Source organism: Lepeophtheirus salmonis, chromosome 9 (genome assembly GCF_016086655.4).
Source record: "Lepeophtheirus salmonis chromosome 9, UVic_Lsal_1.4, whole genome shotgun sequence".
NCBI classification, from domain to species: Eukaryota; Metazoa; Arthropoda; class Copepoda; order Siphonostomatoida; family Caligidae; genus Lepeophtheirus; species Lepeophtheirus salmonis.
Window position 1 is genome coordinate 30,206,499 of NC_052139.2, and position 144,179 is coordinate 30,350,677.

The 144,179-nt window shown below is 31.7% G+C and overlaps 3 protein-coding genes across 3 annotated transcripts; 2 read left to right on the forward strand and 1 right to left on the reverse strand.

Moving 5' to 3' along the window:
- Window positions 1–8,622: 8,622 nt before the first annotated feature.
- On the reverse strand, window positions 8,623–82,426 carry LOC121123971 (discoidin domain-containing receptor 2). Its single transcript, XM_040719058.2, has 12 exons — window positions 82,151–82,426; window positions 61,811–61,919; window positions 49,572–49,803; window positions 49,188–49,512; window positions 48,987–49,111; window positions 47,478–48,683; window positions 41,370–41,537; window positions 41,043–41,308; window positions 31,976–32,155; window positions 31,804–31,896; window positions 26,131–26,275; window positions 8,623–9,249 (listed from the first exon to the last, which is right to left on the reverse strand). Exons 1-12 carry the CDS (start codon window positions 82,278–82,280, stop codon window positions 8,908–8,910), a joined length of 3,321 nt encoding a protein of 1,106 aa, XP_040574992.1. The 5' UTR covers window positions 82,281–82,426; the 3' UTR covers window positions 8,623–8,907.
- LOC121123974 (uncharacterized) lies at window positions 11,591–15,674 on the forward strand. Its single transcript, XM_040719061.2, has 6 exons — window positions 11,591–11,717; window positions 11,781–12,753; window positions 12,825–12,895; window positions 14,379–14,420; window positions 14,481–14,678; window positions 15,377–15,674. The coding sequence occupies exons 1-6, from the start codon at window positions 11,648–11,650 to the stop codon at window positions 15,469–15,471; spliced, it is 1,449 nt and encodes a 482-aa protein (XP_040574995.1). The 5' UTR covers window positions 11,591–11,647; the 3' UTR covers window positions 15,472–15,674.
- On the forward strand, window positions 15,633–17,689 carry LOC121123972 (uncharacterized). The gene is made up of 2 exons (XM_040719059.2): window positions 15,633–15,791; window positions 15,855–17,689. The coding sequence occupies exons 1-2, from the start codon at window positions 15,725–15,727 to the stop codon at window positions 17,399–17,401; spliced, it is 1,614 nt and encodes a 537-aa protein (XP_040574993.1). The 5' UTR covers window positions 15,633–15,724; the 3' UTR covers window positions 17,402–17,689.
- Window positions 82,427–144,179: the final 61,753 nt, after the last annotated feature.

Sequence of the window (144,179 nt, forward strand, 5' to 3'; positions counted from 1 at the left end):
CAGACTAACCCCTAATGTTTTAATTTTAAATATTTTTAGAATATGATGAAATATAATAACTTGTAATGATATCATACATTGTGTTGTTACTTTTGCCATAAGACTTTTGCCTTCTAGGAATGTCAACAAATGCATTGTAGGGTTTTGAGAATAATCCACTTGTGTAATGGGAAAATACATTTCAAAAAAGGATATATAAAAATTTTAATAGTACTATGTTAAATCATAATTATATTATTTATTCCCTCCTAGATGGAGCTGTTTCTCGAACTATGCGTCCTCAATTCTTTGCCTCGTCCTTCTCAATATGAATTTGGATTTGGAGAAAAGCCTTTCCAAGCTGTCACGGATTGGGAGTTGAACCTCATAAATTCATTTTTTATTCTGTTATTTGCAAAGGATTGATTCCATGGCCTCTGACTCATCACTTAAAAACTGATCGACTTAGAGTCTAGCAGTATCAGTCTTTCTTTGTCTCTTAGGAAATAAATTGTCCTAATTCCTGGGATAGTTGACAAAACGAAAAATTCATATTTCTTAATTACTAGTGTTATTCAGCTCCCTTCGATGAAAATAACTTGAAAAAACAACTATCCTGCTGCTTTTGAAACATACGACAGTAGAATGTATTAATTTTAGTGCCCCATTTGCTTACATTCACCCCCAAATAATGAGCCTCGACCATGATTCAGAAATATTGAACTGGTAAAGTTCATATGTTTGAGTTCAGGTTGAGTACTAGAAGCTTTCATGTTCTATAAGAGTCATTAAAAAGGGACCTCTCTGAATCTCCGCCCCCTGTGACAATGGCACAAAACAAGTTTCCCAAGCGTTTGTCTTTGCTTTATGAACGCTTTAGATCATATTGAAAAAACTAAAAAAATATATATAAACATTGATTTCTTGATTTTTTTTTCTTTATTAAAAATTCGAAGAAGTTGTATTGCTATACAATATAAATTAAAAGTTAAATTTAATTCTTTGGACAAAAGCCATCATACTAAAAATGTAGTTATTATAATCACACGCAACTATAAAACTCTAGAAACAACACTTTAATGAAAACGACGATAAAGTAATAAAACTAGAAGAAAAAAACAATGCACAGTTAACAAAACTAAGGTAAAAAAAAACAACCAGCGAACTAACAAAAACAAAAATTAAGAACGATTTTTCCCCCATTTGAACTTCTTGTATTTTGTTACAATCTTGCGCATGGTTTTTAAATTATATTTGCAGAGATCTAATCAAGAAAGTGAATTATAAAGCCTGCCCATGACCAATCAGTGTTGCCAAGATTGGGAATCTTTATATTTGGCACTCCATACTAGGCAGTGGAGGAAATTAAAATTGTATTTAAAAGAGTATTTAATTTAAGGCTTTTTTTTTTGTCAGAACGATTGGTCGCAGGTCCAAAAATATAAAATTGATTGTCCACACTTTTCATTCATGCCTTTCAAATTTAAAATCCTAATAGATGGACAATCAGCGAATGCATGAATGGTAAAATTGTACATTTTCCTAGTCTAAGCAAGGAGAGTCAAAATAAATAAGTCCATTGTCGATTTGGAACTGAGCCGTCTACCGTCTGCATTTCGATTAATTAAGCTTAAGATCTTTGTCTTAAATGATTTCGGTAAATCCAATTTTTTTAGATAACTACTGACAATTTAGTCACTAGACAAAAGCCAATTTTCAAGGGTCAAGGCATTGAAGGGATATACTTGTTTGTAGACCTCATAAAGGGTAATTTGAACTTTCCACTTTGTGAATAGTAATTCTATTCCGTCTTAATGCTAAAAGTTCTAGTTGTCTTGTGTATGTTTACTTTGAAAAATATTTCTTTCCACAATTTCCAATTATAATCTCCACAGTAGATTCGAAGGGGAATCGAGGATTGGCCTTCCATCAAATTCTTTAGCTGGCATCCCAAGAGGGAGACAAAGGTGAAATATATAAATTAGTGTCCTAACATCAACCATCCGTAAACAGGACTAGAAGATATAGCCAAGTGCCACTAAGTATTCGAATTTTTTTCAGGTTTATAAAAATATTTTGATAATTTTTAGGTAAAATTCTTGATAGAAGTGTAGGTTCTCCTCCTTTTGAGATTTAGTTCTTTTTACTGATTCTATGTACCTTCGGTTTAACAACTTTCCAAGCCTCTTTTCTTGTAACCTCATTGCAACTCCTGCTAATCTGAGTAAAAAAAGTAGCCTTATAAACTACTAATGGAATCACCAGGTTATTGTAAACATTAATCCTTTTTTTGAGATTGAAGGATCTCCAACTTTTAATTTTTGACTGAATTTTTTGATTCAGGGTCAATCAATTGGAATCCACCTCATACTCTTTTTCATAGTATTTCAATTCGGTTTTTAATAGGGTAGCCCATAATTTTTTTCTGTTAACTATGGACATCATACAACCAAAAAAAAAAGAAGAATCCCTATTTTTTTTTTTTTTTTTTTTTTTTTGTAGTTATTTCCAGTATGATTTCCCTCCTTTTTTTTTGTCAAAGACTTAATGACTATTTCAATCCTTTTCCTTAATTGTTTTTCAGAATTTGCTTTAAACATAATAATTATGTCTTCTACATATACATAAATAACATGTTTGGGGTCGTAAAAATGTATTCCAAAGCCCCGATACTTTTTTATTTCCTGAATTTTTTTTAAGTATTATTGGAAAGGGACCCTAAAATCATATTTTTAGCATACAGCGTTCAAAACAAAAGTGCCCAAAAAATAAAAATACATTGGTTCGACTTATGAACATAAATAAAAATTAGTTCTCTCTGTGTGTATACCTTTGAGCTCTTTTTTACCCCATAATTTCTATGAATCTGTAAAATCAGTTAGATTGAGATTAAAGATATACATAATACAACGTTACCTAACCAACACAAAAATGTATTTATATTTTTTGTTATGAGCTGTTAATTCCTATTTTCTGACTGTAGATGATTGGTTAATTAAAATCAGCTCTTGTTAAAGTATAATTAACTAAATATATTTATGTGGATAAAATTGTCTATGTGTTTATTGGTTTGATTGTCAGTGGATTCCACACTTTTAGCAACAATTTGTTAGAATATCTTTAAAAACAAATAATTTTTTTTTAATGTCTTGATATTGGTCTAAGGAAGTTACATACGGGGAAAATATATCAATAAACGTTGTAGTTTATAATTAAACACCTGAACTCAAAAGACATGATTGCTATAAACATGGTGAATAGTAATGTACATTCTTATACACATTTTCTCTAAAATATTGATAACATATGTCCATAGCTATAAAACAGACATTAAAATAATCCTAAAAATTCATATTAAAATATTAAGAAAAATTAAAAAATTGAAACAAAGGCTAAACTTCCAATGGTAACAAAAAAAAAAAAAGATATTGAACTTTTAAGGTGCATAACTTTTTAAACTGTCCATGTATGCGTATTAGTCGACAAAGAAACTTCCTATTGTTATTCGAACTTGAAGAATACTAAGTGTTGAATACCCGGCAGTGGTCCAAATAAAAATTGCTATTAATCTTCCCTTCTGACCGGTTCGCCTTCAGTTAACATCCCAGCTGTTTTACTTTTACAGCTCAAGAGAGCAAACTCCAAGGCAAGTGTCTTTGTTGTAGCATTACCGACATTTGACGTGACCCCAAATGATAGCAGAGGTGTTACGAACTTATCCCGTAGTCCAGATATGTTAAGGGAAATACATTCCTTCATATACAGGGTACGTGGACATAATCTGCCGCATTGTAAAGACGACATTCCTCCATCAGCTGATGTCTGATCCGTATGTTTTTGGTGTTAAAATTGTTCCCGGATCATAGGCTTTAGGTATTGGTACCACTTGTAGCGATAGCATCATTTTAAGTGCCCAAGAAAAGTCATTATGTTCAATGAGAGAGATCGGAGGTGCGCTGCTATTCAGATTATGATTAGTGATCACATGAAATTAAGCAATACTGACAGCTCTAGCCTTCTGTCAATGCCAGTTACAACGGTCAGAAGTCTCAGGAAGCAGCTGGAGGACTCATCGGACCCGATGGACGTTGTTGACAGGAAGAAGGAGGAGAAGAGTACCAGGATTGTCCGGGACGTCACCTTCATCAATAAGGTCAGGGACATCATGGGCAAGTACCCCCTGCGTTCCATGTTGTCAGTGAAAGGCCGTCGATGTGGCAGCAGGACTCGGCTCCGGCCCACAAATCTAAGCGGACGCAAGAATGGCTGAAAAACAATGTTCTTGCGTTCGTACCCTGCTCCTCTTGGCCTCCCTCATCACCGGATTTGAACCCGTTGGACTACTTTGTCTGGTCCTACGTGGAGAACATGACCAACTGCTCCTCCCATAACACCAAGTAGTCTCTCATTACCTGCATCAAGGAGAAATTCAGTGAGATAGAAGCAGTGCAGATCCAAAATGCCTGTTCTCGGTTTCGTAGCCGCATTGAGCGGGTTTTGGCCTTAGAATTGAATAGATAATTGGTCTATAACCTAATATAGATATTCGTTTTTATTTTATCATTAAATAGTTTAAAATAAGCTTGTTGTAATTGTTGTTTTTGCACCCTGTAGAAAAGAGTAGGGCAGTCAACAAAAGTTTCTGTTGCTATATATAATAATTTTCTGTAATCTTTGCAAGGAGCATTAAGAATGGACACCTTGTGGAGATTTGAAATTGTGAAGTTAAACTTTTTATATTATTAATTTTCGCAATTGAGTCATAGTAGATGAGTAGTTGTGTGTTGGATCAAGATCTGTTTTTCTTCTCCAGCAGTTGGTACGATATATCAAATTGTAAATTCTCGCAATAGTGGTGTCATAGACTATAAGTGGTGCTGTGTTTTGTCAAAATCTGCTTATATTGCCCCGCAGTAGGCACCATACACCCAATTAAAAATTCTAGCCAGTCCGATTACATTATGGTCTAACCTTGTACTTCTATTAACCTTGTCTTTTTCCATGATATGGGTAGGCTTAAAATTTTTAAAAACTTGTTGCATATTTCTTCAGCATCTTTCTTTAAATTTGATTGGAATGGCAAATTAAATATTTTAAAAATCTATCGGTATTCACAATATATTAATTATTTTGGAAACAAAATTCCAAATATTAAATTTTTGTGGAAACAAAATTTCAAATATTATTTTTTTTTTGAAAAATTTAATTTAAAAATATTAAGCTATTCATCGAAAAATTAAATTTTTTGGTTCTTTTTCTTTTTTTAATCTATAGTTATACACAGAAAATTAAATTTCGGATTTTTTTTTTTTGCAAATGAATTTCAAAATATTAAATTATTTGAAAAAAAAAAAATTCCAAATACTAAATTTCAAATATAGCCCTGCTTCACAATTTTTTCAAGATTTTTTTTTTTTTTTTTTTTTTTTTTTTTTTTTTTTTAAATAAATTTTACGTCAAATTTTCACGTAAACTTTTTCATCCTGACCAAAAACCTTTTTGTATAAAGAGCAAAAAACCTTTAATGGTGGGAGGGGGGTTACTGCCCACGCCTCTGAGTACATTTTATAAATCAAAAATAATTATTGTGAATGTATATCACGCTTAAGAACGAGCGTGTGTATTTAAGCTCAGCCGGGGAGCGCTTTAAAGTCTTATTATTTATGTGTCGATATTGAGGAGATAACAAATAAGTAGAGGTTTAAAAAATATGAAACTTGAAGATCGTGGTCTTTTTGAAAATACCTGTCAAATAATTTTTTATTTATCAAAACTGTCATCATAATCCTTTTATTCCTGAAGAGAAAGCAATAAGTTGTGTTCAGACTTATCTCTGTATACATATGTGTGAACAAAAAAAATATGAAGGAACATTAACAAGTCAGGACCTCGAAAACAGATTGGATAGTGGCTACGTTTCCGAACTTTCCAAGGCTCTTAAGGTAGAGGCCATCATCAGCAAAGTACAGGAAATCATTTATTCACGTATATACAACAGGAAACCATTCCAATCAATTTAGAATGTGTCTTCGTTAAAGAACTCGAGGTTTTGACAATTTTCTCCGACAGTGGTCGTTATGTCGGACTCTATAACATTTGAATTGTAGTTATCTAACAGGTGTTAGTAGGCGGAAAAATGCTCCAAAATTAACCTTGTTTAGTTTTGTGTATCATTTCAATTAAGTATGATTGAACTTTAAATTATAAGAGGTACAGAAGAAAATGAAGAAAAGAAGAGAAGTCTTTTTAGTGTCTTTTTTTTCTATTTTGTTCTTTATACATGTCAGATATGTTTAGTTGTTGTATTTTTATAATTACTATTTTGTTTTTTGTCATCATTATGAATAAAGATACGCCTTTTAGACTTTAAAAAAAGAGAATGAGAGAACAATAAGTATATAGTAATCACTTGTCCTTGAAAGAAGAAGAGTACCGCAGTGGATTTGTTACATAGTTATAAGTCAAAGTCCTTGTCAAACTTGGAGTAGAATTGAGGATTAACAAAGGAACACTTCTCGGTAGTGTTTAAATTTATTTCCTTCTCGCCCTCCTCCTTTGTTACAGGTGATTGTGGCTGATCTAATGAAAAGTAATGACGGCTAAGCTTCTCTCCTCTCGAAAAAAACAAATGTCAGGGTTATCATGTTTATTTTAAGTTTCTTTTTTTAATAAGCTCAAAAATGCTCCTAATGAGCGACCTTGTCACCACCTTACTCACAACGACTGCATTAACAGCAGTGACTTGAACAACTACAGATGTTAATTCTTTGCTTGTTCACTTATATATGAAAAAATATATAATTTGCAATCTGAACAGTGTTTTGTACCTTTCAAAGGTATTATTCTTTAATTTATTAAAGATGGAGCATTTTAGGATAAGGACGTGTGCACATTAAATTCAGGGACTATCACGGGGGATTTAAAAGTCAATGTACTTTCTGGATTCAGAGTAGAATCAAGGATCATAATAATTCCATAGTAATTGGGGATAATGTAATGATTGAGAATCACTGAGGGATTGAGGATCGACATCCGAGTACTTCTAGCATATTCCCACATGCGGAATAAGGTTTTTGGTTGTTTCTTTCATCTCATAGATGCTTGTAGCTAATTTAATGAAACGTCATGACAAGTAAGCTAATCTCCTCTAAAACAATCCTCAAATTGCCAGGGTGACTACATTTAGGGCCGTCTGCAGGAAAATATTTTTCTTGGGTTATTAATTTAAAAAAAAAAAAAAAAAAAAAGTTCAAATTCAAATTTGTGCTCCACGGCGTAATTTGATTGAACGGCTACAGCCCCCTTGCAGAAGTCCTTGACGTACATTTTCAGTTTCTTATTTCCAAAATACCCGTATTTCATATCATTTTTTTCTCTGCATATAAATTGAGTTTCTATGTGTGACCGTACTCGTGAAAACTAAGAGTAACACTGAGGTTTTTCTGTATTATTAAAGCAAAGTTTTTTTGTTCATCTACGTCTAATTGCTCGAACTGCTTGAAACTTGATTAATAATCCCATACTTTGGAAAAATCCACAAACATCTACCAATAGTTCTTTTTGTCTTTTAGTGATACCTTTTGAAATCAAAATGGTTGGGAGATACACACTTTTTTGTAGATATAATATAATAATACAGTTTGGTTGTGTATGACTCATTTATGGGTGCCCACACGGTTGGTTCTTGGAGGTTGTTATTTGCATGGGTGCTTCTTTTGAGCCTAGTCAGGCTAAGACGGTGATATAAGGTGGGCTTATTCTATATTCTAAGCACATAAAGTGTTTTTGGAGCTCAAGGAGAATAGATAGGGGCTTCAGTTATAAATAAAAATGGTACACCCGTTTCAAAACACAACTATAAGAAAAAGTACAATTTGTAAATTTATACCCTAAGAAAAAAATTATGAGGAAAAGAGGAAAACGGTGAAAGTTGTACTTTTATTTTATTTTTAGGTGCAAAAAAAAAAAAAAGAAGAAGAATTTTCAATAGAATATTGGATTTGAAGATGAATAAAGTTTCTAGAAATTTGTCTGGAAATTATTTGAATATAAATTTGACACAGAAGCATCTGTCCTTTTCTGAAGAACACCACAAAGGGATGCATATCGGACTTAAGGGTGTATACTTTATTAATATTTTATAGTATTTTCAATTTCCAGAACAGAGCCAGTTATCGAGGGACTTCTTTTTAAACAACAAAATACTCAGTACTTACTTTTTGGGCTTTGCAGGTGAGACAAAAATCAAAGTATGTACATTGGTGTTTCTCTTAAGGAAGTTAATAAATTCTGTTGTGTTTTTTTTTGCAATTTTCCTTGAGAATTTCAATTTGTCAATTATTTGATAAAAATAAAAGATGAAATTCTCATTTAGACCCATTTATTCATGAATTTATGTAGTTATGGTATTGAAGTTTAGTTCACATCTTTTTTTTTAAATTCATAAAATACATTTCATATAACATATACCACTATATTATAACGCCTCTAAGAATACTCTAACGTTCTCCCCAGGAATGCTGGGTAACCCTTGGAAAGTAAAGTAATAAATGAAAGGTAATATGATATTAAATATTACTTATTAATAAAATTCAATAGTATATTTATATATTATACATATAAATAATTTAGTAATAATGAAGGTTTTTATATATTTTTGAGTAGAATAATTTTATATTTGTATACAAGACCTGTGGAAACAAACACAATTGACGGGTCGGGATAGGCATTGGAATGGTGATTTATAGGTTAAGGAGATGGGTTATCAATATCAATTACAAATACATAGATAGAATCAGGTGTGTAAAAATAAAAAGACTAGAAAACGGAGGCAAAAAAAAAGGAACTTTTTGATGGGAGGCCAACAAATAAAAAGGAACTTTTTCTTTTCTTGATATGGTAGTTCCTTAGATGATAATCCGATAATCCTTAGATGTCCGAGTAACTATTATCCTTGACTTTGTCCAATCCACACCAAGGAATGTGCCCCAATACCTTGTTATTCAAAAATGTATGAATTTCGGAGAACTTTGGTCTTGAGTCTGGATCTCTAGACCAACATTCGTTCATGAGATCCGATATTTCCTTTGAACAAGTCAGAGATCGGTTTGATGGAAGTAAATGGAAGCCATCTGAGTGATACCAGTGATTTAAATTCTCAATGACCTGCTCATCATTTAGATCTTCGAATACTGTGCTATGTGAATTATTAAAAATTTCCCAGAGGGTCACTCCAAACGACCAAATATCACTTTTAATGGACCAAGCACCCTAGAATATAGGAAATAAAAAGATCATTAAATGAATCCTCCTTGAATGAATAATAAATAAATACATTAGAAATAAACTTTGGTAACTTTGTTTTTCACACCATTTAGTATTTATTCCACAACAAATAAAATGGTTGATAAAATAAGGAATTAGAGTTAGGGATCTGTTTAAAAATCAAAGGCCGCTTTCAAACTGTTATTAGGGGGTTCAAGGGCGTTTGAAGGGGCTGTATCTCCCCCCATCAAGGCATGGTTGTGGAAAGCAATCAAAACATGATCGATTTGTGGGAAAATTTTAAACAAAAAAAGTGGAGATTCAACCTGCTTGATAAAAAACCTGCTTGATGGAATTTGGAGTGTATTTGTTAATATGAAAAAGTAAGATATAACATTAAATAATAAATTTATTCAACATGTGATCTCTCAGCAGCCACCATCTTCTCCATCCTGCCCCTAAAGGATTTCCATGCCTTGATGACTTCCGCGGAATCGACAGCATTCCACTCCCTCTTAATGGAGCCCGGGAACTTTGTGGTGAAGACCGCAGGAACCTCTTCTCTCTCCTTGGCAAGCCACCTGTCATTCTGGACGTTGTAGCTTCTGTCGACAGTCCAGTTCTTCTCGTTGGAGAAGAAGATGATTCTTCCTCCATGGCTCTTCAGGTCATTGAGGAGACGCTTACCGTTGGTGAGCCTGGTGGCCTTTATGGATGTCGTGAGGATGTGTTGTTTGGTCATTCGGTATGACCTGTACCTGAGGTCCTCATTCACAGCCTTGGAGACCAGCTGCTTGCTCACTCCACGGTTCTTGGCCAACCTGGACAAGGAAGTCCCCGGCGAAGCCTTGATGGACTTCTGGAGGCCGTCAAGGAAGTGGGGAGTGCGGAGTCGGTCATTTCTCATGTTGTGGACCTTGCAGCAGACCTGCCCCTCAACCTCCCAGGCATTGAAGACCCAGTACACCGTGGTCTTGGAGTAGTTAAGAAGTTTGTAGATAGCAGAGGGCTTGTGTCCCGCACAAGCCAATTCGAGGATGGCGTCTCTCCTTGCGTGTTCCATGATGACTATTGTTTGTTGTCAAAACAATTGTAGTGGAAGTTATAGAGTATTGTTCAGGCAACCTTTTATATTAGTATGATTTAACCCCAAATATCCACATTATGGATCTGGATGAAGTTTAGAGTAGTTCCAATTTATCGTGGACACCCTGTATATACCAAGTGATCCATTAAAATCTGAACACTTTCAATTTTAAAATTTGGTAAGATATAACTTATTAATTAACAGTTGAATTTCTACAAAATTAATACAATAAATAGATATGTGTCTCTAAATAATTAATGTTGCCGCCCTTAAGTAAATGATGGCTTACAGACGGCGTCGGAAGACCTGGTACTCCCTGATATGGCGTCCCAGTGCTGTCTGACTGTGGCTGTTAGGGCCTCAGTGTTTGGATGACAGATTCTGGAGGCATTCACCTCGCACCCAAAAGGTGTAGTAATGGAGGTTGGCATAAAATTATTGAATTTTGGTCTAGAGTCTGATATCGTAGTCTGAACCAAAATAAGTTTCCAAATCGGCTTATAAAAAATCACTTAAGACTATACCGATAAAAAATGCGGTCTTGGACCGAGTTTCGACACTATTATCAAGGGTGTCCGCAGGTATATATATATTTCTTTTTTTTGGAAGAAATTTTTGAGAATTTTTGAGAAAAAAATCCAAAAATTACCATTTTTGGGGGGAAAAATTTGAAAAATTAAATTTTTCTGAAAAAATTTCAAAAATCTACAGCTATTTATAAAAGAATTGAATTTTTTGAAATTATTTTTGAAAATTCATAGCTATTTTCAAAAATCTAGAGCTTTGTCCATCAAATGAAACTTTTTGAAAAAAATATAATTTTATGAAAAAAAATTTCCAGTAATTAATTTTTGGGAGAAAAATTTCAAAATCCATAGCTATTCTCAAAAAAATTAGTTTTTTTTTCAGAAAAAAAGAACTGAAATTTTGTGGAAACAATATATTAAATTAAACTTGTAAATATTATAAATTCAAATATTAAATTTTTCGGTGAAAAATTTCTAAAAATCCATAGCCATTTACCAAAAATTTAAAAAATTAAATTAAATTTTAAACATTACATTTTTTAGTAACAATACCAAATTTCCTAGGGGGGTTACAGCCCCTCCCGGCTCCCCCTGCGGATGTCCCTCATTAAGTATGTAGAAAAAGTGAGGTAGAAAATAAATAATTTATCTCATAAGAGTTCTAATCAACCAACTATTATCTACGTCTATTTAGAAAATTAAAATGAAATGTTTATAAACACGAAAAGATTAATAAAACAATTAGAATTGTTCCTCCGTCAAAAGGAATAAAGCAAAATTTTACTCAAATATGAGAATGATCTTTCCTGGCGTATTTCTACTCATGTGCTATGGCGGCTGTTATTTTAGGAGTACGAATGGTAAGAGCTACGTTAATATTATCTTTGGTTCTATTTTTACATATACCTATATACATATTTAAGGGCTCCCAGTCGACCCAACTACTCCTTGCAATTGCAATCAAACGACCCTATCCAATAATGCATCTAAAATGCCACGAAACGTTAAGTTAGTAGACGCCGTTGTCACTAAAATTTTGAAAGTTGTACAAACAAAACCAAGACAGAGAACCGAAATGGTGGACTCAATCGTTACAGAAGTCATCAAAGTAGTTCGAACCCTCCCCACTACACATAAACCCATGACAGAAATGATTGAGAAGGTCGTCACGGAAATAATCAAAGTCCCAAAGCGAGTAACGACAAATAAACCCTATTTAACAACCATGGTTAATTCAATAATAACAATGATTGTAACTGTACCAATGAGAGTCACGACAACAAAAGCTCCACAGACAATCATGGTAAGAAGGGCTGTGGTTCAATATATCACAGTCCCAATGATTGTCACTACACATCCTCCACGCTTGACCTCTCTCATTCCTATGGTTATAACCGATACCATAATGGTTCCCATCTTTGTAACCACACGAACACCTCCACTAACAGCATTGGTTCAGCGAATGATCACTGAATTTGTGATAGTGGCAGTCACTCAGACCAAAGCACCTTCGAGGCAAACCATTGTCAAACAAAAAATGATTACAAAAATCATCAAGGTCGTTGAGACACTTAAAACATCCCATGGCCGGACCTCCAAAAACATTCAGATAAAGAATAAAGGCGGAATGCAAAGAAATACAACAACTTCAAGTAAACCTAAATTTTTATTTGATAAGAAAGAGGCTGCACGGCGAAGGGTCGAGGATGAACGAAAGCAGGAACAACAAATACCCCTCTACATATCGAATTCAGAGTTAAAAAAACGTATATTTGGCATGGCTAAAAATAAAAGCCCTGTGAACGTGATGATTCAAACAGATTCAGATACGTCGAATGAAACTTTGTCATATAATTCGCATCGTCGAGCTAAGCGGAGTGAAGAACATGACAAAAAGTATTTGACATATTTATATAATTTTTGCCAACATGTCATTTAATTAATTTTTTTTTCTTCTTATTAATAAGTGAATCCCTTGCGTTCTCAGAGGAACGTCATAATAACAAAGTTGATCTACCCTTCTACTCAGAGAAAACGGGTAATTTTTATTTTATTTTTTTGTATAATTATATTGGTTAAATGGAATGAGTTTTGTACGTCTTTTAATATGTAACGTCGGGGACGATCAGACATCATTATTCCATCCTCACCCCATGCAGAAAATAAGTTGTTCTTTTAATGAACCAATACATAAAACCACGTGCTTTTATTAACCACACACCCCTCCCACCTCTCCCAAAGGGCCCTTTCTCACCTTTTTTTTTTTAAGACAAAAAAAATAAAATTGTATTCACTATTTTTGTATGTCAACATATAAAAAAACTTGAAGAAAAATTAAGAAAGGCAGAATATCCCCGATTAAATTTTAGATTTTATAAGTCCATACATCCCAACACCGGCACCAGAATATATTTGCAAATGGGGTCCAAATTATAAATTGTTAATAGCTATAGTTTAGAGCCGATATGTCCAACCTTTCGATATAATGGGTTGCATTCCAACGTGAAATTATTTAATGGACCACAGAACCTCTCAAATTAAATATAATACAAAATGGCTTCATAAAACAAAACTATTAAATACATATTTATTTCGAATTTAGGCCAAATGTAATTTGTCAAGAGCAAATTGATAAAATAAATAAAGGCAAATCTATTCAGGAGGGCCCTAAGGAGATTTTTGATTTTTTTTCTCCATTGCATTATTTGATGGAATGGCTTTATTTATTTAGAAAATAATTCCTGACAAATTATGGATTTTTCTTTGTTTCCTCAGTAAAAATTTTCACCAACAGCGTTGCTTTTTCAAAAAATTGAAAAAACACTATTAGAAGTGAAAGTGAGATATGGAGCGCACTTAATCATTAAGTGGGCCGTGGGTTAGACATCCCTGGTTTAAAGCCTTTGTTTGATTAAAGATACTTAATTTAGCCTAAATAGGGTCCCTTTCAAATGAAATTAATTAATTACTTATTCTTTAATTGTGACCGTTCGTTTTGTCTACTTTCGTTGTAATTTCCCAATACACCCACAGGGTTAATAAGACTAATTTGTGGATACAAATTGAAAATAGTTATTCGTGGAAGGATAAATATCATACTAGCTTTCATTTTCATCTATCATTTTTTGAAAAAAAAAGGTTTCTATTTATTTTTAAACTGTTCTTTCTATTTTTAAATTGAACTTTTTTGTCTTTGAAAAAGTCAATCTTTTTTCCAAAAAAACAAAAAACAAAAGGTTGATCTTTTTCCATTTTGTTTGCAAGTTTTTGTCATTTATGACATCTTGAAGAATTATTCAGGCATGCATAGTTTTAAATTGACCCTTCCACTGAATACAGATAGACGGGAAAATTTTCTCACGCCATATTTATTCATTAATTTTTTTTAAAACTTCTTCTAACATTTGCCACCTTATAAAATATTCATGTCAAGAGAGAAAGGCATGAACCCCGAGCTGTCCTGCCAATTAACCACTGTTTGATTACATGTATTAACTTTTCCTCATATATCCTTTAAATAGAATGTGTTCATTGTCCCAATATCACGGGGGATCGTGAAATCCGTGAGTATAATTTTGAATTTCAAAAGAATCCTTGAAAATGTAACTATTTTTAATCTTCAGAATGTAATGCACTCAAATGCAAGGGTAATTCTACATCTGGGCTCAGATTAAGAGTAAATGGTCAAGTCATGTTTTTACAAGGAGGCATTCCAAAACCCCCAAATGTATCGTCTGTTCTATTGAAATACACAGGACTAAACGGAAATACGTCATGCTTTGACTATGAGGACAAGAGCAATAGTTCTAAACAAGGAGATCGTGAGTATCAAAGTACTTTTTGATCGTAGCTGGTGGTTTTGCCACAAACAGTTTTGCTTCGAGGAAATTTTACCGTATGACATATTCGCCGTCTTTTTATGTTTTAATATTATCAGTTCAAAATTTACTGTTATATCTCAGTCAGATTAATTATGCCGCTAGGAGAAGAAGAAACAAAGAACATAATTATGAAATGACTAATAGTTAAAAATGAATAGTCAGTCGTGAGTTCTAATATTATCACACAACCTATTCTGGTGGAAAACATCATTTCTTTGCGCAATTTCTGTTTGTCAAAACAATTGAACTTTGTGCAATTATAAAGCTATAAAATTAGTTGTCATTATAATTTTATATCATCATCACATGGTGTTTTAAGCAACTCATTTTGAACTAATATTTGAAATCCCAAAATGTTGTATTCACTGAGTGTATACTATTCAAAAATCAAAGAAGAACAAAACTGACTATAATATTATTTAATCAATGGTTGATAAATGTTAAGTCAATCATATTGATATCATATTCCTATATTATTAATCTAATCGAGATGCAACTGTAAATTTCGAACCGATAATACAGAAACCTATAAAAAAGACCAGGACTATGATGGCATGCAGCAAAATTACCAGGGGCGAACATATTTGTGTTAAAACTACCTACAACCATTTTTCATATGTATATTTTTTATTTCGCAGATATAATCATGCCTCTTGCTTCATGTACTTCCATGAGTAATACAACTTTATACTCCATGTCCATCATGGAACGAAAAATGGACGAAGTGGACTAGTCAATAAGGTATCAAAATACACCACACAATCAATTGTGTTCAATCTCGTTGAATAGGTTCATAAAAGGAAGTTTTAATTGTTTTAAATATTTAGAATAAATGTTGTTGTTATAAAGAGATCAAATTGTGTTTGATAATATGTTTAGCTTTGTAAATAAATATACTTATTGTTATGAGAGATTTGAATAACAATATTACATCGATGTAAGGCCTGGAACATTCTTGCAAAATACGTAGATATATATCGAGGAGAATGTGGCGTAATAGTGCTTTTGCTTTAAACGTTTTGAGTTATTTTGTGTGCTCAACATTTGCTCAAGGTAAATAGTATTTTAATATATATTGGTAGAAAAACTCTCCTTTTTTTTTTGTTGCCCGCGTAGGTGGCGGTAAGTTGTTCGGGAAAGGGAGTTCATTTTACTCTCACTCAATAATAGTACCAAATGCTAGCGAGCACCATCTTTCATTAAATGAAAGCCAACCAAAAACGGCAAAAAATAGTTCGGAAAATGGTTCAGGAATGTTATATTTAGCTCCAAAAGTAGATAGCAAGGACGGTGAAAAAAACTTAACCGGGACAAATGATACTCTTATTGATGAGACAGTAAAAAAATTATCCGGAATGGTAAAGAAAGCAAATGGCTCTAATCCAGTAGAAAAACTACTCAATGCAGAGTCAAAAAAAGGCGGTCAAAATAATGTATCCACAACAATAGCAACAAAGAACACCTCCAATATAATGAAAGAGATGCCTTACGCAGCACCGGTAGTTGCTGGTCAAGACCCAAGTAATGACACAGCCGCTGGTGGCGGTAATGACACGGCTGCTGGCGGCGGTAATGACACAGCTGCTGGCGGTGGTAATGACACGGCTGCTGGCGGCGGTAATGACACGGCTGCTGGCGGCGGTAATGACACGGCTGCTGGTGGTGGTAATGACACGGCTGCTGGCGGTGGTAATGATACTGCTGGTGGAAATGGCACAGCTGGTAGTGGTGGGAATGACACTGCTGGTGGTGCTGCCAATTCCACATCTGTTGGCAATGATACCACTGCTGGCAGTGGCAATGCCACAGGTGCTGGAGGCGGTAGCAATGACACAGCTGCCGGTAGCAATGAGACTAGTGGAAATGTATCGAATCCTAACAGCACCGCCAATCAATCAAATAGCTCATGCAATTGTACAAAATCAGCCTATGCCACAACATGGGTAACAGAGAAAGTCGTGAGTGTGATAAATAAATCCATTTCTGTAACAACGAAATCCCCACCATTAACGGAAGTGATAGAGAAAATTATTACACATATAACAAGAATAACAAAAATAATTCCAACAACCCCAGCACCATTAACAGAAATGGTGGATAAAATCATTACTCGGATTATAAAAATCCCCCGTACCATTACAACAACAGGCCCTCCTCCCACAATAATGGTCCAAAGAATAGTGACGAGAATAATAACAGTCCCACGATTAGTAACAACACCTGCCCCTCCATCAACAAAGATGGTGAGAATACTTGTTACTAATTATGTTGAATTCCCTGTTACAGTAACCCCTGCTCCTCCTCCAATGACCAAATTAGTCCGTAAGGTCGTCACTAATCACATTCAGGTTATTGAAACAGTCACACCAACCAAACCACCGCCAACAATTCTTCTTCAAAAAGTCGTATCAAGAATTGTACATTACACGGAAACTCTTTCTACGACACCAAAGCCAGGAACGGTATTGAAGGAAAGGATTATTACCGTGGTTTCGTACTATACAGAAACCCTGTCAGCAACCTCTGTAAAACCAGAAACCTCTACGACTACCAAAGAAATGACGGATAAGAGAGATAAAACAAAAACCAGTTCTTTTAGTAGTCTTAGTACAACTACAGAAACCACATCTAATGAAGAAGGTATCTGGTATCTCGAGAAATAGAGAGAATATTCTGGGAGAACAAGAAATATATTTTAATTATTTTCTATAATTTCATAAAATTGTACAATTAAACGAGAAAGTATGAAGCACAATTGATTTTTGAGTGTAGTCTGGTTTCTATTCCATAGTTTCTTTTATTTTCAGACAAATACCATTCAATTTTGTGTTAATAAAGGTCAAATAATTATCATTACGAAAATAAATAATTTCATAAATGACATTGTAAATAATGAACAAAAAATTTAATTTGACACTCATTTTTTCTGAATAAAATTACTACAAGGATTACATTGTAAAAAGAAATTTCATTGTGGAAGTATATGTACGTTTTAGAGCTAGGATCAGATTTGTATTCGTTTACTAATTATAATTGAGAGGCAGTCCAGGATCCAATTTTTGACCCCCTTTTGACTTTACTTATTTTTTTCTAGTGTGGTTTGGACGGATATTTCTTGTACAGACTGCGATTTCAGAGAGGATACTGAAATGTAATCGATTTCCCGTAGGTCACTTATTTTTTCGGTCTCCATGTGTAAAGAGTGGACCCTAAATACTGTCGAATAAATAACTTTTTTATTTCTATAGTTAGTAACCTAGAATTTGGCATTACTACTACTGAATATCACAGTAATTTGTATAAATTACAGCTTTGAATCTATTAGGGAAAAAAGTAACAATAGGCACAGGTCATCTCCATTGAAAAATAACCCCCGTTCCTTAATTTAGGACGCATTCTGTGAATCCAAATTAGGATGGTCTTTCTTCCAGACCCTCTACTCCAAAATAAACCAGATTCTAAATTCCATGAGATTCAAATTCGAAAAGGATGGAGGCTAAAAGTAGTTGCTCCAAAAGTTAGTGAAATTAGTGTCTTGCCACTTATGCATCATATTAGACCTGCAAGTATGAGCACCATTCTGTTGAAGATATAAATCTCTTACCTGAAGTGAGAATTGGCATATGGCTGAAGTTGTTACTCCAAGATGTAACCCACGTACTCAATGCCGTTATTTTTTTCCTTCCATAGCACAAAGGTAAGGTGCACCTTCCCGGAACGGCTAGTGGTCACCTATACAATGATTATATTCACTCTGGTTTTTACATCAAATATCCTACAGAGTTAATCAGACCTTCTTTTATTTACTAAATCCAATTATTTTGTGAGGTTGACTAGAGCCTTAATAAAAAAACTTTAGCATCACAAAAACAATGTTAGGAGACGTGCCAGAATTCAACAGCCTCATAAATTTATTGCATCACTCTTATTTGAAAAATGACCATGTAAATGTTTTAAGCCAAATTTATTGACGGTGAATCAATAAGTTATGACAAAATTTTTATAATGAGATTTCTCATTTTTCTATGAGTTAAATAAGTTTCCTTGGGAGTTAGATTTCAGACTGTATTCGGGGTCCACCAGCAGAGCTTCAATCGCAATCTATGCACCAATTTTCTCCTCAATCCATATTTATGAGCTGTACAAATATTATTTATCCAACATATTTAACTTCATATGACGTTATTCACAATTTTGAAAAACATATGACATCATCAACAATTTATCTATGGAATTAGTATAGACCAAATTTTAAATGAGGCCGATCAAGAGCCATTTTGTTTTTTTTTGTAAGATCGATTCATACCACATTTTTCTTTTAAAGGGCTTAGACCGAACTTTGTTCAAAAAACTACTACGTTCTCGGAGCGGTCCAGGATTTTTAGACCGAAACCCAACATAACGTTTATTGTTCATTTGTTAAAATAAATTATTTTGATTAATCCTTTAGTACAATTGGGAGTGGGTCACAGTGTCACAGTAACGTGTACTTTTTACAGTCTCTTCTCTACAGATTTAGAAAAGTTCATTTTATTTAAAATCATGATTTGTCTGTGAGAATTCCGTATCTTGGTTTAAAAATAATCATAATAATCATATGTTCTTTTTATTAGGCGTCCCTTCAGAATATATTTACCGCCCTTAGAGGACTTTTTAACACGTTTCAACTTTTGTTAAATAAAATTTTCGACATAACAAAATAAAATTTGTTACAAAATATTTAATTATCTGAATGAGAATTTATTGTCCCTTACAATATTTGCCACAGGTGAGCCATGGCCCTTAAATTCCCCTAACCACTCCTTTGCTGCATTGGAGCCCCTGTTAGACTACACTTAAAGTGGTCCGAATCCATGTAATGGATAAATTAATACGTTGAGTGATTATAATTGAAAGCCCTTACTATCGGAGCAAAATTAAGTCACATAAATCAAACAAAGATTCCAAACTATATTGTAAATTTTGAAGGGCTTCAACTCATCTCAGAAATTTGAATTCGAACACCAAAATTGACAGAAACAAGTGCCACGAAACTAAATTAGGGATATCTCTTTTTCTTGATTTTTATTCAAGATTAACTATATATAAAGTAGACCAGGGATGGGCCACTTTCCATGATTAAGATGGTGAATTTTTATTATTATTAGAGGGTCATATGACCATTTCTTTTGTGTAAAATTATTATAAATTTTTATTGATTTATTTCCAAGCCGCACTAAGTAAGGACGAGGGCCGTGTGTAGCCTGTGGCGCCAGTTAGCCGCCCCTGATATAGACACTAGTGATAGGACGATTAACCAGAATAGGAGAATCGGGTGTTTTTTTCTGAAATCGGCATCGGTAAAATAATGTTTCGTTTGCAAGTCTAATTTTTAATTATTTATTTTTTTAGTTATGTAAAAAATAGCTGGGAATGAAAAATGAAAGAATTTTTGCTTTTTACTACCAAATTTAATATTAACAATTTTTCCAAAAAAAAAAAAAAATTATAAAAAACTTTAATATTTTGTGAATAGGAGTATATTTTAAAAAAAAATTTAAATATCAAATTTACATTTGAAAGTTTTTTAAAAAAAATTTATATTTGAAGTTTTCAAAAAAAATTCCAAAAACCAACCAACCCTTCCCAAAATATAATCCTGTTGGGGCCTCTGATAACAAATTGCTCTTTTCTATCAATTATTTAGAAAATTAAAAAATCGGCATCGGGAATTTTTACTAGATTCGCATCGGAGTAGGTCTTGCAATTTTTTTTAAATCGTCCCATCACTAACAAACACACTTTATAAACAGAGTGGAGACCCGAAACTTTCAGTATTATGGCCAAATGACGAAAAATGTAATTTTATGGAATAAAGAAAAGATCAAACCAATCTGTGATATTGGATATACAAATAGCTAAATATAGTATTTAAACATGGTTCGTCCTTTGCAAACAATAACAGCTCAACACGCTGGAGGAAAGATTAGCAGGTCTTGAAGATGAAGGCCGAGTCAATTGCGTACTACACTGCCATGATGACAGCTTGGAGGGAATCTAAATTTGGGTCAGAGGTGTAGCCAAAATTCTTTACCAAGACACCCCAAAAACAAAAGTTTAGCGGGCTAAACTTTAGGGTTGAACGATGGCCATAATCAAGAAGGCCAGAAGTCGGTCATGATTTTGCTGCAGAAGTTTTGGCTCTTCTTACCCGTATGGGGGTCTAATAGACTTTTAGATCTTTCATTCTGGATAGAGATGCCAACGGTCTCTCCAACTTCTCAAACCTGTGACCGGCATGGAGGAGATCGCAGGTGCCTTAACTTATTTTGCAATTGCTCCGATATGGAAAAAAAAACTTCTTTATTTATGTTTCAGCTATCGTTTGGTTGCGTACTGAAACCTCGTAATTAAAAATAACCCGCATAAAATCGTAATTAACTGCTACAGCAAGTTTTGGAGCCATTCTCTGTATAGCTTCAACGTATAACTTCATCAATTTTAAATTGAGCAGAAGCGAATTTTATTGTAAATAGTATTTTCCCACATAACATTATCTAAAGTTATCTTTGGAATTTGTTTAAAAAACAACACATGATTATAGCCTTATTTCCATGAGATAATACGTTCGTAATACTGGAAGGCCATAGTAAGGTATTTGACTATATATTTGTATTCACAAAGTTTTTGAGCTTAAAAAGATATCAACTTACTATACATATAATCAAAGAGTCATATATCAAGCATGAAAAGTATGATGTCATAGGGTAAAAGAATGATAAATCAGTTTTTGCTATAATACGATACTTGAATTTATATTATGAGAATAAATAAATAAAAAAATAAACAATAATTAATATATTAAATCAAAGGTTTTCTTTCTTTAAATAATATTAGTATCATGCGAGTCATGTTAAACTTTTATATTCTTCTATTATCATTCTCAATTGGTAAGCAATTTAAGACATTTAAGAGTTTCTAAAATATTTTACATTGCTATCTTTTGTGAGTCAGATCAATCCAAGTCAAATTGGGCAACGCGGATAGTTACTAAGATTATTAATCAAATAGTTACGGTTCCTCCACTGACAAAAAATTCAATCATCATCTTCAAAAATATGAACTATGGATTAGCACCTTATAAAACCATGGTAGAGGCACAGAGCAACCAAACTATACTCAAGTTTAAAAAGTCCCATGCCTTAAACAGAAAAGAAAGTAATACGTCATCGACTATATCTAATTCAACTTCAATGACGCCACTAAAACAATCATCTCTCAACAAAACAAAACAAATAACAGTAAGCCATCATAGCTCGCTAGAATCTACGCCTATCTCAAACAATATCAAAGCAGCTGTATCGCATCATGGGCAAGTCAACTCTTCTACGAAAGCCTTTTTACTGACAACGTTATTAGGCATTCACGGTAATAAGACAAGAGACAAACTGCACCGGCATCACCACCACCGGCATCGACACCATCGGTCAAAACATCATAGAAAATATCAAATTCATAAGAATACAACGATAACGACAACTACAACAAAACAAAAATCCCCTGCTCTAAAAACAGACAGCCTTTACGAATATTATACTAAAATAATATTTATAAAAAGACTGAAGGACTCTTATGACAAAGGAACAAGGGTTTATGATTCTACGATATATACTGGAGCATGGGAAAGTTATCATTTTCCAACATTGGATTCAGGAAGATATGAACCCTATCGTGACTCTGAGTCGTCTACCACTAACAGAATATTTAAAACAGCAACAATTATATTGAAAGTCTTTTAATGTACATACTCAACACAAAAGCAAGCTAGAATGATTGTTTTCAAAATTGAGTGTGGATCATTACATTTGTATTCGTTGACGGATTATCCTCACTTTTTATCAGCAAATTATCCTTATGAACCTTTATGGGCGTTGATAATTGTTCTTAAAGTAGTAACAATTGATTGTGAAAATAAAATAATGAGAAATTGATGGATTTTATGGTTGAAAGGTGTCAAATTGGGTCAATATAAGTTTTTTTAAATCCAATCAAGGTTTTAAACTAGAGTAACAACTCTTGTGTAACTGAAACCATTCCATAAATTTGAATAATAAACCCTTAATTGGGTCAAATATGTCTATGGAATATTGGGTAGATGTACAGGGTGGACAACGTAAATCCGTAATAACTTTAACGGCTAATTATGAGACCTGCATGTATAAGATATAGAAAGATTACTTTTTATTCATTTGAAAGCCACATCAAATGTAAACTGATTATTTATATTGAAAGCCTTTCTTCTCCATCACAATCTAAAATTGGCGTCTGAATACCTTGCCAGGTTTTTCGTTGTATTGACGATGGAGGCCTTCAAAATTATTTTTAAGTTGATGCAAAACATTTGTTATGTGAATTTATAGGTTATAACTTTTCGATTTCTACAAGTTACAATAAAAAAAAAACGAGATGAGTTATTTAGACAAGTGGTTCTCATACTTTTACACTGCGTCTAATACCTGAAAAAAATTGAGAGTCTCCAAGAAACATCAAACAATTATCACTTTCATTTTAGAAAAGAAATTCTTACATTTTGTTCTGTGTTCTAACATATATTTTTTTTTTCCCGAGTGATATTTTTTGAAAAAATACTAGTTGAAGTGAGAATCAGTTGTGAGGCGCAATTACACATTAGGCAGGCTGCAATAAGGCCCATGTGCCACCATGTGTGTTGGATATTTTGGTTCTAGTTGTTAATACAAAAGCTCAATGCTCCGAATAAGGCTCATGTGTCACGTGTTGGATATTTTGGTTCTAGTTGTGAATACAAAAGCTCAATGCTCCGATTGATTTAGCCTTCTATTCTTGGAGAAATGTAAAATAAAGTTCCATATGAGTAAATTGAGTGGATCCAATTTTACTTTTATTAGTATAATTTCAACCCCCTTCCCGCCTGTCCGCAGTAAAATTGTTAAGGATTGCCCGGTATTCAGTAAGAAAAAGGTCGAGCATAACTGTTAGATGTTACATTATTAAACTATTCGCTATTTAAAAATAAAAAAATCACATTTATAAGTTTATAACATACAAATAAAAAATCAAGAGGTCAACATCATGCCTTTATATTAATGATGCGGCTGTTAGATAATGATTAAAGTGTCTATAATCATCTTTTTACAGATTGTAGGCAACACAGTAATAGATTAAGATTGTATTGTAATATATTTTTTGATGAATTGTCAATTACAAGGAACTTTTAATTGTCAAAGAAAATGATTGAAATATATAAAATAAAGAATTTTTAATTTAGGCTTGAAAAAGGATTTTTTTTGTACATAAAAGTACAATGTGTTGCATATATGACACTCAATCAAATCAAATCTTGAATTTTATGAATTTACCTATTTCTACAAAAATGTAGGGGGGGAGGGGGTAAACGTTTAAGTTAAAATGCCCAAAGTTATGCATATTACATGTAAAAATATATGCTCACGTTTCATTTTGACATTTTAAAATTAAGTATTTATTATGAACAATTGGCAATAATTACCAATACTGAGGTTATTGACGGATATAATCCGATATAATGCAACTTGTACAATCTGCTTATACAAGCTACGAATAGTACATAACAAGTACAATATATGAGTTGCGTCAATATCAAAACAATATTAAATCAAAATCCAGAAAAGTAGAAAATTACTTTTTTCACTTCATATAAACATACATTCAATTATTTCATTGACGTATTTGAGTGAATAATAGTATATACATTCAATCTTCTAGGATGATTTAAGATAACCAATACTTTTAGCTATAGGTTAAAATATTTACTTGATTTATGAAATTTATATTGATCCCAATATGATCCTTTATAAATAAAAAATATCAATTGATCATTGTTTTATTGGACTATTAATTTGGGCTACATCGCATGTAATTTGCAAAGTCTTCAAAGGATAAATACGAATAATATTTAAATAGAACTTGATGATAATTTGTCCAATTCAAGGGTTAAGGCATCCACTCTTCTTTGTGTGGTCACTTCCAACAGTGGCTAGAAAGACCATCTACAATATTAAAAATGAATCTAGACCACAACGTAGTTATGAATGTAATTCATGCTCAATTTTGAGGAAGTGATTCTGGCTTACTTTTGTGCTGACTATATAATATACAACTAATACAAGGTAGACACTTGGAAGGAAAAAGAAATTAGCTTGACATTCTTTAACTATACATTTAACAAAAATCTTTATTAATGTTGTCTGATACATAGCCAATAACAAATTTATGTATTCTATTTGACCGCCATTGGCTTCACAGATGGTGACAAGCCTCATGCAAAAAGAGTTGCAGCTATTCACATGAATTTCGCGCCCATAGCAGCCCACTCCTCGTCGTCAGAGGCCTTTATGCCTTCAACGTAAGGGTGACGGATACTACAAGTCCTCCTCTCGATGTGAGGCCAGAAAGACGAGTAGAGGGGATGTACATTCAGACTGTATGGTAGCCACATTCTCTTGCACCAGAAAGCTAAGAAGTTCTGAGTAGTTTTCTTACTGTGAATGGGGGCCCCAAACTTGCTGAATGACGACGTTGCTGTAAGGGAAATTTGCTTCGACCCACCCTGAAAAAGTCGATGTACATCCTGGCTTGAGCCTGTAGTCCTGCAGGAACCAGCTAAGGGCCGCCATAATACCGTTGGAGGCAACGATCCCTAGTACCATGGATATTGCTGGATGTCACCGTTCGAAGGTGTTCATTGATTTCTTGGAAGCTGGCATAATGGTCATTAAGGCGATTGTAGACGGAATCAACGTCAAAAGTATTTTTGTTTGAGGAGAGGATAACTATCCCTGGCGATGCATTCTTCATTTTGTTAAGAGGCCCTAGAAATGTTGAAGACTGGCCATCTTCATGACGGCTGTGAAGAGAGGCCTTTGCAACCTGATCATGGACTATCCACCCAACTTTTTAACATTTTCGAACAAGGGCGTGCTACTGACGTTAAGATTCTTGGCATGGGCTCCCAGAGACTTGGTTGGATCCTTTTTGATGGCGTCTTTGAGGGAATTCGCATTAATGATTAGCTTTTTTCCAGAGCCCCCACCCCCAACTCTCTCGTTGCGGTCTAGCTTCTTTATAACATTGTAGATGGCCTTACGAGCCACTATTGGAGGTGACCTGTACAAAGAAGAGCTGATGCCTTAAGCCTCGAATATCGCTGTGATGACATTTCTCGTCCAATTGAAAAAAAAAAAGCAACAGGTGCTTGAGATAGATGACTACCTATACAATTACAGACAACCCTAATTTCCTCAAACAGAACCTCTCAAATCAATATAATAAAAATATGTAATTGTCAAGTTTCCACCCAGTGTATGACAAAATAAAGAATCATTATTGCTCTTACCATGATATAAACCTCCCATGGGATCCAACGAAGAGATAGTATTTCCTTTGAGTCCTCAATTTGATAATAGTCTTTGGCATAAATTGGGCGGAACATGGCAAAATCCGATATTTTGATGTTGTACTTGTAGTCGATCAGGCAATTCCTATATAGATATAAGAAAGATTATTAGTATTAATAATGATAGATGTGTTTATTACAAGGATTTTTCTTAAAAGTGGTGATGGGAGTTTATAAAAATCTTTGACATTTTTGACAAGTAACAAAAATTAACCCAAAAATCATTTTTTTTTTTCGAGAAAGAAAAATTTTACAGTTAGATTTTATTTGTAAGGGATAATATGATTTGACCGAGTAACCTTTTATTTAGAAATGATACATGACAAGAAAGTTTGTTCACAAAAAATTGCCCCTTAGAATTTGAGGAAAAGACGATATTGATTATACATTGGTTTGATTCTTAACTTTTTTCGAATTTGGTAAAACAAATAGAGCAGAAAAGTTGTCGTAGTGTATAAAAATTACCTATGAAAAATTGCCCTGTCCTTAGTGGTCATCTTTAGGTCCTACATCTACACCAAAGTATAAAAAAATGCAAAAACTCCCTACCTACTTAATGAAGATACAAAGAATGCACTTTTAGTTTTTTGGCACTAATTAGTTTTGATACCTATAAAAATTATTATAAAAGTTTTTTCTTTGTTTTAGTTTTTTTACATAAGATTGTCGAATTGAGCAAAGAAGGACCAGTTAAGAAAATTTGATAATCCTTTTATGGCGAATGAATCATTATTTTATTTTGTTTTTATTTAGATTTTCAGAAAGGAAAAATCAAATTATAATTAAATTATTTTATCATTTGACTACAATGGGTAGCTTTAGAAAAAAACTTTACGAATCTGTTTTACAGGTTAGAGTAATGTCTATCATCGTTAATTAATGTAAAATAATGATTATATTGTTGTAAAAATATATATGTTCATGAAGTTTATAACTATAGTCTCCCTCCAAAACTTTCTACAAGATGTGCTACCAAAAGAAGATATTTTTTACCTCATTTCCTTACCAAATCCAAACTTTCCTGACCTATCCGTAATCGAAATTCGAAAAAAGTTGAAAAACAAACCGGCCAAATGACGAAACTTTTTGGACAATTTCACAAAAACTTTTCTTTCGACAAATTTGACAAGTGTACCCTTAGAGATCATGGTCGGACTAAAGTTTTTTTTGAACGACTCAGAGTAGAATTAAAGATCGCCAAGGAAGTACTTCTTGCCCATGTCCTTGTGTATTTCCTTCTCCCTCATGAGGGATTCTTGTATCTGATCTCATGAAACGTCATGATAGCTAAGTTGTTCTCCTCCAAAATATTGTTTTAATTGTAAGGGTTATAATGTTGATTTTCACTTTCTTTCTATAACATGCCCAAAATACACACAATTTTCATCACCACACACCAATCCTGAGCAAGCCCTTATTCTTACTCTCTGTCTTTCATGAGCATACGCTCCAATTGTTACTCAATACGGGTTTCTTTATTTTCTTAAGCTGTTACTATGGCTCCTTCCTTCTGGAGGAGAGAATATCGATGCATAAATTGCAATCACGAGTGTGTGTGTACTCAAGATTGACGGAGAGGAACACTATTGATTTGTTTGGGGATTATATGCAGTGATTAAAATAGTCTGCATTTTATGGCTCGCCCGGTTTTTTAGAATTGGTAATCTGACGAATGAATTTTATTTTGCTACGCTATTGTAAAGGGTGATTCAAAACGAGCGGTTTTTTTCGAGTAGGGATTTTTTGACAGGCGCGTGCGAGTTCTGTTAAATTCATACGTCATTTTTACTCAGTATTGTTCTACAATTCTTCATCGAAAGATATACGCCACAACAACGTGTACAACTTGTTCAATTGTACTATGAAAATCAGCGTTCTGTGAAAGAAGCTTTTTGCAAATTACGCCCAACTTATGGTCCACATCATCGACCTTCAGAATCCACAATTCGCAGAATAATCGTAAAATTTGAAGGGGCAGCAACTTGCTGGGATGTTCCATCGTCTGGTAGGCCACGTACAGCTCGCAGCGTAGAAAATATTGCGGGCGTAGCCGAATCTCGTGAAAAATCGATTCGCCGCCGCACTCAACAACTTGGCTTGTCGTATGCAACAACCTGGCGCAAATTGAAGAAAGATTTGGGTTTAAACGATATTTGGCTACAAGAAGACGGTGCCACTTGCCACACAGCGCGAGTAACAATGGACTTATTGGGACATCATTTTGGTGAGCAATCAATTTCATGTTTTGGCCCGGTGAATTGGCCACCCATAGCGTGTGATATTACGCCTTTGGACTTTTTTCTTTGAGGCTACGTAAAAGGAAAAGTATATGTGGATAAACTAGGAACGATTGAAGCATTGGAAGCAAATATTGAGCGAGTTATTCGTGAGATTCCGGTCACAATGCGTCATCGAAAGCTGGCATAAAAGAATGAACCATTTAAAGGGCAGTTGCGGCCAACATATGAAGGGGATTATTTTCTAGAAATAATTATAAATGATTGTTTTTTTCGGTTCATAATAAAGTTTTGACCATAACATAATATTTTATGTGTTTTATTTCAACAATCCAAAACCCCTCGTTTTGAATCACCCTTTATTTGATATTCAACTCCTCAGTAGTGAACTTCATCGAGAATTTGTTGGAGAGTTATAATTGTAAATCCTTGTTCTACTCGGAGTAGAATGGAAGATCGATATGGGTTGCCTATATTCTTGTTTATCAACTTATCCCTTCATCACAGCTGCTTGGAGCTAATCTAATGGAACTTTATCACAGCTAAGCCTGCTCTCCTCGAAAGGATTCTTCAAATTGTGAGCGTTAACATGTTGATTTTCGGTTGGGTTTTTTAACATGCCCAAAATGCTCAAGATTAGCATCACGTGGTGTAGGGCCTCTCATAGAGCTATCCATTTCATTGAATCAATAGGAATGAGTCCATTAATAAGACAAGTAGTTACTAGTATAACTTGTAGGATTAGGAAGGGGATGATGTACATTCTACAGTATTTCTAAGGGTTGTCATATGCTTTCTTCTTCTTCTTCCCTCACATAAAAAGAAGAGAGGAAGGAGAAGAAGGAACATAACATCCCTTTGATGTTGTACAAAGGATCAGGAGGAAAATATGTAATAAAATTCAAAGACACCCCTTTTTAAACAGGGTTGAGGGGAATGGATGACTAAGAAATAAAAACAAATTACATATTCAAGAGATTTTGTAGCTAGCTAGAAACATATTAGATGTAATAATAATAATAACAATAATCTTTTGTTTCAAAAATCTCATCTTATAAAGGAATGTGTTTTCTTACAATATGCTCTATAGACATGAAAGTGATCTGATGTAGGGGTCGGAGAACGAGGTTGACTAGTAGTAAAATCAACCCCTTGAGCATATTAATCAGCTTGTAGAAGGGATAACACAACGCCTGAAAAGTAAGAGGCTTGAAACATAGATGGGGCTCTATTTTTTTTTAATTCATCTCATTTTCAGTGTGTAGCAACCTTCACAAGACAACCTCTGTCAAAATTTCATGACAATCTGTTATTTAGTTTCTGAGTTATTCGGCAGAGTATGATGCTATTTTTTTATTTCCAAGACAATGGATCAAAAAAAACATAAAACAAAAATCGTGCTATGATTTGACTCTGCTTCTTGATGCGAACCAATAGCGTTTAAGGTACACAATGGCATGAAAAGTGTTATGGAGACACCGCTCCATGAAGCGAATACAAAATGAGGGATAATAATGAATTAAAAGCCAATTTCGAGCGAGAAAAAAACAACAACATATTTTCTTTGTTAAGCCCGGGACTTTTCAGCCCATGTATTATTGTCATCTATTCACAACAATAATTCATGATGATCTCTCAACATTTCCAAGGATTTTAACATTTAAGGTGTTCAGATACTGTTTTTTCTACTCACAACAAAAAAAAAATACTTCAGTCGTAACACTTCGATCTTAAACAAAGTTTGTTAGTCCTAGAAACAGTCCTTAGCAGTACTTTTTAGTACCTACCAAAGCTGAAATGACGTAGTTACTGAGTATGACCTTTCAGCAATTCAACATAGCCTCTTTCAAGAGACATGATTTATCAATTAAGTTTTAAGTACAGGCGTGGACAGAACTTATTATGATACGTTTTAGCTATTATTTAATTTTTTCTTCTCTTTCATATAATTAAATCCTAACTATGGGTGAAGAATAGCTATGACGTTGGATTAAAAGGCCAACGTATCGGTCCTTAGGACCGTTAAATGGTTAAAAAGATGGGACAAATATAAAAAAAGACTGATCCAACATTCTGACAACTAATTGGAAAACAAAATTCATTTCATTATAAAGTACTCTAATAAAGAGAGCAGGGGTTCTCAACAGCTTATGGAGGTGAGCCAAAATGCAATGAATATACTGTCCTGCAGGCCACACTAATAACACATTGACTTTAATTTAATTGGACCGTAAGTAATATAAATATTCTAAAATTAATTGGTTTCGCCAATCCTCGATACTTTATTTCAATGTGATTAAATTAGATGCAAGGCACTGTGAGATTAAGGAAATAAACACAACCCCTACTCGATATCTAGCAAATGATATAGGTAAGGAATCACTCGAATGTAGATCCTACATTCTACTCCAAGTCTAACAAGGACTTCTACTTACAACTCATCAGCCTTAATATCCACATTATTGACCAATCAACTTTGTGTTTACACTTTATGTTTACATATTTAAAAAAAAAGTAAAGAATAATGATTAATAGGGGTGTAAAAATTGTCCAAATAATCGTCGTGATGCCTACGTGATCGTCTACTCTTGCATCATGAGTGTTGACATATCGTTCCTTATATATTCGGTAGAGTTCAGTCCAGTCCTTTGGACTAGTCCTTAACTATTGGTCCTTGTAATTTTTCATCAAATTATCAATGTTTTATTAAGCCAAATAAGATGTACTAAATATTTTTAAAGATGATTGCATATATCTTGTAAACAATATTATATTTTTTAATATTATACGAGTATATTATATTATTACTTAGTAAAATAATTTATTCTATACTATAAAAAAATAATTAAAAAAAGGAAAAACACCCTCAGAGACGTCACGATGAATGGATTTTACCTTCTTTAAGGACCGACAAGTGCACGGTTCTAAATATGGATCCGCACAACACTACTTACGACTATTGTTGTTTTGATCCTTATTTAGGAGTGAAGACTGCAGTCCCGTGGCGGGCGTTCAGTCTCGCTCCGGCCCAGTTCCATCTTGAATATCAGTGCTAAAAACTTACAAATTTATGTCCTTAATTTCGTCACTCAACTGTATTTTTTCTTTTTATAACTAGCTGCAGTACTGATAATCTGAAGGACCGACAGCCTTAAGGACTTAAGACTGTACTGTACTGAATAAATAAGGACTAAAAAACCACTATTCACGAGTATTTAGAAAATTTTACAGCTGTAATGAAAACAACTTTAAAAAAGAAAAAAAAACCCTTGTTTAGGTTGCCAAATACAACAAAATAGATTCAGTTATATTCATATTTTTTAGAGAAATATATGTTAGATAAATGATAGATAAAAATCTGAGGGAGTCAGTTTACCTTGCAGCTAAATCCCGATGTACATAGCCCAACTTCTCCAAGTATTTCATACCCGAACTGATTTGTGCAGCAATGTAAAGCAATGTACTTGAACTGAAAAAAAAAGAGATAATTAATTATAGGATATGCATTCAAAAACATAAATCTGATAAGATTATAATGATATACTTACTCTGGTGAGGAACTGACTGAATATCTTCGCGTTTTAAGGAATTGACGCAAGTCACCCAAATCCAAATATTCTGAGAGTACACAAATAGGTTCATCCTGGGTACAAATGGCAAGGATGTGTGCAATGTTTGAACATCCTTTAAGTACGCTTTGTCTCCGAACAGATTCGAAAAATTCCTCCCTGTAATGAAGAAGCAAATTGAACCATTACAGAAATCCACAAATTTGGGCATTTTTAAATATCTTTCAACTGTTAAACTCAATAAAGAATAATATATGTCCCTCCGGCATGTAAAAAGTCAAATAGACAGAAAGTAAACGTGGTCCCACTGACAATTAGAAAAGTGTTAGGGATAAAAGCAGCTTAGCTGTTATGACGTTTATTACAGGGTTGATCTGATCTAGTAGTACACATTTGATTATTTATAATTTAAACAAGAGGTTTTATGAGGAAATTTAGTTTCAAAAATCATCTGTTAGTTGGTACAACTTTAATTCAATATGTGAGCTCTCAGCACCAATAATCCCTCAATACAAGTCTTAAATCCCTTACAGGCCTTGACAATGAAGTCAGACTTAAGCTTGGGCCACTCCTTCTTGATGGAAGCCTCTTGAAACTGTACACTACTGTGAGAAGTAACATACACCTTCTCCTCCGGGAGTGCATGGATAGAGTAGTCCAAGGGGTTCGCGTAGTGAGATTTGGGCGGTCACATGTTGAGGCCTGTCGGTCTTGAGGTAAACAAAATTGTCTTCAAAATTTTCACTGACCCAAGGGAAGCACTTTCTTATCCAGAAGTTGGATGAAAGCTTCTGTATTGAGCCGCTCCGTTCCCTCCAAAAAAGAAATAAATAAATAAAAGGAGGCTAGACTTCGCCTGTGTTGTCCATAAGGCCCAATAACATGTTCCCAGCTGGATTTTTTTTTCTAAAATTTCACTCCTTGTCTGCTAAGTTTTACCGTACTCGTTTGTTTTCTTTTTAATTGAGTTGAAACTTTACATAAGGAACCTTGAGTCACAAAACCTTTCTTTCACGGAGTTTTGAAGAAAATTCGACAAATAAATTTACGATTTATTAAAATTTAAATAAAGGGTAAAACTAGATACAATCAACCCCGTATATTACTTATATCTAGCAAGGGCATAGGCCTTTTATGTCACTCTTATGTCGATCCTAATTCTAATCCGAGTCCAACAAGGAATGACACTTATATCTACTGTATATTCAGATTTACCAGATTACCAAGCAGAAAAGCCACTCCTGCGTTCAAAGACATGACTCATATACATTAATACTCACTCCATACTCAATTCCTGTAGTACTGGGCAAATTAAATATGAGTGCATGTAATTACGTTGTCGTATCAACTCAGGTTTGCAAAAATCTGTAATGAAATTTGTATGTATTTCCACCATTTTTAGTATCTTAAAAAAATGTTAATATTTTGGTCATCATTCATCATATAGCCCTAATTAAGGTCGAAATTAGCCTTCTTATAAAATAGAAGATGGATTTATAAGGGCGTCACCAGTCGATATATATAATAAAGACGTCATTTATGGACGCCTCGAACGTTCAATTTGGACGGGCCTTTAATATTAAGGTTAAATATTTTGTCATTATTAATGAAAGTCTATAAAAGGTTTTTTTTTTTAAATGATAGAAGATGATGATAATGTCATTTTTTTTAAATTGTTCCATGGGACAGTTTTTGCATCCGACTCGGATGTTTCCTTCAAATGGAGGACGAAACGGACTGAATGTCCAAATTTTGGAAATGATATATCCCTATAGAAGAATGAACAGTACAAAGTCAGTTGCAACTGACTTCTTTCTACTGAACGTTACAATATCTCAAATTTCTCTATAAAAACAGTGTTTAGATCTTTTACAAAATTGTATTAACGGACAGCAAAACAATCAATAATAATTATTAAATTATATAATAGATATTTGGCATAATCATTCAAAAATTGACTACATCATTGCCCATTATATTTAATGTACATTGATATATGCAAATGTAGTTTTGAATTCAATTTAAAATGATAGATGGTATAAATGTCATATAAGGCAAATTAATTTTGTGTTCTTTAAAAAATATTTTTTTTCATTACTGATCATTATATAAACACAACAGTGATATGGTGTTGGAATCTTTACCATTTTAGTACATTGACTAATATATAAAGACTACAACGATTTGAAATGCAGAAGTGGTCAATTAATTATGATTTTATACTCATTGATTTTTCTGACCAAAGTCTCCTAGGGTAAAATGTACGTTCGGCAAATTGTTCTTGGGGAAAAATATTTTCGTCAAAAGTCTGAACACAATTTCCACAGATAGCAAAACAATAAAAAATTGAATACATTAATTCCTTCTCAAAATAAGTTTATAGCCTACATCCCCAAAAAAAAAGAAAAAAAAATTGTATTCAGTCTTCCCTACATATTAATACAATATTTTACGTTTTAATATTTTTTTGTTTTACAAAAAATATAATAATACATGCTTTAACTTTTCGCATAAATTTAAAAATATTTTTCTCAAAAAGTTTGTTAAAAAAAAGATAGAGCGCCTTGTAAGCCTCGGAAGATTTATTAATGAAAAACAAATAAAATAGACATAAATAAATATACTTGTGAGAAATAAAGGAGATAAAACGTTCAGGGTCTTTGTTTCTGATTATCTCATTAATCTTTCAAAATTTATCGCACAAATATCTGAACTCTTCATATCGAGAGAAATAGTAAACATATTTTGATTTGTAAATTGAAGGACATAACTAATTTGGTTCTTTAAAGAAGTTTGGTGTTGATCGGTCCCTTACAAAAATTTAGTCTAGCTCACTGTCATTAAAAATTCAGTTAAGACCGATTTTATGGATTAATTGTCGATGACGTCAGTTGTCTCTTAAAATGATGAATATCGACCTACAATAACGTCAAATGTGTGTTTGTACGATCAGTTTGTCACGATAAATCAGGAGTGGAGACCGAACTAAGTCAGTACTACAAAACAAGGACTGGTCCAAAAGAGCAAACAGGTCAAGACCAATTCTATAGATGAACTGTTGATGACGTCAATTGTGTTTCAAAATGGTAAAAAAAAATGGTAAACAACGATCTACAACAACGTCAAATGAAGTAAATTGTGGTGTTGAGTACTTTCAAAACAATTTTCCCTTAGGATATTTGCCTTGAATCCATTTTGCCTTAATGTATATATTATATGAGGTTTTTCCGTCGTTATTGTTTATTTTTGATTGAAATTGATTTTTGTCTTGAATTTGTAAATCTAAATATGTAATGTTTATTACTGTTTGGCTCATTTTTCCAACAGAAAACAACCATTAAAATGTTTTTTATGGCAGTAGACATGACATATTTTGATTACAAAATTCAAAGGTGACATCAATTCCAAACCAAATTATACAATAAAAACATATAAACCTCATTTATTTACATAGTAAGGCAAAATGTGCTTAGGCAAAATAGTTTATGTGGAGATTACTTAGTGTCGTAATCCTGTTAGAGAAATCATATTTTTACAACTCATAAATTCGGTACTTTATATAAGTTCGGTCAGGACTGGTCACCAAGAAAAATTCGATATTGATTGCTTCCAAAGAAAAAATCTGTCTCATTTAAAATATGGTCTACATATTTACAAAAAAAAAGGAAAAAAAAAGCTTTCGAACTTTGCCTCTAGAATAAAACCAAGACCACACCGTTATTACTTCTACACCCACACATTAAAAAAAAATGTTTAGAAGTTGTCGCAACCTAATTTAAAGATCAACTAAAAAAAAGCCAGAAGAGCACACGCACAAACCATTTTCCTTTTCTAATCTATAAACTGTGCATTTTCTCTACAACAACCCCATACAACGACATAAACTATCCTTCCTTGACAAAAAAATATATGTATGTACATGTAGCGGTCCCTATAAGTTACCTACCCTATCGTTTGCATCCCTAACAAATACATACTTTGCAAGCTTTCTAAAATTCAATTAGAAAGCAATCGAAAAGAGCTTTTGTCTAATTTAATTCCATGTTTCGATGATGAAACACCGTTTCCTTCAAATGAAATCTATGTATGATGACGTTAGTGTGGAATCAGTTTTAATATTGATGTCCTAATCTGTCTCTCTCCCCCCTTCTTCAGTAGTCTTTTTTACCATTTAACGTTCTTAAGGAGCAATTAATCGGTAGCTTTTTTTGTATTTTCTTAAATCCTAGCGAGGGTTGAAGAATACCCAATTTTATTAGAATAAAGTGAGGAGTCAAGAAAATCACAGCTGATTTATCAAATAACTAAATCTTTCTCTTTATGATGACGTCATTAGGCAGAGTTATTATGATAAATGTAATATATAAAATGTCCGTTTTTAAAATAGTTTTTTTCTATTGATGAAGCGTTTATTACCGCTATACTTCGGTTTTTCAACTATTATCTATAGGTATACACATGCATATTGGAGATCAATGACGTCATCAATTATGGTAGTAATAATATAATAATAACTAGCCACACATCTTCTTCTTTAAACTTCAGCTATCTCGTCTTTTTGAAATAGGTTATGATAAAACTTAAACAATTGAAATACGTAGCTAGTTACTTCAACTGTTATAGTTACCATAAAAGACCGATAAGGACCGGTCCTTGAACCAGAATGATAGGTTACAGTCTTTTTAGACCTTACCAAAACCATATGACATGTATTGGAAGAATTTTTCCATTTAAAAAGGGAGTAAAAATTAAGATTGATCTAAAAATACCACAGATTCTTTTTTGAAAAGTGATCAAATTTGAGTCCACGTTTTGTTATCAAATGATTTAATACCCTCAAGTATGTGCATACCAAGGAGAAGGGGGAAAGAGAGAGTGATGGATGGGGTAGAATGTTGTTGGTACATTTGATGTACGTCAATGCTTTAGATTGATTTTGATTTTTCAAAATGTGGGGGATAATTTCTATTTTGAATATTTCTGAAAATTAAATTAAATGAGCTCTGCAGTCTCAGCTGTCGTTTGGTTGCGCAATGAAACCAGGTATTTAAAAATAGAGAGGATGAAATTGCTATTACATACTACTATGTCATTCCAAAGACAATCAATAAAAAAAAAGGACATTTTTCAGAGTACCTCTTTGATTTTTGTATCAAATTTGGCAAATAATTTAATATGTAGTAGTTAAAATCTCAAAAATTCAAAATTTCAGCCTTTTATTCCTCTGGTTCAGGATTTAGAGGCTTCTATACTTTTGGCTCGACGCCACATACCTTATTTTTAATCATTGTATTTTGAATGTTCTTGCAGATATCTATTCACTTTTAAAATTATTTAATGGATGATCGTTTAAACTTTTTGTTGTATTTTATTGTATAAGCCAACAAAATGACAAAATGAAGCATCTTCATTTTCCATTTCACTCAATTTTTTTATGTTAATTTGTATTATATCATAAACATATACAAGAAGTCTGTAGAGAGCATTAGATTCCATATAAAGACTAGAGATTAAAAGAGTTGCGTAGATAAAGCAAATTTGGATGTAAAACAATTTCAAAGTAGGGTAGGTGGCGTCGAGGGCGAAACTTTAGAAATCTTAAATCCTGAGCCGGAGGACACAAAATGATCAAATTTTGGATTTTGGAATTTAAAATAATATTAAAATGTTGCCCGAATTTGAAAAAAATCGAAGATGGTGGTGGTTTTTTTTGAGTGATGGATTAGGTTTGGAATGAGCCTACTGCAAGTATTGCTTTCCCACTCTGTCTAGATGCTATAAGGGGGAAATGTTTACTGATATTAATTTTATATTTGTTAAAAGTATAATAGTTAAATTTGCTAATAATTAGATTTTAGAAGACAAGATCTGTCAACAATTTTACAGATATTTCACGAAATATAGCTACAACAATTGAATCTCCTAAGCGGAGTGTCAAGTTTGGTGCATTGATTGTAATTGATTTTTGCAAAGCATTTGACTCTGTACGTCACTGCCACATTATTAGATCTGTTAAAAGGTTACTCCCCAAACGGTTTTTTTAGTCCTATCAGAGCTTTACTCCCTAACGGCTCTTCTATAATTTCGTTGGATGGTAAAATGAGTCAACCCATTTAATTAAGACAGAGATGTAGACAAAAGTATTTATATCTGCCATCGATGAACTAACAAGGACCAGTTCGAAAAAGTATTTGGGATTTGGTGTCTCTTTTTGTGGGACTCCATATCTAATTGACCTATATGCTGATGATGTAACGTCAATGCTTGAAGCCAATTCGGAAATTCAACATCATATAGGATCAAACTTCTTTAGACTGTTTTTAACAAATTTAAGGTCAACTCTCTGGATTAGAAATGAATCTAACAAAAACATCTATCCTTCTCCTTGGATCTTGGAAGCCGGATAGTTCTACAATAATAGAAGCTTCCAGAGTTGTACCGAAGGTGAACATCTTAGGTATCGAATGGTCAACCAATGGGGTATCAAGAGGTTATTGGGTACAATTAAATATGATAGTCAACAAACAGATCCAAAAATGGCGTCTTTTATTTCTACAAAAACGCATTGATTTGTGTAATTTGAGAATTGTTTGCCTAGTATTATACAGAGCTACCTCCATTCCTTCTCTACCAGAATCTGCAATAATGTAAGAGGGTGCATGGTGTAAGGCTCTCTTCCATAAAAATTATATCCCTGCTTTAATGCGTCCAAAGTATAAATTAGGCGGTGGGATCTGCCTTTTATCTAGTATAATTCCAAAAATGTTATAAAAAGGTTGTGGAGTATATTTGAGATACTGGAGGGTGAATTTCACGTTCTCTAAATATTATGAATGGATCCAAAGGGGAACTCTCTGAACTAATCGGAATTTGGAAGTTTTTTCGCCACTTCTAGCATCTATTTGGAGAATTTTTAGGAAAGGAAGGCCTACTTATCATTCAGATTCAACAATTGGTATAATTCACGAAAATAGGACTAAAACACCTTTTCTTAATAAGTTTAGAAAGCCGTTTTTATTAGAGAAGACTGCTCTCTATCATAAAATTTTAAGTTACCATGACTTGAGACTGGAATCTATCTTTTGGGGTGGGAGATTTCGTCTTCCTCTGGAGAGGTCTCTTAAATATTTTACTCCTTCAAAACCATGGTTTTTAAGCTTTTTTGCCAAAATTCATTCGTGGAAGTGAAGTCAGATAAATATATGGTACTACTTGATCTTTCTCCTTCATGAGAACGATGAATTCTCTGATCAATTTCTGGAATTTTGGACAGGACCAAATGTACGGCACAATTTCAAATTTCCACTGATAACATCAAATTTTATTATCCGTGCAAAGACTACGTTTTTATGTTCAACTCTACTTTACACACTTTTGATGATTGCTCCGTTTTGAGAGTAGTTAAATATTTTATCCAATTCAATGTCTGTGTGACAAAAGATATTTCTTCTAACTTAGTGAAGGAAAATATATTATTTGGAGCTTATAAGAGAAATAAAAATACTTCTCCGGTTCAGAAAGTCGTGGAATTTACTTTATTAAATATTCAATCATTGATTGCTAAAAAATTAACTATTGACTCTCCATTACATGAGGGAGAATTAAGAGCTATAATGATGAGTGTAGCTCCTCTATATTCAGCACTTTCTATCAAAATCCCTCTGTCATCATCTTTGTCGTGGGCATGGGCCGGAAATATCATCAAATTTGTTCCGTCGAGCTCTACTTTTATCTTTATGTGTATTCATTATTTATACTGTTTGTATTGTAGAATATAAACAAATTATTTTAAACAAAAAAAAAAAAAAAATTAGCCAGACAACCGTTTGAAACCATGTAAATCGAGTAAACCTAATTATGTTAATCTTATTGTCCAATTAATAATTAATAAAAAAAACGCTGGAAAGTTTTTATTTCTTATATTGTTTGGGCGTGCGTTACATTAATATGATTGCGTTCTTATAAGTAGGGGTGTTCAAAACTTTTAGCAAAAATACAGCTTTGTGATTAGAAAAAGAAAAAGATATGGTGCGCATGTTTTTTTTCTCCTTTTTCTTATTCTTTAAAAGATTGTCATGCTGTTAACAACTCTGTTTTCACTATTCAAATGTTGAAAGGTTCTCTTTCATACATCACAAATACATTTTCTCTCTACTAAAATCATGAAACAGGCAGCTGATGTTAATATGGGTAATAATTATCCAAAAGATCCATAAGTCTAACTTTCTTCTCTCCCTCTGTGCAATGCCCATTCCTACTAATAATTAGGTCATATCTCTCTCTTCTACCCTTTTTTGGACACATTTAGAAATTTTTATAAATGTTTTCGCCACGCAATGAATTTTCAATTTTCACTTGAAAGGTTAGTTTGTCCAGGACCGTGACCATATTTTTTGAAAAATCTTTGACAATTTTTAAAGAGTGTTGTTATATTTTATAAATGCTAAATTTGATAGAATTTTATATAGAAAAGTAACAAAAGACAAGATTTAACAAATAACTAAAAAAAAATTGAAGCATTTTTATTTTTGAAATTTTTGAGGCCTGACAGTAAAATTTTTGATCGTGTTGACAATAAAACAACTTTTTCTTTTCGACTAATTTGACAATAAGCATTGGTCCGGGGAAGGAAGAGGAGATACATCGTGGTCCCGAATCTGATTTATTTTAATCCCATGAATAAATTGCCTTTGAAGGATATTTAAAGGTATATACATCTTTGAACATAATCAAAATTGTGACCACAATAAACATAAAAAAAACCTTTTGTTGAAAAACAAATTTGGGCATACATTTAGTCAATGGAGTAGTTACCTTTGAAGGCTGTTTTAAGGTAAGTGATTGTAGGAACATGATAAAAGATAATAATAAAAGTTGTACTTCATAACGAAACCTTACGTTCAAAATCAGAAAATTAATTTTATGGGTCTCAAATTGATATTATTATTTTCCACCAAAATGTTTTAATGGGGACTTTTGTTTGTAAGACATCAATATTAGATAATGATTTAGACTGATTAATTCAAAGAAACATGGTTGAACATACCTCCTGTACTCTGACGTGGGCTTCCAAAGAGATCTAACCACTACAACACGTCTTCCGTCCTCACTCAGCTCAGAATCGGATACGCTTGTACTCTCTGAAAGAACATTTTTATCTTCTAATTCTTCTTCGTCATTATCACTTTCGTCCATGTAGGAGAGATCGTTAAGAAGAGGATGAGATCCCTTGGAATAGGAACGGCAACGACGCCGGTGACTTTTATGCAGTTGCGGAAGGATTTTAAGACTTGCCGTTTCACAAAGATGAGCCTGGAAGAGAAGAGGGGTCCATTATTATTGGAATGATACATGTAATTAAATTGAGCATTACCATCCCAAAGTTCCCTTCGCCCAACTTTTCAATCATTCGTAGATTTCGTCGTGAAAATTCAGGAATATTAAAGTCGGATTCATCTGATGAAGAAGAGGTTCTAGTCATCATCATTGGTGTAAATGTGTTTCCTTTCAGATAGTTTCCAATGTCGACAGTTTCATCGTCCTGTTGGATTTATATACAGATATATGAAGGTATGTAGAAAATTGGTAACCTTTTTTTTTTTTTTTTTTGCAGTAGGGTATTGAAATAACCCACTCTATAATATTTCAGATATTTCCTACAAATCTTGGTACAGCACTCTGACATTTAAAATATGAAAAAATAGGCAATGTTGAGCCTATTTAAACGTTAAATACCATTCCAATTCATATACAAAATATTAACATATCATAGAGCGTTTTCACGTGACGTAGGCATGGTAGATTTCAGCATTTTTGGGTCCCTCAATCAAACAAACAAATTATATTACAATCAAAAAAAAAATTCTGATTAATATTAAGAAAAATAGTGAACTATTGGATCTCAAAATTGTATCAATAAATAAAAGGACTTAAACCTTACTGCCTATCAAAAATATGGCCCTCTAATGCCTAGTTGGATTATATATCTGACCCTAATATATATTTATAAACTGAAATTACAGCGTTATACAATCTTATTTCAGTGGTATTGGTGAAAATTAACTATTATAATGGAAGGAATCACATATTCTTTTCCAATTATCATATTTCCATCCTAATCGATCTAAAAATAGTAATAATTTTATAATTCTAGCCATTTCCAAGGATTTTTAGTACATTATACCCTGTTTTAATCAAATAAAACATATTTGCCATTGGCATAGAGTAGTATTCAATGCAGGTGTAAAGTCTTTTTTTATTTATAAAGTCATATGATGGAGTTTTATGAATATATATCGGACATATGACCATTTTATGTTAAGCTCCCAAGAGTAAAGCCTCCTTCAATTGTGATTCAGTCAAATTGCTCTGTCCAGGACAATGTTTGGATTTTTCTTTGGAGCTAGTTAATTTCTTTTATTCTCATTTTCGGACTCATAAAATAATGACTCTCAAAGTGGCCTTTTTTTCATTCCCTTCCTCCAAATACTAAAGAACCCTTCAAATTAAAATTTAAAGAATACAACCTTTACTGCGTTTTGAAGTAATAAACTTTACATATTTTGTTTAAAACATTCAATTAGAAGATCAATTTAAACCAACATAAACAATAATGATAAAAAGAAATACAGAATGGAAATAAAACAGTCGCACAACGTATGTCTTAAGGCATTGAAATAACTTTATTTATTAGTTGTTATTCTAATAATATATAATTAATTAGTTCAACTAATAGCCTTAAGATAGAAAAAATAGCCTTAAGATGCTTAAAAATAAGTGCGCAGTATTTCTTGATTAAAATAAAATTTTGGGTGTATTAATATATATTATACTAGCAGGGGGTGCAAGTCTAAATGGGGGGGGGGCATAGAAACAAAGAATGAAGGTGAAAGAAAAGAGAAAGAGATAGGAAAAAGAAAACAAGGTAAAGGAGGTATTATTCCTATCTTTAGAGATCAAAACAACCTTCTAATAACATCGGAGGCCAATAAAAAAAGTTCATAGGAACATGCTTGGTTATTTTATGGGTGTATTTCCGAAATTTCAGACGGATTTGTTCGACCGTTTTGGACTCCATGCATGATAACCATTAATGTCCAAATAATGCATAAAAATGAATAAAGCTAAGTGCTTTCTGCTAGAGTTATATGTCGGTAATCAAAAGAAATATGGACAAGGTTAATATTTATAGAGGAAAAATGAATCGTAAACACTTCAATAGCATTGGCAGCAAGATGGATACGATCAACAGGGGTGGGGAACCAAAGAGACAGAGCTCTCTTGTTTTGGAGGGTAAAACTTTGAGAGTGTGTAATCAGGGCCGTTACGATGGAACGATTACAAAAATACACATTTTCTACTTAAAAATGCAAATAAAGATCGAAGATGCGACAAAAATATGAATAAAACCCAAAAATTCAAAAAATATCATTATCATAATTTGGACATAACTAACCAAAAAAAAAAATAGATACTAATAAATATATATAAGATTAGTGTTGCACCGGTCCTTATTTATTCGGTCCAGTCTATTGAGTCTCAGAACCGGTTTTATCAGTCCTTGGTAACGGTCTTTCAGACTGTCGGTCCTTTGGACGGTCAGTACTAGAACTGATTTAAAAAAAAATAAAGGACCGAGCTGAAAAAGTTTAAGGACTGATATGCAAAACTAAACTAGACCGGACCGAGACTGAACAGGCATGAACTGCATTCCTTAGTACTAAACAAGGACGAACACAATAATATCTACGATATGTCAAATCGTAAGATTACAATATTTGGGAGTATAGCTTCAACATTAAGATGGTGAAAAAAGGTCTGAAAATGGCACATTTTGACTCAAAATTGGGATTTTTTTTTTTCATGTTTGGAGAGTCAATATCATGAAGTTTTGAAGATAATGTTTTGATGAAAGATTGGAGTGCTGTCAAGCAAAAAAGGATGATACTCGAATGAGTATTCAGACTAATAAATACAAAATGTCAATTTACTATAAGTAAGGCCGTAAATTATATCCCCAGCTTATACCTATCTAATTATATACACCTGATATTCAATATATACATATAGTAACGTATATTACCTCCCCCCTTGCATACATATATAGACTAACTCATGCTGGAGGGAACTAAGATGCACATACGGTATAGACATTCTATTATTATTTTTATTAATTTAATTCACCCATTAAATGAATATGCGGACGGTTTTTGTTTTGTTTTTTCCTGAATATCTTAGTAAGATCAAACAAAATCCCAAGAGATTTAACAAAGATACATCTTTGAAGGAATATTTAGCAATATGCATACCTAGTCTGCATGCTAATGGTGTATTATGTGGCCCGTCAACAGAAAAGCAACCTAGAATGGTTTTTTCTCAAAATTGTGGGCTTTGCAAAAAATATAACATTTAAATTAACCAAAATTGATAATTTTTTGCCCATCTCACCACAAATTTGACCCGTCAAACCAAAAGCAAGATGAATGTCGATTATATTGTGTAAGTACTCTGACACATTATTATGGTCAATATCCTTCAACCAAATCTTCCTATCAGCCGCAAATTGAGCTTCAGAAGGAAAATCATGTGTACATTTTACAAGAACAACGCTACAGATTTACAAACGTTTAATGTTTTCAGAATAATCTTTTTTCTAGGAGAATTTAATATTTTGTATTTAAAACAATTATATGTACTTACAATTATGTGCCTCTTCAAAAATATATTTGGCCCCCTTATAGACTACTACAGTAGGAAAATAATTCGGTCGATTTAATCTCGCTTTAATTTATTTTTTGAAAAATATGTTGCTTCATTTTTTTGATGATGTGATTGCGTCAAAAATAGGCCTAGGTTTGATGCATTTTTTGTTTTGATTTGGCCAGCAGATCAGCCAAAAAAGGGTTTAAAAATGCATCCTGTTTCCAATTCGCTTGATCCACATTATTGGCAAAGGAACGTCCAGTGGAGTTCTGCACCCAAAAAATTTATTTTTCAGTCCCAAGGGCCGCCTGTGGTCTCTGTCATCCTCCAACTTGGCCCTCCTTGATTACTCTTGTGAGAGCACCATCGAAGGTACCACAAGGGCTACCCCACACCGAAATGTGGATTACTAGAAGTCAACTATCTCCAAAGTCTGGGCCAACTATCCCAAGGGGAAAATGATTAATGTCTGTACCAGCTTCAGGCACTTTTTTTAGGGTGTAATTGCTTGTAATGGAGGCTATATCGAATAAGATGCAGCCTTTGTCATTTGCCAACAATTATTGTAAAAATATTTTTTAAACCGGTAAAAATATTTTTGAAAAAGTTTTGTTTTTGCTGATCCGAAAAAATTGCTCCCCCACCATATAGACCTAGGGGCACTTCTAAAAAAGTCATTCATTTTAATTTTTTTTACTAGAAGATCATTTCTATTCCTGTTCTTTTATTAAAAAGAAGTTTCAATTTTTGAAAATAGAATTTTCTTTATTTCAAAAAAATTCAGAGTTTATAAAAAAAATATTTACTTAAGTTAATTCTAAAATTAAGTGGACTTTACAATATTCGACAATAGGGGAGGCATGATATTTGTGGGTTCCCCGAAATACTCCTTCACTGCTTTAGAGGTCCCGTTAGCTGCACTTGCACTAGTCATCAAAATCCATCGAATTATAATACATTGACAAATTATTATTGAAAGCCCATAACTTTGGAGCCAAATTTAGTCACATAAATCAATGGAAGATTCTGAATTATATTCATCATACTTAAGTATCTCAATTCATTTCAGAAATTTGAATACCAAACCCAAAAGTTATGGAAATAAGTCTCTGAAATGTTGGGACGTATTTATTTAAAATAAATTGGGGATTTACTGTAAGAAAAATTAGATTTTTTTGTGTTTACGCACCCCAAATAAAATCCCCTTATTCTTATATACACATTTATAAATCAACAAGATAAAGTGCTGTGTGTTTTCTATACAAAAATCCCATCCATTTCTATGTCAATAACTACGTAGCATGCACAATTAATATATTTAATGTCATTTATATATAAATATATATGATATAATTTTTCTTTAAGAAATTAGATTAACATTTTGAAGCTCATTTGAGGATACATAGTATTGAATTAAACCTGAAGCGAAAACAAATAAATAAATAAAAAATAAACACCCAAATACCCAACCAATCCATATGCATTAATTTTTTCCTCCTATATGTGTGCATAAAGGACTCTAGAGAGACAGTGGACATCAAATATTCAGCGTTTCCAGCCTCTTATGACAAAAAGGAAGAATTTATCGGGGGAGATAAAAAATATGGTCACTCTTAAGTGACGACATTTCTACTCAGAGAGATCACCACCATACGTTTGAGTTTTCAAAATAGGGGTGGATAATTATTAAGAGTAATGCAAATGGTGAACGTGATCTTAAATTTACGGGATTTCAAACTTTTTTACTTCTCCACTAACTAGTTATACATCATATGCTTTCAAATTTTATGAAGTAGTTTAATCTGAGATATTTAACATGTTCATAATTGGGATAAATCTACAACTCACAATTTTTTTGCCGTCAATCAGAGACGGGAGAAAAATATGGTAATGATGCCCCTTATAATATTCCCATCCAAAATTTTCCAAGAGTCCTTTATAGACATATCTGGCCCGTCAACACAAAAGTCAGCTGAAAATTTTTTGCTCAAAATTGAGTCTGGATTAAAATTCCACTTAAAGAAGGCAAAATTAATTTCGGCCATAAAAGAATGGAAAATTGATTGATATTATTTATATATCAGGCCCAATAAAAGTCTTTTAAAACAAATAAAGATAATAAACTGTAGCTAAAACTATTGTGTATCTTAAGCCATCCCAGAAGTCTTGTACATAAGCCTGCAATGGACTCAAACATGCCTATGAATTATTGGGTTGTATGTATTTGTGAAGTAATATATTATACTGACATTTTTTCCTTTTTTTCTAGATTGTTTTCATGTTGACGGACCACATATATTATTTACACTAGGTATAGGCATGGAATTTTAGACACATGGAATAGTCATACTTAACTTTTTTTTCTCCTCTTAAAGGAATGAAGGTAAAATGACTTTCACTTCTTTTTTTTCTCCTTTTTTTCAACCCATCTCAGTTCTTTTATTTTTCCCTCATCTGGGAATAAGAACTTTGCGTGATTATTCCATGTCTCTAGAGTTCCATGGTATTGGGCAAGGATACAATGAATAAATTAGAGAGAAAGAAAGTTTGATTTTAGATGAGTTATCCTTAAAAAGTTTATTAATTTCTGACAGATAGATATATATATATATATATTCATATATAAATAAGAATTACACAATACAAAAAAAAAAAAAAATAACAACATAATTAAGTGACACAAAGAAAAACGGTTTAATAAAACGACAACACAAAAACCAGATAAAGGATTTATAGAATAATAAATGTGGTTGACTTAGTAAGAGGACAAAATGATTACCTCATCCTTGGTTCGATCACCAGTGAGGATATCAGTAGCAGCGTAGAAGCTTTCTTTATTAGTTGATACATTATTTGGAATGGGTAAGGGTGGGGGAGGTGGATGCCATTTCTTGACAAAATCTGTTGTGGCGTAGCCATTGGATTTAAACGAGCCCGCTGGTCCTCCACCAATAGAACTGTTATTGTTATTATTGGTATATAGTTTATGGGGTGGTGGAGGGGGGAACATGGGCGTGCTTCCAAACTTCCCATTTGATTTATCTAATGAGGTTTTTAAAAGTGGTTGTTGCTGAAGCTTCACAGTTTGCATTTGTTGCTGCTCTTGAAGGAGTCCAAACTCCTCATATTCGCAAAGCCGTCCACAACTGTTTGAATTAATTGGCTTGTTATTTGTGGGCTTAAGTATGAGTCGATATGGTTCATGGTAGTAGGAACTTCCTTCATCCGAGTCGTCGTGATGTGGAGGGGATCCGTACATTTGTGCAGTGACATGACCCGAGGGTTGCTGCTGTTTTAAGTCTCTAAGTGTTATTATTCCAGAATTTGGAAGCGGCGCTGCAGCATATGAGGGGTGATGTAGACGACCATTGGGTGTGAGATTAGGGCTCTTAAAGAGAGAGTGTTTATTAAATATTTTTTGTTTGTTTCGACGCATCATGACTGCAATTGTGACGAGGAGAAGGAGGACAGTCACTCCGAGTACGCCTATGATGAGTCCGATGTAGACTTGAGTAGGAGAACTTGTGTCTTTTTCTTCTTCAATCGATCCACCACGGAGAACGGATTCGTCTCCGCGAAATTCTACGGGGAACTCGTTTCTAGGCGTATCTGAGAGAGCAACACTGTTTGTTGACACTTTTTTCTTTTCGATTTTATTGTAGATCCCACTTCGAACGTCGTTTGAATCATCGGGCTTACTATCATTTGTCTCCTCTTCTTCACTGATATAAGGGATGCTGGAGGAGGAGGAGTTGAATTCTGTAGAAATAGGACTGGAATCAAAGGAAATCTCACTCAAAAGAATCCATTTATCCGTGAAGAATAATTGGAGTTTGATAAATTTCCCAAGCTGACCATCTAGAGAGAGGGTGACTGAGTCAATTTCACTTAGTTCGAGTGCAGCTCTTTTGTTGGGCTTGGTGAGACGATTGGAGTTATACCGGTTCCCAGACTCACTAAAGGAGGCTACCATGTGAGAGAAAGGCTGGAAGAAAGTGTGTGAATTGTAAGTGATGGAAAATAAGGAAATGAGAGGAAAATAGTTTCTTTCTCATTGAACAATATTAATGATATTTTTATTGAGCCTATCCTAATATTTTCTTGCAAAAAGATAGATAAAAAAAAAAAGAAATGGGATAAACTTTCCATCAATTATTATAGTTGGACATCTCTCATTTCTTAAAAAGCCTGTCAATAATATCCATTTTTGGATATATTTATACATGGATAAACAGACCACTTATACCCATAAAAATAAAAAAATAAAAATGGAATTAAGGGAACGTACCTGAATACCCATATCCTTGTTGGCATGAGTGACAAATGTAATCGACTCAAATTTACGTAGTGTATTAAATTCAAAAATCAAAACGACATCTCGCTTCCTGTTTTTCCAACCAACCCATCCAGGAGCTACGATTAACAAAGAGAGAGAGAAAAAAGAGACGGTCAAAAATATTAAATAAATATATTTATAGATGTCATTTACCAGATTTGATTCCATGCTGAGAATAGGAAATATTTCCACCAATGACGCCATCCGTAAGCACACCAAGACCATTTTCCATTCGTCCATTTCTACTTTCTTCTCCATCATAGACATCACTTAAATACACATGAGGACTGAATTCATCCCCAGGCGGTGTGGAATATGACTTCAAGCCGGTCTCATAAACACAACCATAGACTTCGACGCGCATACACACTGTTCTTGGATGGTGCGAATATGGAACAAATCGTACTTTAGAGGCAACGATTGGGGGGTTCAGCTTATTTATATTCACGACATATGTGTTTTTATTCCCTGGTAATATCTAAGACGATTGTATTTTTAGTAATGACTTAAAGCTTTTTCATTTAAAATAGTTACTACCTCGTGACCGGAATGATTTCTATAGACTACCCAATCCTTCATACCAGTTCGCCAGTACTGAAATATAAACATTTCAGTAAATTCTTGCCCACGACCTCCACCATAGCGACCCTGAGTGCCAGTTTGTGTGATCCGATAGTCCTTGTGCATATCTATTTCAATCCACTCGTGGGCGGTCTTTGCTACAGCTTCTAATGGGCACCAGGCTCCACCATATTGGTCCTTGTTTATTCTGCAACATGAATTAATTATACATTAGGTATATATTAATGACTTAATTTTTGAAGATTTTGTATAAAAATTTACATTTTCAAATTTTTTCTTATAAATTTAATATTTGAAATTTTTTTCCTAGGAATTTAATTTTTTGGAAACAGCTCCTCCCTCCCAAAATATAGTCCTGCGGACGTCCCTGTTAGGGTACATTTTAATGTACAATGTTGTATAAAAAATATCCTTTCGGAACGTAAAAATAAGAGAAACTGAAAATTAATGTTGTATTTCTTCACAATTTGAAAAACATTTGGTATGAGAGCAGATAAGCTATCATGACGTTTTATTAGATCAGCTATAAGCAACCATGATATCAAGGAAGTCACCACAAATCCACTTCCGTATATAGAACGGACATCATATTTCATAATATGATAATCAAAATATTTTATGACTTATTTAGAAAAATAATTAGATTAATGAATTGGTTTTTGATATGATACTACTTTGTGAAACCCATATTCAACACCGTTTTGATTTGTGATTAATAATGATATTTAAAAAAAAAATATCAAAAATTGACTTAGATTTAAAGCTATATATATTTTTAATTAAAAACTTGAGTAGAATAATTATAGTATTATTGAAACACCATTGAAAATACAATAACTATACAGTAATTAGCGTATTTGTAAGGAATATATCATTCATAGTATTCATAATTAAATTATTAACCAGCCATATGTCATTCTGGGTTGAAAAAAGGTATATTTAATTTTTTTTTTCTTATTTACGGTTAAAATTGATGTTCCTATGAAATTTTTTAAATCAAATATGTTATGCATATTACTATAAACCCCATTAAATGGTTCTTTTCGTTTGGAGAAATGATGGAATTATACTCCAAATTTTAATGCATGCACCAACGAAATCTCACTATGAAATGAATTCGAACGAGTGGCCTAATAGGTAATAAAATTAGTACTTTAAGAAAAACAAAATATTATACACACGACAATTATTCTCATGGAAGAATTGTTAATCCCTTCTCCGTTAGTAATGATCATTAGAAATAATGGATTATTTATACTAGAAAAAACTCATGGATGGGCGATTTTTGATTCAAAAAATTGAAGGAAAACATCCATTTCAACCAAAAATAAACAATAATGACGTATCCACATATTTTATATAAATTTAGGCGAAATATCCTTCAGGCAGAAGATCCATAAGCCAAAATGTTCTTTGGCGAAATGGTTCAAGACAACATGCCCTGATGTAAAATTATGGGGCACCCACGTTCAGAACACGGATTATGGGAAAAGACCCATCGACAGCTGACAACAAGCTACACTGTGTTTGCCAACTAGAAAAATCCGCTCCCACTTTTTAAGACATATTTATTACACCTCTACTAATGTCCGTATGTACATCCATATATTTTCATTTTAAACTTGCTCCTACATAAGTAAATATATAAATAGCAAAATGTATTTTTTGGCAATAGATAAATAAAACAATCCATATTTTGTTATTTATGACAAGGATTTCCTAATGATTTCATAAAATGAAAAAAAGGAGGGATTGTTTTTTGTTTTTTTCATCTTTTGTTGTATTTATTCTTCACTTCAGCTTTAAAGCTTTGCAATGCATATATGTATATATTTATTTATGTATTTTACAAGATCAAATCTGATTCTTTTTATGGAGAAGAAGACTGGTATATTTTCATTCTTCTTTTCTGACTAAATGTTGATGAGGTCATTTTCCAAATCACGCGGTCACTTAGGCAATGCTCCCTAACTTTTTTTGAGTTCGACCCTTAAAATATGTGGCTAGACTACGTGCAACCCCTACACGTCTCACAGAAATATGAATATAAAATTTAGAGTGCATTTTATGCAAATAGATTACTTAGTTTTTAGAATTTTTTCCTTGCTCCATAATTTGAGTCGAAAAAAAAAAAAAATAGTGATAAGAAAATCACCTTATTATAGCCCCTACCCCACGGAGGCCCCTGGGTAAATCTAATATGTTTTTGTGAAGCATTATATTCTGGGAAATACTTCTAAAAAAGATCATTTTTTAAGTTTTGATGGCACAATTTAAATTGTATTCTTCTTTTTTGAAAATCATGTAAGGACAACACCTGTTGTTTCTCACGAGCCCCAACTTAGGGAACCACTGATTTAGGGGGAAGTTGTATAGGGCACATAACAAAGTTTCTACTGTCAAGATAGATGCATACTTTCTCAGATCTGGTTCGGATCTTTAAACGTAAATATTCGAGTACATCACGGGTACCCAAAATTTCATATATATGTGGATCTGAAACAAAATAAAACGGGTATTGAATTTAATTTTATGAACATTTAACCCGAAGATCGGACCTTAATAAAGTAGAATCCGGATTAAGGTTACATTGTTACTAATTATGAGCGTTGAATTGATGTACAACGACTAAAAATACCACTGTTCTATTAGTCTGGCCACAATAAAAATTTTCAATACTAAGAAAAGTCCTGATATTTATTTCATGGTAACTGAAACTACTCCTTAGAGTAGGAAGTGTGTGGTTAGAACGTATTATTATAACTTCTAACCAACCATCATTCATTATTTTCTTCAATCCTAACTCAAAAAAGAGTTGAATGAATGATTTTGATAAAATCCAATGAACAAATATTTCTATAAAATATATAAGCACATATAGAAGGGAGTTTGCAAGGGGGTAGTTAGGTGGTTAGGACACACAACATTTCCCCAAAAATAATTAGCTTTTATGGAGGAAAAAATATCTCCTGCGAGGAAATTCGGTTTTTGAATCGAGGTTGCGTGATTATTATCATTATTTGAAATGTACCGAAAGATATTTTTATAATTCCTTTACTTGAAAAAAAAAACATTTCATGGATGTGTTAATGATAATTTCAAAGTAGATTGGAACAGTTTATAAAAATCCTTTCATGATTCAAGGGTTTACAAATATAGATATTTCCAAAACAAAAAATAGGGGTTATGTTGCCCAATCATTGTAGATTTGAAAGAAGAGAGGAGATTATATTTTGTTATTAGTACAATTTCAGAATTAAATACTAACAAATTTTAATATTTGTTTATTATTGCTATTTAAAAAATCAAATGCTTCCAATTTTGCTCTGTTTTTCTTTATAAATTGACTTTTGTTCTAAATTGATTGTCAAATCTCATAAAAAACCAGACATTTCCTGAATTTATAAAAAATAAAATCTCCAAACAGAATTTAAAAGAGAACGTTGTCTGCGCAAAAGATAACAGTCTGTAATTTTTTAATTCATTTTAATAATTTGACATTTTCGAAATTCTTGAAAGCAAAAATACAGTCAAGAGTCATGTACGCGACACGGACTAATATAAAGGAGTTACCTCAAGGGAAGTAGAAGATGGTCAAGAGATAAATGTGACTGATAGACAGTTTTGATGAGAATGGGATACTGGTTAAATATATATTAAGAAGTAGAGGGTTGAATTTTGTGTATTTAACATTTCTTACTTAAAAAACACCTCTTTGATACTTTTGCAAAATAAAACATAACCAAATTAAAATTCGCAACTATAAAAAAAGATAAGTTGCCAATTAAATTTTGTACATATATACCTCCAAGTCAAATTTATATCCTAGAGAAAGAGAAAATTATACATGTTTTCTTCGTTAGAAAATAACTTGGAATTGTAAAATTATGTGGCCTTCCATAGAAGTGCGAATTTACCTTCGGTGGAGTCTATAATATATATAAATAGAATCAGCCGTTATTATGCGTTGAATTTATGGGGAACGTGCCTTTGCTGTCGAAAATAAAATTGCCAAAAATTGCTTTGATAGAATAATTTACAAAATTAAAATAATTAAAATTTAGTTTTTATTCTTGCGTTTTATGAAAATCCATTGATTGCTTCAATTTCTCATCTACAAAAAAAAAATTGCAAAATTCTTTGAAAGCAAAAAAAAAATCAAAAATAAGGATGGTAGAGAGTTAAAACTATTGCCATCAGATTTGTTGTCATCAGATGATTGAAACCGGATTTAATAGTAAAACACCAACCTTTTATTGTCATTGCGAAATCTCGCATAATTAATTAGCTAACAAACTAATCATCCACTACTATAAAATAAGATATGTTGCCAATTAAATTTTGCATCTCTTTATATAAAACAAGTATGCCTCTGAAATCTCTAAATAAAAGTTATTTAAAGAGAAACCAAAAAATCATTGGTTATTAAAATAGGCAAGTTCGGTTTATTTAGCATAGGGGTGATGGAGGACATCACGGATCTGATAGGACTTTTAAAACTTGTTTTATCGCCTTTAGCAGAAAGGAAGTTATGTTTGCCGCATCCTCTACAATATTGAAGATTATTTTAAGGGTTTCTTTTTCAAATGATTTTTGAATAAAAAGATGTAATAATATATGAAAAATCTAATATTTGAAACGCCCTATTTATTCTAATCAAGTGTCTGAGATCGGAGGGAAAATGATTCCTCCATAAAAACGGCCCTGTCTCCAAATCCAAGTAGTGTGTTGTAACTAGTGACCATTTGAGAAAAAAAGATTATTGCACACCCTTGATATAGACCATTAAATCACTCGTATTTAACTTTATAAGCTTCGTTTAATCCACCGTTCTCATTGTATGTAGGAACAAAAAAGGTAAAATAAACATTATGTAAAATCGTAAATCGTTTTACCCCTATTTTAAGTGTACCAATTAATGAAGAAATTAATTGAGCGTGAATGTGTTTCATCTTTTACTTTCCCCTACAACACGGAATTTGATTGATTTAATGGGTTATGAAAAGACGCGCAAAGTTAGTCATTTCAATCTAGACAATGCATTGTTTGGGGTAGAAAGAACCAAATTCTCATTAATTCTGTATTATTTTTTTTTAAATTCAAGGATGAAACTATCATCATATAGGGTGCGTCAAAATAATCCTGAACACAAATCAAGAAAAGATGAAAATCCAAATATATTTTTTTCCCCTCACATAAACATACAAGCTAATATTTCATAGACATATTTGAGCCAATTAAAGGCTTATTACTTAAATTTATGGGATGAATTAAGATACCCAAGAACATTTACTATAGTTTAAAGCCTTTATTTAACACAAAAAAAGATGTATATTAGCCCCGATATTGCACTTTTTCAACAAAAAAATCCGTCAATTGATCATTCGTTTATTGTTTCGATCAATTTCGGCTACTTTAAGTGTAATTTATGACAGACCGAAAGGGTTTATAGAGAAATTGTACATAGAAATTAACGATAATTCGTCAAAGAATACAAATGTAATTAATTCTCAATTTTGAAAAGTTGAATATATATATGTAACCCAATATTTCATAGACATGTTTGAGTCAATTAAAGGAGTATTACCTAAATTTCTGGGATGAATTAAGATACCCAAGAACATTTACTATAGGTTAAAGCCTTTATTTAATAAAAAAAATGTATATTGGCCCCGATATGGTCCTTTTCAACAAAAAAATCAGTCAATTGATCATTCGTTTATTGTGTCGCTCAATGTCGGGTACTTTAAGTGTAATTTATGATAGACCCCAAGGGTTTATAGAAAAAATTATAGATAGAAATTGACAATAATTCGTCAAAGAACACAAATATAATTCACTTTCAATTTTGAAAAGTTGAATAAATATATATATAACCCAATATTTCATAGACATGTTTGAGTCAAGTATTTGTTCTCAAATTATTGGGATGAGTTGAGATACTTCAGAATTTTATCTATGGTTTGAAACCTTTATTTAGTTTATGAGAATAATATTGGTCCGGATATGGTCTTTTTTTTAAACAAAATATATTGATATCTCATTTTTTTTATTGTAATGATCAATTTTGGCTAATTTAAGTGTCATTTGCGGCACACACAATGGGTTAATAAGTATTATTTATAGATATTTTCTCATAGAAAACATATGTCATTTTGAAAAAACAAAAATTAATTTGTTTTGTGTTAACAGGCGACATATTATAAAAGGAAATAGATAGTCTCCATTCTCGAATATAATGGAGTTAATATTAGTTTGTTCTGAAATGATTTAGACTCCCCCAGTGAGACAAGAAATTAAAATCAAAAGTTTAAAAAAATTAATCAATCATGTCAAATGGTCTCCTCCGTCTGGGATAACATCGTAGCAATGGTTCTCCAACTCCTACAACTACCAGGAGAGCTCCTCTTCGTTCACTAACTTCATCACTCACAGAACACTGCGTATGAGGTCTTCATGGCTTTCAAAATCGTAATCACGGAGCAGGTGTTTCAGCTTACGGAAGATAAGTGGGAGACAGAGATTAAAATCTTGGCTGTAGGGACTATGTTTGATCATTTCTACTTTTCTCCGTGTTAAGAACTACGTGGTATCCTTGGCTATGCGGGGACATGCGTTGTCCCATATGAGCATAAGTTCATTAGGTGAGCTTTCGTTCTTCTTCAAGCTGGAAAATCTCTTACTTGTCGTCTACAGGTAATCTATTATCGTCTCACAGCAGGCCGTGGTCCCAGCAGGCAGGATTTGGACCGAAACTCGCTTGGGTTTACAGGTAAAGCCCTTTCTTGTTGTCTGCTTTGGACAAGCAGTGGAGGGTTGCTTCTCCTTATATAAAGTTAACAATTACAGCAAGATTTATTTAATAGATACAGACGGCCTAATGTGATATTATTCCTTAATTAGATAGATCTTTAAATCAATAATTTAATATAAACATAACTTCCTCTAGACTTTAAATTAAGAAACACACATTATGTATAAGATATGCAGCGCCTTGAAGATAAGATATTCCTTTGCTATCATTTCTAAATAAGTCATCTCGTCAATCATCAAATCATCAAGGACTTGGATAATACAAATAATTGATTGAAAGTCTAAAGAAACGATTCAATATGTATACAAAGTTAATTTACTTTAGAAGGTATGTCTATCGTCTCAATAGGTATATTTCCAACCTATAATACTCTGAATATTTAAGATGCCTCCTTCTGTGAGAATTTAATGAGATTTCGAAGGAGGTGTATATATATATATACAAGTATATTGTGGAGGTCATAAAACATAGGGGTTATAATTCTTTGTAGACTTAAAAAATTGATTAGAGATGTTATATTATACACTTTTATTAAATTCTTAATTTAAAAAAATAAAATAAAAACAATGAATAAATTGAATGTCAATAAAATTAATTTTGTAGCAAGGGATCGGAATGTGTTTTTTTTTTTGTTTTTTTTTAAATTAAAAATACGTTTGATTTCAATATAGTTGTAATTTGACTGTTATTATCTTTGTAATAAACACTTTTCTTTTAGTCGGCTCAAACATTTTATGAATCAATTTATTATTATGCAAATTCTATGGGATAAGTTATATTTCACGAATAAAAAAATATTTATTTTTCCATCAACTTTTATTTCAAATCTACTCGACTACTTTTCTGGGGTGTTTAGCTCCAACGATTTTTAATTTCATTTGCCTTTATTAGTTCTCACTCTTCAATTTAATTAAACTTTAATATATATAATTTTTGTGATAATGGTAGAATATATATTATTCAAATAAATTCCAATCGAATCTCATGGAGAAATTCATGCCATCAAAAAAGTTTCAACTTATTCTTCATATATCAGGGCACCTATAATCGAGAATTCCTTAAAATATGAATTAATATACATATATATATATATAATCCCTCTGTATCATCAGAAATATCATATATATAGTACGGAGTGGTCCATTGAAATCTGAACATTTTGAATATTAATATTCAACAAGATATAATTGATTAATCAACAATATAATTTCAACCTAATTAATACTATTAATAGATGAAGGCCCAAGCTCTCTTAACCATTAATGTAGCTGCCCTTAGGAGCAATGATGGATTTTGGCAGAAGGCCTGGCACCCGCTGCAGATGTAGTTATCAATCATGGTGTCTCAGTGCTGACAGTGCCTTTGATGGCCTCGGCGTTTGAATGAAGGACACTGAAGGCCTTCTCCTCGACATGCACGCAAAAGGTTTAGTCCATGAGGTTGGTATCAGGTCTGTTGGAGGGACAACAGTGTAAAAAAAATAGTTCAAAATAGTCTTGCATTAAGGGAAAGGGGTCTCTTTCATAGCTTGTGTCAAAAGTGGGCTCTCCATCATCACAATGTTCTTTCCATCAACTCGTTAATGGCACCCTGCACAGTATGGTGTGAAACCCCGAGATCTCTTGCAGGGGCTCTCATGGACTTCAGAGGATTGGCCTGGAATGTTTTCTTTAACTCCTATGAGTCCAGTATGGCCTTTTTTGACAGACCCATTCTTCTTCTCCAACTTTTTTGAACTTGCTGGTGGTGTAGCCTTGGATACGCTTAACTTCTTGGAATATGCAAATGACAAGTAGTAGAAATACTACGCAAGCTAAAGAGCTCAGGCTTGGTTTGTTTTGTAACTAATTGTTGATGCTTTAATGTATCGAAATATGAATTAATTTCAACCTCTCAACCTATGTGTAAGTGCTCAGATTTCAATGGACTACACGGTGTATAATCCTTTGCGGACATTTTGGTTATGGTTGTGTGTGGACGGAACTAATTCAATCATTTAAAGAGGTTCGACTTAGATCGCTCTGTAAGAAAAAATCGATCTATATTCCTCACATCGTTACGTCATTGTATTTTAGCAACCCTGCCCAAAAAGAAACAAAAAAAAAGGGACAAAATCTGTTGGCAATTTTGAGCTCCATTCTTTCCAACTATGGAATTATTATTCAATAACTATGATTCACTGCTATACAGGGAGCGGGGATCATATTATCGCCTACTTTAAACCTTGATAACTTGAAGACGACATTATCAAATAAAAAACCGGTTACCAAATAGGAAAGTTATTCTCGTCAGCTGACGATACGTAGTTCAGTTAGCATAATGCCGTCATCATATGAGGAGATAAAGAGCTATAACTGGAACGAGGAGCTTTCGAGGTCCGCCGTCGTCATGGCATTGGTTAATAATGGAGGTGAAATCTCCAATTCAACGATTGTTTCAACCTTATGAGTGAATTTACGGACTGTTCAGCGTATCCGTAAGAAGCTAAAGGACACCTGGGATGTTGATGCCACCATAAAGAGGGCACCCAAGGAGGAGGGCGCCGACAGGAAGGTCAGGGACACCGACTTTGTCGACAAGGTGAAGAAGATGGTTGAGGATGATCCTACCAGGTCCATGAAGGCCGGAGACAGGCCCTGGGTGTGGCAACAGGACTCAGCACCCTGCCATGTGTCCAAAATCTCCATGCAGTGGTTAACCGAGAACTGTTATGACGTCGTCACCAAAGATTAGTGGCCTCCTAACTCTCCCAACCTTAATCCTTCGGACTATTTTGTCTGGGGCTATGGCGAGAGATATACCAACAGACATCCCCATATCACTAAGGCCAGCCTGAAGGACTCCATCAAGGAGGTATTCGGCAACATGGACAATGAGATGGTCAGAAGAGCCTGCGGCCGGTTCAGAGGCCGTTATTGATGCCAACGGTGATTATATCGAATGAATGGCTACTCTATACCTATATGCTCGTCATAGTTTTGATTTTCAATAAAAAAGTTAAAAAATGTATATTTTGTGTTGTTTTTTGTAGAAAAATATTTTGGCGACAATTTGATCCCCGCTCCCTTTACAAGAGCCAATTTAAACAATTTTGCTATTAAAGGTTGGGATATTATTTGTTGTGTCCCATAGTCAGAACTAAAGAGCTCAGGTTGTTTTCTTTTGACGCTAATTGTTTATGCTTTAACATATCGAAATATAAATTAATGTCAATTTCGTAACCTACATTACTAATTGAATAAGTAAGTGTTTAGATTTCATTGGACCACCCAGTACACACAATTTAACAGGATATTTCAGTATCTGGGGTGGATAAATATCCCAGGGAAGTAATGGAGGACTTAAAAGAAAGATCTATTTGATCCATCATGATAAATTATATAGACAGACAAACTATTACTTCATCAATTGGAATTTTTGTATAAATACATATATGAATGTGAGGAACATCCCAGCTAAGAGTTTTAATTGAATCTTATACCACCCCTCCACTCCCTTTCAATAATAAAACTAATAAAAAATCAATAAAAATACACTTACAGATCACCTAAATTATAAAAAAAGGGTGTCTGGAAATGATCACTCGTAAAACAAATACAGAAATTATTGTTACTCTATATTTACGTAATTAAACATCACCTGGATAGCGATAAGAAACCAGATCAATTAGGAGTCAATATGTTGACACAACGTTTACAAAAAATATACGTTAGGCCGGTTTGTTAGTAAACTTTTTTTAAATTTCAATTATGCCAAGTAAAGAATAGTTGTGATATAGTATGAACATGACCTATACAAAATTGCATTGCCCAACGAGGTCATCTGTAGGTGGTGGCATATCTTAATTAAATTATGAAAAAAAAAAAATCTTTACTTTGTAAATATAGATACTAATGATTCATTTTTAGTTATTTTGCAGCAAATCCGCGTATAACGCGCATCCTTTTTTATCATTTTTTTTTTTTTATTTGCAGAAAGAAGAGATCAAAATTTTCTTATATTATCGTCTATTTTTGCTCCAAAGGGTAGCCTTAAATAAAACTTAATCAATACTTTTTATAGATTAGTAGAACGTCTATCATAGTTAATAAAATGTGAAATAATGATTTATTATATATTTTAATCTTTATTGAGACAATAAAGAACCTTTGTCACCTGTCAAACTTTGACCGATATCTGCTAACTAAAGTTGACATTCTAGGGGGGAATTAAATTTTGGATAATTTATTTTCTTACCAATTGATAACAATTTTTTCAAACTAGTCAAAATTCAAACGAAGTTGAAAAACGAACCGTACTATACGTGTATTTTTATTATAAGCTCTGGTGAACGTTTTTTATTTTATTTTATTTTTTTAAAGAAAATAAGAGCTAAACATTTTTGGCTTCTTTTCTTGGGAGGAAGAATATCAGATAAAAGAGACTCTGGAGCCAACTAACTCGGGAAACGCCTGATGACAAAGGTGTAAAAAAAACAAATAATAATTGTAAGACCTTCCAAAAACAATATTATTTCAAGGAGCAAAAGTGGGGGGGAGGTAAATGACACAAAAGCAGGCATGCAAGAAGATCTGGTTCACATCATTCTATCCCCCCCTCCCCTTCCCACCCATAAAATAAGTCAAAAAAATCACCTGTCTCAGGGGAAAAATTATGAAAATTAGTTTTGTGTCAACTAGAGCCGAGTCTAATCGAGTCCTTCCGTAAGGATCGACTCAAGTCGATACATTAAAAAAGACAATAAATCAGTACCTATTCAAGTGCGTCCGCAGGATTTTATTTTGAGAGGGGGGTCTTAATTATTTAGAAGAGACAAAAGACTTGAATTTTAACCTTTTTTTTGTAAAAAAACACTTCAACTCGATGATTTTTGGATGTTAAAGACCAACATTTTTCGAATTAGTGGCGCTCAGGAACCCTCTGGACATCCCTAATAGTAGTGTTATGTTTCGGTCTGAAAATCCTAGACCGGTTTGAAATTTTTATGATTTTTAGTGGACATTTCTTTAAATAAATTTGGTCTAGATCCATCTCGAATAAAAACTTGGTTTGTATCGATGACACAGAGAAAAATGAAGTATGAATGGGTCTCATTTGAAGTTTGATTAAATTATGTGCTGAGTCCTTCTCCTCAAAGATTCGAATAATCTCATTAGAAAAAAAGGGTGGTATTTTGTATATTTTTTTTTTTTTTTTTTTTTAGTTACAAATTTATTCGAAAATCAAAAACATAATTTGCTGGTATTTAATGATAGAGTAATTGTGATAGAACTTAAATCGACTCACCCCCATTTGAGTTTAGTAAAAAATCATGAACTTAAATGGAATCGACACACGACTAACAAAAATAAGTAGATAAATAAAAAATCATCAACATTACCTTCCATTTTGTGGACCAACGGATTTGAAGTCAAAGGCAGAAGAGGCTGTTATGTCGGCATCATCAATATGGCCATGTTCCATGCCAAGAGGAATGGCGCATTCATTAGCTAAAAAAGAAAACAGATGTATAAGAACATAGAACATCTTAAATTGTACGTGTACATTAAAAGATATTTATTACAATTTAGAAGCTGTCAAAGAAGTGTGGGGGGGAGCAGGAAAGAAAAAGAGTTTCCTTTGTTTATATTAATAAGAAGAAGTTAATAGTGTTGAGCTCGGTCCCAGACCGAATTTTCCCCGGGTTCGGTATTACGTACCTTTTTCTAAAAAGACAGACATGTTGGTCAATAGATCAAAATTTAACTACTTCTAAATCGTAGGCCAATTTTTTGGGGTCTCAACCTATCGAACCCATTTTATTTCATATGACATTTTTATTCACAACAATTCAGCAAAACAATTGATATCACGTGGTCATCACCTTGATTGTATCACACTACCTTTTCTACGAAAATATGTATTCCAAAACAGAGGCCCAAAATCAGGTGGTAGTTAGTTATAATTCAGATGTTCAGAACACTGATTAGAGGGAAAGAAAGGGAAACATCGACAGCTGACAAAAAAATACAATCTATATTTTTGTGTACGTAAGGTAAACAAACCCCTGTAGTAGACCAAATCTTTCTTTAATATCGGTCCTGACCAAAATTAATCAATCAATCAGTGTTTAAAGCTTAACAAGTCCTAATTATAATTCAACCAATCAGCGTTACGAACACCGAGTAGGGGGGAAATAGAAAAATTGATAGCTGACAACAAAATACACTCAATATCTTTGTGTTGGTGAAGTAAAGCTCTGATGTTGAACTGAATTTTTCTTACATATCAGTCCAGACCAAACTACTGAATAAATAATTCCGTTCACTTACTATCATAAGGGTCTCAGACCGGTTTAAGGGGTTCAGGCTTAAACCCTACGCTAGAAGTAACGTACTACATACATAGAAATGAAATTACAACTCTCATAAAAATATTTATTTAGACACATATTTAAAAAAATAAAAGAGTTCTGCATCAGTGATTTGGTTTAGGTTTTCAATATTATTATTATTTTTATTTTTTTGAGGAAGGAAAAACATCACATAAAGATGTCACTTTTTGAGTTTTTTGTTTTTTTTCCTTCTTTGAAATAGTTTGGAAGACTTTTACTTTGTCCCGACTGTAGTTAGTAGAGCAGGCTTGAGTGAGTTTTCTCAATATGAAGTCAGTCTAGGATTACATACATTTTTATTCTTCAACTAATTATAATTTGATGAAATCCTTTGGATGTTTCCACAAATTAAACTATATTTAAAGTAGACAAAAATTCATTGTGACGATTACAGATTTGGGGAGGCCATTTTAATGAATATTATATGCCCATTATTTTTTAAAACGAGGTTTCATTACACAATCAAACGGCATCTTAAGCAAAAAAAATACAAGTTTAGTCTTCATCCAATATATATCTCTAAGTATAAAAAGGTCGGTGTAACAACAACAACAAAAAAAAAGGTGTCAATGATCTCCTCTGCGTTGGTATAAGTACTGAGAAGACACCAGACACCGAGAAGACTGTAAAGACCCTTGGAATATACATCCGTTCTGCCCACAACATCAAGAAGTCCCTTACAGCCCAAAAATCTCTCAAACTTCTGCAGCAATAATATGGCGAACTGGTTCTCTACCTTCATGTGGGGCCCACCTCTGACCCATATCCCCTGGACTTTGCGGTTTGAGTCGTCTTGGAGAAGAATATCCGCCGCCAAACCTCTTATCCAGACTTGGATTCTCTCTGAAGTGCCATCATGCACGCGTGGTCCACCACCACAGACACAGCCTACATCATCAAGAGCTGCCAATCTGTTGGCTCACGTTTCAAGGCATTTATTGCTTGTTAAGGAAGTGAATACAAATATAGTTTAAACAATTTAAAAATCGCTTTGGAGTTGTTTTTTCTTGATTAAATAATAATCAGGTTTGTCGTTAATTTAATGAGAAATCCATGTGGCCACCTCTCCCCCCTGGGGAGGGCCCTCCTCCAGGCCTGACCTCAACCCCCTCCATTACAATAGTACAGTATTATTATACAGAAAGTAAATTGAGTTTCTATTCTTTTTTTAATTGTCGAGGTATTTGAACAAGTCTTCAATATTCAAAACTGTTTGAATATTGAAGGATTACAATAGTCCAAAAATTGGAATTACTTGTCTGATTTTTGAAGTAGGAAATGGGGCGATCCTCCCTGGACTTGTGACATAGTTAAATTTTAGGGTTAAAGTTTACTTGTATGATTTTTGGACACCATACTGTACGTACCTATATACCCAGTAAACATTTCGTTGGCACATAGCGAGCAATTAGATTGTGCAACGTCGTCTGTACTAAAACATATCTGTAGAGTGTTTTTATAGGAAAATTTGTTTGCATAAAGTATTTTCTGCTCAGCTGTTTATGTTTCTACTTATTTTCCCTGATCATGACGGTTTGAATTCAAATCGGATTATGTTAAGATGATAACAATTCCAAGCAAATATTAAATGTTACCTCCATAGTTGGAAATAATTAGCTAATTGATGCCAACGGATTTTAGGATTTTTTCCCTGTTTCTTTACTATTTTTTTGATACAATAAAGTATCAAGCTATAGATATCCACAAATACGTTTTTAAAGTTGGGTATATTTAAAATAGCTATAGATATCTGATGCATCAACATAAAAACAACCTTAAACACAAATCAAGGAAAAGAGAAAATCCTAATTTATTCTTTTTTTTCTTCTTCATATATACAAGCTAATGAATATTTCATAGGCAACCTTAAGTCATTTACAGGCATTGCACTCAAATTTCTGGTATGAATGTTGATACTCAATCATTTTAGCTATAGTTTAAAAGCTTTATTTGTTTTAAAAGGCTTTTATTGGCCACCTCTTTCAAATACAATCACTGAATTTCTTATTATTCCATATAGATGATCAATTTGCGAGACAGCCAAAGGGGTTATTTAATAATAGGAATTGAGGATAATTGGTGGATAGCCAATTTTATGAAAAGTTATTCCAGCTTGTCTTTGAGCTGACAGGCGCATATGCTAGCGTTGACCTTTGACAGGTTAAAGGAATTTGAAGTCAAAAGGATAAATTAAACATTTTCCCCTTTTCTTGATTTGTGTTGTTTCTAATTTTTTTTATGTTGACGACGACACATATGTATAAACTTTTAATTTTCTTTGCTCCATAAGAACTATTTTTTTAATTAGTTTTATATTGTTTTGATAATAAATACACAAAAAGAAGAGATCTAAAAATAAATGTGCAAATATAGATTTTATGACGAAAACAAAAGACGTAATTCAGCTTTTCTTTTCTGTTATTCTTTTCTATATTTTAAATAATAATTCAATTATGGATATAACAAAGATGTTTCAAAGGGCCAGCCGTTAGCAGCTTCCTTGGGACAAAGTATAAATGTTCTACAAAGGCAGGAGGAAAACATTAAAAAAGTGCATAAATACGTCAAGTCTACAAATATGTATATATATATATATATATTAGTGTTGGAACGCGGTTCGAGAACGATTTTTGAACTGGTTCGCTCTTGAGTGATTTTTTAGTCAATATTTCTTCAAAAAGGTCAGATGGAACTGCACTATATAGATATAAGTAAAGATAATAATATAATATATGATATAGAAATGGTTTTTGAAGTCCATATATGAGGGAGATCTGAAAAGTTTCAAGACACTTCTCTCAGCAATGTAACAAATGTCCCTAGGATTTTTTTCTGTAAAATAATTATTCACCTGACACTTTTTATTTTTGACTCAATATCTCCGAGTTGGATTGACTTAGACGCATCAAATTTTAACAAAACAAGCCTTTATATGTTTGCTATTGTTTGAATAAAACCTTTGTTAGTATCAACTGCATGTTTTAAGATTTTTGAGGATAAAATGAATTAAAATGACTGATTAAATCAATTGGGCCGAGTTTCGAAAGTAATTTCTATCCTTTTTAATACTATAGGAACTCTTCTTTGAATCAAAAGGCGCGTCTATAATTTTTTACTTACTCTTTGAGTGCTCCTACAAATAAATTTGATTCATTATGCGTCAAATGTTTATAATATTGATTTTTCAAGTTTAAGGTACCCCCCAAATGAATTAAATCAAATAAGGAGAACTTTCTACATTTAAAAAAGGATTAGAGGAAGTAAAATATTATAATTATATTTAAATTCTTATTAATCAATTTGTACCAAAAATAGATGATAATCTTCTATTAGAGGGAGATGTTAACGCATCCACAAACTATCAAATAATGACCAAAAAAAGAGGAAAGAGCACACGCATCACCCGCCTTTTTTTCTTTTCTAATCGTTATCCATAGTTTTTTTCTTTATACATAATTCTCTAACATATAATTGTTCAGTGCAACAATCCATCTGACCAATTAAAGAAACTTTAGAAAAATAATTAAGAGTATCAGACTGGTTTTGTATTTTCAGAGCAAAAACCCATCACTAATAAATTGTATACGTGAACAAAAGGCATCCGGAAGACACGTCAGTTATCACAGAGCGGCACCATATGGATATTTTTTGTATATTCCAGAGTTAAATAATAGTACAAATAAAAACTTTTTATGATAATATAATTTTTTTGTTGCATTCCTTCATCCCTTTACCAATTTTTTAATACAATAAATATTCCAAATTTGATTACATCTATTACTATACTAAAGTACGTTATTATGTTGATGGTATCTATCTTTTTTTTTATTCTTAAGAGGAAATATACATGTATATATATATATACATAATAGTGTTGGATTCGAGTCAGAAAAATGGAGTTCGAGCTTAGATTTTTTTACTCTTTTAAATTAATGCGATAAATTGCAAACTTTTCAACTTTGAAACATACAGTCCACAAAAATAGGAATAGTCCCAAACTATTTTGTACCTGAATTTCAGGATAAAACTCATAGGAACACAGTAGGGATCATTCAATTTATTGAAATATCACCATATTTTTATTACCGTCGGGTTCGGTCTGAAGTTCCTAGATCGGTCTGTGACCTCGTGGATTTTTATTGGAGCGAACTAATTTGCTCCTGTAGATAAGTTGAATCTGAAGCAGTTTGAAATGAAAACAAAAAAAAAAAAAAATGGTCTGATTTAAAATTCGACCTATAACGAGTCAATAATTGAATAATTGGTGATAACATCGTATGAGTTTAAAAATTGTGAACATTAGTTGAAATTAAACGTTTTTGTATTTGTACAACTCATACATCCGGATAGGAGAGAGAATCAGTATTTAGTTTGAGACAGAGAAAAATAGGTCTAAAAATCGAGACGGAAAAATTCGGTCCACGTTTAGAAAATGATTAAATTTGGATGTGAGGCCTCAATTCGCGGTCTGGACCAAAATATTGGTCCAAATCGATCTAAAAAAAATCCCTTAAAACCGATTAGACAATAAAATCAATCTTGGCCGATATTCAAAAGTAATTTCTATCCTTTTTAACGCTATAGGAACTCTTCTTTGAATCAGAAAGGAGCCTTTAAAATTTTTTACTTACTCTTTGAGTGTTCCTACAAATAAATTTGATTCATTATGTGTCAAATGTTTAGAATATTGATTGTTCAAGTCTAAGCAACCCCCCAAAAATATTTCAGGCGAGTTTTAGTAATTTTAATAAAATTATGGGCTTTAGGAACCATATGCAAAGTATGTACGGATTTTTTTGCCATTTTTTATTCTCACCTCCTTATAAAGTACGGATATTGCGTTCGCAATTTCAAAACCCCTCCTACCTGCGTACATCATTTATTCATATCTCCCATAGTCAGTGAAAGAAATGCATCAAAACAAATCTTATATCTACAGCAATGAACATCAGCTATTGGTCGTGTAATGTCGGAGCTTCAAGATTCCTTCCACAACCGTCTTAGGGCCCCTCCTATCAGTCCTTTAGACTGCAAGTACCTCGAACTGTCAGAATTAGAAATAATTAAGCCATGAAAAAATAGGGTTGAGTGATTTTTTCTAGTGAAAAACTTTATAAGTTTTTAGGACTGATAAGCAAGGCCAGAGGAAGCTGAACTGGAGAGGACTGAAGACATCAGTCATAAATAAGGACGAACACAACACTAGGTTTAAATACTTAATCAAACGTTGACCGTTCCTTTCAACTTTTCGTCGCTTAACATTATAGAACCTATTTTAAAAAGCTTCTGATGATGAGTCTGATGTTATACATAGCATTCAAGATCACAAGGGTACAAAAGTCTAGAGTGACAATCTTGTTGGGTCCTCCAGTGGCAAAAGTCCAATGTTGTGTCCTCCACTTCCTCGAGAGGCTCTGTTAATGAGCCTCCTTAAGGAAAAGCTAAAAGAGCTATTTAAAATGTTCGCAACTTCCTATACAAACTGATGAGGGCAAAGAAGATCAGCAATCCATTGGGTTTTTACCTCCGTTGTCGTTGCTTCTTGACAGTTTGCAAGCAATAATATTTATTTAATATTTAAAAACACAACATCGATTACAAATAATAATTACTTAATGGAGCTCTTATCGGTGTTTTATGATATTATTTCTTTATGATAGCCTGTTAGAAAATTGTAGAGTTATTTTATTCCTCGAGTTCGAGTAATACTCCATACCACCACTAATAAAAATATATGTAAAGGGGGAGAAGGGTCTCTTCTCCCCCCTTTATTTTACTTCTTTGTATTTTTGGATCTCATAAATTACTCATTCTGCTGATAAATAAAATATATTATCCCTGCGTACATATAAAATATTCTACTTTTTTTTACATATGTAATATGTAAAAAAAAACTAAATACATTTTTTTTTTTTTTCAAGTACAAATGTGGCCCTGTCAACACAAAAGCAAGCACGAATTATTATGATCAAAATGAACTATGAATTATATTTGTATAATTAAAAAAATAACTATTGTCAATTTCTATGAACAAATCATTCTTATTAACACTTTGCAGTGAAGAAATTGATGGATTTCATATGAAAGGGGCCTTATCGGGCCCAATATTAGTCTATTTAATCAAATAAAGTATCTAAGCTATAGTTAACAATGTTGTGTATCTCAACCCATTCCAGAAATTTGAATAACAAGCCCATAATTGACTCAAATAATGGCCAATATGACGTATACAAATAATTTTTTATTTCCTTGATTTTTATTCAAGATTGTTTCTATGTTGACGCACCACAAATACCCCGCGTGCTTATTATAATCATTCATGCTCACTCTCAGATTTCGTTTGTAAAGTCAATTACAGGATTATTTTTTTATAAATAAACTTATATTGCAAAGTAAGTAATTGAAGAATGTTATTTAATTTTCCCTGAAGGCGTCTCTTTGTAATTGGTGGAACAGCAAATCTAATTATAGGTTTTATATTCATTTCCCTTCAGAAATGCACTGTTCGTTCAAAGAGGCTTTCTTGTCTACGAAGAAGGATCCACAGAACATCCTATTGTTTGTTCAATATGATTATCCCTTCGGGATATTGATCATCATAGTGTGGTCAGTCAGTATTGCAAAATGGAGCATAAAATTATCTTTAAAAAAATGTTTTCCAATTTATTTTCTTAAAATATAAAATATGCTGAATTAATTTCAAATTAAAAAAAGCGACAGAATAAGGCTTGCAGATTTATTTTTAACCTAGGCTAAACTCAAGGCCTCCAATGTATATGTCCCAAAATCGTGATGCCCCCCAGAATTGGACTAAATGCCATCTCATAGAACAATATTACCTAAATTTAGCCAACAAGGATCAATCTTTACCCATTTCTATCAGAATAACTTAACGCCAATAACTTTTTTAGTATTCTTTTAATTGGAGTTGCACTGATTAAGTATAAATAAACATTACGTTTATCCATCTGACATAGGATTGTCTATGAAGTTCATATAAACTAATTATATTTCCTTTTTTAGAAACGACACAGCCCGAATCTATGCACATCGAGTTCAAGAGAATAATTTCTCCTGAGCGCATTGAGATACCCATTTACATTGCTCAAAGTTATTAGGCATCAACGAACAGACAAAAAGACATTCAAACTTTGTTTTAATAATATAGAAGATATCTTAAGTAGAGTGATCATGTATGACGGAGAGTAACGCTGAGGCGTGTTGAACTCGGGGTAGAATTGAAGATTGGAGGCATTCCAGCCTACAGGGTGCACAAGCTATCGATGCCGCCACTTTGGCGCACTCTCTTAGCAAACACAGATACTAAGGGAGCTGATTTTGTTTTTTGGATAGTTTTTTTCTCATAAATTCGTACTCCCAAATATTTGGACAATGGGCTCCTTGGAAATTGCGCCGGAAGTGTCTAAAAAACAATTGCTCGAACTCTGGGACTCAGTGGGACGTTCGTTCACAACGTTAGGAGGGAATTTGAGGCCTCTTAAGGACTCGGCTCCCAGCTAACACCAAGACCATTCTAACAACTTCATCATGCCGGATTTTTGACCGCCAAACTCGTTTGATCTGAATCCGATATTGTTGTGTTTTTGTATGTGATGCTATCAAATGACAAACCAACCGAACCCCCTGAAACACCAAAGACGAACTCATTAGTCGGATCAAGAAGGAATTCCAGGATTTGTCAAACGACCAAATTGGGTAAGGCCTATTTGCGCTTTTAGTCTCGTATACAGACGGTAATTGAGGCTGGAGGTGATTTTATTTGAATTTTATTGAATAAAATAAATTAGAATTCCTCAAACTTTTCAGAATCTGGTTTTATTTTTTAATCTGATAACTGATAGAAGTGAAAATTGTGCTTGAAAAAAAAACCAACCTTTTCGCGCACAGATAGCTTGCACATCCTGTATATGGCTTTGCTACATAAGAAGTAGGTTTTCTTTATTTCCTTCATTTCAGGGCTGATCTAATATAACTTTATGACAACTAAGGATCTTGTCAAATTGACAAGATCACCAAGTTCCTCTTCCATCCATTTTATTTTTACATACGAGTTGAAAATATATTAGTCATCACTGTCTCCTCTAGATATCTTGGCTAAACTGATAATACCGGTGAACCTTAGCTCACGTTCGTATAATGAGGTTTTCCTGTAAAGGATCAACCAAGGACCCCTACATTATTATTACCCATTCTGGATGATTACCATCATAGTGTGGTCAATATCGCGAAATGAAAGCTAATTATACATCAATCATTCATTAGTACGAGTGTTTTTGTACTCCTCCGTCTCTTCTAGCCATATGTATGTACATATTTTCATGATTTAATGATGACAAGAATTTCCCAACATTTAATTAGACTTTTTGTATTTTCTTACAACGCAGCGTTTAAACAAAGCAATTTAATTCGAATCTATCAATTGTCTACACATAACTAAGGGGGGAGGAATGATGTAGGGTGGAGAAGGAAGGAACATAATAATAGCCCTGGAACACGCAATGTCTTCGTCTTTTTATCCATCCATGTGTTTTATAAATATATAACGTATGTGGGAGAGAAAAATGATTATTGATAAAGCTCCGATGAAAGACTAATTCTTTTATTGACAAGTTACAAATATAATTAATATTTTTCTTTCTGGAAAAATATATATTATAATATTTACACGATATACAATAAGCATATTGTATATCTTATTCGCCAAGCTGATAAAATATTCAACGTGGAGCTCAGAGGGTGGGGCGTTACGTCACTTACTACAAACAATGTACAATGTATGTCATTTGTTGTAAGCTCTCAATATTAATACATATTTAACTCACCAAATCAGTGATTGAATAACGTTCATGAATTATTTGAGTGAGATTATTCCATATCAATTCATGAGACGGATGTAATCCAGTACAGAGTCATCCACAGGATATATTTTCATATCTTCTTTCATGATAATTTTGTCTTCCATAATTTTACAAAAGTTCCTTGATTGGGATGGGAGGCTACAATACAGACGCCCCTACACTAACAGATCTCACAGATTTAGCACATTTTTAAACCATTTCCTTATACTTATAAGAAGGAGACGTCTTATTGACGTCATAGCGTATGAGTGGTTGCGTGTTTTGTCACAATCTGTCTCTCTGGTCCAGTAGTCGGTACGATATCAAAGTAAAACCTGATGATAAATATCGAACCTATAATATAAAAAGGCAACAGAAATGTCATGCTCCAAAATCTTCAAGAGTCGAAAGTCTATGTTGTGAAAATGTGTACGCACAATCACTAAGAGAAGATGAATTGCCTAGCTGTTATCACGAATATTGGTTAAATTATGACCAACAAAGGAAAAATTACTCAATAATTGTTAATAACGTTTCCCAGGTTACAAAGGCAATTCTAATTCAACCAATCAACGTTCAGAAACACGCTGATTAGGAGACAAATAGCAGAAGTTTCGACAGCTGACAACCAAATACACATTAAAAAGGTGAGGACTCAAAAATTAGAATCCTCTTTGAGACCGTCTATCCTCAGTTCAAAAAGTCTGACAATTTTGTACTTGGCACCATTCAAAAGAACTAACAAGAAGCTCAAATTGAATCTCGATTTTGTTTTTGGGCTATCGAAAATGTACGAGCAACATGAAAAACGGTAGAGGGGAAAAAATTCCATCTCCGAAAGAGAAGATCTTCGCATTGGACACTTTTCTGAAGAGGATAAAGGATCTCTTCTTGACTAAATTATTAGCTCAGGCCAAGGAAACCTTCAGGACCAAACATCCAACTCAGATCATGCTAAATTGTCTAAATTTTGAGTCCTCCCCCGTATATTTTGGTTTTAAGAACGCAATGCTCTCCTACCATCTGATTTTGAGCCTTTTATCCCCCGTGTTTCATTTCAGAAGATAAGTTGCGAGATACAATAAAAATCAGCATCATCATGTGTGTGGGTCTATAATTGTATGTCAACAGCAACTGTTTACTAGCATAGAAAACTATAAATAAGTGCTTAGAAGATGTGTACATAAATACTTGACAGTACATAGATAAATAGTCAATAAGTATCAGCTGTACGTTGTATGTACAATAAATAAATCTGTCTGTTTGAAATACACAATAAAGAGACTTTAAGTAGAAGATACAATAAACGTTTTTACTACATTTTTCATGGTGCACACTGCACAGAGCAGATGAATTAAGAATTAATAGTTACGTACAATCATCTCAGGCATGATTGTATATTCAGGGATTTGTGTAGAATGTATTTAATAATATAATCTTGTGTAAATAAACAAGTTGTGTGTTGAGGTCTTATTATTCAGCTATTGATTATATCAGTTGTATGTTTGTATTGAACAAGAAATGAAGAAATCAAACAAAGGCAGAGGAAACCCCTCCCCCTTTTCATTATTTGCAAAGTTTTTTTCCATTAATGAACGATAATTACCCCTGTAAAATGAAATAAAATAATAATGAATTCTTTGTCTACCCGAAATAAAAACAAAGATCAGACAATGAAGCTTAACTCTCAATCATTTCTACTCGTGATGGGACGATGAAATGGAATCGATTGGACTGTTTAATTTGATATTTAAATTCTTAAATATTTGTATTTATTTTCCTAATTCCCTATTTATTGCTTTTGTAAGTTATGAAAAAATCCGTCAAGATACAAAAAACGATCATTTGAACTTGTTAATTGAGTCCTTTCATTTTATAAATATTCTACTATAATAATTTATGATAAAAATGCTCGCAAACTTGAAAGAAACAAATCCAACAGTAACTAAACGTGAACAAAAGTGTTCAAAACACATACAGTCCGTAAAGGATGTTGTTATTTTAGGGGAATCATTTTTGTTAAAGTAAAGGCAATTTATTTTAACAATTGAAATTCTAAGAAATTTATAGCAAAAGGATATTTTTTTAACTATTATTTAAAATATTAAAGAATCGAAAGATACATCCGGAATATTTACGAGAATTGCATTGGAATCGGCATCGAAACTTCTTCTTTTTTTTTTTTTTGAAATCGTTCCATCATTAATTTCCACATATATATGTGTTCCGTCAAGATCAAAACAATCTTGAACACAAACCAAATGAAGGAGAAATTTATAATTTCGATATTTACTCCACATATTATTGCCTGTAAACGCAATAGCAATTTAAAATGGCTATTCTCAAAATTGACTTTGGACTAAATTTGTATTTTTCCACGAATTATTATCCATTTCTATAAACCAATTATTATCATTTGCCCGTTGGGAGCCTTGCAAATTATAGTCTTAAAAAGTGTACCTAAATAATTGATATATTCATATTTAAGTGACCATATCGGGGCCAATATATGTATCTTAAATATAAAAAGTTTTTAAACTATAGCAAGGATTCCTGTGTCTTTGAATTCATCCCAGAAATTTGAATAATAAGCCTTCTATTGACTGAAATATGTCTTTGAAATCTTGGCGTCTATGGATGTAGAAAAAAAGTAAAAAAAATAATTTGGATTTTCTTTTATTCTTGATTTTGTTCAAGATTGTTTCTATGTTGACGCAGCACATATGTACATATAGTCGAATATTTTTATATAAATTGTTGAGTCAATGATAGACTCTCTACTCAAATTCGAGGGATGAGCCAGGAGTTTTAGGAATAGTTACGAACTTCTAATTGATTGAAGAGACATACTCTGTATATTTGCCTTTTTTTACGTTACTTTTAAGAGTAATTTTCGATGCACTTAAAGGATTAATAAGTATGATTTGTTGGTTAGAAATTGACGAATTATTGTCGAAGAATATAAATCATTCTAGCGGGCTTTTGCATTACCCTAACTCCAATTCAAATGATGTATTTTGTGAAAGAGCTGGTGTTGAAAAAAAAAAAATCAAATCTTATTTTTTTTAATGTAAATTATTTATAATAATAATAATGAAATAAGCTTGATAAATTATAAACTTTGTATAAAAGTGTTGACAAATAAAAATTAGGCATGTGTCATTCCCAACGTTCAAGGTTATACAATAGGCAATCATTAATTATCAACTATATGCTGAGCGCCTTACAACTGTACAGATGGATTTTCGATATAAAAAATATGGGTATATTTAATATTGATATTAAATGAAGGATATCAGTATCGATACCAAAGAGTCAATATTGATTTTGGAAGTGAAGCCATGGGCTTAAGATCTATACGAGGATACTCTGACAAGTTTTCGACCTCAACATGTAGATGTCAACAGTCAAAATTAAAAGTTAGTAACCTTTAACTGGAATCTGAGACGTTACTCACCAAAGTTATTTGAATGACTTGATGTGGGTCTTCTTTTTTTTTTGTGAAAATGGGCAAAATCGAGTAGCAAGCAGTCATTCAATAAACCTTTAAGTAGATTCAATCAATAACAGACATATGACGACTTGTTGTGTTAAAATTAATTAATATATTTTTACTCAATATATTCATAGAAGCCCATATGTTATATATGACATAATGAGTCAATTATAGGCTCCGAATTCAAATTTTTTGTATCAATTTTAGGTATAGTTTGGAACCTTTATAATATTTAAAGGCTTATATTAGCCAAGATATGACCTTTGACAATCAATTTTGACTACTTTAAGAGTGCATTTGGGGGGGGATTGATAAGAATAATTTGTTTATAGAAATAGAAAATTAACTTGTTGTTGAAGAATACAAATGTAATCCACATTTAATTTTAAAAATTAATCATTGGCTTTTGTGTTGACGATGCCTACAAGTATATTTAAACCTGCTTGAAAAAACGATAATATACATATTTATTAATTGAAACTTACGGTCTATCAAAAATATATCCCTCTATTGTCGATTTTTATGATATATCTTACCCTAAAATGTGTTATTACATTGTTATAAATTCTTATTTCCATATTGTAGAAATAAACTAATTATTACAATGGAAAAAATAAAATATTCTTCTCTAATAATCCTACTTTTAACGTCCCTAATCGATCAAATATATATATATATACAAATCTAACCATTTTTAGAGATTTTATATACATATTACTTTAATTTACTTCAAATATCAGTATTTATCATTGGCATTCAGTAGTATTCAATGCAGATGTAAAAAAAAATTTATTATTCAAGCCATTTGATGGAGTTTCATACAGATTTATCTTTTTAAAATATCAACTTTGAGCCCCAAAGCATCATTGTAGAATCTTATGATTATATTGTATACTAAAATTAACTATTGTGTTGGAATTAATAAGATAATTTCCTTTAAATATTCTGCTTTAATTATAACTAATCGATTAAATAAAAAATACATACTTAAATGTTAAAAAAATTTCATTTATATTTTTGTGTTTGGTGAATTGTTACAGGTTTCCGAAATGGAAGTAAAAATGAGAAAATTCAATGTATTCGTCTGTATCACTACGACCAAGGTGAAAAAGCGAAGAAGAGGCCAAAAAAAATTGGTTTATTTATGGACCCAGTACAGTAGTATCAAATGCGATAGCAAAGCGGTGGTTCAAACGATTCCATATTCTTGTAATATGAGCAATGGACATGTGAGCACTTATGCCTTTGTCCAGGAACTGAAGATTAGCCGGAAAAACGTATGGAACCATTGTAATCGGAAATACTATGTTCCCCTTTTAATGTCAAAATAAAGCAAAACTTAAGAACATTTACTTGCCTATTTGATATATACAAATCTGACAATTTTGAGTACATTTTACACTGATTCATGTACAATGTAAATATCAGTGTTTATCATTGTGATTCATTAGTATATAATCCAAGTGTTAAGTCTTTTTTATCCTTAAAGTCACTTAATGGAGTTTCATTCAGATGTATTACAAATTTGTCCATTTTATTTAGTAAAAATATCAAGTTTGACCCCCCAAAAGACGCATTTCTTCAATTAATAAGTGAGTCAAAAATTATCCATATCTACCCTAAAAGGTTCAATAATTTTAGCATCGCTATACAGTTAGAAGTGAACATCAAAAATATTTTAGATGGACAAACGAATTGTGTCTTACTTTACTTTTTTTTTTTTAAAGATGACTTACTTTTTACTTAGTTTCTTGAAGGTATAAGTAGTCATAAAAAGTAATAATAAATTATTACTTTTTTTTTTTTTTTTTTTTTTTTTTTAGGCCAAAAACAATATTTTTCAAATAAAAAATCTTATCTTTTTTTAAATAAAAAAATATATATATTCTTACAACATAAAAAAAAAGTTAAGTTCTAAGATAAAGACAAACATAAGACGAAGAAAAAAAAAGGGGGAAATATGCCACTGAGCATCTTCACAGTGACTAGGTAAGTAGGAAAAATATATATAAATGTACAAAAAACAAGCTCATATCTCATCATTACTATAAAAATATAGAATAATAAGACAGAATAGAAGAAATGAGGGAACGGACTTGTGATTTATAGAAACACACATAACTTGAAGAGGGAGGGGGGTGGGCAAATAATCATATTCATGTAGTGCTGTTTCGACTTTAGTCGAGTCGATATGGTTCAAATTTCGAAAACGGCAAAATTAAAACATCAAAAAAAAAACCAAAAAAAAAATTTATTAACATTGCCATAAATTCACACCGTTACTAGTCAGTGTGAGTGAGGGATTTGAGCTTGTTTTTTTCACAGTTGTGGCCCATTAGTACAAATGGGAGTTGTAAGGATTTCTCTCGAAAATGATTATACTATTCGACAAATTATCGAACATTTCTATAATCCTTTGGTTTTGTCACAAATTACACTTAAAGCAAGGCTAATAGAAATACAAGGTTATACCATAACGCATGTACGACTGATGTTTGATTTCCACCACACTTTTAATATTAACGTTATAGTAGATGAGTGGTTGGGTGTTGCGTCAAAATCTGCCTATCTTGGCCAGCAGTCGGTACAATAGGTCAGATGGAAAATTGTAGCAAGTCTGATAACATGATGCCTTTTATTTCTATTACCCTTAACTAAAAGTAGTTTATCACAGTAAAAAAAAATGATCAAAATGATGGATGTTATTAGAAAGACGATATCGGGCCAATATCAGTTTTTTAATTGAAATAAAAATAATAAAATACAGTTGAAATCCTTGTGTATCTGAACTCAACCCAAAAATTTGACTATCAAGCCTTGAATTGACTCAAATATGTCAATAAAATATTGGCGAGTAGTATGTTTATGTGAAGTATACAAATATATTGGCATTTTCTCATTTTCTGGACTTTTGTTTCAAGATTGTTTTTATGTTGACAAACAACATTTGTATTCTTTGATGAATATTCATCAATCTATATTATATAATTATTTTTATTAAACCCTTGTAGGCGCAGCAAATAGCACATTAATTAGCCAAAAAATGGATCGTCAGAATTTCATGAATGAAAAATTGACAGATTTCGTTAGAAGGGGCTATATCCGGGCGAATATAAGTATTTTATGCCAAATAAAGGTTGTTGGCATTAGCTCAAACTATTGTGTATCTTAGCTCATCCGATAAATTTGAATACAAAGCCGATAATTGAGTCAAATATGCCGATAAAATATTGCGTGGTGTATGTACGTACATATAGTGTCGATTATATTTGTATTTAGTTTTATTTTCTCGTCAAAAATCGGACGCCCCTGACACAACACAGTTATTTAATTCCTAGTTGTATTTGGAACAAACATAGTTAGTGAAGCTCCTGTCGACCGACTGTGAACGCTGATTTCTTTAGTTGTTTTAATGTTATAGAAAAAATGATACATATTTTTTTTCCACAGAGTTGATGGTTGTATTAACATTTTTAGTACTTTTTCTGCAACCAACGGAGATTCTGCTTTTATTGAAAGCCAGAACATAATATCAAGTGACACTTTATAGAAAATAAGTTTCAAGCTTTTTTCAAGCTGTAATTATTAGTGGTGGGTTTTCGGTCCGAAAATCAATACCGGTCCAAGGTCGTTATGATTTTTAATGAGAAGTACGGTATGGACCAGTCTCAAGGAAAAATACGGTGTGAATTGGTCTAACTTAAAATTTCCTCTAGATGAATTCTATAGATAAATTATACATGACGTCCGTTGTGTCTCAAAATTGTGAACATCGATCGACAATAACGTCATACGTATAAAGTTAAATGAGTTGCATAAACAATATTTGTACAACTCATAAATCAGGCGCGTAGGGAAGAAAATTGCTCAATCATTGAGGCTAAATATATGAGCCCACGATTCGAAAACGATTTAATTTTGCTTTAGAGCTTAAGATCGCAGTTTGGAGCAAAATATCTGTCCAAATTGCCGTAGAAAACATCAGTTACCACCGAATAGCAAAATAAATTAGCTCTTGTACTCACTTTTGAGGGAAAAAAATCCCATCCGACTGTTATTTTGAAGGGTCGTATATATATAAAACAAAGATTTGAGGGAGTCAAGAGGGACAATCCACACATCAAACAACGACGACACACGACCAACATCAAGAGGATTTAAAGAAGGCTATCCCTCCTTGTTCATATCAAAGTATTTTACCCAATGAGAACACACGTAAAACTCAGTCAATACACTATATAGAAAACCAATCCATTAAGATCTGAACCACCCACAAAAATGCATAACTAAATTAGCTAATCAAATAAGGACTGAAAAAATAATAGCAACGATGAGATCATAAAACCCCCAACTTTCATAAATCATACTAGTATAAGTGATGAAAATATATATTTACTTTTCTCTCGAAATAATCGATACTTGACTGCGTCATGAGACAAAAGAGATAGATAGATGACACACGTGCAGCAATTTATGCTGTATCAAATCACTACTGACGCACTTGATATTAATAGGGAAAATCGATAACGCGTTGTTGGGATCGTTGCATGTACATATTCAAATATTCCCGTCATTGTGGTTTATTTATCTTCTTTGAAAATCAGGAGAAGTCGTTTGTTAATCGTTGAACATTTGAACGAAAAACATTACTTCATTATTTTCTTTTGAGGAGGGGGGGAGGGGATCAAATCATTAGTAAAGTGGATGGAAGGAAGTTATTCATAGCAAACTAAAGGTGAAACTATTTCAAAGATATTCCAAATAATTAAAACCAAACAATAGTCCTGTTCAGTCCGGTCAGAGCCAGTTTAAGCATGCAGATCAGTTATAAAACTTAAAAAGTTTGATCCTTGATGACGTCACTCTACTTCATTTCCTCTTTTTGTAATCACTTCTAGTGCTGACAGTCCTTCAGACTGTCAGTCTTAAGGATCGGCCACAATGACTTGATAGGACTAGCCCTAAGACTGGATCAGACAGAATAAATGAGCACTAGCAAAACACTATTTAAGACTCTCGGTCCTTAGAACCATGAGTACTAGAACTTATTAAACAAAGGAAATATAAACTAAATTGATGTTATCATGGAGTAAACTTTATAAGTTTTTAGGAGTGATAAGCAAGACTGAACTGGAACGGACTGATACTAAATTGCTGTAACTCAAATAAAGACACTTTGAAGTTTGAAAACTCTATTCTTCCATTATTAGTAATGGATTGATCCAATTATTTAGAATAAAAGGTATCTGAGAAATTCATTTCCACAGTCTGAATTTATCTGTTTTTAAATATGAATATAAAATACTAAACTTCTAAAATGACATATAAACAATCACGGTAGCATTTGTGTAATTTTTCACTTATGACAATTTACCATTCAACCCTGAATTTGTGATGTGTCAGCATAAAAACAATCTGGAACAAAAAACGAGAGCAGAAAAAAGTCCAAATTATTGTTGTTAATAAATATTTCGGTCAATTAAAGTTTTTAAATATATATCTCTGGGATAATTTACGATACCCAAGAATTTTGCCTGTAGTTTAGAACCTTTATTTGATTAAAGAAACTTATATGAATCCGATATGACCTTACAAAAAAATTTCTCAATCTTTTATTTTGAGGTTTTTTTTTTTTTTTTGGTAACTTTAAGTGCAACTTTTGAGGTACTCAAAAGGTTCATAAGAATATAATCCAGACTCCATTTTGTGAAGTAGACATGCATACAACCCCATATTTCATAGGCATATTTGAGTCAATTATAGGCTTATTATTATAGTTTCTGGAATGAATATCGATACTCAATAATTTTACCTATATTTTGTAATCTTTATTTGAATTAAAAAAACTTATATTGGTCCCGATATCGTCTTTCAAATTAAATGTATCATTCTTTCATCATTAGGATGATCAATTTCGACACTTTAAGTTCCATTTCGGTACCTTCAAATGATCTACACTCAATTTTGATAAAAATTATTATAGTTTGAATTGGCGGAGAAAATACAAAAACACCATTTTGAACAAAATCAAGAAAAGTAGAAAATCTCAATTGATTTTCCAAATCAAATAAACATACAATCAAATATTTCATAGGCATGTTTGAGTCCATTATAGCCAATGTATTACAATTTCTGAGATGAATTAAATAATATGTAGTTTGAAACCTTCAATTGAGGCTTAATTTCCCACCAATATTCTCTACACAAGGGAAAAATCTATATATTTCTAATTGTGTTATTGTGACGAGGAACTTTTGCTATCGCAAATTGCACATAAACACGGCGCTTTTAAAATATTAATCAGACCAATTGATTGATAGTAATCGATGATAATTTGTCAAAAAATACAAAATATGTAATCGTGACTTAATTTTGAGATAAATCATTGTATTTAGTTTGTTGCATTTATGTTGGTCAGATATAATAATCTATTTGCAATTTTGTACAAATGATTTTCTATTCGTTTAAGTAGGGAAATATTACAAGTTGAAACTAAAAAATGAGATAGGATTGAAACGTGTGATTAAGATTATGGTTTAATTAAATATTCTTTGAATGGTCGATGGATTAATAACGTATTCTTTTTTGATGGAACTGACTATTTGATCAAATATTTTATGTGGCCCTCTATAAAGTTCAACTACCCATCATAGTAATAGATTTATAAATACATAATAACCAAGATGTTTAGCAAATATTAATAATTGATAATTAAGATGTCTTATGTTTTAATTGAATAATAAATTATGAGGCGCAGAAGTTTACATCTACACAACATTTAAAGCAATAAATCTTTCAATTAAATGCCCGACACTGAAAAAATAAAGCAAAGATTCAAATCAATTGAAGCAATATTTCGCATACTACAAAATAATATCTCACTCTTCCCACAAAACATCCATGAATATAAATGATTTGTATTTCATGTCACACAAGTGTTTTGTAAATTGTTTTAACACGTAGTATGAATTAAATATAATTTTTTTTTTTTACCTTCATTGGAAACGCTCGATACTTCAGTGGTGGGGGGAGTACTGGAAGAGCCGGCGGAGGATAGTCCCGAACTTGAATAAACAAAAGTAATTGATAAATATAGACAGATCGTCGTCGACAATACAGTCATTTTGATCCTTTGAAAAAAAAAACCAAAGCTAACGTCGCACTAATGTTTCAACTGTTCACAATAATCATTATAAAGGATTTCTATAAAATTTCGTTTCACTGGCTTTTCACCCCATACACAGATGACGGTTTAAATAAGACTGAAGTGAAAGATTAGAGGACGATGATTTTCTCGAGGGTGCATTATTCTTTTTTTTTTTTTTTTTTGCACGCATTCAAAGCGCTCTTCTTTTGGAGGGTGAGTAAAACTCTTCTCAGTAGGAGCACAGTAAAGAAAGGGGGGAAATAAAGAAATAAGCAACAGTTACCCGCATTTCCTTCCTACATAAAAATATAATATATTATTTCATCCAATTTCACGAAAAAATCCAAAATAATTTTAACTTTTTTAGGGGGTTAATGAAACTTCTCTGTCTAAGATTATAATTAAGAGATTAATACTATCTTTTTTGGTGTGTGTGGGAAAATCTTTTGTTTATATTGCTACACTTAATTAAAAGGGCCTATGACTTTTTATCTGACAGGAGGCATAGTAAAGGGCTTTGCAAATAACATATATGCTACATTTTTATATTAAAAGAGTGTAATTATTGTTTAATGGAAGTAAATTTAATTGTTTACAATATATTAATTAGCAACAAAGTCTTTATTTAAGGGAAAATAGGGACTGTTTGATATGCCACAAAGAATTGCCACCGGGGGCCCTTTATCAAATAAAAAACCTGAGAGGATATCGAATTTTAGGACTAAAAGGAGGTCGAATTTCTGCCAAATATTTCAAATGTTTCCTAGGCATCATTTTCTTATAATATAAGCATTACTTTAAGCTTGGATTTTTCACATGTCATAATGTTTTACGTCCTAGCAGTCGTTTAAAATCCTATTGAGTTTTGCCGCGATACTAGCGCCATGCATCCGCAGACAAATCGAGCCGGACTTTAAGCAATCTTATCAAAACTATTTGATGCATATTAATAGGGATCTCTCTCCAATCAAAATCTTTCAGGATTATATATTATAAACTCTAAGTGGAAGTCGAATTTCTGTCAAAAAATTTAAGTTTCATTTTCCATTTTTTTGTCATCTAAACTTTCCTTTGAGCTTGGATTTTTCATATTTCTAACGACAAAACGTTAAACTCTACCAATACACCTTATTGCTAATTTTTAAATTATTATTGATCAGTTGAACTAGGTGTCATTCAAAAGCCACGTGGTTCCCTTTCTACATAATTCCCCCCCCCCATGTGGACATAAGTGGATCTTTTCTTCACCCTCTCCCAAGAACATCCCTAATATTTTAATAACGTTGCTTTTTTTTTTGTATTTCTAAAATAACATTTCTTTAGATATACTTTTAACATTTGTTATTCCGTATTTAATTTTATTGGTCTTTTTCTTAAAAAAATAAAAACATTCTTATAAAACCTTTGTCCGTGTGCCCTATGACGTCATTTATTCAATTTTGGCATTTTATTCAAGTATACATAATTTTGACTTAGCTTCCTATCCCCAAAGAGGGTATACCTGACTTTAGGAACGATCTTCCTCCTCTTTAAGTGGGCATCTTGTTTGTGAATGCCTCTTCTATTTAGTATAAGGACTATTAATCGTCCAGCACAACTTGTCTATAGATACACGGAGCTAGTATCACAAAAAACTCAATAGGATTTTAAAAGATGATGATGACTTAAAGTTTTTTGAATTGTGAAAAATCTATGTTCAAAGCAAAGTCCTTATCACAAGAAAATGATTCTGCGAAGTCATTTGAATTACTCGACTTCTAATTTTTTTAAATTAGATATATTGTAAGCTTTTAATTGGATAGCGGACCACCTAGCGGTTATAAAAAAATGTTACATTACCATTTTAGATTTGTCCATATAGCACCAAACTACCGGTATACCAAACACCCCTAATACAAAGGATTACATGTTCATGGATTCATTAACAAATTATTTTTTTTAATGAAGTAATGGTCATCATGTACAAATGTAGTTTTTGCATTAATAAATGAATTCATATTTTTTAAAACAGATATTTTTTTTAATTAAATCAATTTCTTTTCAATGCAATCCTTGTTTTTAAATTGCTTCAAATTATAATTGAAATAGCATCAGCAATAATATTATTAGTTAATATTTCATATATATACATCAGGTAAAAATACAAGGCCTTGAATCTTTTTATGCTAGATTATTCTTTAAAATTCAATAGCAGTGATTCTAAAACCTGTTCATCACTGCACAGACTCATAGAATTTTTTTATATCCCCTTACAGACGTATTTATTTCCGTTGTAGGTAATTTTACCGCAAACATTTTTGTCTCTTGGACATTTTGCCGTTTTTTTTATGTTTTTAAATTAGGGCTATACTTTAAGTCGCCATTGGTGATCCATTCCATCAGTTTTTTACATTTCTTCAAGCATTTCGATCCCGGATCTATTACTCCTCAGATGCGTCCGCAGGGAGAGGCTGTAGCCCCCCCAATACTTTTTTTTTTGTTTTTTATTAGATTTATGGTTTGGTCAGGATGAAAACAGTTTTAAGCGAAAAAAAGGGTAATTTTTTTTGCAAGATTTATTTTCTTATTACAAAAAAGTGGTCATTAGGGGGTTCAAATTATGCAACAGAGAGAGAAAAGAAATTATGAATACCAGTGGATTTTTGAAATTTTGTATATTTTCTATATATTTATATTGAAACGATATTTAAAATTTTTGGGTAAAAATTTAAATTTGAAATTTTTTATGAAATTTTTGTTCGAAAAATTAATTTTCTTTGAATAATTATAAATTTTTGAATATTACTTTCCAAAAAATTGAATATTTAAAACTTTTTATTAAAAAATTAAAACTGTTTTAGTTGTTTTTCCAAAAAAATATTTTCTGCGAATAGCTATAGATTTATCATTTTTTCAGCTGATTTCAAGTTTAGTTGAGTTAAGCTACTCTCCTCCCAAACATTTTTCAGATTGTCAGGGACAACACGTCATTTTTGTATGTACCACTAGAACATAAATTATGCATCGCTGTCAATAGCTGAGATATGTAATTGATGTTTGGTGACCAAAATATCTAAGAGGTGAATTTTTTCCTAGAAAATTAACGGTCATGATTTATTTTATTTTCCCTCCACAAGCATCAGAAGTCCAAAAAATATATTAGTATGAGAAACTAATTATTCACATTTCATAGTTGGTGTGCAACATATCTTTTCACCACAATTGTGGTCAGTTAACATAAAAATATGCTAGGTTATTTTTTCTAAAAAATAACCGTAGACTACATTGGTATTCTTCGACGAATATTCATCAACTTCTATCTAGAAATTGTTCTTACTAACTGTCTGGATGTGTCCCAAATTTTACTGTTAAAATAGTTAAAATTCCCTCATTTTATCTGTAAGGCCATATCTGGTTCAATAAAAATGTTTTTGAATTAAATAAAGGTTACACACTAGAGATAAAATGCTTAACTGTTTTTAATTCCTCCCAAAAATTTGAATAATAAGCCTATAGTTGACTCAAATATGACTATGAAAGATTGTATGTTCATTTAATTGGTTAAATAGAGTGGCACTCATTAAGTATAGGTAAATAAACATAATAGAAATTACAGTTACTCCAACTAACATAGGAATCTTGTATGAATCCCATATACATACAGTATATTTCTTTTTTTCTCTAAGAATCACCTGTACATGACCATACCCACATTGAGTGCAATATAATAATTTTCCCCAAGCGCATTGTCCAAGAGCTATGGTGACACAGTTCATACAATATCTATACAGCGCAGGACCCCAATCAATACGTGAGCATTGAGCAAATTTACTCTCTAAAACTGTTTTGCCCATAGCACCAGGACTTGAAGGAAACCCGTTTGGGAACCACTGCTCTATTCCCATGATGAAAACCATTTGATCTATAATAAATTGATACAAAAAAAAAATATATATTAATAAATAAATTAAATTTATGCCAACATACGTTATTTAGGCTCTATTAAATATCCATTTAATTTCATGTAATAATTCGTAAGAGAAAGTTTTACCTACTACAACGTACTTTCATTGACTAATTTTTTATATAATGTGTTTTATGTCATTAAATTTATTTGCCCTCGCAGCTACAAAAAAAAAATTAGTGTCGCGCCTATTAATAATTAATTAGAACTCATTAAATATATGTAACCTTATAGTGTGCATATTAAATATCATTTCATAATTTTTAAATGTATGTATGCATATAAATAAGTGAGACCTAAAGAACGAAAACTAACTCATTTTTTACGACCACTGTTCTATTAATAAATATTCTTATGTTATATCGATTTCTGTTAATTCTTCATGTACATAATATATGTACAGAAATTAATTGTTGAGCTGATGACTGTTCAAACAGAAATTTTCCATGAATATACATAGGGTGGTTAATCTCAAGCGTTCTCCGAATGTACAACAAAAGATCTCTAAAATGAACACGGTAACCCTAAAAAATGTGTGTTCTGTTTGAGTGGAGAACAGCTTAGTTGAAGAACAAAGGACAGCAGTAGGACCGGTTCAAAGACAGGAATGGATACACAAGGACAGACACAATTTAAATTATGAGTGGGTTTGCTCATGATTGGCAGACAGTAACACTGGTATAAGTGTAACTCAGAGTAAAACTGAGGGTCGAAACGGGTTAATAGAGAGCCAAGTGAGGGCCTCCGAAAGGGGTGGCTTGTTGGAGCTAGAGGTCCCCCCGTCCCCCAAAAAATAAGGATTTTTTATCTTTTTACCATAAATTTTGGATATGAAAAAAAAATTCGTGAAAATAGGGGAAAAATTGATTTTATGAAACATTTCCTTTTTTTTTAAAAAAATGCCCATTCTGGAAAATTAGGCAACAGGGTAAAAAATTTAATTTTTTGTAATATCTATGGATTTTTGAATTTTTTTTTCCAAAAAAATTAATTTTTGAACTTTTTTTTTCAAAAACTGAAGCTTTCCGTAAATAGCAGTGTATTTTTAATATCTTATTCCTAAAAAAAGTCAACAGTTGTGGATTTTTGAAATTTTTTTCCAAAAAATTGCAATTTTATAATTATTTTCAAAACCTTGAATTCTGAATTTTTTTTCCAAAATATAAAGCTGTCTGTAAATTATCTATTGATTTTTTAATCTCTTCCGGAAAATTTTAATATTTTAAATTTTTTGTACAAAAAAAAAATCAAAAATCCGCTATGAAAATTGTCGCAGTTGACATGAACATACATTTCATAAAAAACGAAATATTTGTATCCTGCAAGATAACAGTATTTTAATTATGGATTTCTCTTGATTTCAAGAAATTAAATTTTTCTCTGAATATCTATTGATTTTTTAATCTTTTCCCAAAAAAATTTAATATTTTAAATTTTTTGAACAAAAAAAAAATTCAAAAGCCAATCCCCCTCCCCAAAAAAATAAATATATATACATATCTAACCTGGAGATGCCCCTGTGTTTTTTAATTTGCTAATTTCACAATTGCTGGCAGCTAAATTAATGAAATGCTTTGACAACTAAGCTGCTCTCGTATCAAACATTATTCATATTGCCAGGGTTATAATTTTCTTTTTTCGTTTCTTCTTTTTTAAAATATCGAAAATGCCCCATAAATATCTCCCGAGCAAGTCCTAATTGTTACTCTGAGCCATTCATGAGCACCTGCACTAGTCTTTATTTTATAGGGCTATGAAAATTGTCACAGTTGACATGAACATATATTTCATACCAAACGAAATATTTGTATCCCACAAGATAACAGTATTTTAATTATGGATTTCTATTGATACGTTTGAAAATACAAACGTATTAGCAGCTATGGGAGCACTATATTTTATCAAATGATCTCATTGAGCAGATATATCGTCTATCAAAGTTACCAATATATATTTTTCTTTCTAATTTATACTCACAAAGATGTAGACAAATTTCACATCCCATTACTTTATATATGGAGTTCAATTTTGAAGAATTAAACATTATTGATAGCTGTTTTAAAAAAGAAAATACACTTTTCAGATTACCAACTTTAAAAAAATATTGCACACATTAAGAGCATATTTTATACAACTCTACATATAAATAATATAATTATGAAAGACCTTGAAAATATACATATTCTATAAAAACTGATTTTGAGAGATAAAAGTAATTTGTGCAAGGACAATTTTTTTATTAACATTGCAGTCAGTATTTACTTTGTTTTATCTTTGCCTAACATTGCTTCAATTATGGGTTATTGTGCCATTAGTCGATATAATTTTATCAAAAATCAAATTTAAGATATTGTAACTCTCTGTAGAAAGGGGACAATAGCAATGAGCGTTCCATTTGTCCTTGTACGGATTATCTTTCTTCGTTATTTAATGGTCGGGAATTTTAAATCCGGAAGAAGTTCAGACCTTTATATTTTGGTAACCCTGACATCTATGAAAAGGTACTGCTGTTAACTGTATAAGATAAAATACTAGTTCCTAGAGATTTCCCTACAAATACGAACACCGTGCAGCCATTATTGTCTTCCACCGTCCAGAGCACACGCCCAAGGACACAAATAACTCCATCGATAATGATTATTAATGAAAATCGTGTGTATTTTAGGTATGTTCAAGCAAACAGAAACCGAAAATTAACATGGTAACCCTGACAATTAGAGGAATGTTTTGAAGAAGAGCAGCTGTGGGAAAAGGGGAAGGATATAAACAAGGGCCTGGGAGGTACTACTCCAATGTCGATCCCTAATTCTGAGTCCAACAAGGAGTTAAATATTAATGATTAGGGAACTGAGGGAAAAAATATTCATTCGTCAGATTATCAATTCCAAAAATCATTACCGGTAATTTTGTGTTAAACATTTTTCCAGCAATAATTTGTCTTCGAACAGATTTTGCTGCATGAAATATTCGCTGTCTTTTTCTATTATCGTTTCGAACTTTAGCGTTGTATCTCGATTAGATTCATTATGTAGCTGGTAGACGAATGAAAAAGTTAAATAATGATGAAATAATTAATAAATAATACTATTTGGAGGAGAACAAGCTCCAACCATGAAGCCTGAATTGGTAAAAACATCATTTCTGAGGAAAAATTCCTTTTGGTCAACTCAAGCTCCTTTATTTTGGGATAATATTTGAAATCCTAAAAATGATGGATGGACAGAGTGGATACGATTCAAAATCAAAAAAGAACAAGGCTGACTATAAAATACATTAATCAATGGTTGATTAATGATAAGTCATCCATTTTGTTTTTTCCCCCTTTTTTTGTTCTTGTCCTAACTAAATAATTAATCAGATCGAGATTAAAGTTCGAACTGATGATATAAAAGCATAATAAAAAGGCGGCAAATATACCATATGGCAAAATCACCTCGAGGAAAAATTTCAAGCGGCAATTTTTTTTTGCAGCATCAATACTTAAAACCCAAATAAATTGGCCAGCTAAAAACTACATACGAATGAGATCATTAATAATGAGGCCAGAGAGTTAAATAAAGGGTACCAGATCCGTTCTCAAGCTAGAATTTTCAATTGGGTAATCTGGGAATTAATTTTTCACGTGGAAACACAAATTTTTTAAGATACTTATTATTTGAGAAAAGGAAATGTGGCTTCCTAGCTATCCGGATCTGAACACTTTGGACTACTATGTGGGGCTCTGGAGCGTCTGCAGGGCCTGGATTGCAGTATCTATAACCTCCTCAAATTAAGTAATTATGGCTTTTTACTAGAAAATGTAATATTTGAATTTTTTTTTAATAAATTTAATTTTTTGTCAATAGCTATGGATTTTTTTTATTATTCTGCTAAAAATTGAATATTTGAATTAACATTTTTTTTCTAAAATTATATTTGAAACCTAATTTCCAAAATAATAATTTTTTTGAATATTTAATTGTTGGTAAATAGCTGTGAACTTTTTTTTCAAAAACTTTAATATTTGAATTTTTTTCCAGAATGATGGAAACATAATTTCTCCAATTTTTTTCCTAAAATTTTAAAGGCTTGCCTTCTCGTGGAAGTGGGCAACAAGGACATAGAGTTCCTCATCTAGGCCTATGCCAGGTTGGAGGCTGTGGTTGAAGCTGAAGGTGGTTGGCTATATTGATTAACTTTATTTTAAACTCATACCTGTATAATTGTTGAATTAATTTTGGGAAATAAATTGTAATTTATACTATCCCTAAATTTTTCAGATTTCAAATCCACACCCTGTATATACAAGCTTCACAAGAAACATGTTTGGTGGTTTGAGCAGAGTCGTAAACAGGGTTTTGAGAGTGAATTTCTCCAATCAATAATACTGATTAATGATCCATAAAAAAAAAGGATTTACATTATTTCATAATCTTAATCTAATTTGTATATTTTCCAACTTAAAATCGTTTTGCTTTAACTGTTTCAAAAGTTCCTGGCTACGGAATGGGCAACATCTAAAATGGTTGCTTCTAAATATAACTTTTAAAGACATCTTTTGAGTAATATACTCTTTGATGAGATTCAACCAATTTACAGGTACAATATTAATATCATTTTGAGGGCAACATAACCTCTCTTTTACAAAAGGCAATAAAACTAGCTTTAAAAATCCGAAGAGTTATATTTCTGTTCAATAAATATACTACAAAGTTAAAATTCAAGTTGTAAAAATCATATCATATAGGTAAGGTGCCCCATTGTTCATAGACTGTATAAACCACCGAACTTTGGTATTTTAATACCCAGTGTTTTTTTCAGTTTTTTGTTTCTATTTAAATAACTTTTCATTGAAGGATTTTAGAGGGATAGCTTTTGGACTCAACAAAGATGCAAAATTATAATGAAAAATATTTTATTTTGTAAGTATGGATAATCAGTCAATAAAGTAATTAGTTATAGTCAAATTCTGTACATGTGGTAAAAATGTAGGGGTTCCTGAATAAATCAAATTTCAATGGCTCGATTTGGACCAATTCCACTCATTTAGAAGCCTTGCACGACACCAGATATGATGGTGTAAGTTATTTGCGTTCAAAGACCTTGAGCAAATGTCAAATTATGGAAATGAATGGAAAAATAATCGTTGTTTATATATTAAAAATTTGAAGACATTAACGGATTTTCATAAATTAGTTAGCAATGATAACGTATTTAATAGATTGAAATTAGTTTAAGTTCATTAAATATTATGTCAAACCATTTTTGATGAAGAACGCACGTAACTCACAACTCCAAAGCATGCTAGGTAATAACTGTATTTCTAAGAAAACTTTAAAATATCTCCTCTAGATTAAACCACGCCCATTTTCCAATTACTTCTATAGCCTAATTGTTACGCATTATAAAAAAGGAGCTTTGATTAACACCCTGTATTTTGCATAAAATTTTGGGGGGTCCATAGCTCACCAGCTCCGGGAAATTGAGGCAAATAGAAAGGTTGTGATTACATTTCTTGTTCTATTCTACGGATCAACGTCATATAAATATACGAAAAAAGTTTCTTACTCATCATAACAAAAAATGTCTCTCTGTGGTCAACGTGGAAACATGGTTGATTCAACCGAGAAAAAAAAAATAATGATTTTTAATTCATTCAAAAATACATTCTAACTGTATAAAAAACCCACAGGGAGAATCACTGACAATGAATAGTCATAAAATCATTCGAGAAGAACTAGCTGATTTCAACGTGTCAAACCTGTTCATAATAAAAAGTACCATAAACCCTTGAAAACCGTGAGGCTAGATAATTTTTTTGAAAACATTTATTGATATATGACTAGAATAATTTTCATTGATCCACACTTTGGCAAGGGAAATGAAGGAAACCGGAAGAAGTTTGAACTAATGAACCCTTTAATTAACTTTTAAATATGAGTAATGAAGAGTTTCTTAAGTCACAATGACCATTTATTTCTTTATTGACCCGTAGATTCTCATAGTGTGCAAAAAAAGTATATATATTAAAAATAAAGTTGTTGAAGAAACTCTAGATTGTATAAAATATCATTCCCTATAAAAATATGACTCACAGGAAATACTTTTTTTTATTAAATACTTCCTTGTCAAAATGAGTTATTTTTTTCTCTAGTATTTTAATGAAAAATCATCTTCTTAATGAGTAAGACGTTCTAAAATATTACAAAGATAGAAACGGGGGTTAAAAAAAAAGAAATAATAATATTTTTTTTTAGTGTTTACCAAAATGTACACATGTTTTGTACAAGTTGCCATTTCTTCGTTTTAAAATGTATTATTGAATTACAACTTAAATCATTCTAACAAACAACTATACATTTATACTATCATTTAATTTTGATCTATCAAAATGAAATTATTATTATGTATTTATGAGTAATATAATTCTGAACAATTGAACTTCATATTGGGTCATTTAGTACTTATAATTTAGTAATATTTGTTAAAATAGTTTTAAATATAGTGCATTAATATGTCAATCATTCATGGAATATTCAATTATCCTCATTCCAACCTCTGTAAATCCTTCATTTAAAATTAATCATCTGATTTTTGGGTAGCAACTTGTACACGATCGCAACTTTTGGATATTTTTTCCATACATTAGATAAGGATTTTTTTTGATGTCGACACAATCTAACCTCAGGTAGTTTGTGTCTCAAATTGCTTCAGAACGAGGATATATAGATTAATTTAATTATAGGAAAATAATACCACATAGGGTAGAGAGTCTCTAAAAAAGTGTAGACAAGGCAGTTGTTGAATAATGAATCAAAGACATAGGAGGTCGGTCAACACAAAAGGGGGCTACAGGGTGCATGGACAAAATATGCCGCTTTTTAAAGACGACATTACTCCATCAGCTGATGTCTGATCCGTCTGTTTTCGGTGTTAAAGATCGTAGATGCCCTGGTATTCAGATTATGCTTAGTGATCACATGGCATTAAGCAATGCTGACATCTCTGGCCTTCTGTCAATGCCAGTTAGAGCGGTCAGAAGTCTCAAGAAGCAGCTGGAGGAGTCATCGGACCCAATGGACGTGCTTGACAGGAAGAAGAAGGAGGAGAAAAGCACAAGGATTGTCCGGGACGTCACCTTCATCAACAAGGTCAGAGACATCATCGACGAGGAACCCCAGCGTTCCATGAAAGCTATGGCAAGTTTGTTGTCAGCGACAGGCCGTGGATGTGGCAGCAGGACTCGGGTCCGGCCCACAAAGCTAAGCGGACGCAAGAATGGATGAAAGGCAACACTTTTGCGTTCGTACCCTTCTTCTCTTGGCCTCCCTCATCACCGTATTTGAACACGTTGGACTACTTTGTCTGGTCCTACGTGGAGAACATGACCAACCGCTCCTCCCATAACACGAAGCAGTCTCTCATCATCTGCATCAGGGAGAAATTCACTGAGATAGAAGCAGCACAGATCCAAAATGCCTGTTCTCGGTTTCGTAGCCGCATTGAGCGGGTTTTGGCCACAGACGGTGGTTACAAAATTAAATAGATAGTTGTTTCATATGCTAATAGAGATATTTGTTTTTATTTTATCAATAAACATTTGGCCACCTCAATCACCGGATTAGAATCCCCTTGACTACAGTGTATGGTGGCAAATTGAGAAGAAGGCCTGTGCTACCCGCCACCCGAATTTGGACTCATTGAAGGCCAGCGTGAATGCGCAATGGGCAGCCATGGAAGACCATTACATCATCAATGTGTGCAAGGCCTTCCATGGGCGCTTGGAGGGTGTCATAACAGCTGATGGTGGTTATATTCAGTAGTTATATTAAATTTTATACTAGAATAAATTATCTATTATATAATTCTCAAAAAAAATACGTCATACGAATTTTATAACACATTTAGTTATTTGCCACAAATAGTCCGCTCATTTATGCAACTACAGGTATACCACAGTTGTGAACGGTTAGTTGATTTGATTATGCAGTAAGTGGCGATGTAGCAAAGACCTTTAATAAATTGGTGATTTTTCTGGAATAAATGCAGTTTAAATTATTTGATTTGAACAAACTGCACTAATTGAGAATTATCGTATGACACCAAATCTGATGACCTCCATTGGAGCACCTTAGCATCAATATTGGTGGAGTTATTCAGGGTCGAATAATTTTTTGTAATATTCAAAGGATGAAAATGAGTTTAATGAAATACTAATGCTAATACGACTAATGACACAACCATCACAAGCATCACCATCGACATCGCTCTCACCATTCAAAACATCATATAAATGATCAAAATTATGAAAACACAACAATAACAAAATCAGCTGTTGTAACCATATCAACAAGCCTTGACGAATATCATACTAAAATGATTATTATGAAAAGGCTCAAGGATTCCTATGATAAAGGAGTTACGGATCATGATTATACAAGGGATACCAGAGCACAGGAAAGTTATCGTTTTCCAGCATTATGTAGATTCAGGAGCATATGAACCCTATTCTGGCACTTAATAGGGTTCAGAGTCTACTACTAACAAAGTATTTGTTACAGCAAAACTTATTTTGAAAGTGTTATACTTATAATACATATATATGTATATACGGTCCCTCATCACAAAAGCAAGCTAGAATGATTGTTCTCCAAATTGAATATGGATTACATTTGTATTCTTTAGTGAATGATTGTCAATTTCTATCAACAAATGGTTCTTATTAACCCTATGGGCGCCCCACCAATTGCACTTTAAGGAGGCAAAGTTCATCGTCACAATACAATAATCATAAATTGATTATATTTGAAAGGAGTAGTAGCGGGCCCAACAGAAGTCATTGAAATAAAATAAAGCATTTTTACTGTAGTTACAATTGTTGACTATCTTATCTCATTCCAGAAATTTGAATAGATGGCCTATAATTGACTTCAAGCGTGTCAGAAATATTGGCCTGTATGTATTTATGAAGGGATTTATGAAACATTATTTATTTTTTTGGAAAAAATTTCCAAAAATCCACGGCTATTCATAATTTTTTTTTTTTTTTTAATTTTTCTTGAAAGTCCACAGTTGTTGACAAAAAAATTCAAAAATGTATACCTGTTTACAAACTATTTCATTATATGTAAAAAAACTTCATAAGTTAAATTTAAAATATTAAATTTTTTGGAAAAAAATTAAAAAATCCAAAGCTATTTTAAAAAAAAATTCAAAATCAAGAGCTATTTCCAAAAAATTAATTTTTTGAGAAAAAAAAAAAACATGCAAAAAAATTTAATTTAAAATATAAAATTATTGTAAACAAATTTAAAAGATTTTATTTCTTGAAGAAAAATTTCATATATTAAATTTTCCAGTAAAAAGCAAACATTCCTTAATTTAGGGTACCCCTGATCCTGATTTCATTTTCTGAATTCATAACCTCTATGTTTTAATTTCATAATAATTTGTTTTCTTTTTAAACTCAATAATTGACTGCAATTCTTAAAACACTCTTTATTTTAAGAGAATTTAATTATATCTGGTTGATTTAAGAGTTTATTTAGAGTTAATTAGTTCAGTATTTAGTAAGATATTAGGATTTAAAGTCAGTGAATAGCTTCTAGTAAACTCACGTTTGTTGTCGCAACAAAAGAAAAAAAAAAAATACAAATTCAAACTCCTCAAAAGAATATTTTCAACTACAAGGGTGGTCTGAAAAATATCCGTACTAACAAAGAAACAATACATTTATTTTTCAACAAAGTCTCTCTATTACTCAACAGACTTCTCCCAGCAAAGTTCCCATCTCTGTAACCCATCCAAATAGTACTTGGTATTTTTCACAGAAAAATAATTGTTCAAGAAGGTCTTTTCATTTGACAAACATTCCCCCACATTAAGACATTGATTTTTTCCAAAAAATGTAATATTTTTGTGAATAATTATGGATTTCTGAGATTGTTTTAGAAAAAAATTTTAATTTATAGGAAATTGCTTCGAATTTTTGAATTTTTTGTACAAAAAAATTTAATTTTCTTTGAATACCTATAAATTTTTGAATTTGTTTCCCTAATAAATTATTTTTTTTTGTAAACAGCTGTGGATTTTTGAAATTTTGTATAAAAAAATTACTATTTGAAACTATTTTCCAAGTAATTAAATCTTTTTAAAAAGATATGGATTTTTGGAAATTGTTTCCCAAATAAATAAATTTTTTATGAAGTATAGTTTTGAAAAAAACCCCGTTATTTTTTTATAAATATTAATGGTTTTTTAAAAAAATTTCAATTTTTTTTATTTTTGGATAAGCAAAAAAATCCAACAACGAAGCCCTTACCAAAACATAATACTACGGATGCCCCTAATTTAGAACGTCAGCGAAAACGTTCTATAACTTCATACAAAGTTAATTGTGTTCAATAGGGCGGTTCGTGTTTCAACTTTTTCGAATTTCGATTATGGACAGTGCGGAAGAGTTATGATATGGTATGAAAGTTACTTATGCAAAATTTAAGTAACCTGGATCAAATTATGAAAAAAGGCAAAAACTCTTCTTTTTTTTGTAAATATAGTTTTAAAGAAGACATTTTTAGTTTACTTTCATTAAATAACTTTGATAGACATTTTCTTAATCTATATAAAACATTTTAATGTTTTTTTTTTAATTCTCCATGAAACAAAAAAAAAAAAAAAAAAAAAAAAAGTAAGTCAAATTTGAGGATGCACGTATGGTGTACATTATTTTTTTATATTCTCAGGAAGGAAAGATCAAAAAGTTCTTATATTATTTTTAGTGATGGGGCGACTAATCGGAATCGGAGAATCACGTATTTTTTATAATATATATTAAGACCAAAACGGAAAAAAAACGGTCTTGGAACGAGTTCATATTTCTGTTTTGAACTTTACAAAAAAACCAACAATGATTTCAATATCACTATTACAAATTGATTAATATAACAAAAAGTGAAAATTTTAGCGAATAATCCCGAGTTCCCCCTATTAAGTCTTTAAAGGGATCTACGATCTTATATGTAGACAATGTAGAAAAACAGCGTCATTATTCGTTTTGAGAGAAATCTCTATTAATTTATTAGACGCGATAATTATTTAGGACATTTAGAAATGATTCAGGGATACTGTTGAACTATTTATGACTTAAATAAGTTAATTAAATTTATAAGAAATCTCAAAAGATCTCTGGGCCCCCACCACGAACCTGTTAGTTAATTAACCTATCGTCAGTATCAGTAGCATTTAGATGTGATAAGAGATACATGTTTTGGAGACATATTTTTTATTAAATTCTTGGATTCCATCTTGAAAAATTATATATTTATAGGTTATTTATGTATATATGAACATATTTCAAGAAAAATTATCATAATTACTAATATAATTATTATTATTTATGAGAATTATAGAAATATTATGGATTTTGCCAAATATTGCAACCTAAACATCCAAATTTTGAATTTCCTTTACTCATTGGCCCTTTGCAACGTCTTAACAAGAACTAATAAATTTCTTTAAAATATGTAATTAGAGACAGGATCAATATGAGGGAGAAATTATTAACAAGTCTGACATAAATTTGTTCGAAATTTCTTGGGTCGTCAGTTTTGGACCGCTGAAGCACAACTGACCAATTAAATATATACGACCACCAGGTGCGCTGGCATATTTTGAGATGGGTTGCCTTATGTAATTTTTTGAACAAACAAAAAAGAATAAATAATTAAAAAATTTTTGGGTGAAAAATTTCAAAAAGTAAATTACAAACCTTAAATATTTTCAAAAAACGTTTGAAAAATCCATTAAACAATGAAGAAAATTATTATTTTTGAAAGAAATAATTAAAATACATTTTAAAAAAAAATCGAAAATCCAATATTTCTCACAAATAATTATAAAAAAATATTTTTTTTGCAAAAAAAAACATTGAAAATATTAAGTTTTTGTAAAAACATTGACGATATTTTTTTATTTTTTTGGACAAGTATCAAAACTGTTTACAGAAAATTAAGTAAAAAAAATTAAATAATTTAATTGAATTTTAAGTATGGAATTTTCTAGTAAAAAGTAAAAATTCTTTAATCTGGGATTGGTGACAATATATTCTTATAGATCAATACACTTAGGCTACTGGCAAGAGTTTAATTTATTAACCACCTCATTTCAAAATTAAATAAATATTTAAAAAATAAATGGAAATGATTCAGAATTGATCTCGAGCAACATTAAGGATATTAAGAAACAATTATAACTTGCATTTAATCTGGAGACATTATACTTAACGAAATATTTGTCTTTTCCCGGAAGTTATAACTTTGAATTAAACAACGTTCTCGATTCGAGTTAGACTCCTGAGTAAAAAAAAATATATGATGGAAAGTACTCAGAATGACAGATAAACAGTGATTAATTAATAAATATTGCATGCAGATTGAAAATTTCCTACTTTTAAGTAGTGGTAAATTAATTTCCCTATCGCTTGTAATGGGTTAAAAGGTTAATTTTGTGCCTTAACATTTCATTACAACCTGGAAGAATATATAAAAATTAATCAAAGTATTGAAAGTTTAAAAGGTAAGTAGAATGTTTTACCGGATTAAAAAAAAAAGTTAGTATGATTACACAATTTGTAATTAGTGCTTCAAATTGTACTACCTTAAATTAAGTAGGTTGAACCTTAAACCTTTTAATGATCTACGTATGACTTATGCAATAATACATAATCCTTGTGGTCTGTCAACACAAAAGTAAGCAAGAATGATTTTTCTCAAAAATGAATGTGGATTACATTTGTATTCTTTAGTTAATTATCGTCAATTTATATCAACAAAATATTCTTATCAATCCTTTGAGTGCATTGCTAATAGCAATTAAAGAAAGCAAAATTGATCATCCCTCACAATGAGAAAGAATGATAAATTGATAGATTTGATTTCAAAGGAGCATTATTAAATAAATATCCAAACTACGGTTAAAATTCTTGTGAGCTTAATTCATCAATGAAATTTGAATGGCAAACTCATAATTTACTCAAATATGCCTGTTAAATATTGGGTTGGATGTATAATTAATTATCCACTACTTAGAATTGTGTGTGGAATTAATTTGTACTCTTTGACGAATTATCGTCAATTTCTATTCACAATTTATTCTTATTATAACTTTGGAGAAACTGAAAATTGAACTCTAGCAAAATTAAAAAGTATGAAAACTGATATTCTTTTATTTAAAAAGGACCATATCGGGATCAACATAAGTCCCTTAAATCAAACAAATGATCCAAACTATAACTAAAGCTATTAAGTATCTTAAATCATCCCAGAAATTTGTATAATAGGCCTATAGTTGACTCAAATATCTATATACAATAATGGTTGAATCAGGTTTGTCAGTGCTTGGGTTTTACAGTCTCCTCTTGGGTGCTTGGTTTTTGTATAAAATCAGCTTATAAATATTTATTTTATTCTATATTATATATGTAAGCTTCAAAACACTTTAACATTAAATTAAACACTTTTTAATTTATAGTGATGTTATACGTTAAAGATATTCATTGTTTGAACTATTGTCAATATAAAATATTTGTGAATGTTGCTAACTTGACTCATGAAATATGAAAAAAATATAATACATTGTATAAACTTGCTAAGTTTATCCAAAAATATTAGAAAATTGTTGTTAATTTGGATGATGCAATATGCATTTAAAACATAATGTATACATTAGGGCTGTAAAATGCTTAGAACAGAAAAGTAAAGACGAATCATGGTAACTGAGGAATGTAAAGAAATGTAGTCAAAGTCGTATCCTAATCGGTCAAGCGATTCCAGCAATTCCAGTTCTTGCACTACTAAAACCGGAACTGACAAAATGGGGCCGAAACTGAAATATATTGCTTATCAATCTCGGTTCTTTTGGTTTTGTTCCTATATAGAATATACAAAGAAAATACAATATATATTATAAAAATAAATTATCTTTAATCAAAAAGTCAATTTTCTTAGTGCAATTGGAGCATTTTCAAATGATTTATTTTTATGTCACCAGGGTGATACAGTTGTATCTGAGTTCCAAATAGCTAAGGGCTTCTTATGGATCTAGAAATGAGGTTTTAGGCACCAGATGGTGTAAATTAAAGAGTAGAGGGGCACTAAGCTAATCAGGGCCCTATATTATGAAAACTATAATATTTCTTAAGCCAGTGTTTTCCCAAACTTTACTATACGAAGGCCCCCTACACTAATAATTTTTTAGCTGAGGCTCCCTTCATACGAAATATGTATGTGTAGACTGAGAGCAATCCTCAATTCGCCATCCTTCTGCTTTTTCGGAGGACGCCCCTTGCGTTTTGTCCCCGTTACCAAACTGAGCCTGAATAAAAAAGATCTGAGACCGAAGACCAGAACTGAGAATGAGGCCAAAACTGTTGAAATGAAAGAAACAAGACGGAACCAATAGAACTGCTGAACCTGAACCCGGCACAACCTTGGAAGCAAATGCTCCAATTCTTGAATAAATGTAAAAGAATAACTCATTATATCAATACTTTGAAAGCTTTGGAGTTTTTAAATATCCAAGTCTGAGGTTTTGTTGAAAAGTTCACTGGCGGTCCTGAGTTGAATGTAGATCGACTTCTTAAAATTACAATCGTATTCTTCAATACATTTCCTGTCCGTTTCTATCAACAAATTATTCTGATACATCCTTTAGATGTACCGCAACTTGCACTGAAAGTAAGCAAAGTTGATCTTCACAGCAAAAAATAGGAAAAATAGATGGATCATATTTGAAGGGGACCATATCGGCCCCAATAAAAGTCTCTCAAATCAAATAAAAGTTTTAAAATATATCTAAAGTTCATAGCTATATTAATTCGTTCCAGAAATTTGAATACAAAGCCTATAATTGACTCCAATATGTCTGTGAAATATTTTTTTTGAATCTATGTTATATTTGAAGTAAAATATATATATACTTATATTGATTATCTCTATAATTTGATTGGCTTCAAGATTGTTTTGATTTTGACACACCACAAATATACTTACGACAACCTCTATAATTAAGCTTTGTAGATTAAAAGTGTTTTTTTTTCTTTAGTTTGATTGGATAGGTTCAAGAAAAGAGGAATATGAGTTAATTGCAGTAATAATTTCCATCTTCAGGAAGATGCTAAGTGACCCCAAGCGAGGAAAAAAGGTTTATTATGGGGTTTTTCACCCTTCCTTCAAACATTTGAGTCTATGGGAAAGTTGTATATTTGTTCAGTTAGGGAGACTTCTACTACTCCCTACTATTATTATGAAGTTCCTGAATGTTGTCTCGTAATTTTAGAGGTGACGTGACTTTTTACCACCAGTGTGGATTACTCTCAATTCTCCTCTGTTATGTTATGTTTGAATGCTTCTTATTTTTCCGTTTCTTTTATTTTTTGATTGACAAATGAGTGCATAGAATAAATGTCTCAAAAGTTCCATGATAACCTATTATAATGGATTGTTTACTAAGGACAAATGAGGTCAAAAGAATATTCTAAATGTACCATTTTTACAGCACGTTTTGAATAAGAGAATGGATCCAAGTTGTAAATATGAATTAATACAATGACAGTCTAATACCTGGAGTTGTAGATAAATATGACAATGGACGAGTTGGATACTTTTTTGTGGTTGCAGCGGGAACATGGGGTTCTTTTTAATTTTTTTTTTTTTGTTCCGATTGAGATATTTTTATTTTTCAACATAGTCTCCTTGAAACTCTGCACATTTCTCCCAACAATGCTGCCATCTCTGTAGCCTGTCCCAATAGTACTCGGCGGGTTTTTTTTATTTGCAAAATAATTGTTTCTCTAAGGGGATTGCCTCATCATTTGACGAAAATCTGCCTTCAGATATTCAAGTAATAGTGTGTAGGTTGTTTTTTTCATTACTGAAGATAATCAATTAAAATAACTCCAGTCGCCATGACTTTTCCAGCAGAAAAAGATAGTGTTTGTCCATTATCAAAAAAACACTCAAATCAACTTACTCAAACAACTGTCTAATAACAACTGCGGGTCCAAAATGGCTGAAACTTTGTTGAGTAACTCTCAACTGATGCTCAATGGATGTGACTACAATTTTGGATTGACATCAAAGTACGATCCATTTGACACCTTTGGAGTGGGATTTGTGCTTATTTCCGTCATCTTATAAATACTCGGAGCTAATTTAATCAAAGGTCAAGGACAGCTTAGATACTCTCCTTCAAAACATTATTCAAATTATCATATATATAAATATATAGGAAACACGAGACATTATATCTTAAATTTTACATCAGATGTAATGAACAGGGAGGCCAACTATGTTTCGCACTCTTTTTTTCAAGTAAATAAGTAATAATAGATGTATACAGAAGGGGCCCCTGTAAAGAAAAAACTAAGTTTCACAATTAGAAAAGGAAAAACGGTTATTGCGAGTGATCTTTCTTCTTTTTTTTTCATAAATATAATAAGTCGTGGATGTGTGTTAATTTCTCTCTCTAAAAGAAAAATTGTCTTCTATCTTTGGTGTAAATTGATTTAAAAATGCATAAATAAATAAATATAAATAACTTTAAATTATTTCGCAATATTTCCCTGTGCTAATACTATTGTAAATTTACAATGTTCTTCTCTATATGGCAGTAATTTATTTTCTCTCGCAAAAATTATAAGACAAACAGTTGATACTAAGAAGGGTTTTAATTTAGTAACACAACCATTCTTGCTTACATCTTCTCCCATTGTTACGTAATATATGTTATCCTTCAAAAATGGAAGAATAATGCGCGCAGATTAAAAAAAACAAAAACGTATAAAATCTGGCAGCTACAAAAGTGGGCCCATCTTCCGTTAGTAGGCCTAACCTCCAATAGTGTATTATTGTCATCTGCTGTTATTTATTTGTCTTCGAAACTATGCGCATTCCCCCCATTCCGTATCAAAATGGGGACATTTTCGGGGACCGATCACCCGAAACGGGGACTGTCTCAGAACCTTGGGAACCTCTGGTCACCTTCTTCTTGTATGTAGTCCCTCCTCCTACCCTCCTATCGTCAGGGATATGTTTATGGCCAAATTTCTTTATACTTTTGAAGGACCAATACGATCAAAATATTATTTTGTCAAATTTTGATTTATTGACATAATTGATGGTTTTTTTTTCCCCCATTTGTATTTTCCCATCATGACCTATAATAGTACACACATCTATATCTGATCCGGCTCTTACAAAAGGTAATTGACAAAATTCTAAAATTGTGTATTATCTTAATCCCATCTGATTAAGAGATTATTAATCTCTCAATTCCTAGATCCGATCAAAGTCTATTGTAAAATGTATTTAAAAATATATGTATAACAATATATTTTATGTACATAATATTTACAGCTAGGTAAGATTCACATTTGATAAATGTGGCGTTCAGAATGTCTAACATACCTACATGTTGAATATACAAAATGAATATACTCGTTCCTAATCAATAAAGCATATAAGTCTGTATTATATGTTATATTTAGGCGTTAAAAATAGTAATCTATATTAATTAAGGAAAGATTGTCCTTCTGCCTGTCTGAATATATGAGGCCAAGAGCACTGTGTATAGTGCTCCCTAATGTATATCAGCAAGTATATTTTGATCTATGAAATTGAAATGTAGTCGTATTAATGCCCATATCTTGTACTAGCAAGGTGATATGGTGTAATTATAATACTATAATGTTTACTTCACCTTAATCAGTATATCTCCATCTAACCAATTAAAGGAATATAAAAAAAATAGATCTTGAAGGAGTATGACTAAATTACGAAAAACATGAATTCTTTGAAAGCAAGAAAAGACAACTTGACACCAATTTGTGATGATATATTTAAATGTTATACTTGCCTATACTTTTTATTTAATATGGCCTCCTTCATATGCAAAACAGTCTCAACACACTGGCAAACTGATTGGTAACTTTAGATGATGAAGACTGTGTCCATAGTACATCATCGTGTCATGATGTTAGATCGGAGCAAATGAAAATTTGGATGAGAGGTGCGAGAGACGTTCTTCTCACAGATCCCCCAAACTGCAAAGTTCAGGTGATTAAGTTCAGGCCTGGAGTAGGGTCACATTGTCAGCCAAATTGTTGCAGCAAAAGTTTTGATTATTCTTGACTGCATGGAGGTGTAATGGACCCCTTGATGTTGTAGGTAGTTCTGATAGAAATGCAAATATTTTTGTTTCAGCTGTACTTTAGTTACGTGATTACGCTTCCTAGTTAAAAATAACGAGGATAATATCGTAACTAAATGCAGTGTTAAGTACTGACATCCCTAAGGACCAACACAACACTGGTCCCAGCATACAATGGGATTTTGAGTACGTTAAAAATACAACATGAACTTCATCTTTCTCCCAGGGCCATCCAGAAGTGTGTTCCAAAAAAATGGTCCATCATTTGAAAAACTTGTTTTCGCTCTTGTAAATGAAGTATTTATTGGCCTTGTAGTTTTCAAGATATTACCAATTTTTGTGCATACAAACATTTTCTTCCTTTTTTTAAGACACACTGTACAATGTACATAACATTGTATGGGCAATGAACATTCATGTTAGAAGGAAATATGTATATTTTATGGATCGTACAATAATATATACAGGGTCTACATTTAATTATAACATACTTTTGTAAATGATTTTAGTATTATGTATGAGGGATATGATGACTAATTGAAATTGGAGATAGGACATGCCATAGACCCGGACCCAAAGTACCCAGATATGATTTAAATAAACTTTTACTATCCCAAAAGATCCAATATCCAAACTGTCTTTGAATACTTGAACTTTTACAGATCTTGAAAAAGAATCAATTGGATCTTAAATAATTCTGCTATCTATATGGAACGTAGCATCTTGATTATTGATTGGAGTGTCATCTACATAAATAGTTGCATCACACCTGTTGTTACCTTTATTGTATCACCCAAAAATGTAAAAATGAATTAACTTCACGCTCTAGAGATTAAAGTACTCATGAGTCATCCATCACATTCTTCATTTTTTCTCAATCTCTTATTATAATTCGTTTATTCTTAAGGACGGAACACATATGAATGGATATAAGTATTGAGTAGTTACGTGTGCATGTGCTCATAAAAACCGGAGAGAAACAAATAATGGGAGATAACTTCTATATCAATGGTTCGCAAATGGGGGTACGCGTATCCCTTGGGGGTACTTGGAGGCACTCCAGGGGATACTTGAACTTTTAAGAGAATATTTTAGAAGCGGTACCTAAGTCAGGGGCGTGCACAAGAGGTGAACTGGAAGGGCTGTAGCCCCTCCAAATTAAGGAATTTGTGTTGTAGATAAATGTGACTAGCTTTTACTTAGAAGTGCTGCTATTTTTTGTGGTCAAAAACTTTTAAGACCACTCAGGTATGATAAAAATTATGAGGGGGGGGGCTTGAGGGGCTAACTACGTCTTTGGTGTGTCAGTTGTAATCAGGGTATTTATGCTATAATAATATATATTCTTTCTTTCTTGATTTTCATTCAAAAACTATACAATTATAAATATATCATAGAGCGGAAGCAAGAAACAGTTAACGTGATCTAACGTGACACCAACGCCCTCTAGCAATCAATATTTACTTATGAATGGATTCATCCCTAATCATTGTGGTGATATTTATTTCAAAATATATGATGCATACACTCTAACGTAATATGTACAGATCGTTTGACGAATTTTAAATAGGTATATCCATTAGGGCGGTTTGTGTATTAACTTATTTCGAATTTTGATTTGGGGTAATACGGTAAAGTTGTTAATTGCTAGGAAAATAAGCTTTGCATGATTTCACTTTTCTACAATGACATCTTTAGGTATCTATTTCAAAGTTTGAAAAGAGACAAAAGTTATTTACTTCGTCAATGAGGATTAAAATACAACATTAATCAATATTTTGTATTTATTAATTGTAATAGGCATTATTCTAACCTATAAAAAATATTAATACATTTTTGACCTATGGAGTAAAAAAAATAGAATAATGTAAAAAAATGTTGATCCTTTGTTTATACAAATGTAAAAAAAGGATACACGGATCATCAAATTTTTCGAATTTTGGTCGATTCCGTAGGACAGTTTTAGAAAAAAAACTTATAAAAAACTTTTCAGAGGTTGGAACAATGTTTATCAAAATTATCTTATGCAAAATAACTAAAAAAAGTCTTTTTAGTGTCTATATTCACTCCGTAAAGAGTTTTCCCCCTTTTTTGCAATTTGATTGAGATGTGCAACCTACAGATGACCTTATATGACAATGCAATTTTGCATAGGTACTTGTCATATACACATAACACTTTTCCACACTACCCACAATCGAAATTCGATCAAAGTGTGAAGATCAAACCCCTCTAATATCCATATACATATTTTGTACCCATTGATGTTTTATTCACATATCGTTTGATATATTATTTTATATTTTTTATCCCATTATTCGAGAATATGATATTGTAGTATGTATGGAGAAGATGTGTGTTCTCTGAGAGAATTCTTGTTTGTTTAACATATTAACCTTAAATATTGTTAAATGTATATATATATATATCAAATTTTGTACATATGTAGACTGAATATATGTCAAATTTCGAATGGGATTGAGAGGAGAAAGAGAATTATAAAAAGGATATGAGTGTCACTTAACACCTATTATAGGAATTTTGTTTTTCTCTGAATGTTTTTTTTTCTTTTTTCTTAGTCATTAATTGACGTATATACATATATATACTAAGTATGTTTCCCCCCCTTTTTTACTCTCATCTATACATATCTGAGATCCATCCATCACTTTGACCATTCATAAATGTATTATGAGTTAAATGGATAGCTTAAAACAATTTAAAATTTGTGAAAATATGTAGAATTTTTTTTCTTCTCAAAATGGAGTCTGGATTACATATGTGAGATGTTAGCATCATAAAAACAATCTTGAATACAAATCATAAAATGGAAATATCCCAATTGATGCATTATCCCTTCATATACTTATAGCCCAATGTGTCAAAGACATATTTGAGTCAATTATAGGGATTGTATTTAAATTTCTAGGTTAAGTTAACATGACTAAAAATTTTGACAATATTTTAAAACCTTTATTTGATTTATGAGACTTACACAAATGTCCCTTTTCAACCATAAAATCAAACAATTTCTCTTTTTTTTTATATTGTCATGATCAATTTTGGATGCTTTTGGAGTGCAACAATACAATGATTCTTCTCGAAATTTATACTACGTCACTTTTTTTATGTCATGATGATTTGTCTAATAAAAGATGTTCTTGTTTTGATTATAATCGCTAATATTGACAAGAAATTATGAATTATATCGAGGGCACAATTTACCTATGGGATCCTGTACATCGAGCATAATATTTCATAGGCACGATCTAATGAATAATCATGGACGTAGGCACAAAAAATTTCAACATCTTTAGCTACTCAGAGAAAACTAACGAAAAAAATCAATTAAATTTCAAATATCTAATTTTTCGAAGAAAAAAGAATCTAAAATTAAATTTTCAATATTAATTTTTTCTTGAAAAACATTCCAAAAATCCAAAGCTACTCATAAAAAATTAATTTTTTTTTAGAAAAAAAACTCTAGAATCAAATTTTATGTAATAAATTTTTGGAAAAAAATTAAAAAAATCTATTTTTTCTCACAGAAAATTAAATCTTTTGGCAAAAAAATTCATAAATGAATTTTTCATGATGGTTTTTTTTTTTTCAACTTCAAAATTCCAAAACTATTCAAAAAAATGAAATTTGAAAAAAAAATTTCAATATTAATTTTTTTAACAAAATTTTTACACGAATGACGAAAAAATATCTACTAAAAATAAAAAATTCCTACATATATTTTTTTGTAGGACGTATGCTGGAGGCCTACAGCACCTCCAGCATACGTACTACAGATGCCCTTGATAATAGGCTTACTATTCAAATTACAACCATGGTTTAAGATACTCCAGAATTTTAGCTTCAGTTTAAAACTCTTATTTGATTAAGAGGCTTATATAGGGCACGATTTTGGTTTCTTTCAATCATAAAATAATTCAATTTATTCTTTAATTAGTTATAATGACGACCAACTTTGTCTGCTTTGAATGTAGTTTGCGCTAAATAAGAATGATTTGTTCATAAATAATTCTTTGCTGAGTAATAGATATATAATCAAAGTTCAATTTGGAGAGAACATAATTCTAGTTTACCTTGGATGACCTCAGATATAGGCTTTATATTCATATATATGGCATAATTTAAGATTCTCAAGAAATTTAGCTAAAGTTTAGAACCCATATTTGAATTATTTAAATTGTTTATACAAATTAACAATAATTCGTCAAAGAATGCAAATGTAATCCACTCTTAGTTTAGGGGAAAAAATCATTATACTCTGTTTTTGTTCTGACAGGTCACACTTGTATTCTTTAATCAATAATTTTGTAAAGGTCTGTGAACATATTATTTGATTACTCTTTTGAAGTAAATTGCATGACTTTAAATTGAAAAAAATTGATCTTCACAATGAAGGAATATAAAATTGACATATTTTATTTAAAAAAGGGCATTAAGCGTGCGCAGATGTTTATAAATATTAAGGGGATCACCATACAATTCTGCATTTTCATCACTTAAATCAGAAAATCAATATGACGTCATGATATTCAGTATACATAAATTTTTAATTTTTCACAAAGTTCCATTTTTTTTCTTCAATGCGTTGCTTCGTTTAATCACACTATTTGCAGGAAAGTGAGTCATCTCAAGAGAGTCTTTAAAATTACAAAGAAAATATAATGGATTAAATACATGGTATCATGGACGTTAATAAATGTACTGTTCTAAAATTATAGGAAGTTTTTTATTAATTTGTTGATGCGAAATACATAATTTTTAATCCGATGTTAGAACGTTCAGTCTTTATTACTGCGCAATATGAAAGCACTTTGTCTATTTATTATTTTTTTTTTTTAAATTGCAAGTGTTTAAAAGTTAGATCTTTTTCACAATACTATACTCTTTTACTCCTGAAAATTTCATTCAATTCTCTGGATGTGTAATGAAATTGTGTTGTTTTATTGAAATATGATATTAAATCACAGATTTTGGTGTAGTTTATAACATAAACAGTAGGGGAAAAAAGGAATGAAATTCCGATGATCTATTGATCATAACTTCCTTAACCTTGAAGCTAGTGACATGATTTTCCTATCAAAATGTCATTTTTACCATTATCTATTAGATAAAATTGGTTTAAAATAAAGAAATTACAAGATATCGGGGAGCAATATACGTGCATTAAATCAGATAAAGGTGTTAAAGTATAGCCCTAATTCTCGTATATCTTAAATCATCCTACAAATTTGAATAAAAAGCCTTTAATTCACCAAAATATCTCTGGTTCGTAGGGTTGTAAAAATAAGATTGATCATTTTCTTGATATTGTTTTTATGTTGACACACCACATATGTAAGCCGTATATAGTTTTTGAAGAATATATATATAGTTAGTGCATAACAAAATAGATAAAATTCAGAAAACAAAGGAATTAAACACGAAAAACTAAGCAGTTGTATAATATGAGTAAGGACCTCAACTTGTATTGTGAATTAGGAGGGTTGTTTTTTCAATTTTTTTCCGAAATTCAATTACTTCTATTAGGGAAAGTTGTTAATTGTTAAGGAAATAACCTATTCAAAATTTCATTTTCTTACGATGTCATCTTTAGGAAGGACATTTAGTTCAAAGTTTGAGAGGAAAAAATAGTTCTTTATTTCGCCAATAATGATTAAAATAAAACATTAATCAATATGTTGCATTGATTAACTATGATAGACATTAGTCTAACCTTTAAAAAATATTAATAAAGTTTTTCTCTAAAGCCACCCTATGGAACAAAAAGAGGGAATAATATAAGAAAATTTTGATCATTTCTTTATGAAAAATTGAAATAAAACGGATGCGAACTATACACGGATCATCAAATTTTCCTCCCATTTTTCTTTTTTTTTTGTTTGTTCCATAGGAGAATTATATATCTAAAAAAATTACACTTTTCATAACTTTAAAAAATGTCTATCAAAGTTATTTATTGCAAATTAACACAAAATGTCTTTTAGAATACTTATTTACTAAGTAAAGGGGATTCGTCTTTTTCCATAATTTGTTCGTGATGTGCGACCTAAAAATGACCTCGTAGGACAATGCAATTTTGCATAGATACTTTTTATACCAAATGAAAACTATTTCGTTCTTGACACAATCGAAACTCGAAAAAAGTTGGGGGGAAAGCCCGCCCTATCGTGTATACCTCCTCTGAGATGGCAAACATTGAGAGTGATTACGTCATTTAAAACTACTTTAGGGTATATATATATATAGGTCGCATTATCAACCAAAGAGAGGACATAATGGAGTTCTCTTAGTTAAATTTAATGGACACATATGTACAAAAACTTGAAGAAACTTTCTTAAATGGATTTTACCATGAAAAAAACTAAGTAATATCTGAATGAATGTGTACATGCTGTATCCGTAATATAAGATGAATAATTTTAAATGAAGGATTTACAGTATGTACTTTGGGATGAAGATTATGTAATAAGTGAATATTCCATGAATGATCGATATTGGTCATAGATTAATTAATTTACCAACACATATAAGTATCACTTTGTCAGTCTACATACAATATTTATTAATTAATTTTTGTTTATTTGTCATCTGGAGTACTTTACTTAGTATTATGTAAGAAAAGAAAAAGTATACATTATTTACTAGGGTGCCGAAATACTTTAAGAGTCTCGCAGGAATCGAGGGTGGTGTTCTAATGAAAATTGTAGCTTTCACGAAAAGTCGAATATATTGTGAATGATAAGGTCTATCTATTAAATGTCAATTGGAAATGTTTTTTGTTGTCTTTTGATGTTCCTAGTCATTAGCATAATTTTTTTGATAAACCTATTTCAAAAGGTTAATCGTGTTTGTCAAGATTTTATCTAATAATTTTATAACAAACATTTCTCCAAATTATATATCTTTTCATATATCTAAATGCTATTAAGACTGCTGATAGGTCCATTAATTAAAAGGCTCTTATCAGGATCCTAAGGACCCTCCAAGACTTTAAAAAAATATATAATTCTCATATTTGAGTCATATATACTAGGTATGCCCCTATGAAATGAGACTTTCGGCTATTGGTCCATATGTGTTACCAGTTAGTCATTATAAACCAATCCAAAAATCTAAATGCTTATTTTAACATGTGTCAGCAATAATTAATTAATTTTGTGTATAGTTTAATTCAACAATATACTTTTTTTTCACTCGTAAAAATGTCTAATTTTGTGCCTACAGACTAACATGTGCGGACATCATTGATTTTCTCTAACCGATTGAAGAAAAAGGCTTCCCAATCCCATCAAATTCTGGTGGAAGCTTTTAGTGGGCATATATTGCTTCAGGAGGATTCAAAAATTCCAAAGTGGTGATTTTGACGTGAGAAATGATCGCTTCGGAAAGAAGGCAATGTTTTGTGTGTTCTGGGACCAGTGTGGTGTCATATGGTATGCCCTTCCACAACCTAGTGAAACGGTTAGTAGTGATCGCTATCAACAACAATTGGCCGATTTGAACTTTGCTATATCCAAAATACGCCCAAAATATGAAGCCAGGCAACACAAGGTAATTTTCCTTGATGACAACGCATCGCTTTATAGCCACCTCTCAGCTTGTTGAATCGTACAACTGGGAACCTCTTGCATATTTGCCTTAGTCATCAGACCTGGCGGCTCCCAATTATCACTTGTTTCCATCGACAATCGACGCACTCAATGATTTGCGCTTCGATTCTCACGCTGAAGGCAAAAAATGGATTGAAGGCTGGTTTGTAGCCAAAGACGGACATTTTTTTTAAACGGATCCATAAATTGCCTGAAAGATGGGGAAAATGTTTGGCTAGTGAAGGCACATACGTTGAAAATTAAATTTGTAAGCATTTTTTCACAATAAACGTTCAAATTAAAAAAAAAAAGTCTCATTTCATAGGCACATACCTAGTATATAAACTTTATTCCAGAATTGTTTCTAACTGTTCTAAATAATTGTTGCCTGTAATGAGTTGATATAAATGACTAAAATATAACTATTCTGTAGCACATTGTAAAGTTTAAATGCCCACAGTTTTATATTACTCACAAATACAACATAAACATGTAATTTTAATAGGTCAAAATGAATTGATAGCATCGATGTATAGATGGTAATTAGATTAAGCAATGTTGTAATTAAATTATGTATTTTAAAATGAAGAAATTGCAACTAGTACAGACATTGTAGCTTGTATAGAACAGGTGCATAAATGCTCTAAACACAAAAGAAATAGCTAGATTTTTACAATTAATTTGGTTTGGTTTTAATAAGGGAATATTATAAAATAGGATAGTCTGAGAAAAATATCTTAAAAATATGTTTTGATGTACAATAAATGTTTATGTCCTTGTGGCATTTATCAGACCCATTGTGCCATACAAAGAGAAGGGCATTTTCTTTTAATCATAACGTAAAAAGGTTTCATACACTTGTAAAATCTGATTGCTTAGACTTCAAAGATGGCAGTCATAAAGAAAGAAATACAATGAGACGACAAGATGCGGGAATTTTTGAGCAAGTATATCAGCTGACAAGAGTGGTATAAACTAACACCCTATCTGTTTTTTTTTCTCACATAAATAATCTACAATTCCAAATACAGAAATTTTACCACATACATTTTCTAGAACCAGAGAAATAATATTCAACTCTGATTCACTCATGATTTCATAAAAATTTAACGAATATTTTCCACTTGACTTACGATTTTAATTCGTGTCTTGACGGAGTTTGTAAGTAAAAGCAACTTATCCCAAAATAAATAAATAGAAAAAATTAAACTTGAAGCAGCCCTCACGTTCTGTCCCAAACACTCGATCATCTTGTGGCTTAATAAGAATTCGTAGATCCTGTATCTCAATGTATTATGAATCCCATTGATTAATTCTTTAATGGGCAGTGAGAGAGGAAGGCCCCTGCCTATTTACACAACAACGTGAACTTTTTGAAGGCCTCCATCATCAAGTACTGAAACAAAGTTTTCACTACGGACGTGGGCAAGGCCTACAAATCCTTTAGGCCTCGTATTGAGCGAATTATTGACGAAAATGGCAAACAGATACAATGATTTTTTCCCCTTTGTATTATTGAAACTTGTAAATAAATTTTCAAACATCTACATGCTGCCCTTATAGATAAGGATGCAGTTAAAGGTAGTCCGAATCTACGATAACGACCCTGTATAATCGCATTTTAATATCCTAGTATTTTTTGTCCAATTAAGCAAAATAAACAAAAAGTCAATAGCAGTAACTGTGATATAATAACTGATTCTACATTGTTACATATTCAATTGTCCTTGTTGAATAACGCTAATGATGATGGACCACCCTATGCAAAATGAGAGATTTAAATTGAGGCCTCTCATACCTATGTACGTAGGAACATTGTTTTTCTATATACACACATAATATACTAACATATATTTGCTCTATGAATAGATGAATAATATATGTACATATTGAATATTTCTTCCTATCATACAAATTAATCATTCAGAGTTTGTTATTTCTTTATTTATTTTTTTAAACAAAGACGTATGTGGAACATATCTTAGTATGTAAATCTTTGTACAATATATAACATATATACATATTTATACCCCTTTTTGGCAAGGAGGTCAATTTTCGTGTCGTTATTTTAAACTTTGAACCCTTCAAATACTAAATGTTTTCTTCCAACATTTACTGATCTTAAAAACAAAAAGAATAGTAATAACAAATGTATGTATTTATTTTCTTCTTGATATTTATGAACTCTTAAGGAAATATTGAATAAAATTCGGTAAAAGATAACATTTAAAAAAAAAAAAAAATGAATAATAGAGATGTTTCATATGACCTCAGTATTATGTCCCCATTATGTCATAGTCATATTTGAGCCAATTATAGGCTCATTTTTCATATTTCTGGCATAAGTTAAGATGCCCACGAAGTGTATCTATAATTAAAAAACTTTTTTTGAGTATAGGTACTTATAATGGTCCGGATATATATAAAGTAACGTCAATCAACTTCTCATGATTATATTCTGACGATGGATTTTGGTTTCATTAAGAGTGGCATTTGTAAAGAAACTCAAAGGGTTCACTAATCTATTCATTTGCCCAAGAATACAAATGAATTACATACTAAATTTTGGAAAAAAAAAAGTTAATTTAGCTTGCTTTTGTGTTGACAGGCCTCATTTGTAATATTTCTTAAAACAACAGCTTTTAAATGATCAAGTATCATATTAAATACGGATTTTCTACGGAAAGGAATCGTACAATCATGAAGATTTAGTAAGATAGTAACTGCTATAAAAAAATTATGTACTCAAATTTGATTTATTTTGATATAATTATGTGATGCTTTAATATAAAAACAATCTTGAACATAATTCAAGAAAAGAAGAAAATCCCAATTGTTTTTTATTTTATTTATATATGTATACAGCTCAATGATACAAAGAGATCTTTGAGTCTACATTAAGGGTTCAAGTTTCTGGAACGAGTCTAGAAACACACTCATTTTAGCCATAACCTTTATTTGATATAAAAGACTATTATTGGCCCTGATATGCCCCCTATTATATAAAATTGGTAAATTTCTTATTCTTTAATTGTTACAATTAACTTTGGCTACTTTATTTTGCAATTTGCAGTGACTCTAAGAGATTAATAAGAAATATATGGTAATAGAAATAAAGGATAATTTGTATTTGAAGAATACATATGTAATCCACACTTAATTTTGAGAAGTGGATTTACATACAGCCCCATATTTTATAGACATATTGTAGTCCAATATGGGTTTTTAATCAATTTTTTGTGATGAGTTAATTTTGCGCAGAATTTTAGCTTTAACTTAAAAACATTATTTGATTTTAAAAGCTTATATTTACATAAATCAGTCTCTTGCAAAAATAAAATCATTCCTTTTCTCATTTTTTTAATGGGGCAATTGATTTTGGGCTCTGAAACTATGTAGCTCAATGGACAACGCGCTTGAGAGGAATTTTTCTCTTCAACTCAATATGGCTAGGTTCGTGCGTCTTGGTTGTTCTAGAGCATTAAGAATGTGGACTTCAAAGAAGATTTCTAGGTCAGTAAATGTAATACTATAATGTTTACTTATACCTAATGCGTTCCACTCCATCTGACCTACTAAAAGAAGTTTTTTTTTTTTGCTACTTTAAGTGCAATTAGTGGTGACTCAAAAGTGTTAACAAGAAACGTTTGCTGATAGAAATGGACCATAATTCGTTGGAGAACACGAATCTATACTCAACTTTAAAAAAAAAAATTCTAACTTACTTTTGTGATGACAGGTCACATGTTTTTCATTTCCCATCAAAATTAAAATACAACGCCTACATCTTTTAAAATATGTAAAAAAAAAAAAAAATAGAATTCAAGACTGTACTCTGTATTGATTGTCTTCCAATCAGGCCTACATTAAAAATGTAGTATTTTCTATATTTAAAGCATTTCCCTTATAAATATGAACTGGAAATGATAAATAGAAGTTCCTTATAATTGACAGTTTATCAAAAAAATGAATCACAATGCAATCTCTATCTATAACCGTGTTGCCTACAAACTACATAGAAAGATGATTATATGGACAATTTATCACTTCCCAAGTGACATATCATTAATCACAAGATAGGTTCTTGACCTGTTTATTTTTGATTTGCATACTATAAACCATTAAATGATTTTTAAAAGATGACCATATCTAACCTCTATCTCTAATGCATCACTCATTAGGACCTCCATAATCCCATTACACCCAAAAGTGTCTATTAGAAAACTGCTTAATGTTTTGTAGTGTGGTGAGATCTACAACAACTAAAGCTATGGGCATCCTTCTCAATGTACGAGCCATCGTAGTCCATAGAAGAATAGAAGAAGAAATGAGTATAACCTGGATCCCAACAAATAAATCTAAAGGAGTGGCTTAAATAAAGCTATAAGGGATTAAATCAATTTCAAATATCTTTGAAACCCCAAATGGAGATTACTGGGGAAAAAAAAATGATATCATCTTTTACTTAAAGTAGTAAAGTATTAGATTAGTTCAAAATTTCTCAAGTTCTATACAAACGCTTCAAAAATTGATGACAAAGTTCGATATGAGTGGATATTGGAGATGCCGAATCATGTATCATAAAAGGTTGTAGTAACTTAAAATGGTACAGCACAGTTTTTTCAAGCAGAGCTGAAGGGTATTCTAAAGGCATTGCTTACTCTCAATAATATGGAAAAATTAATTTAAATACCTATCAAAATTTTCAAGGAGAGTTTAGCTGTTAATAGTTATATATCTTAAAATGAAGGGTTCTTTACGGGTAAACAAGTTAGGCTGATAAAAGAAATAAAGAGTTTGAAAAGAAAGGTTACACTAACATGGATAAATGGGCAATGTGATTAAACAGGAAAGGAATATGCTGACGTACTTGCCAGGAATGGGGAAACTATGCTTGAAGAATCTAAATTGAAGTTCCCAAAAGTGCCGTATTACTTTAGTTTAAATGGAATGGATAGAAGACACAACGTGTCGACAAGGAAAAATATCTTTGGAAGGGCTTAGTTCGGAATGGAAGCATTTTTAAAATAGGAGATCATCCACACTACCTTAAGGAAGCATCTAAAGAATATGGGATTGGTGGAAGATGCATCATTCAGACTGTCTGGAGATGAAACAGACACGTCAATTAGTTTATGGGCAAAGTGTAATGCCCTGGAGAGTATAAGGAAGGGAATATGGAAAACTCGGCCGAATAAAAACGAAATTTTACTCGTCAGTGAAGCTGTTAAGAAGATTGGCGATTTTAATGGCGTTTTTAACTCAGTGCTGTTGTTTCTATAGATTTTTTTAGAGCCTTTCTTTGGTTTTATAAATTATTCTTGTAACATATGTCATTTTATTAAATGAAAATAAATCCCCGTCTTAGGAGCATTTGTTACAAAGGTTGTCACATTTATTTGAGATTTCTGTGGTTTTAAGGGGATTTGACAATCCCTTCAATGTAACCTTAGCGTTGCAAAAACATACCCTTCCGCTAAACTTTTTAATGTATATGTATGTTCTAATAATATTTTTGGAGAAAGCACTCCTAAAAAAATTTTGAGGCTAAATTAAAGATTTTTATAAAATAAAAAAGTTTTATTAACTAGAATGATTAAAAAAAAACATTATTTAATTTTTTTAAATACTTTTGTGTAGACGGCAAATAATATATAAGAATTATTTAAAATGTTCTAGTGAAGTTGCATTTTTGGAAAATTATACTTTAAAATTCCTTTTCCAGATGAAGGCTTTCAAACATAAATTTTCTTAAATGTAGTTAAAAACATTAGCATCTCAACAACAAAATATACATAAAATATTAAATAGATAAAAAAGAACAACAAAAAAATATTTATCAATTCTCATAACAATTCCATTCAATGAAGGAAAATAAACAAAAATAACAGGCCCACTAAAATCCCTTAAGTATCAATATGTTGTAGTAAAGGCATAATCGTATTTTGACAAAAAACTAACTCGTTTCTTCAATCTCTTTCTAAAAAGTTTTAGTATCCCCTGCAATGTCAAACAATGTCTACTTAAGGTTGATAGATAATATCGAAGAGTATCTGAGGCCCAGTCCCAGGCACCATAAATCGCCTTAGTAACCTTAAATCGTATCTACATTTCGAACGCTCTGTATTTTGCAACCTCCAAAATAAAAATAAAAAATTTTCCATTCAGAAAATTTCCTGTCATTTTATAACAAAATCAGAATTCTTCGGCCTAAAACTTGTTTTTTTTTTTGCAATTGCAGGGTCGCACAGCATGTTAAAAACCCCTGCTGTCACTTCACAAAACATTTTGCCCCCCCTTTGAATACTTCAGAATGAACACCGTGCAAAAATTCAAAAATATTTTTTTGACGCAAATTAAAAAGAAAAAGAATTATTTATGGTGTAAGGTATTTTTAAATGAGACAGTTATGGTACAATATTAGTATAATTTACGGTGCCTTGGAATTTATTTAGCAGTATTCGGAGGAGCCTTACATATTTTGTGAAGTATTGGGGTGGTTTTTGCCTGCTTGGTGGCCCTCCCGTAGTCTTTATCAACCAATGGGCCGAGAAAGATTTTAAAGGATTTAAAAGGGACATATTTGCTTTGTTAAGTAGTGGCAGAAGTTATTTAATATGTTTGATGTCTTTGCCAAAGTCTTTATGAGTTTATGAGTCTGGGTTGGGCTCATTTTGAAGTATTTGGAGGGAGCTTGAATGTTGAGTGAAGTTTCTGCGGAGGGTTTAACCTGCATGGTGTTCCGGCAATAGTCTTACATTACCCAAAGGATTGGGTTTTATTTTGGAGCATTTGGAAGGAGCTTATATGCTTTGTGAAGTAGGGGGAGGAGTTTTCAACCTGCTTGGTGGCCTTGCCATTCTCGAAACAAGTTTTGGTACGAGGTACTCTAATTTTATTATTGAATGACGGGAAATTTTCGAAATGACAATTTTCCCCAAGGCAATTTTCCTATAACCTTTTGAGCATTTTTAGGTACAGAGCTCAAATTAGTAAAAAGTACTTTATCTAAAAACTAATCATTATTTGGTTCATTCTTCTCATCTTGCTAGTGATAAGACCTAATTTAGTCTATGCTTCATTTGTGTTAACAAATAAAAACGTTTGCAAATGTTGAGAAATTTACAATTTTAGTCTACAGTTTAAGAGGCACGAGGGACAAACTCTGAATATCGCTAAAACTTTACAATTTTTGACATTGAAACATATTTGTACTATTTTCACCTTCAGTAGTGTGAATTTTTTTAGAAAATAAAACATTGGCTTTTTAAAACCACAATAAGGGCCACCCTAATAAACATACAAGGGTGGACTGAAAAGTTGTCCACCTAATAAAGATGCAGGATATTTTTTTCTGTTTTTTTTATTTTATTTTTCAACATTGTTTTCTTGTAACTACAATTAATTTCTTCTCTGTACGCCATCCAAATAGTACTGACGTTTTTCTTTGCAAAATAATTATTCACAATATCCTTTTGGTTTTTCTCTCAATTACTTCGATTTATTTTAACAGAGCATGTCTTTTATTTCTGCGATTGTTTGAATATATTAGAATGTATCTCTATCAAAAAAGAATATTCAATGACAGCTCAAACCTGAACTTTGTTCATTTTCACAATCTTCACTTTGATGAAGGAAACTTTTTCGGACCACCCTTTAAATAAATACGTGATAGGGTGGATTAGACGGTATATACAAGGGATATAGAAATAGAAGATTAGACCATAATGAAATTGGGCTTGCTCGAATTTGGAATTGGATAAAACACAAAACTAATCATGGTTTATGACGTCACTATTGCTAGAATTTTCAATTTGATGTGTCGCACCGACTCCTGGCACAGAAAGACATGTTTTGACAAAATACACAGCCAATCATACACTATGACGTCAATATTAAAAAGCGTGGTGGATGTATATAATAGTTTTATATGTGCCCTAAAAATAGTTCAGATTTAAAAACAACAAAGTCCTCCTTCATTAAGTACTTCAATATTGGCGTCGATAATTTTAAAGAAGCCAAAAAAAGTTTGAAACTTTTTTAATGAATGACATTGATTTATAAGTGACTCAATTATAACTCAATAGGCAAACTCACATTAAATAATCAACATTTTACCCTCCACCCAAAATTATATTAATAAATTTATGCACTTAATGCTAATTACCTTGTTGTAAATCTTATTTAATAAAGCCTTTTTTTATGAAGGTTGAAGCGTAGGTCGGTGATTTGTTTTGATGCAAACTTTTACCTTAGTTTAAAATTTGCAATTATTTTAAATGAAAATTTTAATCCAATATTTAACTTTTTAAAATATGCTACAGTTTCGATATTTAAAAAATATATATATTTATTTATTAAAGGAATACTAATTAATACAATAGAATAGAATAGGAGCTAATTAAAAAAAAACAGCAAGGATTTTATTGCTAATTAAGATCAAATATTCTTTATTTTAGCACACACTTACCCTTTATATTTATGATATAAGTTCAACAATCATCAATATTGTTTTAATTTTTGTTTTGTTGCAGGGATTGTGTTTGTCACGGTGTTAGTTCGCTATACACACAAATGTGTACAGGGTTGTGAAGCAAAACGTGGGCTGAATGACTGATTTTAGGAAAATCTCAGTAATTTTATTTTTTGATAAATAATTTGAATTTTTTTTTAACAAAACATTGAGACACGACCTTTGTGAATATATTCACTCAATATTGCCGCCCTCAGCAGCAATCACAGCCTCCAAACGGTGGTGGAAAGCCTTGCAAGAGTTGATGATGAACTTGTCAGACAATTTGTTCCACTCCTTCACAATGGCGGCCTTTAAGGAGTCCACTTTCGGGTGATATGTCTGGTTAGTCTCCCTCTTTAAAGTACCTCACAAAGTAAAGTCCAACGGGTTCAAATCCGGCGAAGATGGTGGCCACATGTCCTTGAGCCAAAAATTACCCATGTTGTTGGTGCAGAGCTTCTGGGATTTGGCCGATCTTGGGTCCAAACATAGTTGTCCTCTGGGTAGGTGGCCTTGAGCCATTGCAGTACGGTGAACCTCAGTACATTGTAGTAGGCCTCCTGGCAAATTTTCTCCCTAGCCTTAAAAAAGAAGGGAGGCATCTTCTTCCCGTTGGACGATATGACCCCTAGGACCATTGTTTGAGCCGGATGTTTTGTACAGAACAACACCTTGGCCACACCTGGTGATCGCCCAAGCCAACGGTCGTCCCGACGGTTGTAGACCTGGGCCACGGTGAAAATCTTCTCATCAGAGAAATATATAGTGTGGATACATTTACCTTAATCCGCAATCGAACTTTCTTGCACCTCTGCAGTCTCCTTTCCCTCAGAGTGTCGGCCAACAGGGAGCATGGGGTCCTTGTGTAAGAGGACAATCCCAAGTCCTCCTTCATGGCCCTCCTGATTTTCCCATTGTCCACGTCAAACTTGTTATAGAGGCGATTCATGGCTTTTGTGGGGGTCCTCCTTGATCTTCTTCTTCAGGTCCCCCAGAAACTCAGAATCCCTTTCAAGTTGTGTCCCCCACTTCCTTCTTTCCGTGAGAGGTCTTTTTTTATAAAATGAGGCTCCTGGAGCACTTTACAATGTCCATAATCTCTGTTACCTCTATTTTGGCATCCAAAAGGTTTGAGATCATCTACTTTTTTGCTTCTTACTCACATGAGGAATATGCAGAAAGAATCATAAAACCCCTCCATTGTAAATTATATAATTAGCATTTATTAACAGTCTACGTTTTGCTTCCGAACCCTGTACAGGGGTGGTTTTTAAAATATAAGGATAATCTATTTTTACAATTTATTAAAAGAAGACGGACTGACTCAACCAACACAATCAAACATTGATGATTAGAGAATAAGTAATATTAAATCGATTTCGTCTCAATTGGAGACCTCTTTAGAAATAATAATCTAACAATATTCTTAAATTTTCAAACATTCACAAAAAAATACAAACATTAAAATTTATAACTAGGAATATTTAAAATATTATCATATATCTCAAAAGTAATTTATAAATAAGCATCTCATTCCTTGTTGCAACTTGTACATTCTGCTTGTTCAAGTTACAATTTGTACAAAATTGCAACATTTATATTTATAGATTTTTGAAATTTATTTCCAAAAAATTTAATATTGAAATTACATTAGATACTAATAAATTGTTCATAGCTATGGATTTTTGAATTTTTTTTCAAAAAAAACCAATAAAATCTATCTATTTCTTATTCTTTAATTGTGAAGCTCAAATATAACTACTTTAAGAGTGCAATTAGCGAGGGACCCAAAGGTGCAATAATAATAGTTTGCTTATAGAAATGATCAATGATTCTCCGAAGAATATCAACGTGATCTGTCAACATAATAACAATCTGGAACAAAAAAAACAAGAAAAGAAGAAAATCCCTATATATCTTTTTTACTTCATATAAACATACAAGCTAATATTTCACAGACATACTTAAGTCAATTATAGGCTTATTATTCAAATTACTGGGATGAATTTATATGCGCAATAACTTTCATTGACGCTTTTTTCGATTTAAGTGACTGATATTGTCCCCAATATGGCCTTTTTCAAATGAAATATAAATATCAATTCATTTTTATTTTATGGTATGTGTCAATTTGGGGTATTCTAAGTCCGATTTACGACGCACTCAAAGAGTTGATAACAATAGTTTGTTAATAGAAATCCAGGATAATTTGTTATAGAATACAAATGTGTTACGTCATCATAAAAACAAATTTGAAGTAAAATCAAGAAAAAGGACAAAATCTTAAATGATTGTTTTACTTCACATATGAATACGGTCCAATGTTTTCATTGACATAATTAAGTCAATTATGGGCTTATTATTCAAATTTATGGGATAAGTTAAGATACACAATACTTTTGGCTATAGTTTGAAATCTTTATTTAATTTTGGTAACTTATATCTCCTCCGATAGGCCTTTTTTCAAATAAAATCTATCTCTTTCTTTGTTTTTTATTAAGACTATTAATTTTAATTACTTTAAGTTCAATTTGTAATGACTCCGAAGGATTAATAAGAAAAAAAATTGAGTATAATTTGTCGTAGAATACCAATTTAAATCAATTTCAATTTTGAAAAGTATATAACCCAATATTTCATAGGCATATTTGAGTCAATTATTGGCTTAGTAGTCAAATTTCTGGTACGTGTTTGAATAAACAATAATTTTAACTGTAGATTAAAAACTTTGTTTTATCTATGAATTTTTAATCGGCCCTGATATGGCCCTTTCAGCCGTAAAACTTATCAATTTATCATATTTTTTTTTTTAAATTGTGACGATCAATTTTGGGTACTTTAAGAATGCAATTTGCAAAAATATAAATATAATGATGTGATAAAAATAGACGAATATTCACCCAAGAATATATTTTAGCTTCTTTTATTGTGGAGGGCCCACATATTTAAGCAGTTTAAACCCACTAAAAATACTCATCATAAAATGTAGGATTTTATTTTTTTGTTCCTCCACTTTTTTGTTTATCTTGAACCCAAGCGAGTCAAAAATGAGAAGAGGAAAACCGTGAATAGGGGAAGTGAGACAACGTAATTACGGTCCATAAAAATTTTCTTTTTTTTTTGTTCCTCTCTTTCTTGAAAATCGTGATGTCAAAACATCACTTCTTCATACATAACTTTGAATGTTCAATGTACATATTATTTTATTTTATGTATAAGGGTTTTTTTCTTCGTCTCTTTATTTTTTCTTCAAAGATCATTAAGTTTTCGAATTATTTTATCATATACTTAGGAACATACATACATTCAAGTTCTTCTTGAAAGTAAATTATAGCACGACACGATAGCAGTCGAGCTTATCTGCAACTGATTGACTATACTTTAATTATGGAGTCAAATGAATATTGTGATTGAGAGATAATGACTATTTAATGAGATGATATCCTATACAACTAGGTATGTAGGAGAGAGGGGGCTAGTTAACAAAAAGTTCATCTATTGGTATATTACTCAGCAGTGGCGTCAACCACTACCCCCTTTTTTGGGAGCACTAAAAATTTCTAAAGCCCCAAATTTTTTCTTAAATCTTACATAATTAAAGATGGTCAGAAAAGTTTCCAACCTCAACGTGAATATAGCAGCACTCGTAAATAAAAGCTATCTACCCTCTCTCGACAGTGACGCACTAAAATCTCAGCCATTTTCAACGAGGAGTTCGTATGATAGAGTCGTTTGAGTTCGTTGATCTGACTGTTTTTGATAAAATGGACAAAATTGACCAAGTGTCTTTCTTAGTGGTTGTCAATATTATTTAATTCCTGAGTAGTAAACATTGAATTATATTCATACCCTGATTGAACATTTATCTGTGCTCATAAAGAGCCTGGAGATTTATAGCAGCGTTAAAATTGTAAGTCCTTGTTGGACTCCGAGTAGACTTGGGAATCGACAATCGAGTAATTCTAGCAAAAATCCTTGTTTCTATCCTTTTCTCCTTCCTCTCTTGTCACAGCTGATGAAAGTTGATCTAATGAAACGACATTATTCTTCCCCAACTCCAAATCATTTTTTCAAATTGTCAGGGTTATCATGTTGATATCCCTTGTTTCTTAATGCCCACTGGATTCTCATCATTAGTTATTCATCTTTAATTATATAATAAGTATTAGTTATATTAACAAGTTATTTTCTTTGTTTTTTTGACGGTTCCAAACAAAGTCAAAAACGAATTGTATCAAGCTGATTTATCAAATCTTATTGTAACACGTTGAGGATTTTCCAGAATATCTGAGTACCTATCAGGGCAAGCCAAGTGTTTAAATCCATGTCAAATCGAAAGAAAATTAGTTTGAATTCAAGGAAAGACACAAATTATAAAAAAGGACTCAAATCACTGTAACTTATGTCCTCCAATTTCATACTGTAAGTAATAGTACTTCAGCCATAAATTCGAGTTCAGTGGTGTGTATAATTAATTATTCATAAATTATTGTGTTTATCTGTACAAACTTAATATATTTGCCAAATAATCTAATAAATTTCATTTGTCATTTCAATGACTATTAAAAAAAAACCAACAAATAAATATTGATTCCCCATCTTTAAATAACTTAATCATATATATATTTTAATAAATATATTTTTGCACAATCAATTCAAGGGGAGAACTGAGAGATTTGCAAAATATATATTTATATATATATTCTTTTCGGCAAACTATAATCAGCTTGTTGAATTGATATTATACATTACATATTTTTTTTTGTGCAAAGTTCAAAACAATATATAACTTTTGGCACCAATTTCATAACAATTATATATTAGCTGTAATATCATTTTTAATTTTGGCAATTTTTAATCGTTTGCTCCATCCATGGTGTAAGTTGGGAGATTGGTGAGTGTCGATAAAGAAGACTAGAAGAAAGTTATGATGCTTTTAAAGGTATTTTTGAAGGAAAAAAATATTAAGCAAAGTGATTATTATTTATCCACGATCTTTATATACATGTGTGCGTGTCTATAACTGAACACTCTGAAATTTTAAAAAATAGTTAAATGATTCTGTAATTTTTAAAGTGGTCGGCGAATTGATTAATTTAACATGAAAGATGAGAGTCTTAGACACAACTCTATTCAATATGGCCCCCCATATTCTCCACTACCAATTCCAGCCTGGACCGGAACATGCTGCATGACTTGGCGATGCAGCTCTGGTCGAGGTTGGCTTAGGCACTCTTGAGGGCAGATGTCAGCTGGTCCTTGGACTTGTATTGGACTCCCGACATCATCCCCTTTAAACGCTCAAACACTGCGAAGTCAAGCGGCGAACAATCAGGCTAGTGAGGCCTTTTTCTTAAGCTGGTTGAGAAGAACCCTCGACCTTGCGAGGAGGTTTTCCATGGCTGTAGGCTTGAGGGCTTGACGAGGGGTTCTCTTGTAGACCTTAAGGCCAAGATATGTCTTAATTAGCCGGTCCATGGTCCTTCTGCTGACGTAGAACTCCCTGGAGAGGCTGCAGACAATGACCTTGCCTCTCTTGTCCTCGACAGACTTTTTCACGGCAGTTACCATTTTGTTCGACCTTTGAGGCCTTGACTTGGATATTGTGGCCCCCTCAGGAGTCGCTTTGGTTAGCAGGCTGTAAACGGTGGTGCGGCTGCAGTTCAGAACCTTGGCAATTTCAGTGGGAGTTTTTCCCCGCGTGGAAAATTCCAAAATTGCGACTCGACGTCTCTCCATAATATCGGCTGTTGTTTCACTGTTGCTCTTTAGATTTTACTGGAGTTTTGTTAATAATTAGTCAAGACCCTTGCCTCGAAGTAGAAACTGGTTTCCACTCAATAAAATCACAAATATGTGCATGGTGTAAAATTTAAAGGAGTGTTCAGTTTTAGACGCGCACACCTGTATTTCCCAACCATTTCAACATTTAAGCTTCTGGTGCTGTGCTCTACTCACAAACCATAAAAAAAAATATAATATGTAGTGATAAAAACATGGCGTATTTTATAGGTTTCCCCTTTTTTTTTTCTTGGAGTGGACAAACAGAAGAGTAGATGGAAGGGCGTAGCTTAACGGACAACGCGCTCGGGAGAGATTAATTTCTCGAACTCAATATGCGTAGGTTCGGGTCTTGGTTGTTCCTAGAGATATATATATTGTATACAAATGTTTGACTTCCAAGACTATTTTTAGTTCAGATGGAGTAAATGTAATGTTGCTACCATGAATGTGTGTCAATATACCAATTAATAGGTGCCTGATGATGTCACCATTACATAATTTTACCGCCACTTGCAAATACCTTGATTACTCGAAGTAGAATTGAAAATCAACATTGGAGTAGTTCTAGGATGCTTGTCCTGAGTGGCATTCGTATTTAATTACTTTCACTCACAGCTGATTGCAGCTTATCTAATAGAACGCCATGACAGCTAAACTCCTCTTCCCTCAAACTTTCTTCAAATTGTCAAGGTTACCACGTTCATTTTCAAATTTCATTTCATTTTACCATGCCGAAGGTCATATTTGTACAACGCTATATGGATTCATACGTCATATATGTTGAATATTTGTTTAAAAAAATGGCATGACTTAAACTGATTCTTACGTGGCTATTATCACGTATAGTTTGCAATGATGATTCCTATACTATTTCTTTATTTTTTAAGAAAAGGATAATTGGCATGCATACCTCTTGTATTTCAAGAAAACACTTATCCTCATCTATTTAAAAAAAACAACGATATTTGTACAATTAAAAAGATAATTATTTTATGAACTGCTAATGACTTTTTAATTATTCGATGTATATGGGTCTTTTGAGAGGATCACGAAATGATTTTTATTACCATATCTCTAGTAAAATATTAATTAATCAAGTAATTCTACCTTATTAACTATTTTTTATCACCTTAATGGTGCTTCAAAGTGCTCTTTTTCAAAGTTATATGATTTATAAAGTATTGGATCATAATTATACTTTTACATGTGATAAAATCAAAACAAATTATGCACTAATATGTTATATAATACCTTGATGTTTAAAGCGTTAACAGTTCATATATGTGACCAGTCAATACAAAAGAAAGAATATAGATTTTCTTTATAAATGACTTTAGATCTTACGTTTATTTTCTTCTACGAATTTCTATTATTTGTTTATTTTAATTAATCCTCTGGGTACGTCGCAAATTGCAGTTATAGTCAAAATATATCATCATAATAAACGAATGAGAAATTAATTGATTTTATTTATAAAAAGCCATATAGGGGCCAATATAATTCACGCAAATCAAATAAAGAATATACACTATAGGTCTAATTGTTGTATATTTCAAATCATCCCAGTAATTTGAATAATAAGTCTATAATTGGCTCAAATATGCGAATTAATTAATTGATTCTACATATATGTATATATAGATTGGTACTTTTTTTTAAATTTGTTCCAAATTGTTTTAATGTTGATACACCACGTTTGTATTTTTGGATATATTATCCTCACTTTCTATCAACAACTTATTTGTATAAGTCATTTAGGTGCGTGAGAAATTGCACTTAAAGTAGGCAAAATAGATTGTCAGAATCAAAAAATGAGAAGTTGTCATACATAAACAAAATTTATTGAAGTTATTTCTATTTAATATATGTACCTGAGATCCCTTCCTGTCACAGAAAAACACAATTAATAAATATTTATTGATGAACAATTATCTTTAATTTATATCACAAAATTATTCATATTAGCCCTTTGGATCCGTCGAAAATAGCACTTAAAGTACCCAAAATGGATCGTCACAATAAAAAGTTGAGATGAAAAAAATAAAAGTGCCCATATCGGGATCAGTATAAGTCTTTAAATTCTATAAAAGGCTCTAAACTATACTTAAAATTCTTGACTTAAGTTATTTGAATACAAAACCTATAATTGACTCAACTATGTGTCTAAAGTATTTCTAATTTTCTTGTTTTTTCTTGTTCCATATTGTTTCTATGTTGACACACCACAAATTAATATCTATAAGCATGGATTAACTTTGATTATTTGACTCTAGAGTTTTAAACATGATTTAGGCTTATTTTGTACATGGGCGAAGTATGATGAAAAAATAATAGATCCTAAGTCGTACGCGGACTATTGGGCAATTTTTTTAAGCAAATTGACATATGGTTGAAAAATAATACTTTATATATATTGATATATGCAATTGTATAATTTAATTAAAATGATAGTATGATAAACAGATATTGTTCATGTATAACTTTTCTTTGGGTTGCAAATCGTTTTTTAATGCCATACAAGGCAAATCCTGAGATCATAGGCTATCTCGGTATAGGTTGTCTGGTGTACAAGTATTTCCACCACAAGAATTCTTTTGTCTTCCATTCTATGTTCTTTCAAAATACAGGCAATATTTAAATAAAATATAAAAAAATTGCAAATAATTATTAGAATATAACGAAACCTCACTTTTGTAAAAATAAAAAAAAAAGATTTCAAAACCCGAACTGTGATCATTTCTTCAAATGTAAACTGAAATCTGATGCATGATGATAATGCATTAATTAGTGTTATTTGGCAGATTTTTTTTAATTAGTTCTATTCATTAATGATCATTATGTAAACACGTCACAGAAGCATATAGCTTGAATTCGTTACCTTTGTTATACGTATCTAAATAATTTAATTGATAAAGATACATGACAACCCCTCCAATGGTAGAAAGAGCTAATCACTTCTCTCTTATCTTTTAATTATCATCTAACTTGACGGTATATTCATATTGGAAAATACATAAAGTGGATTGAGTAAAATACAAAATATCAGGAATAACAATTATTTCTATTTTATTATGATCCAGGATGTGTTAAAAGAACAGACGACTGGCTCTGGCGAGACAAACCACTCAGATGGTTCGGATAGAAACACAAAGATCGTGTCGTAGGATCATCTTTAATAAAAATAGACGTAGTTTTGGGCCTTATCCAAACCCTTTAAGTGACCACAGGGTCTATAAATGTTTGCTTAGTGCAGTAGTTCCCAATCTTAGTGTCACGACCCCAACTGGAGTTGCCTGACAATTTACATGGGGTTGCTTTAGACCTTGTTGTATTATCGTGTCAAAATCAATATTATTTAATTATAATAGTCAACTAAATTAAAGTTTACATGTAAAGTTTTAGATTACCCATGATGAATTTGAGAGACACAGGGGCGGCTACAGGGGGCAGGAACTATAGGAATTTTGAAATCTCTCTGGAAAAAAAAAATTCACTAGATAACAGGGAGTAAATTTTTTTAAAGGTTATTGGATGAAATTATGCATCAGAGAAAATTTCATATAAAAATTAACAAATCATTTTTGCAAAATTCATGAGGATTTTTTAAAGAATAACGATTTACTTTCATAGCTGAAGCAGGAATTGAAGAACCACAATCTGCCATTTACAAACGAAATTTTAGACATTTTACATATAAATGCTCAAATATTTATTAGTCAAATTTTGTGCTAAAAATACAGTGGAGAAGGATCAACCGAAATAATTTGTTTCCTTGGGATCACCATAATTTACCAAATGTAATTAAGGGGTAACGTCAACAGAAATGTTTGAAGCACTGTCGTAGTGAATAACACCCTTTTCCATCATGGAACGTCCTTTTCGTCAGATTCAGAACCGCTCATCAAATGTAAAAGGAAATCAAATGGGGTGAAGTATATCAACCTTCAGAACAAGGAATATAGAGGAAAATGCAGAAATATCAACAACTCGCATATACATTAAATATCCATTAAAATCTGAACACTTTGAATTTTAAACTTCAATCAGATATAATTTATTAATTAACAATATAAATTCAACAAAATTAATAGATGCTTGTCTGAGCTCTCTTAATCATTTATGTAGCCGCCCTTAGCGGCAATGTTGGCTTCCAAGGAGGAGTGGAAGGCCCTACACCTACTGTGGATTTAGTCCTCTGTCATGGGGTCCCAATACTGGCTGACAATGGCCTTGAAGTCCACGAAACACACCTAAAAGTTGTAGTCGAAGGAGTTGGCATTAGGGCTGTATGGAGGCCAAAGTGTCAAAAAAGTGTTCAAAAGATCTCAAACGACATATTCAAAAGTGTCTTGTAATGGAGGATGTCATTGCTGGTATCAAAAGTGGCCTCTCCATCCTCACAAGGCTCTTTACACCCACTTTTTTGGTAACTTTCTGTCCAGTCTGGTGTGAAACCCCAAGATATTCCTAATATACCGTCTCTGCAAAGAGTATGTTTTTATCAATATTATTTAATCACACACACACATATAGACAAGCAATTAAATAGCCTTCCAAAAAAGGAGGCAAAAAATATATAATATATACAGAAATAAATATTGCAAAAATAATGTTATATGTTGATAAATAAAATTAGAAATTGGCAATCACCAAAGTCATGAAAGAATATTGTTAAATATACGGAGAAGAAAAAAAAAAGATAAATTCAGCAACAAATCCTACAAGCTTGCAATCATGAACTTGCCAAAAACATCCATCAAGGCAAATATATAACATATTAAATCTATGGTCACTACTCGAGCAACAACTACATCATGATTTAAAAGACAAAAAAATACTTACTGAAATGAGACAACTACTGACTTGTTTGAACGTTTTTGTCTTCTTGCTAACGAGGATAATAGTGAATCAATTATTATTTAAATAAAAAAATTGTCAAAATGACTTATGTTTAGTTTAAATTTCATGAAAAAAAAAATATATATATATGAGAAAAATACAAGATATATGTAATAATGTTTACATATGTTTTAAATAAAGTCATACAGACTATAATATATTTTTAACGAGGTTCAGTTTTATCTATTTTTGTATATTTAATGAGGATACACAGTATAGTTTGTTTAAGATGTATAATGTATTATTAGATGATTGAATCATGCACACCACAATCTACAAGAATATATTGCAAAATTAGGTCCTCTCCAAACGAAAACGTTTTTGATTTATCTATTTTTGGCTTGTTTTCAAAGGTGCATGGCGGGTTTTATGTTTTACATAAGTGATATTGTTTGAAAACGGCTTCTATAGGGGACTAGCCCATTTTTCAAATGGATATATCTCGGTTCTCACGTCCGTAAGATTATAATTTGAGGAAGAGGCCTTGTTGTTTGGATTTTCTTTGAAAAAAAAAATTAAATTAAATTAAATGTCAAATATTAAATTTTTTAGTGAAAAACAAAGTACTTAATTTTGCCTCGGTTCGGATCTTTTGAAGTAACTACTCAGATAAATTTTCTGTACCCAAATTTTCGGATCCAGATTCGAAACTCAAATCCATCAGATCTTTTCTATGACTTGAAAAAGTTGGGTATAGTTTTGCTATCCTAGCTGGAAGAGTAGTTTCACCTGAACAATGTGGTATTTTTGCAGGACTCAGCACGCGCCAAGCCTCCAAGGTAACTCAGTTTTAGAGGGTTCTGTCTTTTGTGAAGGCTGAAATTTGGCTTTGACTTGAAAATTATCGATAACTGTCTGTGGAACATCCTTCAAAATAAAGTCAAACAAATGTCCTAAGGTAGTTTTAGATCTTAAGGCTGTAATTACCAAGAACTGTGGAAAGGTTTCATTAGCTTACAAAATAATTAACCAATATGAATTGATAGAACAATAAAAAGAAACAAATATTGTGAAGCAAAGTTCTTTAAGGGAAGCAAAAAGAAATTGTGTGTCTGTGCATCTTCATCCAGGAATTAGTTATGAGGAATTCTCCTTCATAGCTTCCTACATCCAAATGTCTCATTATTGTCTTTCAAGATTAAAAAGCTGAAGGACGATTTAGAAGATTGAGAGTTGAGGCCTGTAGGACAAATATCTATTAAAATTCAGCTCCAAAGTGACGTGTGAATCAATGGAGATTTGAGGTTGCACCTCGCATGTGAATCTCCTAAAGTCTGTCAAAATATTTATAAATTATAACTGATATTCAGGAGGAATAAATTTAAAAAGAGCCTCAAGTACTCTTCAGGCAATAAAAATAATTCCTAGTTATTTTCCAAAAGTGGCCACTTTGAGATTATATTGCTTATATAATTGAAAATAAGTATATAATAAAGTCTGAATAATAATAAAATAAAGCTAAGATTTTGTACTAAACAAACTGATTGAACAATCTTGTGATTCATTGACTCAGTATTGTTTCTGCAATCGTCATGGAGGGACACCAGCAAAGAGAAAATACGCCATTTTTTGCAGCTTTTCTTTGATACAGGGTACATCACAAGCCGAGGGACTAAAAATGTGAATAGTGTTTATTTTTCTGAAAGTCTAACAGGCAATCACACACATTTTAATCTACATATATTGCAAAATATAAGTAGGTACACTACATATCTAATCCCCTCCAATCCTTGGCACTCTGTGTGAACAGGGACTCCCTAATCTGAGATATTAAATGTCTTACTTTAAAAATAGCATATCAAATTATACTGTTTAAAACACACATATTTTTATTCGAGTTTTATTTATTAGGGTAGACCGAGCACAGTTTTGGCACAATAACTTGAGGTTGAATTCAGCCATACTCGCCACTTGGCGTTTTTCTATGCAAAATAATTGTTCTTTTGTTTTTTGTTTTGTCAGCTACATACTTGATTTTGTCCATATTCACAAAAACACTCAGATCAACTCACTCAAACAACAGTTACGACATAACAGCTGGACGAACAAATTGGCTGAAACTTTGGTAACTAACTGTCAACAGATGATACATGGATGTGACCAAGGTTAATAGAAATACAAGGTTAAACTGTTATGTAATTTATTTTTAATTGAATGTATCGTCCTGACTGCTGGGAAAGACAGAGAGATTTTGACAAAATACGTCATCAATAATATTCTATGACGTCACTACTGATAGAACTTTCAATTGGATGTGTCGCATTAACTGCTAAATAAGACAGACCGATTTGGACGAATAAAGCAATCAATCATATTCTATGACGTCACTATTGTCAAAAACTTATGACCAATCATGGTCTATGACGTCACTATTAATAAGTATTGTTGAAGTATAACATCAGTCGTACACGCGTTATGGTCTAACCTTGTCTATTAACCTGGGTTAATAGACAAGGTTAATAGAAATACACGGTTCGACCATAACATAATCGGCCATTCTATGATTTTCATTTTGATGTATCGTACTGACTGCTGGGCAAGACAGACAAATTTTGACGAAGCTCGCAACCAATCATATTCTCTGACGTCACTATTAAAAATTGTTGTGGAAGTTCAACGTGAGTCTTACACGTGTTATGGTATAACCTTTTATTTCTACCAACCTGGGATGTGACTAGGTTTACTTACGAGTATTGCCGCTATCTTTACGCTGAGCTCAGAAAATTTTCAGACAGTCCTTGTACATGCACACGTTGTTTTAAAAGAGTTTTCCTTTCACAAATAAATGAAGAAACGGAGAGGCAAACTTTGCTTTATATTAAGTATACTATTGTGAAGTAATTTTTACGGCCGTTGTAGCTATTTTCTTGTTTGAAAAAAGGATACTTGGTCCACCCTAAAATGTATTATTATAATTTATTTGCTACATGTTGCTACAAATCCACGGATTTTAATTATATATACACACATATATATTATGGGTGTCAAGTTTCAGGATTTTGATCATTAGTACAAATAAACCTACGACTATTTGCAAGGTTTTGAGAATCATTGATTAATTTTGAGCACTTATATTACATGTAGTAGGGGATTGATTGATGTACAAATATAGGGCTTTAAAAAAATATCTAAATTGTCAATTGTTCATACAGGAAAAAATCTAAGGAATTGGACAATGGAATAGGAATACTTACGTATTATAATTTATCAGTATTTGAATAGGTTTTTATTTTCTTCTTGTTTTGTTTTTTGAAGGAAAGTCAATAAACAAACATCAGAGAATGTCAAAACAACGTTTGAAAAATGAAGTCTAATTCATTCTAAACCAATTTTTTATTATTGCTTATCGTCTCATCATATACCTACGTAAATACACATTACAGGGGAAAAAAACCAAATCAAAACAAATCCATAATATATTGTGTACAAGTTGCTATTTTGTACAAGCTCTAACTTGTATGAGCAAACTGTACAAGTTGCAACCAAGAATCCAATGAATATATTATACATAATGAATAAAGCGTTTTCACTATCGTCATATATTGTATTATAATTGATTGAAGACAAGGCCATCTTTGGAGGGGGGGGGGTCAAAGTCGATGTTTTTACTGGATAGATTGATTCATTCCGAGGCACCACATATCTGGCTCGTCAGCACATAAGGAAGTTAGAGGGATTTTTCTTAAAATGTAGTGTGGATTTATTATTCTTCAACAAGTTATTCTCAATTTAAAACCAAAAAAATATTCTTATTAACTGTTTGGGTAAGTCACCGAAAATTGCACTCAAAGTAGCCTAAATTGATCATCACAATAAAAGAGTAATAAAATGGACCTATATTTTATTTTAATGGGCCTATATTATATGTTTTAAATCAATTAAAGGTTCTAAACTATAGATAAAATTCGTGGGCATCTTAACTCATCACACAAATTTGAATAATAAGTTAGTATTAACACAAATATGTATGTGAAATATTGGATTTTTTATATATATGAAGCAAAAAAAAATCCTCTACAGTGTCTATCGACAAATAATTCTTATTAATTATTTGGATACGTCGCAAGTTGCACACTTCAAGTAGCCAAAGTTGCTTGTCACAATAACAGAATGAGAAACTCGTAGGTTTTATTCGAAAAAGGCCGCAATGGGGCCAATATAAGACTTTTAAATTAAATAAAAGTTCTTAAATATATTTAAAACTCTTGGAAATCTACACTCATTCCACAACTTTGAATAATATGTCTATAATTGTCTCAAGGAAGTTTATAAAATATTAGGCTGTATATACTGTAATAAATTCGGATTTTCCCTTTTTCATGATTTTTTTTTCAAGATTAATTTGTATGTTGACGCATTCCCTATTTATTGTATTTTTTTATTTATTTTGTATAACTTAATACACGTCTAAACCTTTACTATTAAATATGATCTACTAACTATTTATACACGGCACATTATAGAGTTCAAATGCCCAGAGTTATATTATTACTATATAGGTAATAACCCAGTAATTTTAATAGATCAAATGGGAGAGTTTATATAATTAAATAAGTCATTTTAAAACGAATAAATTGCAACTTGTACAAAATAGCAACTTATACAGAATATATATATATATCTATTCTAATTGTTTTTCTTTTCTTGTATACTTAAACACACATTGAAACCACACCACCAAGAGCTTTAAACACACAACATAAATACTGTAAAATAATCAATCAAGGTAAACGTAAGTTATTGTTATTTTAAAGACATATAGATATTAGTGTTGGTTTTCGATCTGAAACTCCTAGATTGATCTATGACCGTTATGATTTTTAATTAAATGAATTCATTACATTCTCCAAATTAGTTTGGTCTCGATGGGTCTCAAAGATAAAGGTCGATCTGAATTAATCTTACAAAAAAAAAAAAAAAAAAAAAAAAAAATTTAAATGAATGGCCGTATATACAAAATTTAAACAAATTAAATGCTATATATTGAAGAACTTTTGGAGATTTTTTTAAAAATTCATAGTAATTTACAGAAAATTGAATTTTTGAAAAAATATATCAAATTTTATGATTTTTTTTTTTAAATGAATAGCCGTATACAAAAAATTTAAACAAATTAAATGCTATATATTGAACAACTTTTGGAGATTTTTTTAAAAATTTATAGTAATTTACAGAAAATTGAAATTTTATGATTTTTTTTTTTAAATGAATAGCCGTATATAAAAAATTAAAGAAAATTAAATTCTATATATTGAAAAACTTTTGGAGATTTTTAAAAAAATTCATAGTAATTTACAGAAAATTGAATTTTTGAAAAAATATATCAAATTTTATGTTATTTTTTTTTTTTAAATCCACCACTCATCACATAAAATCCAATTTTCGGGAAAAATTTCAAAAGTTAACTTCAAAAAGGTTAAACTTTCTAGTAAAAAGCGAAAATTATTTTCTTTTTTTTTTTTGAGGGGGGCCTACAGACCCTCCAACCAACAGACGTCCCTGAATATAGGTGGAATCTTTTCTCTTAACTCTTTTTGAAAAAACAAAAAAAAAAAAAAACACGATATATCATGAACTATCGAAGTTTCGATCAGAAAATTATAGACCAGACTGAAAACTGTTCAGATTTTGAGTACATCCAACTAATTCGGTTCTAAATAATCCATCCACTATTTGAAATCGTATTCTAGACGGACATAAGTCACAAGTGGTCTAGAAACAATATACTTAAGACAAATAATGAAAAAAGTTCGGTCTTGAACAGAGTCTCATCACTAATAGGGGACCTACAAATAAATAAATAAATCTTCTTTTCGAGGATAAATAATTTGAAATAAAACAAATATGACAAGGATCGACTCTTCAGGTTAAGAATTTGTTTGTCTATGCATGTATTTCTATTATGTATTCACTAATCTTTCTTTATTCTCTCTAATACCTTGTAGATATACAAAATATATTTTTTAATGCAAAAATGATTTATCAATCAGTTGAGAACCTTTATTATTATACATAGTACGGAAGAAAGTCTTCACTTACTCGTTTGTACGCGTATAAAGGAAGAAAAGAAATTAGCAAATTGTTTACTTTAACGATAATGTTTTATTATCGTTATTTTCTTTCATAGACATACATGCATTTAAAAATAAATAATGTAAAAAAAGGAAACTGAAAATGTGGGAATTTTTTTCCCATTTTCTTAAAAAAATAAATAAGATTTTCATCGTATTTATTCAAATTGCTAGTTAGGGAAGGGGGGAATGAATAGAGCATATTCATCGTCTGTGTAAATAGTTATTTTTATTGAAATCTCAAATAATATGTGGCCCGTACGGTAGCCTGAGTAATATTTATCAAAATTGAGTGTGAATTACAATTGTATTCCTCAAACAATTATCGTCGATTTCTATCGTTAAATCATTCGTATAAACCCTTGGAGTGAGTCCCAAATTCCAGTGCCAAAACTCTGATTGTCACAATATAAAAATGATACTTTTATTGATTTTAGATAAAAAGAATCATATTGACCCTAATATAAGTCTTTGAAATCAAATAAAGATTTTCAACTATAGCTAAAACTCTTGGCTCTATAACTCATTCCAGAAATTTGAATATGAAGCCCATAATTGAGTCAAATATGCCCTTGAAATGTTGGGTTGTATTTATATCCAATTCTCAAAATTGAGTGAGGATTACTTGTGTATTCTTGGACGAATATTTGTCAATTTTAATTAACAAATGACTCTTATTAACCATTTGAGTACCTCGAAAATAGGAAAACCATAATTGATCGGCACAATAAAACAATTAAAAGTTGTCTGATTTTATTTGGAAGGGGTCCTATCGGGGCCAATATAGGTCTTTTTAATCAAATAATGTTTATAAATAATAGCAAATGTACTTAACTATCCCTATTTACTCATCCCTGCTATTTGAATCCAAAAGCCTATAATGTACTCAAATAGGTCTATAATATACTAGGTTGAAACTTTACTTCTCAAAATTGAATTGTGGATTACAATTGTATTCATCGACGAATATTCATCAATTGACATAAACAAATTATTTTTATTAAGCCTTTAGGTGCGTGATAAATTACACTTGAAGAAGTCAAAACTGATTGGGACAATTTGAAATAAATGATAAGTTGATGATATATTATATTTAAAAGGACCATATTGGGGACAATATCACTCCCCTAAAACAAATAAAGGTTCAAATCTATAACTGATATTCTTGGGTATTCGACTATTGATCTATAAAACAGTCTAGACCAGATTTTTAACTGAGACTGATCAAGACCCATGTTTTGGGGGATCGATTAAGACTATTTTTAATTGGAGTCTAACTAGAAAATGCTTCTGTAATGTACCGAATTAGTTCGGTATAATCAAAGCTGTTCCTGCCCTTCGAACGGTCCAAGATTTCCATTACGAAATACGAATCGATTAAAATTCTGAAACTCAACTATATATGGGGCCCCTCAACTCAAAAGTACGCTAGCATGATAATTCTCAAAATTGAGTCTGATTTCAATTGAATTCTTCGACGAATAAATATCCTTTATCAACAAATTATTCTAATTGTAAGCCTAAATTCGAACCTACCTTTTTTTAAATATTCCAGACATCACTCAAAATGGTCCAAAAATCGGCTAAGCTTTTGCAAAGATCAGGTAAATGATTTTTTTAAAAGCTAAGCATGTCAAAAATGGGCTATATTTAGACAAACATCAATTACCCAATCAATCTGTCAGAGTGACTACTTGATCTGAGAAAACTTTTTAATCATTTCAATGTTCCCTGACTTGATTTAAAAATAGCTTGTCATATTAACAATGAAAAGGAGACTACAATTTCCTTACATGGCCTGTCAATACAAAAGAAAGCCAGAAGGATTTTTATCATGATGGAGTGTGGATTATATTTGAATTCTTCGACAAATTATTCTCAGTTTCTATCAACAAGTTACTTTTAGATGTGTTGTAAATTGTACTTTGAATAGCTAAAATCATCGTCACAATAAAATAAATAAAAATGGAATATGGGGTTTATTTGAAAGGGCCATATCCGGGCTAATATAGGTCTCATAGATCAAATAAAGGCTTTATATTATAGCTGTAATTATTGTGTATCATATCGCAACCCTGAAATTTGAAGCAAGCCTATAAATTCCTCAAATATGTTCATGAAATATTGAGCTGTATGTATTTTTTTTTTGATTTTTGTTTAGTATTGTTTTTATGTTGACATCATTATTATCAATATATTATCAACTTCCAAAGAGTGCTTCATTAAAACATATTAAAAGTGAGATTAGCTTGTAAACTGTTCACTTTCTAACACAATACGTACATATATCATTGTAGAATTGATATTGAGATTTACGTTTTTTTTTGTTTTCTTTTTGCCACCAATTTCAATTTAGACCAATTTTGTGGTCTGTATTCAAGATAACTTAATAAATATTGTATCTTTCGAATACTGGTATGTTTTATATCAATTGTTATAACCTCTAATTTTCATCTATATAGTTATTTAATTTCAAAATATGGCTCTGAATCGAAATGATATTCTAATAATAGGATTTTTAAAGAAAGGCTTTAAAGGCGAACCCTACTGGAATTGAAAGTTTTAATGGTACTTTTTGCTTTCAATGGCTTAAACAACATGTGGGTTTTTCTTCAGCGGGCGTCCAAACCCTGGATTTTGTTTTCATTGTGTTATTTTTGGCTAAAGAGTGAACATACCTACCTAGCTGAAAGCATGTGCTGAAACAATCTCTTGTTTTTGTTCTGGGCAAAACCTGGCTAATTTACATGACAAGTAAAATAGGAGACTTTTTCAAGGAATGACAACAAAAATATTTATCTTGTCTTATTATTCACTTTACATTTGAATTTGAACTCCATTTTGAATTTTAATAATCCATCAATTTACAAAGGAAATGTGAATACTTGTGTATTTAGAACAAGACAACTTCTAGCCTTCTTGTCCTCTCGTGATTAAATTAAAATGATGTATTTTGTGAAACAGTCTTAATTGTACCTACAAATATTTTTGTAGTCTCCAGATGTATACCTCTTTAGGTAATTTGATCTCAATATCCTTCCTGTTCATTAGGGATATATATTAATACATAAAGTTTAAAAAAACTCAATTTTCTGATTAATGAATTACTTTTATCAATTGAGATCTACGGACACTAAAATATCAGGCAATTACAAACAGGGCTGTAGAGTCAGAGTTGGAAAATGTGTATAAACTCCGGCTACAAAAAATAATTATAATTATGGAAACAAAAGTTATTTATAATCAAAGGCTTATGGTGAATAATTATAAAGTTATTTTCTAAATGGTTATTAGTTATGGGTATTCAGCACTATTAATTTATGAAACTTGGAATCCCAATTCCTGAACATCTCTAAAGTCTAAATTATATGTTGGGTAACAGCATAGACACTAGCCGTCCGAGTTTAGTACTGAGTCTCGGGAATAGTTCATGTAATCAGAGTAAAGCGTAACGTTGAAGTGAGAGGTTGTTTGTATTGCTGTTCCTCGGTTACGAGGACATAAAGTAGGTTCCGAAACATATGAATGTATTAGCAATCGATAGATTTGGCTCCATTTCATATCTTGTTCATCTTGTTAAATATCTTATATTTCAACTTTTTTCATTATAACCCGCACAATTATTTACTACAAAATTACTAATAAATACCTTTGGCTATAAATTAAAACTATCTTTAAGTTATAAAGACTTAAACGACTCAATTATACTAATATTGGCTTGAAAACATATGATTAAAAAACAATCATGTATGTGTATTAGAGTTCGAGTACCAATTATGCATAAAGGAATTGCGTAAATAAATAGTAAAATGATTTACTTTTTTTAACTTTTTATTTCATTAGCCCTTGACGAGAAAAGAGATGAATGTACCAATCATAATTAGCATAATAATTAGTAGTAAATAATTGGAAATTAAAAGGATTTAAAAAGCTAGTTCATTTCCGTGCTCACCAGATGACTGGTTGGCTCATATATATATCGCACACTCCTAAACATACTTTCATTTTGATAGGTTGAACCTGAATTTCGTTATGTAGATCTATTACTATTATTGCACTAATTATATGTTAAAATAAATTAATGAAAGTCAAAGTAATTTTATCCCTGGGCCCTACAGTTAGAAGCCCATTTTTTTAAAACCTAGGTGAGTCGATATAATGACCATCATTTAGATTTTTTTTTTTTGCTTCATAATGTATAAAAATAAGTAAGCACAGATATCAGTAGAATCGGCATTGTTGAGCCAATTCTGATACCTTAATATTAACACATAAAGGAAAGAAACGCCTAACCAACGAAGGCAAATCGTTATATAAGGGTAAGTTTTCTTCAAAATTTATTTAAAAAAATAAATTTTTCTTCATTTTTGTAACAGGGGGAGTAAAAATGGGATGAATTTTATAAGAAAATAATCTTGAAAAAAATTAAGACAAAGGAGAAATTGGCCCTTATACTTTTTTACATTCTATTACATACTCAAATTTCTGGGATAAGTTAAAATACTCAAGAATTTTAAATATAGTTTAGAACCTTTATTTGATTGATGAGACTTCATTTGACCCTCATATAGCCTTTCAAGTAAAATCCATCAATTACTAACTATTTCATTGTGATGAGGGATTTTTCCTACTTAAAGTGCAATTTTCGGAGCCTTCAAATGATTAATCCAAATAAATATTTGTTGATATAAATTGAGGATAATTATTCGTCAAAGAATACTACAAATTGAATCTAGAAGCAATTCGAGAAAAAAAAATTATTATAGCTTTAGGTTGACGGTCCATAATTGAAGTGATTCAATAGAAAAAAAATCTTGAGCACGAATCAATGGAGAAATTTATTTGCTTCATGTATTCATACAGCCCAATATTTTAAAGTTATTTGCCAAAATTATAGGCTATGTGCTCAAATTACTGAGAAAAATAAGAAAATCCCAATTTAAGTTATTTTACTCCGTAGACATATTTGTTTCAATCACCGGATTATTATTTAAATTTCTGGGATGAGTTTATACAGTTAATAATTTGAAGTATATTTTAAAACCTATATTTGTTTTAAAAGACTTATATTAGACCCGATATAGCTACTTTTAAAACAGAAACTATCAACTTCCCATTTTTTTTAATGTAAAGATCAATTTTACATACTTTAAATGCAATTTGTGAATCGTATTAAAGGATTAATACGATTCAGTTGTCGATATAAATTGACGATAATTGGTCGAAAAGTACACATATAGTCTACACTCAATTTTGAGAAACATCCGTCTAGTTTTCTTTTGTGTTGATGAGCCACATATGTTTGTCATCGATATATGTAAGTTCAAATGTACATCGTCTTAAAATCTGGACCACTTAGAATGAGTCGAAGATGAAGGATCAAATTAAAATATCAGGTCTTCACAAAATGATTGAGATCTTCCAGTGAGACCAGAAATTACATTCTAAATTCTTTAAAAAAGTACTAAATCATGTTACATAGTCTGGCCTCTGGAACGCTCAACAGAGTTTGTTCTTTACTAGGTCCTTGACTGAGGGGATGTTGTTGGGTGTCCTTGTCTCCGGGGACGTCCTAATGAGACACCTTTCTCGATCTTAAAAGTGCCATCCTGGATATCACCAGCCACTTCCCCCACCACAGATGGTTTCACGACTAGGGAGGCATAAGGGTAAACGATAGTGAGGTAAGTGTGGATCTCAAACACTGTTTTGCCCAGTTTGTATTTATCAAAAAGTACGAGAGAAAAACTTAGAGTCTCCCTTTTCAGCGACAAATGGTGGAGAAACATGGATAATTCTGCTATGAAGGCTTTATTTATTTAATCTCTGAGTAACTATGGAATGTTTTCCACTATAATATTCATGAGAAAGTCGATGCTGGGAAAATTTTGTAGCCAACTATTCTCATGATATAATCATGATCAAAAGGGGGGGACTTACCCAGGCCCAAAGCTTTAGTGTTTAAAAAAGAGTCCCCCACACACATTGTACATATGTTTAATAAAAAGAGAGTGACAACAATCAATAAATAGAAATCTTTAAAAAAATCATAAAATTTACCTCGACAATAAAAAAAAACCTGCGCTTTTTGTCTTTGCCTTAAGCTCGCTCCCTCAGGAGAAACCCCGGCCTTGAATGGTTACAACACTTGAAAGAAGTCTATTGTGACTTTTGAAAACACCTGAATCAGCAAAGTAATCCTACAATTGACCATTTATGAAAATAATAAGTTTTGAAAACAAGTTGTAAAGTGCTAAGGCCAGGTGGGTGTGTAGGATAAGCCGATTAGTGAATGTGTCGAGCCAATAACACTTTTACCCATCACTCTAGTGGGATACTATTAATAAAACCTAATATATGAGAAGCAAAGCGACTTCTCTGTTGTACAGGGTGTATATTTCATTATGACACCCATTTTATTATGAATGACATATTTTTGTAGTTTTAAACGCTCAAAACTAGTACGTGAAATTAAAGGATAAATCCATGATCCTTGAGTGAAATTAAAGGTTTTATCCAATACATTTATAATTATCCCATTTAGGTTAAATATATAGTGTGTCAGCATAAAAACAATTTTTAACAAAACTCAAGAAAAACAAAAAATGAGAGTATATGTCTATATCTGACTATATTTTAGGTCATTTACTTAAATTTCTGGCATGAGTAAAACTACCCAATAGTTTTAGTTACATTTTAAAATCTTTATTGGTTTTAAGGGACTTATATTGCTCCCGATATAGCCCCTTTCAAAAAAATAAGTTATTTTATTGTGAGGATCAATTTTGCCTACTTTTTCTCCCAATTTTTTTTTTTTTTTTCAAAATTGAGGTAGGATATTTTTAAAATTTTGAATAATTTAAAACTTTT

Coding starts and splice junctions, on each gene's coding strand:
- LOC121123974 (XM_040719061.2), top strand. CDS start 11,648: ATGAGAATGATCTTTCCTGGCGTATTTCTACTCATGTGCTATGGCGGC. Junction 11,718..11,780: donor TTATTTTAGGAGTACGAATG/GTAAGAGCTACG, acceptor TACATATTTAAG/GGCTCCCAGTCGACCCAACT. Junction 14,421..14,480: donor CACGGGGGATCGTGAAATCC/GTGAGTATAATT, acceptor TTTAATCTTCAG/AATGTAATGCACTCAAATGC.
- LOC121123972 (XM_040719059.2), top strand. CDS start 15,725: ATGTGGCGTAATAGTGCTTTTGCTTTAAACGTTTTGAGTTATTTTGTG. Junction 15,792..15,854: donor GTGCTCAACATTTGCTCAAG/GTAAATAGTATT, acceptor TTGCCCGCGTAG/GTGGCGGTAAGTTGTTCGGG.
- LOC121123971 (XM_040719058.2), bottom strand. CDS start 82,280: ATGACTGTATTGTCGACGACGATCTGTCTATATTTATCAATTACTTTT. Junction 49,112..49,187: donor TCAGCATGGAATCAAATCTG/GTAAATGACATC, acceptor TGTTAATCGTAG/CTCCTGGATGGGTTGGTTGG. Junction 26,276..31,803: donor CATCGGGATTTAGCTGCAAG/GTAAACTGACTC, acceptor ATATCTATATAG/GAATTGCCTGATCGACTACA.